Raw genomic sequence first — 121,896 nt, forward strand, 5'->3', positions numbered from 1 at the left:
CCCGGCAGGGTCAGGAATTTTAACCATAATTGATTGCATCCTCATCACGACGCGCAGGTTGCCTACGGGCGTTAATTCAAAAGACCTGCACCTGGCGAGCCGAACTTGTCCTCGGACTCTCCCGGCACTAAAAGCCATACGCCAATTCATTTTTCATTATTATTATTATTATTATTATTATTATTATTATTATTATTATTATTATTATTATTATGCCCGGCTCCATGGCTAAATGGTTAGCGTGCTGGCCTTTGTTCAGAGGGGTCCCGGGTTCAATTCCCGGCAGGATCAGGAATTTTAACCATAACTGATTTCATCCTCATCAAGACGTACAGGTTGCCTACGGATGTTAATTCAAAAGACCTGCACCTGGCGAGCCGAACTTGTCCTCGGACTCTCCCGGCACTAAAAGCCATACGTCATTTCATTTTTCATTATTCTTTCTTTCTTTTTCTTTCTTTCTCTCTTTCTTTCTCCATTAGGGTCTTCGAGGGACCACGAGGCAATTTCAATACTTCATCCTTTTTTGTTCCTTCTTCTTCCTCCAATACTCCTTCATCTGCTCACTATGTTTCCTTTTCCTCTTCTCAAACTATTTTGAGCCTACTTTCTTTCCCTTCCGGGCTTGGAATCCTTCCATTTTAACACTTTCTTCCTATTATTATTATTATTATTATTATTATTATTATTAACGGGGGTATTTCAATCGCCCTTCCTCCTTTTCTTCTTCTGTTATCGATCTAATTCTTGGACGTTGGGCATAACTCGTCGAAATCACTGAACAATCATTATATGCCGAAGTTTAGGGCCATTTGGTACTACTGATCGACAGTACGGTATTACGACTGCGAGGTTAACACGTTTTTGTTTTGTTTTTCGTTTTCCTTTCCCGTTCACTTTCTTTAGGTAGTATCCCTATTGTCACAGCTTTCTGAATTCTTCCACCTTCAACTAGAATTTCAAGTAGCTGATAATCTCATAGATTTGCCCCTTAAAGCAGGAGTCCCAACCTTCTTTTTGATCATCCACCTCTTACGATATTAGGCAGTTCACCAATTGAGCCCAGGAGACTAGTGAAATCTACACCAGTTCAGAGCCTGGAATAGAACCCGGTAGTTCCCTGGTAGTGGCAGTTTTAAGTGAGAATAGGGCTGAAAACGAGGAAGTAAAATTACAACAGATTACTATGCGAAGAACTTTCGCTACCCAGTCTTCTCAAAACACGCGTCATAACATGCTGGATCTCAGAGGCAAATGAATGTAAAACTCTTCTTACAAAGTGAAGTATCTTCTCTGTACTGACGAGAAAAGTCTGGATATGATTTCATTGTCTAAACCAAGCGTGCCAGGCGGGCTGCCCACTTGCTGTGCACTAAGCAAGCTGGGCGGAATGGACAGCTGTGCGACGACAGCCAGAACAAACGCACGGGAAAGTGCGGTGGGGAGAAAAGCATTTGTATCTATGGTCTGGGGAACAGCGCGAGGAACTTAGTGTGATCTGATTTTGCACCTACATATCAGAGAGAGAGATATTTTTAATTTGCAGCAAAATGCTCGCAGATTACCAGGGGCGTGGCATCAACGTTGCCGCCGGCAACATACAGAAAAATATCAAATAGACATATGCCTTGTTATATAATTTGTATTTTCTATCAATTATCTAAATCCACCAGTTTCTAGAAACACGTGAACACATGACAGAACAGATATGAATGCTAGACCGAAGATTTAATTGATACATTAGGTACATACACAAAAAGTCTTCAATGTTTCGGATGTACGCCACATGTTACCTACACCGCTTCAACGGCAAACTCGCCCCAGGCTGGGTGTCAGTGACCTTCAGTGCTATGGTGAGAGTGTGTCGCGCTTGGTGTCGTGCGTTATTTGCCAGTTAGGCACAAAGGCAAACGGTGTTTTTCTTCCTTCCCCTACATGGCTTATAAATTGACTGGTGAAGTATTCTCCTATGATTAGGACTCTATTATAGAGAGTCTTTTAAAACGTTCCTTAGCATCACGTACATTTAGTGCGAAAAGTAATATGATTTCGAATGGCAGACCAACTCCTGAATTAAAAGACTTAAGACTAAATCACATGGAGGTTTCTAAATATATCTTGATGGTTCATAGTTTACAGAATCAACGGGGGTGAGCGGTAGTGAAAAATTAGGCCGTGTTTACTTTTTCACACAAAATAAAAACATCTGGACCAATGATGGTATAAATAATATGGTAGTTTCCGTGTTCTAAACGCGCGTTATAAAAAGTTAAAACATCATTTTAAACCCACTGTTTTTCTCGCGCGTTTTTGGCAAAACGACAATAGACTTCTCATTAAGCCAGGAATTTTAAATATAAAGAGAAAAATACAATGAAGCTGTGAAAAGAAACAGATCGATGAAATGAACTGAAGTACAAGCAGACACAAAAACAACTTCGGTTCTTTTTTTGCTAGTGGCTTTACGTCGCACCGACACAGACAAGTCTTATGGCGACGATGGGATAGGGAAGGCCTAGGAGTTGGAAGGAAGCGGCCGTGGCCTTAATTAAGGTACAGCCCCAGAATTTGCCTGCTGTAAAAATGGGAAACCACGGAAAACCATCTTCAGGCCTGCCGACAGTGAGATTCGAACCCACTATCTCCCGGATGCAAACTCACAGTCGCGCGCCTCTAACCGCACGGCCAACTCGCCTGGTAAAACAACTTCTGGCTTGATCTTCAAATATAGTACTTTTCAGGTATTCTTTTTCACACTTTTAGTCTTAAGTAATGCTATTATTCTTCGTATAATTTTATACGGTGGATACTGTATTTAGAAAAATATTTTCCCCTCGTAAAACGTTAGTAGAACGCTCAAACGAACTTTATCCTCTCCTGGACTGCATCAGTTTTGAATACGGAGTTCCCATGCCATAGCATTGCTAATTACTATTCTTCCAACATCGTTCAACCTTCTGAACTGTGAAAAAAAAATGTAAGTCCGAGACATTCAGCCAATACAAAGAATCACATAGTAACAGCACATTCACCTATCAAAACAATAAACACAACGATTAATTAGCATACTACGTAACAGAGAATATTTATTGTATTTCAGTCGAAATTGTAGTTCGTATCTCTGCCTTTCTTCGAAGATCTCGATATTCGGGGTGAGATGTTCCTAACTCTCTTACTAAATTTAAAATATAAAACTGCATTTAAATTGAAAAATATGAAAATTAATATTCATTAAATAAAATACACAATCGTCGAACCTTGTACTCACACTTACTTCTTACCTGCTTACTTACACATACGTTATTTGATGGGCGCCAGCTACAACTCAGTGCAGCAATAATAGAATGAGAATCTTGACTATCTCTAGGGTGTGGGGTAATAAGCTTACTTTTGACAACATACCATACAAATTCTGGGAAAAGGAGATTGCCGTTCGGTTTCCGAATTAAATTTGAGGTTATGTAATTCTATTCTGGAAATGAAACGCTAAATTAATTTGATTGCGATTAAAACAGATGAGAATATGAAATTATGACATTGCAACTGAAAGAAACTAGGCATGAATTTGAATTCTTCTTGACCGGACATTTAACAATTTATACGAAATATATCCCTCACTGGTTCACTTGACTGTACCTTCAACACTTTGAGTGTAATTACGACGTATTCCGTAGATCTGGTGTTTACTGTAGATGTGTCACGCCTAATTGGGTGATGTATCCCTGTGACTGCTTCTTCTCCATATCATATCACTTCTTTGTAAGTCTGTATGGTATGACTTCATTGCAAGTGTATCCTTCTATGACTCCATGGTAAGCCTTTGCGTCCGTATCTTCAACTAAGTGACCGACAAACTGAGGCCTCTGCATCCCTATGACTTCTTCACTATCCAGCTTCCGTTTAACTAATGACTGACGCTACAATATGCAGCCACATTTTATAGACGTTGGTTGACGCACCTACGTAACCTCCAGAAATAACTATGATCTACTCCCACCTCGCGACAAATATTACACACTATGGCGAAATCGCCGGCGGCTTCCAGCAGGTATCTCCAAGAACGTGAGCTCAGCGCTAAATACGCACGATGACGTACCAATGACTTAGCAGTAACGCCAGCAGTATTGCACAATGTAGCAATGCCATATCCACATCTGATATACATCAACTCTCACTGAACATGTTTTTAGTGTCAATCTACACACACGTATATATGCATACATTTAACTACAATCACGCAAGCGACAAGCATTGCAGAATGGAATTGAATAATAATTATAATACAATAATAGTAATCTCACAGATAAAATAATAATAGTGTGGAAATAATAATAATAATAATAATAATAATAATAATTCAATAATAATAATAATAACACAGATGAAATAATAATAATAATAATAATAATAATAATAATAATAATAATAATAATAATACAGATATCATCTTGTAATGGGATTTGAACCGTTACAGGGGTAACTGAGTTGCTACTCGTCAAGTGAACACATGAACTCATACGCGAGTCTGTGAGACTCCCTCGAAGCTGGAATTGCGTCAGTTTCAATATGTATAAACACTTTCACACAAATGAGTGGTAACAAATATACTCATTGTTCGAGCGACAAGCCTGAACAGTTCTTGGTACTTGGTTTTTCGTTGGGTAGAAGACGAGAGAGGTGTCAAGTTGCCATTCTGCAATTATTATTATATATATATATAATTCGCTGGGGCCATCAACGACCACGTTAAGTCTTGTTGCATTTGACACTGAACTTGGCCTTCTTTAGAGCCCAAATTTCCCTCATTCTTTGTGAGTGGGCCTGCTTACGCTCCTCTGTCCAAGGGGCACCGTGTCTTCTCTTCGGTTGCTCGTCTCGGTTTAGCCCGTTCGTCAATATTTTCTTGCGGAAGAGATCTCTGTTAAAGGCGTCTTCAGCTGAGATATGTAGCATTTGCAGGTCTTCTTTGGTATTTCTAAACCAGGGAATTGTGGTTTTGGGGTTTGAATAAAAAAAGTGAAAGATTTCTTTAGTTAACATTCTTCTGTCCATTCTTTTCAGATGACCGTAAAATTGTGCCCGTCTTTTTCTGATTGTGTCGATAATTTTCTCTATTTTGCTGTAGACTTCCTTGTTGGATCTCTTTTGATGGATTCCATTTCTGTACTTTGATCCCAAGATTCCTCTCACAATTTTGCGTTCTCTTTTCTCCAGTTCTTCAAGGAGTCCTTTGTTGGCATTTAGAGACAGGGTTTCGGCTGCATATAGAACTACTGGCTTCAGAACTATTTCATAGTGACGTATCTTGGTGTTTTCGGAAAGGCATTTTTTGTTGTAGATTGTGCGGGATGTTTGGTAGGCTATTTCCAGTTTGCGTACTCGCTCCTGAAGTGCTTCTTTGTCCAGTCCATTTTTCATGATGATCTCACCCAGGTATTTGAATTTGTCTACTCGGATGATGTCCCCGTATTTTGTATGGAGTTTTGGTGGAGTCTCTTTGATGTTAGTCATTACTTCTGTTTTCTCAAACGATATCTACAAACCAGTTTGTTCGGCAATTTCCTTTAAAATTTCAACTTGAGCTCTAGCGGTTTCTATGTCAGTTGAGAGAACAGCAATATCATCGGCAAATGCTAAGCAGTCTGTTGCGATCCCCTTGGATTTGGTTCCTCTTCTCAATGGACTGTAGTTGGTTTCCTGTAATCTCACCCGCCAGGTTCTGATGATCTTTTCAAGAACACAGTTGAAGAGTATCGGGGATAGCCCATCACCTTGTCGGACTCCTGTTTTGATGTCAAAGGAATGCGAGAGACATCCGTGGAACTTCACCTTGGATTTTGTACCCGTCAGGGTGGCTCTAATTAATGCCAGCAGTTTCAAATCAACTCCAAATTCATTTAAGATGTTTAGCAGGACTTCCCGGTCAATGGAGTCGTACGCTTTCTTAAAGTCCACAAAGACAGACACATACTGCTTGGACCTTAGTGTACAATATCTGATGATCGTTTTGAGATTTTGGATCTGTTCAGCTGTTGAGCGACCTTTTCTGAACCCTCCTTGGTATTCACCTATTTGATGTTCGACTTGTGATTCTAAACGCTCCAGGATGGCAAGTGATAGAATTTTGTAAGTCACGGGTAGCAAAGATATTCCTCTGTAGTTGTTGATGTTCTTCATGCTGCCTTTTTTGTGTAATGGACGGATCAGAGCTATTTTCCAATCTTCGGGTAGGGTCTCCTTGTTCCAAACTTCTTCTATTTGCTCTTGCAAGATATCAAGTGATTCTTCTGGGGCATATTTCCATAGTTCTGCTACTACTGAGTCTTCCCCCGGCGCTTTGTTATTTTTGAGACGGGCAATGTGGCGCTTGATTTCATCTCTGTCGGGTGGTCTGGAATCTGGGTATCTGAGTAAGGGTTCCTTGGTCTCAATGGCGCTTTGCAGTTTAGAGCAATTAAGTAAATTCTTGAAGTAATCTGCCAGAATGCTGCAATTTTCTTCATTTGACGTCGCCAGTGTGCCGTCCGTTCGCTCAAAGCATAGAGATGGTGGTTTATAGCCAGTGAGTTTGCGTTTGAAGGCTCTGTAGTACTCTCTGCTTTCATTCTTCCTAAAGTTTTGTTCTATCTTTTCAATGAGAGATTTTTCGTATTTACGTTTCTCAGTTCTGAACACCCTAGCTGCTTGGGCACGTTGGGTTTTGTAGGTTTCCCAATCATTTTCTGATCTCGTACAGTAGTACTGTTTCCACGCATTGAGTCTTTCTTTGAGGACTGATTCGCAGGTACCATTCCACCAGGCATGCATTTGCTTCTCTTGATTTCTGCAACGTCTTTAGCGGCCTCAACAAGGAGACTTTTGGCGTTGTTAAAGTCACAGTCTAGCCTTCTCCTGGAACTCCTCGACCCTTTGCCGAAGTTTATCATTGTCGAAGCGTGTGATCTGTTTAGTTGTCTTCCTTGTGTTTGCGGGAATTGGTTTGAATTTGATAAGAGACATATAATGATCTGAGTCCACATTGATGCCTTTCTTTACCTTGACATTCATAATCTCAGGGCTGTTTCTCCTGGAGATCGCAACATGATCAATTTGGAACTCTCCGAGAGCTTGGACGGGAGAACGCCAAGTCATTTGCTTTCTGGGTAGATGGCGAAAGTGGGTCGACATGACCTGCAGGTTGTGATTTTCGCAAATGGTCACCAGTCTTTTGCCGTTGGGATTGGTTCTTTTGTGAGCAGGGTAATTTCCTATAACTTTCTTGTACTTCTGCTCACGACCTAGTTGGGCATTGAAGTCATCCAAAAGAAGCTTGACATGGTGTTTGGGGATTTTGTTCAATTTTTCATCCAGTAGGTCCCAGAAATTATCAACTTCTTCTGGATCAGACTTGTTCTTATCGTTTGTAGGAGCTTGTGCGTTAATTAGGGCGTAGGTTTTGTTCGCGCATTTAATTGTGAGTATAGACAATCTGTCATTCACAGGTTCGAAATTTGCAACGGATTTAAGGATCTTGGTTCTAACAGCAAACGCGATTCCAAGCATCACAGCTCCATTGAGGATTCCTCTTTGCGCTTTGCTCTTGAAAAATCGGTAGCCTTCAGATTCAAAAATCTCTTCATCTGGGTACCTTGTTTCCTGTAGGGCCACTATGGATATCTGATTTTCGTGAAGAGCTTCGGTGAGGGTTTTCAGCTTGCCAGTTTGTGTAAGTGAATTTATGTTGAAAGTTGCTAGAAAGGTTTTAGATTTTGACCTGAGTTTTTGACTCTTCGGGGTACACCGAGACGCTCCGACTCGTCTCTTGCATGATGTCGAGTCTCCCCCAGAATCCGAACGAGACTCGTGCGCCGTGGCGTTCACGACGAGGGATTTATCCGAAGATTTACCCCCTGGGGTATGTTTCTTGAAATGTTGTGCCATTATGCTTTTTGACTTGACTTTGCTTTGGACGGGTACCCATCCTTTTGCAACTAGGGTTGTTTGCCCTAGAGGTTGCCTCAAGATGTTCTCTGGCTTCTGGTCATTTACCAGTCTTCGCCGTAACCCTGGCAAGGGACCAGTTTTTTTTTTAACGGTGGTATTTTATTTCCCTACTACCCTCTGACTCTGCTGGCGGCAGAGCCAGCGAGCTTCCCCAATTCCAATGGGACGCGCCCGATGGAGGTAACCGGTGAATCCCCACACGGGGATTATTATTATTATTATTATTATTATTATTATTATTATTATTATTATTATTTTGCGGATAACCGTAGGGGGTTACAGTTGTATTGGAATAGTGCAAAGCATGGTTATTAATATTTGAACAGTACCGGGAAGTGCAGCCCATTATTTCACATTGTAGCCTGTTTTATAGTATTTGCTATAACTGTTACTGTATTTCTTCTCTACTTCCGTTTCTCTTTTATTTTGCTTGCGTCTGCCTTGCCTCTTTAGGCTTAAGTAATAACACCATAAGCCATCTTCTTATCTGAATATTCAACATGGCCTGCACCTAAATCTCTTCTCTACTACCGCTTTTAAAATTTCCTAACTCATATGATCTGAATTTAATGAGGGTCATTTCATTTTTCCAGTACCGTACATTCACATTGTATTTACATATTTGTCCTATCCGGTTGTCTTCGGATATTATCCATCTTCAATTACTGTCGACTTTCTTAACTCTCTTAATTTCTCCGTGTTTATTGGAGTACTAAACAGGAAACCTAGACCTTCCTTTGAGTGATATTGCTAACTATTTATTTCGCTCATTTTCTTTACAGTCTATGATTTCGCCGATAAGTCGAATAACGTACTGTTAACGTACTGTAACATATTGTTACAGTCAGTTGGTACATTATGACACTTTTGACGGCTGGTGGCTTTTACTATGGCCACCAAAAACAAGATGCCCTTGTAAAATCGTCGTTCAAAGCTTAAAACATCAGTCCACATCTAGGGCATCTGGGAATGCTTCTCAACGTGAGGCCGGCTAGAATGTGGCCAGGTTTAGGAATATATTTGGAGAGCGATGCTGATAACAGGCCAGGTTCAGCTTGCAGAGAGAACGTCATTGTAAATATATGGCGTCTGGGAATGCTTATAATAATGTTGTTTTACGACCCAAGGTTTCCGAAGAGCCGGATATTTTGAGCCGCAAGAGTTTGTTTTATTTCCTCGGTTAAGTGGCAAATGTGAAGTTTGCCTGTACTGTTACGGGCCGAAGTTAGGATACTAACAGCCGACACTGGCGCTCAATTGTCAGAAAAATGTAATAACACAGAGCTTCCCAGTTTTGATAAAATTCACGTACTGTAATGCATGAAGTCTCTGAATTGGCGCTCGCCATGTATGAAAGACGAACGATGTTCAAAACGATATTCGTAAGTTTTGATCAACTGAACACACATGGGGCGGTGGACCGGCGTTAGGAGTCCATCAACAGGGTGTCTTCAATGAGTCTGATGTTTCCCCACTTCAGCATTTACATGCCATGTTCTAAATGTGCATGTATTTCAGCTATTTTGAGTGGAATTCCATGCCCTTACATCAATGATAGGTAGCTCATCTGGTAATATTCAATAAAGTAGAGGGGAAAATGATGTGTGCTTTAGCGTTTGTGCCCCAATCGGAAATTGTCAAGCACTTCCAGAACTTTTGCTGATGATGACGCACAGGAATTCCTCCCAATTGGTGAATAGTTCGAAATTACTCACGTTCACAGAGGAAGAACAAGAGGACTCCAACAAGCAATTACTACTCGATATCTATTATTCCATTTCATGTTAACAAAACAGTACTGCCAAAACAGGGTTGCCATACCGAACGGCTCTACTCAGTAGCATCACAGGAAAACGATGGCACGTAAATTTGTGAAACTCTGTATCTAAGTTCAGGATGAAAGGGGGAATAAATTAGGTTGAAAATATTTTTTATGAACTCAACGGGACTGGGGGTTTAGAGGGGGCTCATTTTGGTAATCACACCATAACGGGAAAAAGACGGTGCATACATAAGACAAAAGGTAGAAGAAACTAAGATGAAAATTATATTCATGAACTCTAGGAGATTTGTGGGGGGCGACAGAGAGTCTCATTTTGATATTCACAGCACAACGGAAAAATGGTGGAACATAAATTTGTGAAAGCCAGTTTTCAAGTTCAAGGTAAAAGGTGAAAGTAAATAAGCTGAAAATTATTAAGCACGGTTTACTTTTGTTTCTTCCTCAGCCTCATCCATGAAGTAACTCACTTTATAAGAAAGAAATCGCACACGTAGGCTAATTTATCACTCGACCCAAGACAAGTACGCGCGTTATAAAAAGTTAAAACATCATTTTGCACCCACTGTTTTTCCAGCGCGTTTTGGCAAAACGACAATATACTTCTCATTAAGCCAGGAATTTTAAATATAAAGAGAAAGATACAATGAAGCTGTGAAAAGAAACAGATCGATGAAATGAACTGAAGTACAAGCAGGCACAAAAACAATTTTTTTTTTTTTTTTTTTTTTTTTTTTTTTTTTTTTTTGCTAGTGGCTTTACGTCGCACCGACACAGACAAGTTTTATGGCGACGTGTTTTTACACAGCTGTCAAGATGACAGGTCCTAACCACGTGGGCGCTGCTAACCTCAGTGCTACCATCTTGACAAGGTCTAACCTCATTGTTGCCATCTTATGCACGTAGGCGCGCGCGGAATTTGAAATCAACGTGCTTTTTAGCTGTTAAGATGACAGGACCTAACTACGTGAGCACTGCTACCTCACTGCTGCCATCTTGACAGGGCCTAATCTCATTGCTGAAACCTTATCCTCGTAGGGGCGCGGAATTTAAAATACACATGCTTTTTGACAGTTGCCAAGACGACAGCTGCTAACCACGTGGGCGCGGAATTTAAAATCCACGTGCTTTTTAACAGCTGTTAAGATGGCAGGTCCTAACCATGTGCACTTGTTTTGTACGTGGCTAACCTCACTGCTGCCATCTTGACAGGACCTATCCTCACTGCTGCTACTTAGGAGTGCGAAATTTAAATTTATCTTGACGGGACTTAGCCACACCGCGGAATATTTTCAACGAGGACATAGCCAGGGGGCCTAACCACAGTGGATTAAGGCAGGCTCCCCTTCTCGAAATGTTCTTTCCCGACATAGTTTTAATGCAAGCTGCCCTTCTCGACAAGACACTTCCTGTCATAGTTTTCATGCAAGCTGCCCTTCTCGACAAGACTCTCCCCGACATAGTTTTCATGCAAGCTGCCCTTCTTGACAAGACGCTTCCCATTATAGTTTTAATGCAAGCTGCCCTTCCCCGACACTATTTTGGAAAGAGGACTATAGTTTTCAAGCAAGCTGTCCTTCTCAACAAGACCCTTCCCAACATAGTTTTAATGCAAGCTGCCCTTCTCGGCATGACCCTCCCCAACATAGTATTAAATCAAGCTGCCCTTCTCGACATGGTCCCTTCCCGACACTATTTTTGGAGAGAGGATTATAGTTTCAAAGCAAGCTGCCCTTCTCGACATAGTTTCTTCCCGACACCAGTTTGGAGAGAGGATTATAGAATTAAAGCCAGCTGCCCTTCTCAACATAGTCCTTTCCCGACACCATTTTGGAGAGAGGATTATAGTCTTAAAGCAAACTGCCCTTCTCGACATGGTCCCTTTCCGACATCATTTTGGAGAGAGGATTATAGATTTAACGCAAGCTGCCCTTCTCGACATGATCCCTTCCAGACACTATTTTTGGAGAGAGGATTAAAGTTTTAAAGCAAGCTGCCCGTCTCGACATTAAAACTTATAAGTTTGTTAATAAAGGGCTAACTCATGACGATATCCTAGTCTAGTTTGCAAAGAGAGGATTAGTCAAATATTACCTTTTACCAGATATACTTACGTTATGGTATTAAGCTAGAAAGCATGGTGTAGCGTTGTCCTATTTTTCTTCTTACCTCGTCACATAAGTGTTTTACTAACCCTTTTTACTCTTTTCGATTGAGGAGAGAGCAGTAGGAGGAGGAGGATGCTGTAAGGAGAAGGTAATACTTTTTACCCTCTTCATTTTTCCTTTTCGATTGCAATCAGCACGCACGCAAAAATATAGAATTGAACGTAGGATAAGCAAATGCTGTATGTCTCCATCCAACGAGGCAAAACATGATGACTGGTTTATGCAATCAACACACGCAAAAAATATAGAATTGAATAAAGCACAAGCAAATGCTGTATGTCTCCATCTGACATGATGACTATCTGTACAGGTTCAATCCTGTTACAGAAGACAGTTGTTATCTTACATTAAAGATTTGAATAGACAGTCTCCATCTGACATGATGACTATCTGTACAGGTTCAATCCTGTTACAGAAGACAGTTGTTATCTTACATTAAAGATTTGAATAGACAGCATACATTTCCTATTGTGTTCTGAACAAAAAACTTACCTTGATTATAACGCAAACACAACAGTTACCGTAACAGAATAAAAAATCGTAGGGATTCGAACTCTGTTCCCTTTCTATTAGAAAACAGTCTGTAATATATGCATTATGGGATTCGAACAGTAATCTCTCTGTTGAAAACAGGCTATTCATGATAACCAATGCACTTCTTTAAGTTATATATGCAATCAGCACGCACGCAAAGAATATAGAATTGTTTGAAGGACATGCAAATGCTGTATGTCTCCATCCGACAAGACAAAACATGTTGACCATATGTACAGGTTCAATCCTGTTACAGAATGCAACTAGCACACACGCAAAAATATGGAATTGATTGTAGAACAAGCAAATGCTGTATGTCTCCATCCGACAAGACAAAACATGTTGACCATCTGTACAGGTTCAATCCTGTTACAGAATGAAACTAGCGCACACGCAAAAATATGGAATTGATTGTAGAACAAGCAAAGCAAATGCTGTATGTCTCCATCCGACAAGGCAAAACATGATGACTATCTGTACAAGTTCAATCCTGTTACAGAAGACATAGAACATACTGTTGTTGCCTTACACAAAGAATAAGATTCGAATTCTGTTCCATTTCTATTAGAAAACATTTCAAATACATGCATTATGGGATTCGAACACTATATTTCTTTGTTTAAAACAGGATGCACTTCTTTAAGTTATATATGCAATCAGCGCACACGCTAAAATATAGATTTTATTGTAGGACAAGCAAATGTTGTATGTCTCCATCCGATAAGACAAAAAGAAAAAACACATGCATTATGGGATTCGAACACTAATCTCTCTGTCGAAAACAGGCTATACATGATAACACACGCACTTCTTTACCATAACAGAATATAAATCATGGATTCAAACCCTGTCCTCTTATCACAAACACAACAGTCGCCGTAACAGAATAAAAAATCATGGGATTCGAACTTTGATCCATTTCTATTCACTATTCGGAAAGAATCTCTAATACATTCATTATGGGACTCGAACACTAATCTCTCTGTTGTAAAGAGGTTAAAAATGTACTTGGTCCTAGTCATTCTCGGAAAGGAAGCGGCTGTGTCTTTAATTAAGGTACAACCACCCCCTCCCGCCATCATTTGTCTAGTGTAACCGTCAGGGTCCTATTTCGATTTATGACTATTTTCCTGCTATGGATTTGAACTTCGGTGACCTACTAAACTGAAGACTACAACTCTGTTTATTTACCAAGGTGATGAGCCAGCCCCACTTTTATCGAAGGGTATGTCTTTTAACGGTCTCAGGCCGGTAGCACAAGGAAGATGGATATAGCCACCATTTTGCGCAATCGCCCCCAGGCCGTCAAAGTAGAAAAATATTTTTATGAATATGTCACGATCGAATATGCTAAGTTTAGTCAGATAACGTTGTGGTAACAGAATGGCGTTATGCAGGCCTACTAGATAATAATCTTAACTCGGTAGAACATCATTTTATGTAATTAAATGTTACAATATTTCTCTGTATGTTAGAGGGGCACGATGAACAGTCAGTGCACGCGCACACACACAGTGAGCAATGCTGCGTCTACAGAAATTTAACACCCGTTTCCTGTTGCGAGAGGTGTGCGGCCACCTTGCCATGAGCAAATGTTCACTTCGATTGTACAGTGTGTTAAATGCAGAACTCTTTCTGTTCTTATTTATTAATTGCAAAATTAATTATAAACATGATTCATTTCCCTTTTATATGTAGGAATTGTTAATCTTAGGTAAGCTAATAAATGCATATGCGTGCGTGTAAATTTATTATCTACGTTTGTACTGTGCACTGTGATAGTGGTGGTGATTATTCATTTTACCGTGAAAAAATTCCAATATCTGAACGCCTTCGAAAACCGACTGCATCTATGACCTCTTATCTTAAGAGCACTTGTGTATGCGTGTGTGTGCGTGTAATTTTACTATCTAAGTTTTTACGATGCAGAGTGATAGTGGTGGTGATTATTGTTTTTACCGTGTAAAAATCCAACACCACAACGCCTTCGAAAACCGTGTAGGGGAGGAGGGATTCTCAACTTGTGTAGCCCCTGCCTATTGCAAGTGACGACTAAAAGATGCGCTCTTATCTTGTGAGCACTTCCTGTCTGTCGTGTTCAAATTCCGCGCGCCTACGTGCATAAGGTGTTAACAATGAGGTTAGACCCAGTCAAGATGGTACCACTGATGTTAACAGCGCCCACGTGGTTAGGACCTGTCATTTTGATAGCTGTCAAAAAGCACGTGGATTTTAAATTCCCCGCCCCTTCATCATTGAGATGGCAGCAGTGAGGTTAGGCCCTTTTAAGATGGTAGCACTGAGGTTAGCAATGTTCTGTTGTCCTTAAAAGTGAGGTTAAGATCCGTCAGAACGACAGCTATCATATTTGACAGCTGTCAAAAAGCACGTGGCTTTTTTTTACAAACAACGTGATTTCACGGTCACGTGGTCAAAACGTCATGGAGTCAATGACCTCGTGGGAAAATGCTGACGCAGCTCCCATTGTTTTAGATCTGTCACAGCTCCCCTACTCACAAGGCAAGCATTGAGCTGGAATCCACAAGGTAGTCGCAGGTGAGACAGATCAATTAATACATGGAAGAGAACCATACTTAGGAAGATTGCTGGAGTCAGCAAGTCATATCAAATCAATCAATACTGATCTGCATTTAGGGCAGTCGCCCAGGTGGCAGATTCCCTATCTGTTGCTTTCCTAGCCCTTTCCGAAATGATTTCAAAGAAATTGGAAATTTATTGAACATCTCCCTTGGTAAGTTATTCCAATCCCTAACTCCCCTTCCTATAAATTAATATTTGCCCCAGTTTGTCCTCTTGAATTCCAACTTTATCTTCATATTGTGATCTTTCCTACTTTTATAAACGCCATTCAAACCTATTCGTCTACTAATGTCATTCCACGCCATCTCTCCGCTGACAGCTCGGAACATACCACTTAGTCGAGCAGCTCTTCTTCTTTCTCTCAATTCTTCCCAACCCAAACATTGCAACATTTTTGTAACGCTACTCTTTTGTCGGAAATCACCCAGAACAAATCGAGCTGCTTTTCTTTGGATTTTTTCCAGTTCTTGAATCAGGTAATCCTGGTGAGGGTCCCATACACTGGAACCATACTCTAGTTGGGGTCTTACCAGAGACTTATATGCACTCTCCTTTACATCCTTACTACAACCCCTGAACACCCTCATAACCATGTGCAGAGATCGGTACCCTTTATTTACAATCCCATTTATGTGATTACCCCAGTGAAGATCTTTCCTTATATTAACACCTAGATACTTACAATGATCCCCAAAAGGAACTTTCACCCCATCAATGCAGTAATTAAAACTGAGAGGACTTTTCCTATTTGTGAAACTCACAACCTGACTTTTAGCCCCGTTTATCAACATACCATTGTCTGCTGTCCATCTCACAACATTTTCGAGGTCACGTTGCAGTTGCTCACAATCTTGTAACTTATTTATCACTCTATAGAGAATAACATCATCCGCAAAAAGCCTTACCTCTGATTCCACTCCTTTACTCATATCATTTATATATATAAGAAAACATAAAGGTCCGATAACACTGCCCTGAGGAACTCCCCTCTCAACTATTACAGGGTCAGACAAAGCTTCACCTACTCTAACTCTCTGAGATCTATTTTCTAGAAATATAGCAACCCATTCAGTCACTCTTTTGTCTAGTCCAATTGCACTCATTTTTGCCAGTAGTCTCCCATGATCCACCCTATCAAATGCTTTAGACATGTCAATCGCGATACAGTCCATTTGACCTCCAGAATCCAAGATATCTGCTATATCTTGCTGGAATCCTACAAGTTGAGCTTCAGTGGAATAACCAGTTATTAATTTCACAAACATGTCTAATATAATCAGAAAGAATGCCTTCCCAAAGCTTACATACAATGCATGTCAAACTTACTGGCCTGTAATTTTCAGCTTTATGTCTATCACCCTTTCCTTTATACACAGGGGCTACTATAGCAACTCTCCATTCATCTGGTATAGCTCCTTCGACCAAACAATAATCAAATAAGTACTTCAGATATGGTACTATATTCCAACTCATTGTCTTTAGTATATCCCCAGAAATCTGATCAATTCCAGCCGCTTTTCTAGTTTTCAACTTTTGTATCTTATTGTAAATGTCATTGTTATCATATGTAAATTTTATTACTTCTTTGGCCTTAGTCTCTTCCTCTATCTCGACATTATCCTTGTAACCAACAATCTTTAGATACTGCTGACTGAATACTTCCGCCTTTTGAAGATCCTCACATACACACTCCCCTTGTTCATTAATTATTCCTGGAATGTCCTTCTTGGAACCTGTTTCTGCCTTAAAATACCTATACATACCCTTCCATTTTTCACTAAAATTTGTATGACTGCCAATTATGCTTGCCATCATGTTATCCTTAGCTGCCTTCTTTGCTAGATTCAATTTTCTAGTAAGTTCCTTCAATTTCTCCTTACTTCCACAGCCATTTCTAACTCTATTTCTTTCCAGTCTGCACCTCCTTCTTAGTCTCTTTATTTCTCTATTATAATAAGGTGGGTCTTTACCATTCCTTACCACCCTTAAAGGTACAAACCTGTTTTCGCATTCCTCAACAATTTCTTTAAACCCATCCCAGAGTCTGTTTACATTTTTATTTACCGTTTTCCACCGATCATAGTTACTTTTTAGAAACTGCCTCATACCTGCTTTATCAGCCATATGGTACTGCCTAACAGTCCTACTTTTAAGACCTTCCTTTCTATCGCATTTATTTTTAACTACCACAAAAACAGCTTCATGATCACTAATACCATCTATTACTTCAGTTTCCCTATAGAGCTCATCTGGTTTTATCAGATATATAAGAAGGTGTTGAAAGCATTGGCGGCAGATAGAACATGCTGGAAAAATTTCGTTGAGGCACTATGTTCCACCTAGTAATTAACGAAAACAAGTAAGTCATACAGTATAACATCATGGGTAAAAAGCCTTATCTGTGACTCCAGTTCTTTACTCATATCATTCATATACAGTATAATAAAACGCAGACTTCCAAATAGTATACTGCCTTGCAGGACACCCCTCTTAATCACTACTGGATCAGATAATGCTTCACCTACTCTAATTCTTTGAGTTATACTTTCTAGGAAATTAGCCACCCATTCAGTCACATTTTTGTCTACTCCAATAGCCTTCACTTTTGTCGATAATCTTCCATGACCTACACTGCCAAAGACCTTCGATAGGTCACTAGTCAATTTGACCTCCTGATTCTAAAATATATAGGTACTATATCTTGCTAGGATCCTACAAGATAAGTCTCACAGGAATAAACTTTTCTAAATCCGAACTGCCTTCAATCAAACAGTTTAGTAATTTCACAAACGTGTCTAATATAACTTTATCAGAAAGATTCTTTCCCTGAACTTATATGCAACAAGTCAGGCTCACTTGCCTGTAATTATCCGCTTTATGATTATTATCCTTTCCGTTGTACATTGGGGTTACTATAGCAACTCGCCATTCATTTGGCATAGCTCCTTTATGCAAACATAATCAAACATGTACTTCAGATATGGTACTATATCCTAACCCATAGACTTTAGTATACCCCCAGAAATCCTATCAATTCCAGCTCCTTTTCTAGTTTTCAACTTATGTATCTTTTTATAAATATGTTTATTATCATAGGCAAATCTCAGCATTTCGCTAGTAATAGTCACCTCTTCTACATAAACACTGTCCGGCTCCATGGCTAAATAGTTAGCGTGCTGGCCTTTGGCCACAGAGGTCCCGGGTTCGATTCCCGGCAGGGTTGGGAATGTTAACCATCATTGGTTAATTTCGCTGGCACGGGGGCCGGGTGTATGTGTCGTCTTCATCATCATTTCATCCTCATCACCACGCGCATGTCGCCTACGGGAGTCAAATCAAAAGACTTGCATCTGACGAGCCGAACATGTCCTTGGACACTCCCAGCACTAAAAGCCATACGCCATTTTATAGACACTATCCATGTATCAAACCATCTTTACATACTGCTGACTACATACTTCTGCCTTCTGGAAATACGCATTTATACGCTCCACTTGGTCATTTATAATTCACGGAATGTCTTTCCTGAAACCTGTTCTTTGCCCTAGACTACATAATTATATATATCCCCTTCCATTATTCACTAAAACACGTATGAATGCCAGTTATGTTTGCCATCATGTTATCCTTAGCTGACTTCTTCGCTGAATGTATCCTCATAACTTCTTTCAGTATCTCCTTACTTCCACAATCTTTCCTAACTCTACTTCTTCCCAACCTGTAGTTCCTCCTTAAATCTTTTTATTTCTCTGTTATAATATAGCGGATCTTTGCCATTCCTTGTTGTTGGTGTTAGAATCCGTGAGTTATTAAAATAACTACTTAGCATTATCTGTTTCATAAATATATTTGCAGGGAGGAAGCACAATGGCGGGAACAGTAATCGCTTTGTTGCCTTCCTTCATTTTATTCCAGAATTGCTCTGGTACATGTAGCGCGTAATCTGTTACGCTGTGAATAGCCGGAAGTTTATAATTGTTGAAGAGAAGTCATTTATTTATGTGTGCATGTGTCAATATTCTCGTACTGTACAGCACTTGTTAATGAAGATGTTGATGCTGTGGTGTGCAGCGATACCTACAGCGTGACTTGTTCTGAGAAAGAAAGTCGCTCTGATTTTTATGTGTGCTTTATTTTGTTATATAGCCGTTGTTTCTTAAGCGAATTTCAATTTTACCACTTTTTACCACTTTTTACCACCTTTTTCATAGGCGTATTTAATTCACTTTTACCATTTTCGTGGGGCGACACGACTACACAGTATACCCATGTTGAGTGGGTTAATTTATTAAATGCAATTAACTGCATCCCCCACCCTGGAATCTGTAAAAACCTAAATAATCCCCTCTCTACAATCCATGTACCCTAGGTTTCATAAAAATAATTTGCAGATTGGTTTCTTCCACATGTTATCTTGAAACTAAATGCCGAGTTCCACTAATTTATGTTCTACCATTTTCTCATACTGATGCGACAACCAAAAAGGGCCCCCTCTAAAACCCCTGTACCCTTGAGTTCCTAAAAATAATGTTCAGCTGAGTTATCTTCCTCCCTCTACCTTGAAATGCTGAGTTTCGTTAATATACGTGCCGCCGTTTTCCCGTGATACTGTTGAGCAAAGCAGTTCGATATGGCAACCTTGTTGTCATCAGAGCAATATTGTTTTCTTAACACGGAATGGCCTAGTCATTTCTTGATGGATCTGAGTAGTACAGAGTTCTCTATTGTCGCCTTTAAGTGATTGTATAAAGTACAATCGAACACTTTGTTGATGTCGAGGAATACTATGCAGCCCGAAGTCTTTTTTATTACAGCTGTTCGTACAATGCCATCAACAGTATTCACATGACAAAACCTCTTTGGAACTGGTTCAATAGGATGTATCCCCTTACAATTTTATCTAGGACCTTACCTAATATGCGCCGAATAATGGAGCAAATACTAATGGTCTCCATTTGGACAGCTCATTCTCTTCACCTTTATGTATAAGAACAGTTCCGGATGCCTTGAGAACCTCAGGAATGAACCCATTTTGATATATTCTTCCAAATATATGGGTTATTAGCAGCAAGTGGATGAAAAAAATCGTACAACTTGATGAAGCATTGATGAAAGTCGAGTGTGCTGTTGATGGTGAATACTCTCTCCAGAAGCCGGAGAACTTAGTACTTGAACAGAAGAACAGCCTGACACAAATGTTTTCGGCTATGAATAAACTTGCTATAGTGCTAGTTACTTTATTTGGTTCATCATATACCTGCAAGCAGGACTGTGCGCTCAATGGAAATAGCCTGTGTATTTTAATTTCAGTAAGACTATGAATCGCTCACTACGCTTCAGGATCATCATCGCTGTTTAATCTTCCGGGAATTAAATTACCGTATTATCCATTGTTTCTGATTTAGAACGCTGGGGAACACTGAGGAAAGAAATTGAAATATCAACGCAGAATACATATTTATTAATCCTGCAGACTCTGAAACGAAGGTTTGGGCCTCTGCGTACATGCCTTACTATATTAAACTTTTAATAAACCACTTTCAAAGTAAAAATCACTTTTAAACTGTGACCGAATGCATGTTCTAATTTTTCTTTGTCCTTTCGAAATAGTGAGTACGATTAATAAAATACTGCGTTGTTGGCGATTGTACTGTTCATCTTGCAAGGTGTAATTTGCGGATGACTGTCATTCCGTGTTTCTCTATTGAAAATCCACGGCCTGTTTCCAGTCATTCGACCGGGCCAGGAATGGAATGAATGGAGCCCCTGTCTAGCGACAAAGACAGGAATAGTACCGGCTACCGAAGCCTGTCACACTCCTCTGGGGCAACGATTAATTACTGACAGATGAAATGAAATGATATTGGAGAGTGTTGCTGGAATGAAAGATGACACGGAAAACCGGAGTACTTGGAGAAAAACTTGTATCACCACCGCTTTGTCCAGCACAAATCTCACATGGAGTGACCAGGATTTGAACCACGGAACTCAGCTGTGAGAGGCCGGCGTACTGAGCCACGGAGGCTGGTGAACTTGCATTCGAGAGATAGTGGGTTCGAACCCCACTGCCGGCAGTCCTGAAGATGGTTTCCCGCGGTTTCCCATTTACACACCAGGCAAATGCTGGGGCTTTACCTTAATGAAGGCTATGGCCACTTCCTTCCCACTCCTAGCCCTTTCATGACCCATAAGACCTATCTGTGTCGGTCCAACGTAAAGCAAATGGCAAAAATATAAAATGACGCTGTCGCAGGCGAGTACGCGGCATCTCCGTGTCCTTCACAGTGATCACTCAACATCTTACGCTGTTCACGCCCTTACCAAGCCTGGTAACAACACTAAACACGAACAACGCTAATGCACTCTGGTGGCCGTTCTACCTGTCACAGAGAACTGCAACTCTAATCATTTACATACCCGCCGATGGTGTGTACGTGTACGAAGTTACATTGACATCCGACATTTCTTCTGGGTGGTTCAATATTTTAGTCAGTCAGTGTATGTCCAAAACTTTGCCAATTGGAACATCGCATAGGAGGTGGAATGTACAGCCGAACGTCACAATGGTAATTCGGTACTTCAAACTGACAGCCTAAACATGATACAATCCCCCGTTGCAACGTCCTCGTTAATAATACTAATAATGATAACATTGCTCTTATGACCCACTAATGTTAACATTTTCGGAGAGGCCGATATGCCGAAGCTTTGTCTCGCAGGAATTCTTTAACGTGCCCGTAAATCTACCGACACGAGGCTCGTGTATTTGAGCACCTTCAAATGCCACCGGACTGAGCCAGGATCAGACATGCCAAATTGGGCTCAAAAGGCCAGCGCTCTACCGTTCGAATCCTCGTTATTATATTAACGCGTAATGCGTCGGACGTTTGTTATATCGCGGTGCTTCATATCCTCAAGCATCACGTCATCAGTATTTAGGATCAGGTCACGGTGGAAAGTAACTCCATGGACGTGATTTAGAGTTCTGTGCTCTTCCACTTTGATGGGAATCTCGCAAAAGTGGTTACAATTGAGTAGATTAAACCCTGAGCAGCAGAACGGGTCTTCAAGAGTAAACTACCAGTGCGCATTTTATTCACCTCAAGCTCACCATATACCACTTCAATTTACCTGCTGAAGATGATCGATTTTACCAGCTTGAAGTACAGATCCCCTCCCGGTCGATCCTGGTAGCAACCAGGAACTTGGGGAAGCTGGTACTGATACACATTTCCTCGCGTTGCGCTCGTTCCCGACGAGTAGCAACCCTTACGGAATCAAAACTGGAAGACTTGGGTGGCGAACCACCCTGGACAGGTTTCGATTGTTTGGAAACCATGTCCAAAGGTATCCTCCTCGAATGCCACCAGTTCGTATCATGGGCGGAATTTGTAGCCGCCACGAAGCCAAGGCAATACCCGCCTGGTATGGAAGGTATTGTCCGGGGTCCAATACTGGCCGTGCAGGCATGTATTCCATAGCGTATACAGAGGGGTTCCTGCTCAGGCATTCGGCTGTGCGAAAACCTGTTTTTTGAGCGTCGTCGCACACGTAAGAGGCCCTTCCCCATGCAGCAAAAACACACATTTTGAATCGGTCCACAATTAACCCTCGAGAGGAGACTAATGGCCACATTACCCTTTAAGTCGCCGTTTAGGACAGGCAGGATGATCTGCGGATGTATTCAAACCTCCCCACCTACAGGGGGTACAATTCATGAATCCAGTTGCACGATCCAGTTCCACGCCAAGATCGTTCCTTATAGTCGCCTCGTAGGGAAAGCAGGAGATACCGTGGGTGTATTCTATCACCCCCATCCACAGGAGAAGACTTCTTCCGTTACAGTTACTAGCTCCTCATTCCACCAGGGAGCGAGTTTACATTGGAGTTCTACAGAAAGATGGAACTGAATCCTCTCAACAAGAATTACTTGTGAGATATATGCCGCCTCTTCATCTATGCTCTGGCTATGACCGTCAGTAAAGGCAGCACGTTGTGCGAATCTGACCAATAAACATGGTTCAGAACCCACCGAGAAGCCACGGAGGAAGTCTGTTTCAACGCAGAAAGAACGATAGGAAAATAGCTGCAATCACCACGATCATATATATTCCACCGAGTAGGGGAACGAGCAAAGTAGAGAAACAATAATGCACGAAAACGTTCCGTGCAGTTAAAATGAACTGGTTCGCCTTACTAAAAAATGCACAAATCCAGCTCTCCTTATAGCTTCTCCATCTTCCTCCCTCTTTGACAAAGCATTTCAGAGCTTCCATGATAAATGATGAATATTACAATCATCTAATTGGAGGAAAGGTGGTACAGTAAGAGCTGATCAATAAGGTAAATTACATCATTTGTATATTTAAAACACTAGTCTGATTTTTATTACCGCGAGTTTGAGAGACCGACTGAACCGAATGACATCGTAAAGCATTCTGACGAAAGCTCTTGGCATGTAGATTTTTAGTATCTTTAGAAGCATAACAACGTACTGCCGTATATTTTTAAATTATTAAAGAAAAATTGAGCATTGCGATTGGCCAAAGCGCTTGCCAGTACCGGTAGTTCAAGACTGCCTGAACCGTGAGAGCGCTGAGGCATGTACGATAGAGATGGTGGAAGATGGTAAGAACGCATGCGCAGTCAGGCGTCTTCCTTGTCAGCTGTACTTCGGCTTCTTGAGCTTGTGTTGTACCGAGTCGCTTGGCTGAGAAGAAGCTATTCGACTCAATTTTAGTGTCTCTTCTGTAGTTCCCCCTATAGTGATTTAGGATAAATTTAAACGTTTCCTTCTCCATCTCATCTCTTCCTATATTTGTTAGCGTGAGTGATTTTAGAGACATTTTAACTTTTTTAATGTCGTAATAACACTGAGGCTGTTAACTTCCTCCATTCCGGTAGATAGTGAAGTGATTCGATCCTCCGTGTCATACTAACGTGCTAATTTTCAATTTTGATTTGGCCGACATGGTACTCATAACAAACCAGGAACAACTTTCAATTATTAATGAAATCATTGACGTGCTCCAACACAACAACACAAATTTCAAGAATGCATTTTTCATCGATGGTCCCGGCGGCACTAGAAACACATTTAGGATGTATAATACAAAAGTGCTTCAATTTAGGGCTTCATGTTATATAGTAATGTGGACAGAAACAGCCGATGTTTTGCTGCCCAGCGGTTGAACAATACACATTACATTCAAAATTGACTTAACAATATCCGATAAAACAACTCGATTTTCTTTCAAGACGCATCAATTTCCGATTTGCTTGGCATTTTGAATCACGATCAATAAATCTCAAGGGAAGTGAACGTCTCTGTTTACCTCAGCCAGTTTTCAGCCATGGCCAGTTAAATGTTGCAATGTCAAGAGAGCTATATTTTAAAATAGCAGTAGTGCCAAAATGTAAATGTATAAGGAATGCACCGAGCAAGTAGCTAACAGCTTGAATCCGAGAGATAGTGGGTTCGAACCGCATTGTCGACAGCCCTGAAGATGGTTTTCAGTGGTTCCCCATTATCACATCAAGCAAATGTTATTGGGGCTGTACCTTAATTAAGACCGGTCGCTTCCTTCCCACTCCTATCCATTTCCTATATCATCGTCGCCATAAGACCAATCTGTGTCGGCGCGACGTAAAGAAAAGTACAAAGAATGTCGTATGTAAGGAAATCCATCAATAAATACCTACTTGTCCCATTGTCCGTCATGTCTTTACGGGTTTCAGCAAATTTGATGAGAAAAACACATTACAAACTGTAGTATAATAGTCAACGAAACATTTATAGTTGCTTCCAGTTCAGTTTTTAATGGAACCGGTTCATTGCTGGTATCAGAATGAAGTTTCCAACGCCACCGATAGCCCGGTTCGCATTATCCCGTTCTTTCAAGTAGAGTCAGGAATTTTTCAAGAACATAGGATGACCTAGTCTGAGATTTGTTTCTTGTATGCACACAGTACTCGCCACGAACTGATTAATTAGCTGGAGCAGCGCAGTAAGATGCCAGTCATAGTGTTACAGTTCCACTGTAACAGTCTTTTAGTGTGGACTCTTTGTTTATTTGTGTTGGGTTTTAAGTAACAAGACACTTTCAGACCTAAACACTGCTTCCGGCTCCATCCAAGGATGGAGGTGAACCGTCTACATACATCAGGTGACGAGGTATAGGAAGGGCAGAGGCTCCTAGGAAGCTCCAAGATGCTTTTCGGCAGTGCGCGATTTTCTACTACCAGAGCCTGCTGGCTTTGTAGCAGATGGTCCAGGTGACGCAGACATGTACCCTTCAGATGGAAAGCGCGGTTTCTCCTAAATAGTAGGAGTGACCGAGCGAGGGAGCGCTTAGGAAGAGCCCCCTTCTTTCCCGCCTTCTGTTCAGGTTTAGACGAGTTGGGAAGTTATAGCACCGAATCGGAGGTGGGATGTACAGCCTCACGCGTCGCAATGATAGTTTGTTATCTTGACTTCCTCTGGTAACACAGACAACTTATAAGAAATTATGAAGGCACCGTTGACTTTGCACGTAATGCACTTGTTACGTGGCATGCCACGGTTCTTCACATCTTCTGTTAGGTCATATAGTCAGCGTGCAATATCAGGTCACAGCGAAAGATCACACTGCGAAACTGATTCAGAGATTTGCGCCTTTCCGCTTCGACGGGAAATTCGCCGCCGAAGTGTCGCACTTGAGCAACCGATCAGTTCAGATCAATTTAATTCAATTTTTATTTACTGTATATAGAAATTAACACTTGTCAGACGTCAAGCTATAAATTTATCCTATATACAACAACAAAAACATACAGTTGCGGAAAAATTGTGCTAGATTAACGAACGTTGGTAGGCGTGTTTATACATCCGAAAAATGACGTTGATTCAAATTTCCCGCAAATCGCATTAGCGTGCGCTAGTAGCGGCCCCATGACGTTACACATCAGGTTTGCTTTAAGTACGGGCTGTACTGTGGGAGAGCATTAGTTACCTGTGAGATTGGACGGAATGATTGTGGGTGGGTCAAGAATGCAGCTCACTGCGGTTTAACGAGGCCGTATAATAGGGCTACGTGAAGGTGGATTTTCCTCCCGCGCTATTGCAGAACGTCTTGGCAGGAATTTCTCCCCTGTGCATGCGTGCTGGCAGCAGTGGTCATGAGAAGGTACGCTGGCAAGAAGACCGGGCTCCGGACGTCCCCGTGGCACCACCGAGGGGGACGACCGCCGTGTTCGGCATATGGCTGTGGCACAGTGGACTTCGAGCGGCAGTTGGCACCATATTGAAGCAACGAACTATTCGAGATCGGTTACTTGAAGGACAGCTCCTAGCCAGACGCCCTGCGGCGTGCATTCCACTTACCCAAAACCACCGTCTTCTGCAACTTCAGTGGTCAAGTGAGAGCTCATTGGAGGATGGAGTGGAGGTCCGTTGTGTTTTCCGATGAAAGCCGATTCTGCCTTGGTGCCAGGGATGGCCGTGTGTTGGTCAGGAGGAGGCCAGGTGAGCGCCTGCATTCCACCTGTCTGCGGCATCGACAACACTGGACCTATATCGGGAGATCTGGTCTGGGGAGCAATTTCCTATGACAGCAGGAGCACTCTCGTGGTTATCCCACACACCCTGACTGCAGATGTGTACGTCTGTCTGGTGATTCGACCTGTTGTGATGCCATTCATGAACAGCATTCCCGGGGGTTGTAACCTAACGTACTCTTCTGTGTCGACATGTTGCCTTGCCTGCTCGATCCCCGATCTGTCCCCAATCGAGCACGTATGGGGCATCATTGGACAACTCCAGCGTCATCCACAACCGACATTAACAGTCCCTGTATCGACCGACCAAGTGCAACAGCCATGGAATTCCATCCCACAAGCACCTGTACGACACAATGCACTTTTGCATGCCTGCATTCAACAGTCAGGCGATTACACCGGTTATTAATGGACCATCGTGGCACATTTGCGATGACTTTTCTCGTGCGGATATTACCTTTAATCTTGTACCTTTAATCAATTAAGTATCTTACCTCGAGAAATATATTGCCAACATTTCCGCATTTTTTCCGCCAGTGTATATTCTAATTTATACAAATAAAAATCACACATTCTAATTGACAGTTCATTTAAGGAATACAAGCACCTATTAATTTAGTGATCTTTTAATGACTTCTAACGCGTTTTACATTTCGGATTTTTATATCCTTACGGAGTTTGTTAGTAATATACCCTTCACATATAACCTATGGTACATCTTTTTAGTGGAAACTCGTGTGGTAATCATTCATATTTTTTGCGTTATAATCGTGAATTTCACTGTTACTTATAAGCAATGTTTTATTGTGTTTAATAAACAGAATAGATTTATAGATATAGGCCTATGGAAGAAAGTGTCATAATATTATGAGTTATGAAATAATGTTTGCAAGTAGCCCATACTTCAGTTCGGAATGCGAAAGATGATCCTTAAAGCTTTCTTTTGTAGAATAAAAAGTCGTTCAAAATATTCATTCGGCACACAACCCCAGACAACTATCCCATAGTCTTAGTGAGGACATATTACTCCATAGTACACTTTTAGTAATACATTCGTATCTACAATCGAATCGAATTTGTTTAACAGGCGTTATTCACTATTTTGTCTGTTTTCTGTCATTGCGCATTTCGGGAACTTTAAACATAGGCCTACGTTTTTAATGCCTCAGGCTGAGAGTGGACTGAGTGTTAAAGAAAGATTTGTTTGAAATGAGCGTATCTCATAGATTTTGTCTCTGAAGAAACAAAACAAAAACACAGGAAAATACTCTCTACCATTTATTATCCTCCATGAAAGAAAATGTTGCGGTACATCGAGGGCTATTCTTCAGTAAGACGTATTATCAACCAAACTTTCATTGTGGGTTGTAATCGTACAACTGGGTTACAGTCTTCATTCAGCATTCATTATACTGTAATTATTATCATTAATTGACCCTATTCATTATATTTTATATTCTGATTTACATAATTTAGATGGTATTACTAGTATTGCACATCTCATTCCATCTAATCATTTGATAAGGGAATTCTGTTTGTGATAAGTTAATTATGTAAATTGTAAATAAGTGAGATTTGTTGATTTGAAAACAATGTAATATTTTAACTAGTAACTGAAGGCAGAAGAGTTGGCATGATATTGTACAACCAAGGCTATGTTTAACCGATGTTGCCTCAGGCAAGTAAGTTTCTGTTGACAAGGGAGTTAGTAACCGTCCGTAAGCATGGTGTATCTAAGTCTGACAAATTTTGTATTGCGCGTGGCCACGTGGCTTCGAGCTTGCTTCTGTATTCGCTAGCTACCGCGTTTCGGCCCTCAGGAACGAGTCGTTACTGAGAAACGACTCCTTGTTTGTTTTTGTTTTTTTGTGGAGCGACTCCCCGCTTGCTCTTTTCAAGAGAGCGGACCTAGGCCGATGCTTGATGGAAATAATTGCCTGAGTTTTTGTGGGATTTATTTTCACCTTCTTTCGGACACACTGCTCCCAGAAAGACAAGGTACATTGTTGCAGCGCGTGGACAACATACCGTAGTAATTTCTCCTCATTCATACTGCCTATGACCTGAGTACCCATGGCGTGAACTGCTCTCCCTCACAGGAAACATAAAATTTCCTGTTTGTCAAATACGCCCTTGTCTATGCAATATTGCACGCCTTTTACCTTCATTTGCCATCTCACAGTTGAGAAACAATAACACCACAAGACTCCAAACGAGAAACTCACTTAAAACTGATGAAGTGGAGAAATATCACTGAAATGTGAACCCGCACCTTACAGAGCAGTGACCAGGCCAATACTGCATGCTATTGGATGAAAGTCATGTGATTTGCCAAGGCACACACCAGGCCAAGTGCCTTCCAAAATGGTGACTGCTTTAGTTTTCTAACATTTTAGGAAGATTACATTCATTGGTGCTTGGTTTACAAGGCTCTGTTAGGCTCTTCAGTCTGCCAAAACTAACTTTGAGTACCGGTATACAAATTCATAAACTACCTGAAAGAGAAAATGTATGGTATTACACCTGCAAAAGAAACAACTTACCGTACTTAAAATTAAATTGAATTGGATGAATTAAAAATCTCGTATGCTGCTTTCATCTTCTCTTGAAAGTACTTAAGTTCTGATGATTCTAATCTTCCTACCAAGGTTCTTTTGCAGGTGTAATACGGTTACTACGTGTTTGATCTTTCAGATAGTTTATACATTTATTTACTCAAAGTTAGTTTCAGCAGACTGAAGAGCCTAACAGTTATAAATTAACCGAGTCCAAACTGAAAAGAGATGATTCAGATATTACAAAAAAAATGGTTTACAAGGTCCATTAATGGGATAATAAGATTCTTGCACTGTTTCAATAATTCTGAAGAAATTATCCCCACCCAATTGAAGGAGAATTTCCTAGGTTGTCAATGTCTGAATCTAATCCTTGAGTAGTCACAGGGAATAAGTAAACTGATTTACCTAATCTAGGTAGGCTGTTAATCTCATGAAGATAACTTCCTCTATTATTTCCATTGGTGACACACTATTCAAAATAGTGCACACTTCTTGTGGGTGTGTAACTGTAGAATCATTCATTTTTAAAGATATATTTTTAGGAATGTTGTTACAAAATTCATCTCCCTTTTTTATTTACAATTTTCCATATACCAGTAGTAACAGTCTCTCTCTACAGTGAGCTCTGAGGAATATGTATTTGTAATGATATTCTGAGTTGGATGACTTGAAAATCTCATATGCTGCTTTCATCTTCTATTGAATGTAGTTCATACTGATAATTCTAACCTACCTACCAATGTTCTTTTATACTCAACCTTCCTTTTCATATGATAAGACTTTAATACTGAAAATACATCCCACATACCATTAACATTATTGACTATAAAGATTGGTTGGCCTGAGCTATAGTGCATGTCTTCAACAAAAAACTACCATTGCACATCCTTTCCAGATCTTCAAGTTCGCCACAGAATACTTTGATGCATCCAGCAAAAAGTAAATCTACGGAAGCTGGAAAAGTATTAATATAATCATCTTGAAGTCACTCCCATCAGTTCTGGTAGCAACTAGCAACCTACAGAAACTGGATCCCATCTTTTCACACTCCACTTATGACCAGGGGCTTTCAACCCCGAGGGAATAGAAAATTGAAGCCCAAAAGTATTATTCCCGGATGCCATCAACTCTGACCACGGTCAGCCTCTGTAGCCGCCACACAGACAAGGCAATAATAACCGCCTGACTTGGAAGGTATTGCCCAGGGTCCGTTGTTGTACAATGCCATTTAGACATGTACCCCATAGCTTAAACAGAGGGGTTCTAGCTCAGGCATTTGGCTGTGCGAGGCTGATACTACTGCCAAGGTACATAGTGCTTCCACCTGATGGGATGTGATACTGTCTGGGCTTTTGGGCGTAGTTGCACATGGAAGAGGCCCTTCCCCAAGCAGCACACATACTAAATTTTGAATCGGTCAAACCCTCAGGGGACCAATGGCCACATACTGTAACCCTTTTATTTGCCTTTTACGACAGGCAGGGATTATCTGTGGATGTATTCTCATCCTCCAACCCACAGAGGGTCAAATTCACTAACCCAGTTCTGCAGTCCGGTGCCTTCCTAAGGTCACCCCTTTTAGTCACCTCTTACAACAAGCAAGGGATACCATGTGCACCCACCCACAGGGAATACAGATCACTTTGCACAACTTATTGATTGTATTAATATGACAACACGCTATGAACTGTATGTTTTGCAGAATGGTCCTTTCATCTTGACATTAAGATTGTACACACCTAGTTGTGTTGTGCATGGTTGGCTCGTTTGCCATTGCTAACATGTACACAGCAAGTTGAGCAATATTTATTGTAAGAACGAGCAGTGTTAGATGGGTTGCATATCTTAATGGATTTTAAGAGGCTGATGGACTACTCTATAATATATTGTAATGTTCAATAATAATTCAACCTTTATCATGATTTGAATAGTTGGAAATACATTTTACAAGAATAAAATCCTATTTTTAGCTGCCTGAAATTGTATATCAAGTACCTAAAACTGTATTTTTAGATGATTTTTTGAGCTTCTTATAAACACCCAAAAGTTGATTTTTAACGGTCTAATCATTTGACAAATGAGAATCAAGATCAGAGGCACTCGCTATTCATGGTTTCCACCATAAGATATGTTCAATCAGAACTTCCCACTGCCTGAGTGACAAATGTGTATGTGTACTATGTTATCAAAGGTGTACCTAAGTGTCATGTAACAATGTGCTACAAAAGAACAAAATCTTTTAATGAAAACAGTAAAAATTAATGCCCATTTGGGCAATCCTTTTTCCTCTGTGTTTCAATAAAGGATGTATATTATTATTATTTGAGGTCTGGTTATATGTGATAATCATCTTAATGAACAATCCTACTTCGCAATGTGGCCTCCATGGATACTGAAGGTTTGGAAGGTGGAGCATGGGGACACTTGATAAAGTAACCATCATTAATTTTAGATGGATTAAGTGACAACAGGAACAGGCACTGTTTTTGTTTTCAGTAAAGTGCTTGCAGTACAGCATAGTGGCCAGCCTGGGTCACTTAAATGATGAAGTGTACTGTGTTATGTTCAGAAATGTTTGCAAGCTTTCCATCATGTCTTTGCTCAAAAGAAAACATGGTAAGTACAAAACACCAACTCTGGCTCAGAAGGATGAAGTACGGTGTTTGTTATTAATTTGATTTCTTTTTCTGGACCATTCAGGTTCAAAATAACTAAGTTCTACCGTATTTGAACATTCTTTTAAAAAAAATTACTATCAAGATAAACCCTGAAGCCTTGAGACAGGAGTCAAGCATCAAACCAATAGCATTACATCAAAGACGCAATTCGTTTTTATGGGTGGTGGTGATCATTGCTTTTACAGTGATAAACAGCTAGGTTATCAACGCACATTTAGCAATCTTTATTTTATACATGAGGGATTCTCAGCAAAATGCAAGTTGGAAATAACTTTAGAATTAAATAATTTTGTTTGCATGAAGACTTATCACTTACGAATTATTTTGCTCAAAGCTGGCATAACAGAAAATAATCTGAAATCTTTTGGACAAAGTAGAACTCAGTATACCACTTCCATCTTGAGAAATCCATACAATATTTTGACAGATATTCAAGAAGCAGAACGGCACTAATTAATGAAAACCCCTTGTTTTCACTCAGAGAGTAATTTAACATATTATATTAAATTTCTAGTTCTTTCAAATTTCTGTTATTCAGAGAAACATGGGTACAGGACAGTACCCAAAGTGTAATTTCATTAATTAGGCCTATGTTATTAATGCTATACTACTAGAACAAGTGTTTGTGTGTGCAAATTCTCCAGTTTGTAGAAATTATGCTAGGTAGAGTTATGAGTCATACACACTAGTCTGTAACAATAAGAGACAAAGGGAAGCTGGCAGTTGCACAGAAGGTGAAAGGACCTTACAGTGAATTGGAGATGCTTTAGAGCTCACTCAAGTAGTGTATAAGGTGGGCTCATTGAGAGAGACAATAGTATACAGAATGTCACTCAAAATTTAAGGTGATGGCTCTCTGCTGAAGAGTAAGTGGTCACATGCTGTTAGTGTTTGCACGCAAAATAACACCGAATGCATGTACAGCAGTTTTAAATCAACAAGAAGTCAGTACTGATTTGTAAGTTCAGGATTTTACAACTACCTCACCAACAAATTATTCAATTACAAATTCATTCATTTCATTTCAAGGTGACTGATTTATAACCTAATGGTGAAATCCAAGACAAAAGTATGATGAGTAACCAAAGAACGAACTGTGTTACACAAACTTGGTTTTCATATAAATCCTTCTTTCATATAAATCCTTCTTTCATGTGAATGGTGTTGTAAACAAACAGAATATTCAAGTCTGGGGAGTGGAACATCCTAGAAAAATGCATGTAAAAGACTTATGGGGGAATAAGCGAGTCTGTGGCTTGTAATAGATAGCCATGATCCTTGGTACAGTTTCTTTGATGCCACTGTAAACTGAAAACATGCATCACAACCAGAGACTAAATGGAAAGCACACATCATCAGTTTGTGTTCTTTGTGTCAATATACTGTTATTCATTGAAACTGTGTATACATGAGATTTTTCATTGTATTTCATGATTTGAAAGTCTGTTGAAAAATTTACAGATTGATGCTGAAAACAATATAACCACTCCTAGTACAGAATTGGATGAATCTTGTTTAAAGGTAGTTTTTCAGATTCAATGTAACATTAGTGGTGGCCTCGACATGATCTTTTTCTAATACCAATATAAATGGTCCGTTATTGGACATTATAAATTTTCCAGCTAGCCTACGCAGTGGCCTCCACGGTATGCACTAGCCAGCGTATTGGTAGGTGTGCTAGGTACCAACTGATGAGCCCACGCTAGCACACGAGGGCGAAACGCTGGCAACCAAGAATGAGCTAGCTGGAAAATTTATAATGTCCAATAACGGACCATTTATATTGGTATTATAAATTTGCTCATTCAGGACAAATATTTCAGATTCCCTATGGGAATCAACATCTATATCATCTGATGGCCAAGCAGGCATCAATTTTTAGTGATGAGACAAAGTCTCAGTGCATTGGCACTGCCGGTGGCTCCAGTTAGCCTACGCAGTGGCCTCCACGGTATGCACTAGCCAGCGTATTGGTAGGTGTGCTAGGTACCAACTGATGAGCCCACCCTAGCACACGAGGGCGAAACGCTGGCAACCAAGAATGAGCAGCTGGAAAATTTATAATGTCCAATAACGGACCATTTATATTGGTATTATAAATTTGCTCATTCAAGACAAATATTTCAGATTCCCTATGGGAATCAACATCTATATCACATGATCTTTTTCGACATGAACAAAGCAGTAAGTTGCAACTCAAAATGGATAAACTAACCAAAACAAGATAAAGGGAATGCATAATGTTTCTGAAACCTGTACGAATTAATAAATAATTGTTCAATTATAAAAAGTGTATTGACAAGTTGGACCCAACACAAACTATTTTAAATAATTTTTTAATAGATTTAGACAAGTCAATACAGGATCAAATCAAATACCTATTATGGTTAAGTTTTATCAACGTGCGGTGTTCACGAAAACTTATGATACAGTGATAGCTGAAATGAACCACAGCAAGGCATGATTTATCTTTACTAAATTAGAGCGATTATCAAATGAACTGAAGGATGCTGACAAGAAAATATTAGAAGCGCTTCTCGATAACAGTGAATACGAAAAGATGGGAGAACATCGCGATAAAGTTGATGAAGCTCACTTGAAAATGGAAAGTGTTATTGTAGGACAATGTGCGGGTGAAGACAATCAAACTGTGAGTAATGATTTCATAGGTTTTGTCAAGAAGAAAATCAAACTCCGAAAATCAAACTTCGAAAATTCTCTGCTGAGGTGAGGGACTGGTTAGGTATTTGCAGTCAGTTCCGCCGGATTCATGACCATCCAGATACTGAGAAAGAGGATAAATCTCAATATTTGATCCAGGCTACTGCTGAGGGGAATAGGGCCAGGGATGTAGTGAATAGTTTTTCCCAAACAGCTACAAACTATAACAGTGCAATTCAGTGTCTTCAGAGTAGATTTGGCAGAGAAGAGTTGCTAGTAGAATTTTATGTTTGAGAGATACTTGGACTTGTGATTCAAAATGTTACCGGTACTTTAACACAGAGACTCACTCTCCTACAGCTCTACAATCACTTGGAATCCCACCTTTGGTCACTCGAATCTCTGGGCATGACTAGCGACAGGTATGCCTCATTCTTCTTTCTGTTAGTTGAGTCGTATTTGCCAGAAGATTGGCTGAGAATGTGGCTTAGGAATTCCATCCATTTTTCTGTGAATGAACTAACTGAGAATTCAAACTGTGACAAACTCTCACGATTGATTTTCTTCAAGAATGAAGTAGAAGGTGAACACAGATCATCCTTGCCCAGGGAGGATATCATGCAGCAAATCAGAAGCTAACAAAGTTGAAACCTAAGGTAAATGAGGTAGAAAATATAGCCACTACTAGTAATCTGCTTTCAGAAGATATTAAAAGTCCTAGAAATGTCTGTATTTTCTTCAGTAAGTCACATGAAAGCAAGGAGTGCTTCAAGGCACAGAAGATGACTCTGGTGGAAAGAGAGACTATTTTAATGAAAGGTGGATATTTCAGTGCTTGAGACCCAGTCACACTACCAAAATCTGTAAGAGTAATGTACAGTGTCACTTCTGTGGGAAGAAGCATGTTATCCTCATGTGTCGAATATTCCCACGAAAAATAAAGAAGCTGCACGAGATAAAGAATATGCCAGTACTGCTCTGAGTAACCAGAATAGTAACCAGGAACTTCTTCTACAGATCCTAATGGTGAAGGTCATGGGGAGCAAAGGGAATCGGATAGTAAGAGTGCTCATAGACAGGAGATGACAGAAAACATATATATTACAGAAATTAGTAGACATCAGACTGGAACCATCAGGATCAGAAACCATGATTCATGCTCTGTTTGAAGGTACTGAATGAACAAAGCAGACACATTTAAATTATCAAGTACAGTGGAGCAGTGTAGATGGTAGGTATACAAATGTAAGATTCCTGTACTTGATCAACCTGGTATTTGTGATAACATCCCTAGACTTGAAAGAGGTCCTTGGATGAAAGATCTGAAAGATATTAAAAATTTCTCCCTAATTGTAGGGAAGGGAAGTCTGAAATTGAGCTACTTTTAGGAGCTGACACTTATGGAGTACATATCACTGGACAAGTAAGAAACCTGGGGTGTGGACCAGTGGCTGATGAGAGACTCATCTTGGCTGGGTAGTTATGGGGATACTATCCCTGAACAATCCTTCTGACTCTTCTAACATGCTGGTAATATCAATGTTGACTTTAAACTCCAATATAACTGGTCTATGGAAGTTGGAACCCTCGAAACAAAAGATCCTGTAGAAAAAACATACAAAGAAGAAGAGGAAATGGCCACTTTGGAACATTTTAAGGAGACAGTTAAAGTCAACAAGGAAGGCTACTACGAAGTCCACTTACCATGGAATGAGAGATCTGGGGAGCTCCACGACTACTTAGAAATTGCCAAGAAGAGGTGCACCTTAACGACAAGCAATCTGTTGACTGGTGGCAAGTATCATGACTATGATGCTGTGTTTCAGGAATTACTTCAAGACATGGAGACTGTCACTATTTACCTCACAGAGGAGAATTCAGAGAAAATGCACCCACATCTGTTAGACCAGTGTGTGATGTCTCTTGCCAGAGGAAGGGAAGTCCATCTCTGAATGAATGTTTGGAGAAAGGAAAAAACCTGCTTGAACAAATTCCACCCATTCTAGCCAGGTTTTGCTGGGGTGAAATTGGAGTGATTTCAGATATAAAAAAAGGCCTTACTACAAATTACTGTTGCTCCTTCTAACAAGGATTCCTTGAGATTTCTGTGGTGGCATGATGTTTCAATGAAGGAATTTAGGATATTTAAAAATCAGCGAGTTGTATTTGGGCTCACGTGCAGTCCATTCTTGTTGGGTGCATTACTTGATCTCCATTTAATGAACAGCCCACCTGAGCTACAGGAAATAGCACAACTGCTAAAGGAATCATTTTATGTCAACAACTGTGTGACATCCCTTGAATCAGAGGAAGAAATGATCCAGTTCATTGAGAAGTCTTCAAAACTGCTTTCACGAGCCAGATTTCAAGTACATGGCTGAGAAGAGAGAGTGGATTAAAGAAGATTTCCCCTGTTCACAGTTTACTATGGGACAAGGAAGAGGATGTACTGTTCTGTGATGTTAGGCCTCAGAATGAGACTGGGTGTTACAAGAAGAAAAATCTTGTCATCAGTTCAGAAGATTTTTGAAGATTTTTGTCCTTTCACTCTAAACTTCTTATTCAGGATAGCTGGAATTTGAAGATAGGTTGGGACGATCCAGTATCAGAAAACGTACAGAAGAAATTCAGCAAGTTGGAAGACGAAGTTTGGCGACTTACTGAGGTGAAAACACCAAGACGGCTAGTAACTAACAGATCTGAACAAACCTGGAGTCTACATACATTTTGTGATGCCAGCCAGAGTGCCTATGCACAGCTGTTTTCACAAGAAGCTGTACCAATATTGAAGGGATAATTTCAGTCCGACTGGTCATGGCAGGCAAAGACAAGGGTCTCACCAATGAAGAAAATTTCTATGCCACAATTAGAACTAACAGCCTGTCGGAGAAAGTGTGAGTTTGGACATCTCTGAGTTCTATTGGACTAACTCTTCCACGGCTTTGTATTGGATAAAGAGAGAAGAGGCGAGGGGCATATTTGTCAACAATCAAATAAAGGAGATTAGAACTCTAACAAGACAAAAAGACTGGAGAGACATTCCCGGTGAGCAGAATCGTCCGATCTCAAGGTTGTTCTGTCAAAGCCCTTATAAACTTACGATGGTGGGAGGGTCCTCACTGGTTGAAATTTGCGGAAGATCAATGGCCAACATCAGAGGTGAATGTGCATGGTAATATAATCAAACAAGAGAGAAGAAAAGTGTCTCCTTCATTGATCAATTCCTCAATGGAAACTGGAGATAACTAGTACCTAAGAATATTTTATAAGTTTTCTTGAATTGTTGGACTCATGGGATGGACACTGCACTTTGCTAGAAAATCATTGAAACATAAAAATTGTAAAAGTGATAATCTCTCTGTTTCAGAACTACTAGAGGCAGAGATAAAACTCTGTCATCTTGTCCAGACAGGTGTTATGGAAGAAACTGAAAGACAGCAACTGAACTCTCTTTGTACTTTCATGGATCAAGATGTATTCTGACATTAAAGACCAAAATTGTTCATAGAGGGGATGATGACATTTTAGACAACCTATTGTTCTACCTTCCAGTCATAAACTTGTGGAGATTCTGATCCGAGATTATCATATCCATTACTCCCATGCAGGTGTACACGTATTACTTGGAAAATTGAGGAAGGAATACTGGATTTTAAGGAGTTGGAAGACAGTACGCAGGGTCGAAGATTTGAGTCCAAGAAAATTGATGTGGACCTTGCACCCTTACCAGAAGATAGAGTAAAAGATTCATCAGTCTTTGAGGTAAGCGATGTTGCTGGGCTGTTGATTTTAAAGGTTGTATAGGAGGCTAGGATTTTATTGTTCACTTGTGCTGTGTATTGGGCTGTGCGTCTTGATCTAGTGTCAAGTCTCTCCACAGAAGCATTTCTCCAGTGACTTAAGAGATTTATTGCAAGGCAGGGAAGGCCTAGAGTTATATAGAGTGACAACGGGACAAACTTCACAGGTGATAAACTTAACCATAATAGGTATTTTACTGGTTCTGTATTGACTTGTCTAAATCTATTAAAGAAACTATTTACAGACATTATTACAAACATGGAGTTAAAACATTTGGCTAAAAGGGAAAATTCATGAATGTTTTAGGAAGTTTAGAAATTGATATTGCTAAAAAAATGACTTTGAATCAAGTTTAAATGAAAGATGTACAGAAGAGAACCCATTGTATAAACTAGCATTTGATCATTTAAGGAAAAAAAAGAAGAAAAAAAGAAGAAAACTTGAAGTTCTTAAATTTATTTAAGTATTCTCATTCAATTCATCAAAATATTAAATTTTATGTAATGATTTGTTTATTCATTGATATGGTGAATTAGGGTACAATACTTTTAAATTGTAAGAAAAACAAAAGATAGTGTTATATTGCTTTTTATTCCATGATTTGACATCATTGATGAAGGGAATGGATATTGTTCCTGAAACATGTATGAAAATATTTTTCAGTCATTAAAAGTGTACTCTACACGTTTATTGGGTAGTTTCTTTAATAAACTTCACAGGAGGAGTGAACTCCTTTGATAACTTAGATTGGCATAAGATAGAAGAGGAAATGTCCACAAGGAGAATCCAGTGGAAATTCATTCCACCCACTGCTGCTTGGTAGGGTGGATGGTGGGAGAGGTTCAAACAAACGGTCAAGAACTTGTTGAAGGTGACGATGGGGAGAGCCTCTCTCAAAGAGGTCTTGACCATCATATGCGACATTGAGTCTGTGGTGAATTCTAGACCTTTAACATACCTGCCTGAGGATCCAAGTGACTTGGTACCATTAATCCTGGTGATTTTCCTGCAGGACAACTGTTCCATTGGAGTTCTGGATCTTGACTGCCTTGACATGACTGACCTCAATAAACGAGCAACGTACCTGCAGCGTTTACAGGAGGAACTGTGAAAAATATTCCGTGATGATTACAGAAGGCTTTTAGGTCAGCCCCCAGCTAAAAACAGATGTCGAAGGATGCTGAAGATTGCTGACATTGTGTTGGTAGGTTGGTAGGCCAGTGGGGAAAGTAGTTGAGATGTTTCCTGGATAAGATGATAACACCAGAGTGGTTTGAGTGCAAACTGCCAGGCAGGACATGATCAGACCCATCCAACGTTTGTACCCATTGGAGATAACCTCATTGCAAGATACCCTACCAGTGGAAAATGAGGTGAATGTTTAACAGGAGTGTGTAGTTTCTGCTACTAAGGATGGAGTGAAAAGAAGGAGTGGACGTAGGGTGGAATTTCCTGCACATTATAGGACTTAAGTTTGGGAACAAGTAGTTCTTGTATGTGTTAAACTGTATAGATGTAAATGAATATTGAATTTTCACGACCGAATTGTAATCAAAATTGACTTTCAACTTGTTAGGTAGTGTCTGGTTGGCCATTTTTATTCTGTACTTAACATCTCTTCAACATGTACTACATGTACGTAACACAACATAACAGGTTGAAAGTCTATTTCAATTATATAGATGTAGTGTTTTAATATTATTTTGGTTTGTTTTTGTGTGTGTTAAACTGTATAAATGTAATGTTTTAAGATTATTTTGGTTTTATATGGAGGAAAAACCAAAGGGACTAAATGGAAAGCACCCATCAGTTTGTGTTCCTTGTGTCTTTGATTGTATTTTATGATTTTAAAGTTTGTTGAATAATGTATAGATTGATGTCGGAAACAATATAACCACCCCTAGTACAGAATCGGATGAATCTCGTTTATTGGGTAGATTTTCACATTCAATGTAACAATACGACTTGACGATGTTGTTCTTCCCAAACCCATGGCAAGAGACCTTCCAATGCAACCACAGTGGTTTGTGCAAGATAAAATGCATCCACAAACATTGCCAACATTGTTCTTGATTTCCTCCATAAATATTCGATTATCACAGTACATCGAATAAATTTCGAAGACACCATGAAAGTGACTGAACAGGCTGCATCACAACCTGAATATGAACACATATGACTTCCAATGAAAATTCCTCAATGAGTTCAAAAGGAAACCAGAAAATATGGTGTAACTCGCGAGACAATCGCTGAGTTAGACTATATTATAACTGAAGATTTGTGATGATGTCATCACTATGTATGAGAAGTTGTGAAACAAAAACAGTGGACATATAGAACATGTTCTCCATTACAGACATTACTTTCCCAGCCTTGATAAGCTCTGTACTGTTATACGGTACTAATTCTGTATTCATCTCATACAAATTGAACATGTTATCCTTTAAACAAACAATGTGACATTTGTCCATATATATATGCAACTGTATATTCATTAAAGATATTATTAATCTCTTTGGAAATCTGTATGTTAGCCTTTTCTGTTTCCATGCCTCTTATCTTGAAATCCTAAAATATGAAATCTTATCATCTCAAGTCTCCCTCTCCTTCTCACACCCTTTTGCAGAAGAGGCCTTTAGTTTCAAATATAATTTCCCATAGATATATTTAAGGGTCAATACAATGTACAAAGAAAAATCTTATGCTACTTGAACAAACAATTAAAACTATTTACTTTCTATCCTAATAACTATCGAAGAAGGGAATAAGGGGAATGAAATTTTTATTTGCCGAATGCTTTTTTTTTTTTTCATCACATTTTCACCTTGATTTTCAGTAGGCCTACAGTAACATTCTTAGTTTGTTTTTAATAGCTTCTAATGTTGAAGTAAAATATTTTAACCCTTTCTTCCACCTGAAAGCCTGCTTGATTATGCTTACACAAAATCACTTACTGGTCAGGTTAATGAAACTAAATTAATTTTTTAAATTGCTGGTATATACCTACAATGTATCTCATAATTATTTAAGAACAAAGAATGCCAACTTTAGCTAGAACTTCTTTAAGACACTAAATCAGAAATGCTATTACATGCTCTTCATTAGGGCCTACAGTAAAGGGTAAGGAATGAGGATACAAATTTTATCAGTGTACCATGTGTCACAAGATGAACACAGATCCACTAATCCCAAACTAGATATATTTATACAAATGAAATCACAATGTCCAAGCAGCACTGACACCCACAGACACTGACAGAAGGCAGGAGAATGGAATAAGGTTAGATTTATTAGTTATTTAAGTACATAATGATTAAAACTCAATTTATTGAAGGTTCTTTATTTTCTATTGAAACTCTTTATTAAGATGAAATACTGAAAACAAATAACAGGACAACCAACATGAATGTTAAAAGTAGTAAAAATTTGATGAAAAATTATGAAACATGCAGATACCTTCCTGAACTAAGCAAAGCATGTTCCACAAGATTCGTAAGTCAAGAACGAGCACAACAGATTATGGGAGCCTATCTCCTTGACTGACAGCAACCATCCTGTAAATCATTATAGGTGTTAAACCTTCCAGAAACGAAATGTTGAACTAAAATGTTTAACTTAATAATAATTATCATAATGCATATACAGTATTTCTTCCATTTATTGTCATTAACCATTATCAACAAGCACTAAAACACATCAAAATGATGTTTTTAAGCAGTAGTTTTATCTTAGCAATTGCACAAACTTCACATTTACAGACTGTCACAGAACATTGGACATAAGTAAATGTCTGGCTCCCCCAAAATTATTTAATTCCTATCTACATAATGTAGTGCAAAAGTTCTCTAGCTTGAGGTACAGGTGCTAAGAAATAAATTAAGAGCAAATCACTCCGAACAACTGAAGCTGTGTAGCTTGCAGTATTGTAAAGAAATTTCCAGAAATAAGCAGTGCTGTTTGATCAATTTTTAATTTTTAATGTTGGTTACCCACCCCCTGCAAAATAAGCACCTGAGTAAGGAATATTTCAAATTCAATACCGTAATGCTTGGTAAATACACTAAATAATGCAGGTATAACAAATATGACAATTCTATTAATTGTTTCTAATATGACAAATGAGGCATCTTATTATGATGGGTTAACTCATGCAATTACACAGGTGCTGCCAACAATCTGCAGATCGTCTACAGATGTCAGCTCGAACCATAATTCTGAACAATGTGGTGCGCATGAAATAATAACATGCCAATTAACTGTGTTCACTGAAGATAAGTGTTGATTACCAGATACCAACCAAAGAACCAGCACATAAAACTACAATGTCAAAAAAAAAAGGGGGGGGGGGGAACTGATGATAATCAAGAGTCTCCTAGCATCATATTTTAAAACAAAGCAGAGCAAATTTGATCAAAATAATGTCCAGTTTATAAATACTCATCATCATACTTCTTGAAAGAACAACCAAATTATCTTCTAGTCCCTGTCACACTTGTTCCATGATATTTTTCAATTACTAATTTTATGATGGGATCAAGGTTGCAGATCCCATAATGTGGAGAGATAACTGATAACATTACAAAAAGAAGAAACCTTACACTAATTTTGTGTGTGTGTGGGGGGGGGGGAGGATCTGGGTTTTCCGATTCCTAATTTAATGCGAAAATGATGATAAAGTCTCTCACCCAACCCCTAACCCAAATCTGGACATTAATAGATCTAATAGCCTAACTTAACTTACACCTCAAGTTTCACTCAAACGGGTATCTCAGGCTAATTACAATGTATAACTGTGCATAGGATTTCACAGCTGATACCACAAAATAAAAAACTTTTCAAAATTAGTTTGATCCCTACACATATGAATGCATACATTTGAGTCTTTCCATTAATAACCATTAACTCAAACATGAACCACATTAATTCGTAACATCATCTCTACCTATACAATCAAAATTCCTCTTAGAAGGTCAGTCATTCTTCCTTCCGAGTTATCTTAACTTTGGTATTACGGCTCAGATCTTTAAGTGACAAAAATTCAATATTTATATTTTTATACTTATATTTTATCTTCTTTCTGGTATTCAGTCCTAAGACTGGTCTGTTGCCATGAAATTTCTCCAGATGGCATGATTGTTGCCATCTCTCTCCATCGTTACATAATTATTTGTGCCCATGTCCGACTCGTTGGCTGAATGGTCAGCATACTGGCCTTCGGTTCAGAGGGTTCCGGGTTCGATTCCAGGCTGGGTCAGGGATTTAACCTTAATTGGTTAATTCCAATGGCTCGGGGGCTGGGTGTGTGTGGCGTATTCTGGCGTATTCAGCATTAGAAGTCATCCTAGAGCACTCAACTTCACAGACTTTCCGGTCGCCTAATAGGCCGTCTATGAAAAAAAGACCCGCACCAGGCCACTCTGGATACGCATTATTATTGTTGTTGTTGTTATTATTATTATTATTATTATTATTATTTGTGCCCATGATTTGTTTTATAAAAATTTTCCTTGGCCTTCCTCTTGGTGTGTTTCCAGGCATGTAGCCCTTTGCTATAATATTTACCAGCAGTGAGTGTTGTAGGGAATGGCCCCACCATGACAGGCATCTTTTTTAATTAGCAGGGACGTCCTCTGCTTCATCACTTATAAGAATTGGGAATTGGTTATTTTTGGTGTCCGTGGAATTTTAAACATTTGTCTGAAGCAACACATTTCAAATGCCTCTAGTCTGCTGGTACCACTTTTTTTTTTTTTAATGTCAAAGTCTCTGACGCACATGAATGCTCTTAAGATCCTCAGATGTAGTGAGTCTCATGATGGAAGTGCACAGTATGCTCCTTTCTGCCAAGAAAACCCTTTTGGCTTCAGTTATCCAAGCTGAGCATCTACCATCTTCCATAATTTTTTTTCCCCTTGTGACATACCAGGTCACCCAAATTGAATACTAATAATTATTTGCTTAATTCACTCTCCATAAACAATATATCTTGGGCACCAGCCTGCAAGCAAATGGTTACAGACAATAATTGATAGATAATAATAATAATAATAATAATAATAATAATAATAATAATAATAATAATAATAATAATAATCTCACAGCAAAACCGTCTCCAAAAAGTCAAGAAGGCATTAGGGTTAGTTCAAGACATCTACAACAAAAAAATGCATGTCAAGACAGACAAAAATTCGGCATTACAACACAGTCATAAAACCAACAGTCCTTTACGCAAGTGAAACATTGTCACTTAACAGTAAACAAGAATTAGAAGAAATAAAAAAGCAAGAGAGGAAGATCATCAGGAAAATCCTAGGAGCAAGATATACCCAAGATGGTTACAGGCTACAATCAATCAAAACAACAGAAAAAGTTTCAAACATTGAAATTGACATTAAGAAAAGACGAATGAAATTCTTTGGACACCTCACAAGATTACCAGAAAATCGACAGTCAAAAAGAATATTATGTTAGCTCACTTAAGAATTCAACACCTTGGCTGGACGAACTTCGAAAGGACCTCAAAAACGCAAGCATATGTGCAACAGACATTTTAGAAAGAGACACCTTCAGACACAAAGTCAACAAGTGGGAAGTTACATCAGAGCAACCAAAGCAAAAACAGTGCAGACCGAAATGGTCGGAAGAACCTAAACAAGCCTTATCAAAGAGAATGAAAGCCTACTGGAAGAACAAGAAGAACCCAAAGAAAGCTTGATTGAGTTGTTTGCTTAACGTCTTCCATTATTGGGAGAATACGCTAATAATAATAATAATAATAATAATAATAATAATAATAATAATAATAATAATAATAATAATAATAACAACAACAACAACAACAGAAGATAGAGAGACTCCAGATTCACCCAGGGGTGGGGTGGACGGGACACTAACCATTAAGTACACTAGGAACCATTAAGTAAACTAGGAAACGAAAGATTAATAATAAGAATTTATGAAAGTACCAATTAAAATAACGAGTTATTAGGATGATAAAAGGGACGGCATACCAAAGTGACTGAACTTACGGAAATGAAAGAAAAATTTAAAACAAAATTTAACCCTGTTAGTGCCTAGCCTATTTACAGTGAGTATGCTAAGAATGCCACCCGCTTTACGACCAAATTGCAAGGCTGAACAAGATGAACCATAATTCTCCTAATTCTAAAACCAGATAATTGATAATTGTCCCAAATTGCTCAGAAAGTTTGACTGTATTGATACTGATAGCAGATAATGCCAACTGAGGTCACATTTGGGGAAGAAAATATTTTTTCCTGGGAAATTAGCATGGAGCAGATTATATTTTTCAAGTTCAGACCTACAAAAGTTACCTGAAATGCGTAGGTACTCATCTAAAAAAGATGTGTCAGGATGTCTTATGATGTGTACTTGCTCATAGTCAGACGTAAAAGAAACCCGGAATATCTGCCTATTATTTACTGAAATTATTTTAACACTAACTACAAGAAAGTCATGTACGTATTTACACTTTTTTTTTCAGTCACTACCACTTTTAACACTTGTGGGCCCTCAAGCATAATGGATGGAGCCCCCAGTTGCACTTTACGCACTGTAAATGGGATCTCTTTACTGGTCCACCATCTTTCTTGCTGCACACGGCACATCGTTTTAGGTTACGTCCTGGAAGTTTTTCCAGTAGCATTCTGGGAGGACTTGGATCTGTTGAATGTTGTTCTGGAGATAAGAGGTTCTTTTCTGACATCCACTCATTTTTGAGTTCAAGAATAATGGAAGATGTAAATTTTAACCTCATCATTTTCTTGCTAGAGGAGTTTTCCTTATAGATAATATATGTATTCAGCACCATTCTCGCAAAAATTGAAAAGACAACCTTCTTCCAAAATTTGAGTGTCCGGCGCTCATCTATGTAAGTGTACAGCATCGTATCCGAACCATCAACACCCCCATAAATTTGTTGTACTGGTGTACAATTGTTGGTTTCGTTACCTCCTTAGGAGGTCTGTTCTTTCTTGGTTTTGTGGTAGTTTTGCTTTCAGCAATGGAATGTGTAGACAAGAGCAAAACTGGATGGTTTTTTTTAGATTTTTTACCGGTAGCCAGCTAGCAGGACCTCGTCCTTTCTAAAGTACCTAGTTCACCAATAGCAAATTTACCTTTCAGTTCTGGAAGTATATTCTTCCTGTTTTGCCGGAGAGTACCTGTGAAGTGTGTGCCCTTAGAAAACAAATGCTGGGCCAGACTAATCGTAGTAAAGAAACTGTTCATAACCACACAATAGCCCTTCATTAGATAGTTGCCTATCACCAGTAATTTAGTCACAACAAGAAATGCTAGTCCATGTTTCTGTATAGTTTTCCTATCGACATTGCTCTTTGCTCCACGATACCAGAAGAAACCCAGACAATAACGTGATATTGAGTCGCACAGCATCCAGAATTTTATCTCCCATTTGTGATGTTTTTTGTTTGGAAGATACTGCAACAAAGAGGAATGACACATTTTGTGACTCGTCTATGCTAAGGTGTTGGCAGGGAATGTAATGGTGTCTGAATAAATTGATTCACAAGAGGACTGAAGCAAGCACATGGGTCATATTTCTCAAGGCCTGGTAGAAATAACGAATCATTCTTCATAAGGTAGAAGAATTTCTGTATTAGCTGGAAACTGTTCCTTGAGAACACCCTTGAAAACCATGGGATGACTCGAGAAACAGTGTTCCAGTTTGAAGATATTGTCGGTCTGCATGTAATGCCCATCTCTAACAACACAGCGATATAACCTTTCATTTCCTTTAGAGTAACAGGCCGCCACTGCTTTACGCAGGAATTCGGCTTTAACTGTTGTGCTGACATCAAGAATTGAGTAGCATATCTATTAGTTTCTGTCACCATTAGCTGCCACAGACCCTGAGTAAAGAAGAGATAACAAACACAAAATAGGTTTCGCGTTGCAAGGCGGGACATGCTTTGGACCTGGATTTTCCAAGTAGACAGGCGAAGGGTGATAACGAGTATCATTTCCTACGAAAACCTCCAAAAACACAGACCTCTGGGGAGCATTACTGCTAAAACCATCACCATCATCATTATCCTCATTCTCAGGTCCATCATTTGCTCCATCACTAAGTTCAGAATCCTCCAAGCTCTCAGATATATTTGCATCACTTACTTGCACGGTTCCCGCCATAACAACACTACTGTCACTCTCCGAGTCATTATTCTCAGAATCACTCCCATCAAAGGGTGAAGTGTTCTAATACTCCACTAACTCGTCATCGTTCGTGAACACATCACCGTCAGCATCATTTCTTGCTGCCATTTTCACTAGCTACTCAGCAACACTTCATACAACGTACACCAAGTTCAAGCACTCATAAAGTCCGAACAACCAAACTTAGTGACAATCTGCATGCAATAATGAAAATTCTGTGCTTTTATTATCTTACAACAACCAGTTTTTCCAGCAGGAGTTGGGAGGAGTGCAATTGTGCTCCTCGGCACTCTAAGGGTTAATAAAATGAACTGTTATGTGGAGACTTGCTGTAATTTATGCCATTAGCTCAGCATTTGTAGATTCTGGTATATCTGGACACGTTCAATGTAGGAGCTGTTGTCTCCTGGTTCTCTCGTACTGCCTTTGTCATCTCTCATAGTAAGTACCAGTCCTATTTCTGATTAATGCATTGCCGACTAATTGGACGACGACTTTCCTGACCTTAACACTTTCTATTATACGCATTACATAATGTGGTAATGAGCCCTAATTTCAATATCAAAACTGCCTTGGCTTGCGTTCATGGAGAGAATACACTTGTATTCTTCCATATTAAAGAAATGTTGCAAGATATTACCAAAATAACTACTGTTCGAGACAGGTCTCGCTAACTTTATCTCTCGTCACTGAGATAGCCAGTTCTCAATGAGAGTATCTTTGAGTAGTGCCCTACTCAGAAGTGAAGTGAACTTGTAAACTAAACGGAGAACATCATCTTGTTATCTGCCCTGTCTTCTCCCGTATCATAAGAATTATGAGAAAGACCTTCTTCCACTATCATCATGACCAACAGATGCTAAGACCCTCTCGAGCTCTTGTTGTTGAAGTACATAGACTCTAAAATCTCCCTCCATCTCCCATATCACATGGTCCAGTAAGATCTGATGTTCTAACCCTTCTACTTTCCATCACTGTATCTTGTTTTGAAATGATCGTTCACATAGGTTGAAAGTTTGCAAGCTTCGTAAGCGTCAGGTAACAAGCTTCGAAAAGTGGGAGTTAACAAATTCTAAATGCCTCGCTCGAAATTGGTGGGGACAAGGTAAATCTGTAATCTCGCCGACACCCTTTTTGTGGTAAAGGGCTAAAATTAGCATGACCTGTCCGGTTGACTGACCTCGGGTTACTGGAAATTACTGCAAGCTATTAATAAGCGTTTTCGGTGCATTGCCGTAATACAAAGAAATGAGATGCTAATTTGAAATAAATTACTAAAAACCCTATGAATACACATAATAATCTAGAATGTCCTATCACAAATTAAATATTTACAACTTTCAAATTGACACAGTTTGATAATTTTATGCACATGTTGTGATGTGCAAAACATCACAACATAGGTAAGTAAACGATTTTTACTTGCTGAATATCTGTTCCTTTGACTTTAAGGTGAAGACTGTTGGGTAATTATGTTACAACCATACATTTATTTTTGAGACGCTGATTTTCATGCCGAGCCTTCTCGCTGTTGTTGCTAGTCTGGACAGCTTACATTGTAAGGATAATGGACTCACAGCCAATATTGCTTGATCATCAGCAAATTTAATTATCCTCACCCATATTTCTATGATTTTTACTGTCATATTATTGTCTGCCTCCCTTCTTTATGTATATTGGGTCTGAGAGACCAGACTTTACAGATACCATTGCCTTCTGACCTTTGTACACATCCCAAATGATGATGATGTTTGTTGTTTTAAGGGGCCTAACATCGAAGGTCATTGGCCCCCATCCCAAATGAGAGAGATCAGTTGTCCTTTAAATCCCCTCTTACATAATAATGGAAAAAATTTTATGCCAAGACCTAATCAAAAGCCTTTTAATAGTAATCAGAACAGATAGGGTAAGTTCCTCTACGAGTACGTGGTCTTACAAGAGCGTGAAGTTCAAAATTCCGAAGTTGCAGCATTGTAATATATCAGACATGTAGTATTCAGTCGGCTGGGAGTAGCCATCGTTCATGTGCTATATCGTTGAAGCTCTGTGATTTCTACTGTTCTAGTTACAGGTAAGAATCTCTTTCCACTCATTTTCGTATAATATTCTGAACCTGTATGTTAGTATTTGTGCACCTCTGGAACATTTCAATATGTTTATCTTTTATGTTATAAGAGAGAAGATTTCCTAACCTTTGTTACTGACATGGTGCAACCCTCTAGCCTACATATTGTTGCTATCTAGCGAGTAAAACACTAAACTACTACCAAGCCCTTAAGGGTGCACAGTGGGTTGCTCTGCAAGACGGTGTGCATGCTCTTGTAGAACATCAATGTGCGCTCTTAAGGGACAACTTGTTTAAGCTTCACTTCATGCTTTAACATTTTATTTTTCAACACTAAAATACATCTTACTATAAGAGAAAATCAAACCAAAAGATTATTTTCACCAAAGCTGTTTTGAATGATCGCTGGGAAGACTAGAGAAAAAATAGCTGAATCACTTGGAGTGAACGAATCAACATTACGGAAAAGACTTAGAGCTGTACAAATACAAACATACTTGAGGCTAAAAAGAGTTGACTGAAATTTCCACCTGCTTATTTTATCTCTTAAATTTCCATATTTAACAGGAATTTCACCAATCTGTTGTATTTTGAGGGCACTGTTCCAACATCTCTCAGAAGAATGAAGCCAATATTCAGAGCCTCGATCAGCAGTAGATGTTAGTAAAATGCATTTCAATTTGCAAAAAGCAACGGCATCAACAACTATTTCAATGACAAGAAAAAATTGCTGGAAAAAACAGGGTGTATGAATTTTGTAAGTGAAGCCTCACACGTTACACTTCCGAAAAGCACACTCTACGAAGAGCCATAGAATTCAGTAAGGTCCAAAGCCAGAGATTTTTCAATAATTTGAAGACAGTAATAGAAGAAAAACACTTCCCTGCCCACAGGATCTTTAACATAAATGAAAGTGCAATTTCGACCATCCCTAACCACATTCCAAAGCTACTTTTGAAAAAAGGAAGCAGCGTGTTGCAAAGGTTGTTTCAGCTGAAAGGGGTCAAACAGTGACAGTTGTGTGTTGACTTTCTCCTACTGGTAGTTTCATTCCTCCTGACATCTTTCCCCAAAAGAGAATGAATGTTCAATTGTATGAAGATGCCCCAGAAGGAACCCTGCTTTTTTATTTCAGACTCGCGGTACATGAATGCAAAACTCTTTCTCGACTGGTTAAAAAACTTCAAACAATTTGTAAAACCAAGTGAAGAAGATACTGTCCTGCTTCTTATGGACAACCATGTCTTGCACTGCTGTTTGGATGCAGTTATTTTCCATGTGCTACTCATATGCTGCAACCCCTTTACAAAGGACTTTTCCAATTGAATGTGACAAGTGGATGTTCAGTCATCCTGGAAAAGCAATCACTCTGAAGGACCTTTTCTCTCTTTCCATTCTGCATATGAAAGAATGGTATTGCTGGAAAAAGCAGCAAACAATTATTTGAAGGCTACTGGTATTTACCCATACAACCCGGATGTTTTCTCAGATGAAGATTTCAAATCTTTGGCCGTTACGAACCGCCCTCCACCCTCAGAGGAACCTGAAGGAAAAGCATCACTACTGATAAGCCTAATGCAAAAGATCAGAAAATGGTGCCACCTTCAACTCTCCTCCCTTTTCCAAAAGCAACTCACGAAGAGAAACAAAAGAGAAAATGTAAAAAGGCTGAAGTTATGACAGGATTTCCAATTAAAAATGCATTAATGACTTCTGTATTGAAAACGAGTAGAAAGGACAAAAATCCTACAGGTCTACAAAAAAGAAATAGCTTTTTGATACTACAGATCCCTGGATGCGATGGAAAGTATGAAGAACCTTTAACTGAAGATTGAATTCAGTGTAAAGGCAGGAAACAGTGATGGTGTGATGCCTGTTCTAGCTATGAGAGTGGCTGGCGTGTTCAAATGTGACCCCTGTTAAGTGCGCACTCTTATAGATATATGCCTTCAAGAGCATGCATTTTACATATTTTACATTTTATAGTATTTCTAATGTTTTACTATTTGTGTTTTGATAATATATATGTAGTAGTGCCCAGGTTATAATTTTTGTTACTTTATCGTTATTTTTGTACAAACTATGTTACTTTATCACTTCTTTCTCATGTTATGGTCTTAACGTTACGTGCATACTCTTGGAGGAACTTACCCTGTAAAAACACTTTTACCACTCTATGAGCGGTCTTATACGCCAATAGCATCTCTCTCACCGAGCTCAATAGCTGCAGTCGCTTAAGTGAGGCCAGTATCCAGTATTCGGGAGATAGTGGGTTCAAACCCTACCGTCGGCAGTCCTGAACATGGTTTTCTGTGGTTTCCCAATTTTACTCCAAGCAAAACCTTAATTACGGTCACGGGCACTTCCTTTCCACTCCAAGCCCTTTCCTATCCCACTGTCGTCATAAGACCTGTCTGTGTCGGTGTGATGTAAAGCAAATTGTAAGTAGAAGTAATAGCATCTCTTGTGCCTACATCACATCAGAAGCCAAACTGTGTCTCTGAGATTATTACAGTAATTTTATCTTACAGTCTGCAGGACCTTTACATGCAGGAATTTTACATGGATGTAGAACTACACTGATTGTTCTATGCATTTCACATTTTGTAACAACTTTCTTTCTTTGGAATGGGAATCATTACTGATGCATGGAATTCTCCTGGCCAAACACCATTGTGATAAATTTCCTGGATGAGGTTGTGTACTTTTTCAGACAATTCTCTTCCTGCCACCTTGGTAGGTTTGACTGGGAGATTGTCTAGACCAGATGTCTTTTCACTGGGAGTAGATCTTATTGCTTGATTAAATTCATCTTTGGATATTGAGAGAATGCCTTCTTTGTTATCACCAGGATGAACAACATGAGAATATTTCAAGCCTTCTTTGTATAGAGTTGTCATATATACTTCCCACTGGTTCTTAATTTGTTGTTCTTCCAAAATAGGGGAGTTCTCGTCACCTTGCAATGCAGTTGTCTGTTGTTACACAACCTTTTTTAATGATGGTACAATCTCTTCACTTTGCTCAGTACTACGGTGCTATATCCACAGCTTTCCAACTGTTCAATTTCTTTGCATTTTTCAGAGGACTATTTTTTTTTGCTGACTGACATTCTCTATCAATTTTGAAATTGTCATCCTTTTTAGCTATTTTCAGATGAATTTCCTTCATTCCTCAATTTTAGATAGAATGTAAAACCATGATCCAAGGTTACTTCATACAAGTAGACCTCATTATACACGACAGTTACGTTCCGCAGAAATGACGTGCATACCGAATTCACGTAAATCGAAAGTCATTTTATATGTAAAATATAGGGTTAGGTTTCCATTTACTCACGTATTAAGTTTACAATAGTAGAGATTCTTAGTATTTTTTACAGAAAATAATGATTATCATGTTTCTGAACAACATTTTATTGCAATATACACTTAAAATTTAACACTGAAACACACAATAATAAACTAACTAAGTTCATTAAGTACATCGGAAGAATCTGATAATGCTGTAGTCGATTCAGTTTTGGTCGCGTTTCCTTTCGTGCAAATCCTTTGTAGCTGAAGTGTTATTGCACTCCTTACTTCTTCGAAAAATGCCATTACAGCGTCATCATTCTGAAGGCCTCGGCCATTTTTTTCGCTGTCAGCTTTCTAAGAGGCTGAACTTCCTCGACTTCTGTTTCTTCTTTATTACTATTCTCATTAAAAATGATCAAATCTTCATAGCTCAAATCTTCAGAATGAGACTTTAGGGCACACACGTTCTCTTCACCAACATTAGTGAATCCAATCTGCCGTGCCATGTCTGCAATTTCTCTTGTTGCTCTGGTAACGTCACTGATCACTTCATCATCTAGCACTGACACAGCATCAGGCCACAGTTTCCTACATACACCATTATACATTTGGGAATAATGTTAGTCCATGAGTTTCCAATAATATCAATCGCCATCAATATTAAACTGTCACCAGAGATGCGCTTCCGCCGTTTAACCTTGGCGCATGACGTAGGGTATGTTACAGAGTTTGGCATGTATGTCTGTACCCACTTTAAGGCATTACAGCTTCCACATACTGTTAACAGATGGCAGCACTAGACTTAAAACCAAAATCGCGTATATGCAAAATCGCGGATAACGAATCCGCGTATAATGGCGTTTACCTCCACTTGCCTGTTGACTGCCTAGCATGTCCGATGTAGCTTCACTGACAGGTGTCTTTATACCCAATCTGCATAGATTGGGCCTTTGCCTGGTTCATCTTTGAGAAAACAGCATTAAACTCTTCTTTCTTATTCTCCTCCTTCATGGTGAAGAGTTGCCATTTTAGTCATTCCATGTTTCTTTTAGATATATTCCATCTTAGCCACATTTTCATTTTTAACAGTATGTGGTCTGCACCTGAATCAGCTGGTTGTGCCATAGATTTTTTGGTTTGATTCCTGTTCCATTGTTTAACAAGGATAAAATCTATTTGTTGACGAAGATGAATCACGAAGACTTTTCCATGTGTAAAGGCACCAGAATGCCCATTGAACATAATCTCTCTCCAACTGCTGACAGACTGAGGAAAAGCACAAGATTTTTAAACAGTAGTAGTAGTTGTTCCTCCTCCTCCTCCTTCTTCTTCTTCTCCCTCTTCTTCTTCTTCTTCTTCTTCTTCTCCTTCTTCTTCTTCCTCTTCTTCACTAAATCATTCTGCCTCTCAGCGTCAGATGTGCAAACTATTTTCAGTAAACGGTTCTTCCCCAAGCCTGTTGCCTTACTTCATTTCAGTCTCTTCCTCAGTACTTTGCAATTTCACTGACCATATGATCCCACACTGTCCATGGACATCCCTTTCTTCTGTTTTATTCATCTCAAGCCTCAAATACTTATTCAGCTTTTCTTCAGCATCCATACGGACCAATGACGAAACCATTTAAGTGGGTTCTTATCAAAGTCATCCACTGAAAATATAATCCAAAGTTCTTCTCTTATAGCTTTATCCCGGATTCTACTCCTAGTCTTGCTAACTACTCATTTTCGAGCTTGTTATTCAGCTGTTGTGCTACTTTACTCTTGTCCAAGTTTCCAAGCCATACATTGAAGAAGGCAGGAATATAGTCTTATACATCTGAAGCTTGGTCTTCTGTGACACCATTTCTGACTTGCTGACTGTTAATAGATGACAATGACTTTCTGAACTCTGTTGTTGAGTTCATGTTCAATCTTAGCATCCTCGAAATTACTGTGTCCAGACAGGTGTAATAACTGTCTTGTATTAGCTGTTCTTCCTTTCCCCCAACCTTCATCACTTTGCTTTTAGAGGTATTCACTTCCATACCTCATTCAAGTGTACTTGCCCACTCTATCACTGCCTCCTGTAGATTAGGAAACTGCTTTAAATTATGGCAATGTCATCTCAGAGACCAAGTTCTCCATAACTGCCAGTTGCCCATTTAAAATGTCTTTGTTCTTTTACAATGATTACTTGGTCCATGAAAATGATGAATAACAGAGAACTTAGGACTATCTCCTTGTTCCATATTCTTTTCTATTCTGAAGATCTTACTTTTCTGTTGATTAATTCTGACCATTCCTAACACATCTTTATAGATGCTCTGAATTACTGAGTAATCTTACCTGAAGCGTGAAGTTTTCAAAGGGCTTTCCATACTTCTAGCTTAGGCACAGATTCAAAAGTTGTAGTTAGATATAAATGAGCTAAGTATACCTCCTTTCATCATCTCACTCAACATTCACATGCAACTGATATGGTCATAAGTTTGTCACCCAGTCCTAAAAGCAGCATGTTCTTCCTTAGCTCTTCTTCAATATACTGTCATAAACGCTTTTCATCAATCCTTGTGTACAGTTTGTATACTACTGACACGAGGCTGGAATACTTGAGCACCTTCAAATACCACCAGACTGAGCCAGTCTCGAACCTGCCAACCTCGGAGCCAGAAGGCAAGCACTATACCGGCTGAGCTACTCAGCCCAGCGATGAGCTCAACATCTTCTTGTACTTCCCTTCTTGTGTATGGCGACAATATTATGTTCCCATTCATTTGGTATTTTCTCCTCTTTCCAGGCTAACTCGAACAATGCTCTTAGCTATTTAAAGGTTTTCGCTCTGCCATAATTAATCATCTCTTGAATTCCATATAAGAGCTTGGTGCTTTCTCCATTCTCATAATTTTCACAACCTCTGCTACTTCAGCTTCTGTGATATCATCCGTTTCTTCAGGCCTTGCATAGTTATTATCCAAACAATCAGCTTTTCCATAATAATACACCCAGGCAATCAGCACCTCCTCTATTTTACTGACTAGCATTCTGTGTTTCTGATATTCTTTCCTTATTTCCCTCTTAATGTTTCTCACCACAGTCCAGAATCTTCTGTTGTTACCTCCAAAGGCATTAATTAATTTCCAAATTCTTCCTATGCTGCTTTCTTTGATTCTTTAATTATTCACTTGGCTTTATTTCCTGCCTCCACACAGACCTCACAACCCTCACGGCCCTCCGGAGGGTAATATTTCTTCCACGCTTTTATCTTCTTTTTTTAACAGCTTCTTTAACCCTTTTCCACCCCCCCCCCCCCCCCCCACACACACACACGCACACGCACACACTGGTGATACTCGACACAGAGGTAGGCTGCATTTGTCACGTTCTCATGTTGTCTGAATCCCTCTAAACCAATAATCAAGTGATTTTGGAAGTGGAATGATGCCCATGTATATAAGATTTTATTTCATTTTGGCAAGTGTCTTCCCATTCTGTATTTATTTTCCTCGAATGTGCCTGTTTGAATGCTGCATTGATATACATGCAGTAGGCTATGTCATTGAATAGTTTGTATCCTCCTAACCAAAAAAATCTGTTTCTCGTAATACTCTTTCCGAATGACGGACAGGTTCAACATGATCCATATAATCATTTGGAGTAACGAAACCAAATGTTTGTGTTACCTGAATTGCCGCAGCATCGCCATCAGGTCCGATTTCTCGTTATCCGTTTTCACTTATATCACTGTTATCACTAAAATGATCTTCGTTAATATGTTATTCATTCACTAAAAGTTCACCTCCACTCGTACTCAATGATTCTGTGTCACTTTCTTTGCCTATATTCAGCTGTTTCAATATCCGCAATATTCAATCCCGCCATGTTTACGAACAAAACAGCTGACCCACACTTGCGAAGTTCAAGACCATTGCCTAGGCAATGTCAAGACAGATAATCGCTCTCCATTTATTTCCTAAGCCTTGTAGATTGTACTGCATATTCAAGATGCCTTATAAACACTTCACTGCTGAAAAAAATACAAAACTATCGCACAGATTGAAGACGTGTGCAAATAATGCAACCGGGTGCTTTCGGGCGCTAAGGGCGGGAAAGGGTTAAGAGTTACATTCCACCATCTTATCAAGTTTTGCAGTCTACCTACAACTCTTATCTCATAGCTTCTTTGGCTGCTTGTAATATGATTTCTTTAAATGATTTCAATACTGGCTCTACATTGTTTATATCTACAGTTCTTTGTACTACCTCCAGACAATTATTTATTTCAGTATTGCACAATTTTCTCTTCTTAATTCATTAACTCTTCAACATTTAAGCTGAGTTACCTCTTCGCCTTTCCCAATTTTAGTGTCATGAACTGCGTTTTTACAACCAGTAATTTGTGTTCTGTACAGAGTTCTGCACTGCAGAATACTCACACATCTTGTACAGCATAACATGTAGATGACGTACATATAAGTAATCTATTTCATAGCACATTTCTCTCTCAAGTGCAACAAATGTCATTTTGTAGAAAGAAAGTCGATTATCATTTCAGAATTCTATCATTCTGTCACCATTCCCGTTCTGTGCACCTTCAACTCTGTGATTTCTCATAGAACCAAAACCAAGTCTTGCAGCATTACCGATCTGAAAATTCCAATCTCCATTAATACAATATGGTATCAGTATTATCTCTTGCTTGCTTTGCCTACTGTGTTCTACAAGTGCAATAGAAGTTACGCTTTTCGTGTTCATCTTTATCCTTAGTAGGATCATGTACCTAAATCCAAGAGACTCCCTCCTCCACCTGAATGTCTTCTCTTACAATTCTAGAGCTTACAGCTTCCTAGTATATTATTTTAGCACTCGGTGTTTCATTGAGCATTTTACCAACTCCTCTGTTTGCTGTGTGATCACTCCTTACTCCAGAATACTTCAGAGTATATCCCTTTCTCCAGCTGAAAATTCCCATTCCATTCACTTCTGATCTCACTAATCCCCAACATCAACAAATTCTACTTTTCCATTTCTTGTATTATTTTGACTTCTTTTTCTGTCAGTGATGTGATATACCACATACCTATTCCCATCATCCTATTCTGGATGGGTCGTTGTCTTGAAATTCTTCTAGCTTCTCTTTCATATTGTCTCTGAAAGGTTTAATCTTACTCATGACTTGCTGAGGTTTTCTTTCAGGGAGCTCCCTTAGCCTTTGGGTGCAGTCCTAATCACAATGCAGTAGACGTCAGTTCTTTCACCTCCTCAGCCAGGTTGTCATTTTACTAGAATTCCATTAGCCATCACTTTTTAGGGTTCCTATAGGGTCTTCACAACCACTGTAGCAGTTCCAGAGCACACAAAGTCTCCACTGCACTTCACCTGTATAGGCAGTCCCTTACTTGATGCCGCTGCCCGTCCCCCACAGCATAAACAAGGGGTTGGATTTATTGGAGACTTAAATAACACACGAAAACTAAATCTGCTGTCAAAATTGGAAGATCAGTCTCAGCAATCAGGTGTGTGAAAGAAAGTATGAAAAATCGAGTCTCGCACTTAAATTGGGGAAGTTGGCATGTCTGCAATACACTTCACATTGTACATGTGGTGTGAAAATCACTATATTTCCCCAAGACTTTCTAGAATTCTCTTGGTAATTCTTCTGCTGTACATAGGTTCAGACACTTGAGTTTTCTCTTCACATTATACACTTCTTCAATTTTCTGACAAAGGAAGTCCTACAGCTCCAAGTTTGTTAATCGTACTACAAAGAAAACCAAAATTAGCAAAAAAAGTAAATTTTAAATTGTATCACAACTTTTCTTTTTTAAACAGTAACACAACTGTTTTTGAAAAGTTTTACAAAAGATATCATCTTTGTTTAGTTCACCAATGGCAGATGTAAAATCATCAATATATTCTGAACAGCACAGCACAGTGGCAACCAAGTACCCTAGTATATTACTAGGAGGATGGGTGGTAAAGAGAGATAAGTTATATATCTTATAATATATTCTTCTTCTGGCTGCCCTAATGAACAGCTTTATTCCATCAGATATGAATTTGTGCATAATAGGATGTATTGTTTTAATTTCTTAGTATATTCTACTTAATCCATGTACATCGTGCCACATGAGTCGTCTTAGGATAACTAACAGAAAGATCTGTTGCTTGAATCATCATGTAAGCTGAGCATCCATCAACAACAGTAAAACACAGTCGTACTTCACATCAGGCCACAATTCCTCCATTGCCTCACTGAATTATCTTGCAACTGTCACATGGACTGCAACAGTCATTTCTTGATTTGGTAATAAAAGCTATTTCTTTGAGATATCTACATCATTTTAACGCCTTGACAATTACACTCCCTACTTTCCTACCAGCTGAGCTTAAGTTTCATCCATGAAAATCCAGATTATTTCATTCTCACAAATCCAGTGTGTATTTTTCAAAGTTTCTACACAACAATACAGGAGAGAATATTTTGTTGAAGATGACTTCAGATATGTCAATATTTGAGTACAATCAAAACTGTTCATTGCAACATCGCTTTTGACGACGTATTGGGTATAATGGTGAAATCTAATGGTCCCATCTAAATCCGATATAAACACTGTATTTAAAAAATTACTTAATGCAACATTGCTTATTATGACATATCATATACAGTGAAACCTCGGAATGCGAGTAACTTGCTCTACGAGTGTTTTGAAAGACGAGCAAACATGTTAAATAAATTGTAACTTGATAAGCGAGTGAGGTTCCGCAATACGAGCGTCACGTGTGCCTACGTTTTCCCCTCCCCTGTGCCTTTGTTGAATAGATGAATGTGGTGTTTGGTCCTATAGTGAAGAAATGCCTTTCAGGAAACAATCTGCCACTCAAAGTCTTGCTGGTTATGGACAATGCTCCTGCTCATCCTCCAGGCCTTGAGGCTTTGAAAACGACTTACTTGAGGAATTCAAGTTCATTAAGGGTAAGTTCCTTCCTCCCAAGACTACTCCACTACCCCAGGATATAGATCAGCAAGTCATTTCGAACTTCAAGAAGCTAAACACCAAAGAACTATTTCAGCGATGCTCTGAAGTGACCGACCTTGCCCTCCGTAAGTTTGGGAGAAATCAAGGTCCCATCATGAACTGCCTAAAGATCATCGATAAAGCCTGGGATGGAGTGACCAAGAGAACTCTCACTTCCGCTTGGGGAAAGCTGTGGCCTGACGTGAGTTTGAGGGGATTGTTGGTGATAATGAGCTGCCGATCGTTGATGAAATTGTGTCCTTAGGGAAGACTATGAGGCTGGAGGTGAATGCGTGGACATTCAAGAGCTGGTGGAAGAACATAGCCAGGAACTGACCACCAACCAACTGATGGACCTGCATCACGAACAACAGGACGAGGTCATGGAGGTGATCTCGTCCGGGAAAGAGGAGGAGGAAAAGTCAATGGAATCTCTCACTTCAACTGAGATTCAAAAGAAGTGCAAAATGTGGGAAACGGTGCAAAATTTTGCAGAGAAACACCACCCGAATAAGGCTGTAGCAGTGTGAGCGATGAATCAGTTCAATGACAGTGCAATGTCACATTTTTGTGAAATCCTCAAAAAGAGGCTAAAGTAACAGTCATTGGACAGGTTCCTCGTTAAAGTTGCACGAAAAGTAAACAGTTCCAGTGAGCCAACAGATAGCAGTGATTCCGTTAGTGAAATTCATGCTACACAGTAACTCTTCTCATGTCATCTCTCATCTCCCTCACACCAACAATGATTCTATGGTAAGGTAAAGTGCACTTTAATTTGTTTTACATTATATTTTGTTTTAGAAATGGTATACAAATAAATATTTTTGTGTTGTGGACAAATCATCCGGGTTTCAATTGTTCTTTATGGGAAAACTTGCTTTGATATACGAGCGCTTTGGATTACAAGCATGTTGCCGGAACTAATTATGGTCGCAATCCAAGGTTCCACTGTATAATGGCATATTTTTATCTCATTTTCGGAAAAATGTATCAACTATAACTCCCAAGGTTGATTTTTGTTTGTTATACGTTTGGGGATTGCTGACAACAATGTAAAGCTTATTTTCAAACTCTTGTTTTCAGTAGATTGTAGATTTTAAATCAGCCTGTCTGTTAACACTTTCAACACTACCATATTTTAACATGGATCCTGGCTGTAACTGGGTCTTTTTGCTAATTTTTAACACATTATGGAACAGCGAAACATATTACGTGCCTGATTTTTGTACCGTATGAAGGTGTCAACCATCTAAAATGAAGATGTTAATCAACAAGTGAATATCTGAAGTAATTTAATTATATTAGTCTTACGAAAAACATTTAAAAAATAGTACGGAAAAAAATTTTTACATTGAGGTTATACCAATAAGCTTGCTCAAACAATAAAATATAATCATTTAATGCGACTACTTAGGCCACAAATAAACACAAATGCAGTGATATAAAATATTTACCTATTTAGGAATAGTTTGTTTTTGTATGGTAGTCCTGAAAACATTGCACTATACATAGTCCTACTTTGCACTCCTTGCACCACCATCTACTCTCTTTTCTGACGCCCTTACCACTTTCAGTAGACCAATAATCACTAAGTTTGGGTGGCTTCACCACACACATATGCAAAATTGTTGCAAAAAAACAATAAATTTCGTGAAGTTTTACTGCAGGCCACTGGTGCCACATGGAATTTTCCTTCAGTTTGCCCTGATGTTTCATTGCCGCAATTGTCGTACCTGGATATCTGTTAGTTTCTGTTTTTATATTTTTGATCACATCATCACTAAAAAGTTACAGAAACAATCCATTTCGTCACTCCCCGCGCAAAACTGAGTAGAACCAGATGCCGACTGGAAGACGGGTAGCTGTGGTTGGTCATCTGTTTCTGACCATTCATCATCAGGTTCAGATGATCTAGCAGATGTTCCTGGCACGGGTGAATCATCAGCCTGCGTCTCTTCGTCTAAACGAAAAAAATAAACCCAAATTTCTGTAGGCGAAGTATTGCTATCGTTTGTATTTGGAGTAAAATAATACAGCTAAACACTTACGTTCCAAAGTGACGTAATAAATTAAAATCTTACCGGAACTATCACTTGATATGTTATCCGGTTCGTAAGCAGGGTCGTCATCACTTTCATCCATCTTTGAACCCGCTTCTCCCGATAAAATATCCAAAATATCACTATCATTGAGCCGGCGTGAAAACATGTTTACACAGTAACATTGGCACTGACAATATTCTTCGGTGCGTACAAATTGATTATATGAGCCATGCTTTTTCGCTAACTGTCGGCACTGACAGTGTTCACGGATTAGGTTTCTCCACATACTGCCTGCTACATGATACTGCGGTGTTCCTTAAAACGCTGAATACAAAAGAATTACGATTTCACTCGAACTTAGTACATATGAAGCACACTGGAGACACACCAAAGTGAGTGACAGTGTGGAAAGCTACCCCTGCACATTCCAGAAGACATGTTTGTTCCTGATGCGAAGAAATTTGGAATTTCATTTACTCTGTAAAACACTATTTTTGTAAAATGTAAAGGCAATTTTGAATTAAAAGTCTGAATTTTGATAATGGGACCGATATTGTTCTTCGAATTACAAATTATCCGTATTTCGAATTAAACAATTAAAATAACATGTAAAACTGTACATCATGTTTCCGGGAACGAGAACTTCTTCGAATTAAACGAGATTTTGAATTAACCAATTTCAAATTATCGAGGTTCTACTGTAATACAGTAATCAATCATTTCCTTCACCCCCCTCAATGGTATTTCAGTTAAAGCATTAACAAACAAATACGTTTATTTTTAGTTATCCATAGTTTTGTTATCATCTCATTTTCATCCATGGAAAAGTACATTAATTCAACTTTACCTCATTCAGGTGATTTCCATTCCTACCAGTGATTAATAAAAGTAACAATAACAAACAGTCACAGTTTCCCAATTTTTAACAGCCATCATTAATACGTTTTTAGTTCTATGGGACCGTTAATATCACAATCACAGCTACGAGATGTACAGTTCTGTGTGGAATCCAAACCTCAAGGAAATGATTTTTTTTCTTTTCATTTCTTGGCATGTCAAAGATAAAACACTCTATGGACACTTAAATTAAATAATTTTATACTGTATAATGCTAGTAGATAAGGAAATGTAATAAATTACCTTTATACTGTATTTCATAATGCTTGTATAATAATGAAATAATGTAATAAATGGAAGAAAGGTAAATAAAACTTCAATGAAATAAAATATCTTATTAGTTGAATTATAAAATTAAAGTAAACCAAAATCAATAAACAAAATAATTACACCACCAAATGGTGAGATGACATATATGATCAAATTTGAAAACAAAACATGATTACAGTTCTGATTTATGCAACTTGTGCAACCAGCTGAGAGCCACTTCTTTTTAACAGATCTAATCTAACAGTGCTCTATGCACTATACTATCCAGCTACAAAGGAGACAAATTAGCTCACCAAACACAGTGTGTACGCTGCTGTCCTTTGCTGTCAAACATCGAAAGCTAACAAACATTGGCTGTAGTATCGACCTCTACGTAAGCAGATATGGAAATAAACATTCATACCTACCAAAAGTTGTCAAAGTTGAGTGAAACAGGGCGAGATAACTAAGAGATAAAGCAGAAGATACAAAGAAACAACCTTTCCTTACCAGCAAGTGAAAATAGGTTGTCCACCACAAGAAATATGACCCAGAAGAGACATATGAGGATTTAACAAAAAATATATTGCACTGTCCTCAAGACTGAGTACACAAGGCAAAGAACTACAAGAGGCACACATGAGCAACTATTAGGAAAATGGGTAGCTAGTACCTGTTAGTATAAAAATAACAAAATAATCAATGAACATGTTCTCCTCATGCGGTAGTTAAAAAGGTTTTTTCAATAGAACTAATCTACCCATTTTCCTAGAATAAAGCACACAGCTATGTACACTTTTCTCCTTGTTCAAAACTAAATATCTCGCCACATAGAGAAGCAGCTTAGTTTTATATTTCTCTTTTCTTTTTTAAAATAATACACATTTACTGCCAACAGAAAAGAAAGTAAGGAAAATTTTCTTACCGCATCTCAGGCTTCAAAGAATATTTCAACTTATTTCAGGAGTAATTATCATATATCACCATAAAAAATAAATAAAAATATACCACCATGTAGGGTTGTATGCCTCCCAGTAACACTTCCTGTTCAAGTGTAAATGATGTCTAAATATAAGAAAAAAATAAATAAGAAAAAAGAGATACCTTTCCTTTAAACATCCAACTCTCTCGCTGAGTGGGTGGAAGTCCAGCTCGAGTAAATCTGTCAGAAAAGCAACACTGAGAGTTCAACGTATACATCTAAGCTTCACTGTGACATATTATTAAAGATGAACATCTTCGACCATTATCTGGCAACAGAGGTTCAACTTTATAAAACAAACAATACTCAAAGCACAGGTTATATAAGTAATCAGTAATTTCACTTGTAGGCTGAGAAGTTTTAACATCTAAAATTATGATGAGTACACATAAATCAATTAACCCTTTCCACTTCACTTCACATTATGAGATGCTGTGACATAATAACAAGCTCTCAATGTCCACAAGAAGTCAAGAACTACAAATAAAAGATGACATGTGAATAAAGAAACAAAGATAAAACCAACTACCATCAGACGAAATCACTCCTACAATAAACTAATGGAAGTTTTACAGGTGGAGGTGTCACACAAAGTCGCAAACAAAAATATGAACATTTAACTTCACAATTCACTAAATACAAGAAATTATGTGGTAATAGCTTATCCGCAAAAACAATACTGCTTGAATGTCGTCAAATTTAGCTACTTAGTAACATCAGATAGGAAGACAGGTTTTACTTAGCTTTTTATCAAACTAATAAAGTATGATATTTAGATAGCGTGAACAACTAATCCCATCAATCTGGTTAAGAACAGTGCTGAGGTTCTATTGGTAACCTACATCAAGAAAAACTGGAAATATTACAACCACATTGGAAAGACTTCCAAGTATGTTTTTCTTTACTAGCAATAATTTCACCAGTGATGTACATGTTTATTGATGGTTTGCAATTGAACATCTCCACACTGTAAAGTAGTCTTTTTATATGCAAAATTCCAGAAAGGGGACCTAGAGGCGTGTCAAGTTGTTGCAGCATTACCAAGAAAAACAATGAAGTATACATACAGCTAGGAAGTTATCAGTATGTTAATCTAGTTTTCAACATCAAGTAACCTGGCTTGATACAACTCCAACTGAATCAAATGAGTTGTAAGGTTCAATCAGTGTTCTTAATGTGTTTACACTGTTTTGTCATTACTAAAATATCAGTGACAATGTTATTGTATTTACGTCTCACTAACTACATTCACAGTTTTGGGAGATGATGAGATGCCAAGATTTTGTCCCAAAGGAGTTGTTTAATGTGACATATGTAAGTAAAACCATGACAATAGATATTGTTCTTTACAAAACTCTGCAATATGCATCTGGGGAACAATACAGAAAGGAACATTACTGTAGAGGGTGATCTGAACTTACCAAAGGTTATCTCAGAAGAAAATGTGAACCACAGAAAGAATGACCAACAAATGGTGAATAAGTTAATATGGGAAGGACAGCTAAATCAGAAAGCAATGGAACCTACTAGAGGGAAAAATATTTTAGACATGGTGTTGATAAAACCAGATGACCTCTATAGAGAAATCAATGTGATAGATGATATAAGCCAGGACCGGCCAAATTACGGCCCTCGGGCCACATCCGGTCCGCCGAGGACTTTTAAGTTGCTCTCGTAAGTATTCAGTGTTTAAAACAAACAAAAAACATAAAAAGGAAAAATTTATAGTTACTTTTAAGTTTGATATCTGGTAATATAGTTCACACAAACAGCACATAGGAGCTCTAACTATTCTCTTGGTTTTCGGTAAAAACTTGTAACAATCACAATAATAATTATTGTTTACGGAACTCTGCTCCGAATAATGCATGACAGTGGGGGGTAAGCAGCAATGAAACAATTGTTAGAACACCCTCTCTATGTCCAAGCACAGATTTTTAGAAATAGCATTCATGTCTCAGTACAGTTATGTTATCCTTGCCTTTATCCTTCAGTTTTTTCACCCACTTTCTCAGTTCTTTGCCAATCAGTTGTGTTTGAAACCTGTTCATGTGCACTGCGTGTTTGTTCCTAAAAATGTAAAATGCTTTTGAAATGGGGCAAAGTTGATAGCGAGTGTAAGGGGTTTCATGAATCTTGGTTGGGAAATTATTTCGTGAAAGAACAAGGAAGTAAAGTGATTTGTGTTATACGCAGTGAGTATTAAACGACATTATCAAACGAAACATTCTCATGATTTTGATAAACTTATTGACCATGTGCGTATTACTAAAGCTAAAGAATTATCTACTAAAAAGTCACTAAAGTTGAGTTATGAGATTACAAAGCTGATTGCAGAGCATGGAAAAGCTTTTGTGAAGGGCAAATTTCTTATGAAGTATCTCATAGTGGTTGCGGAAACATTGGGTTCTGATAAAACTGACATTTTAAATTCAATATCTCTCTCGAGACACACTGATGATAGACGCGTGGAGGAATTAGTAGCAAGTGTTCGGCAGCAGCTTATTAAAACTGGCAAGGAGTCTGAATATTTTTCCACTGCATGTGATGAGAGCAGCGGCTGCCTGGCCGAGGCGGTAAAGGTGTGCTCAGTTCACCCGGAAGGACATGGGTTCGATTCCCCGTCAGTAAGTCGAAAAATTTAAGAAATGAGATTTCCACTTCCGGAGGTGCACATGGCCCTGAGGTTCACTCAGCCTACACCAAAAATGAGTACCAGTCACTTAAGTGCGCCCAGTATTTGGGAGATAGTAGGTTCGAACCCCACTGTATGAAGCTCTGAAGATGGTTTTCCATGGTTTCCCATTTTCACACCAGGCAAATGCTGGGGCTGTACCTTAATTAAGGCCAGCCGTTTCCTTCCCACTCCTAGCCCTTTCCTGTCCCATCGTCGCCATAAGACATGTCTGTGTCGGTGCGACGTAAAGCAACTAGCAAAAAAAATGAGTACCAGGTTAATTCCTGGGGGCAAAGGCGGCCGGGCGTAGAGCTAACCACTCTGCCACACCAGGTGGCAAGGTTAAGGATAGTGGAAGCCTTTACCTTTCCACCCCTCCAAGGGCCTTCATGGCCTGTGTGGAGATGACTTTGCTTTGCTATGTGATGAGAGCAGTGATATAAGCGATACTGCTCAACTTTTGATATTTGTTAGAGGTGTGAATATTGGTTTCAAAATAACTGAAGAGCTCATAGGAGTGAAAAGCCTGCATGGTATGGGTACCGCAAAAGGGACTGACTTATCTGTGTTGACAGTGTCGGACCTGAGAGGATTAAACTGTGCAGTGTAACTACAAATGGTGCACCATGTATGTCAGGAATTCATTCGGGAATGGGGGTTGTTAGTAAAGAAAAATGTAGCATCTTTGGGGGAGGCAAAGTGTACAAACTTCATTGCATTATACACCAAGAAGTACTTTGTACAAAGGTACTAAATCTTGTTCAAGTTATGCAGACTATCACAAAATTAATCAATGTCATTCAAAGTAATGCCTTGACACACCGAAGTTTTAAAACATTCTTGGATAAACTCAACAATGAATATGGTGACATAATTTATCATGTGGAAGTACGATGGCTGAGCTGCGTATACACATTGGCACAATTTTTTGCACTTCGACAGGAAAACCGTCAATTTCTTGAAGAAAAAGGGAAGCAGTGTGATTTGTTAAGTGACCCCGATTGGCTATCTTACATAGCATTCCTTGTCGATACGGCAAAACACCTTGGATATACAGTGTTGCAGGGGAACGATAAGCTAATAAAAGTTGCCTACAGAGCAGTAAAATCATTTCACTTGAAACTGAAATTATTCAGGAAATAAATTTCTGCTAGAAACTGGATACATTATCAAACAGTGAATGACTTACAAAACAGTAGCGGCCAGCACTTAAGGACTCCCGGATGGTGTCCTCCCTAGAGAACGAAAAGGGTTTTTTAATACTTCTTTCAATATTTGAAGTCAAAAAGTGGATCTGAATAATGCTAAGAAAATATTACATTTCACTGTAAAACTGTAAATTCTTATCAATAAGGAAAACTGCTCAGCAATTTCAAACTTAGGTGACTGACTTTTAGTGAGCAGTTCACTGGTAAATGTTTTCAGGTTGAAGATACGGTGTTACAGACTCTCAAGCTTCAGACAGAGGAAGTAGTATAGGTGAGGGAGGGAGAGATGAGATGTAAAAGGAAAGCATGTTGGTAGACAGTTTCAGAGGGGTGAAGGGTGCAGGAAGAGGCTTTTAGCCCAACAGAGTGCATAGCAGTAAAGGTATCTTCTCAAATCCTTCTAAGAGCATGTGCCAGCCAAGTTTCCATGGTTGCATATAATAAAATTAAATATTAATTCATTAATTTGTTTACCCTATTATTTATATCTGAAGACAAACATAATAATTATAATGAAATGTAATATTAGAGACTAGGAATTTTGATTCAAATTGCAAAGGTGATGTAACATGGACCTCTGGCTTGCATCCTGCATTTCTTGAGGGTTGGCAGCAGTGACTTAGTTCATTTTCACGAGGAAGACTTGAATGAGTGCGGTGATACTAGTCAGTAGTTGTTTGGTTGTGATCTTTCTAGTGTTTGTGCTTCGTGGTGATTATTCTGTACGCTATTAAGCTTTGAAAGTAGGGTTTGTTAATTTACCGATGCAACTGTGGTTTGGAACCACTTGTGGTGATAGTGATATCCTCGTGATTTCTTTATCTGTGCTTGATGATGATGATGATATTGCAACTGTGCTCTAGAGTTTGAAACTGGTGAGTTGCGTTCACAGAGATTAAGTCTTGAGTGCCCTTCTTTATTTCATACTTATTCTAACCGTGCTGACAACTTAGGGTGGTTAATTATTTCCTGCTTTTAAAAATGTATTCTGTGGATACTATTTTAAAGAGCGGAAATCTTTCTTTTGACGGCAGATTAGAACTGAAAAGACTAGGACCTACGAAACCTGATTTAAATATTACATAGGTTCAGAATCCTTGCAAAAGTAAAGCTGGCCATACTAGAAAATTCAATCGCACATTGTACAAGCATGCAGACTCGTTGTATGGATGTGAGGTATGAAATGCGTTCTTTTGCTTCACATGTTTGGTTATGAATTCTGGTGATCTCGTGTGGACATTAACTGGTGTTATGGACCTAAAACACTTGAAAGAGAGAGCAAAAAAACCCACATAGACATAATGAAAAGCATGTAAAGCATATTGAGTTTGCGATGCTTGGTAAGAAAGATGTCAGGTGCCAATTAGACAGTGCATATAGGTTGAATGAGAATGTATCAAAAAGCCGTTACATATTATAACCTTCCAATGGTTGCAAGATTGGAATTAACCCCGTGGTATTCATTAAGTCACGGTCGGTAACGGAATGTTTTTGTACGAGGAGATAACATCGAATAAAGATTGTATTTTACTTCAACGGAAGAGGAACGAATATCGATAGATGGCATGAAACCTCAACGGTGAAGGTGTATAATGGAGGCCATGGAATGGATTAGATGATAAGGGCAAGTTTAACTCACAAATGATGATCATGCATTGTCTATCTTTACGATATACTTCGAGAGTCGAGAAACCCACTATAAAATAATCGATCGGTACGTAAATCTAAAAAGGCGACGGATTGTTAAATATGTTCCTTTGCCAAGATCAGTGTGAATACAAGAGCGTTCTGTATCAAGGAGGTTATGCTTAAAACGTCAAAATCATCTGGAAGGGAGATTACATGGCTATTGAATTCTGAGGATTTATGAAATGCAAGCCGACTTTTATTATTGTTTTAGAATAGGATTTTGTTTTGTAAGAACAATGCAAATAGATATTAAAAGACATCAGAATCGATGCACACAGATAGGAAGAAGCTGAATATAAAACTTACTTAAATTGAATAACCATTGTACGGACAGTATGAATTGATTTTGTAAAGAGATAAAGTAGTAAAGCGAGTGTTAATTCAGAACATTGTAAAGTGTTATTTATGTATATAACATTGTGCTAATTCCATATTACAAATTTCAGGTACATACATGATGAAAAAATGTTATATGATGCCTAATAATCAAATAATGCTGAGTTAAACCCGAGAGTGGTCCTGAGGGATCTGGAGAGTGTTAAGATGGAGGCCGGATGATGAAATTAAGACCCGAGATATTGGAGATGCCATTTGCTTGAAGTCATCAGTATGATAAGTACCAAACATAAGTGTCTTTCGTCTATTCTGCTATGTAGTTGCTTAAAGTGGATTAGATCAATCTGTGGTGTCAAAATGTGACATGTGTAGGTAAACAACTTGAGTGATACCATATGATCATCAATCATTGTTTCATAACAGACATGGAATGTTGTAAATTTCATCACTAATAATCCAAGAGAAATTATAATCTTTCATAGGCTATATTTTGAATCTGAGTACCTAACAGTAGATATTATGCAGGAAATTTTCTAAAATGTGGTAGTTGCATTTAGAAGAATAATGTCATCATAAATGAGCTTCAATGTATTATTTATTGCATAGGCATTTTTATTTGAGGTGACCATAAGATACTTAACATGTGTTAAAATTGGAGTAATGTAAGATTATAGTTTCACATCACATGCGTAGTTTTCGCGACAATATGGTATTATTGCATTGATTATGATTTTATGCGTATGTAAGGAAGAGGTAGTCTTCGAGAAGAATGTGCTTGAATATTTGGAAGATTAATTGAATTTTACTTGAGCATGATGTGCATGTGGAATGAGAGATATTTGAAGTAGGGTCGTCAAAAATATGTGAATAATTGGTGTGCTATATTATTGGAGAATAATTCATGGGAGTTATGCGTTGAATGATATGATGCAATCTTCGAAAAGTCCTAATGATATGTTATTGAGGTATGGATTGATGTTCATCATGTGTGTAGATTTAATGGTGGTGGTGATAGACAAGCACTTAGGCACGGATAGGTAATTTTCATGATGATGTTCTCAAAGAATACAGAAGATGATAATGTGATAATCATCAAAATGTGATAACCTAGGATTTAATGTAAGTGAATTATACCCAGATGTGATGGGATGGAATAGGATCTTCGATACTGAATGACACCACATAGAAGTGAACCATGTTGCAGTTAAGATGGGTAGATCTTATTTTAGGCAGTGTATAGTTTGATTTCCTGCTAATGGTATTCTTCAAATAGCACACAGAATGGGTAGTTAGCATAAAATGTAGATTTATCAGGATTTTCATGAAGAATACTAGAGGTTGCGGAGTCATCAGAATTTTGACCATTGATTATTAGTGGTGACGTTATTTTCAGGAAACTTATTGTTTAGATGCAGCTGTGGCAGATTTTCAGATGATGCTGATTTTTAATTTCTCTGCACGACTTTAGTAATTAAAGAGGGATCACAGCATAGTTCTATTTCTTTTATCGTATGGTTGGTATATGCGACAATGTTGTGAGCATGTCATTGGAGCACCCAAGTTGTTTTGTTAGATTTTACTGAAGTAGGTGATGATTTGAGGAAATGACGGAATACTGAAAGACATGAATTTTTGGGGAAAACGAATACGAGTGCCAAAGAATAAATATTCCTAATTTCATTTTTTAACCAGGAAGGAAACGATGTAAATATTGGAATTGTAATGTTAAAGTTAAGCCTTCAGCAACTTTTATGTTGGTTTCTTTTCTTTGATGGAGTTGTTGGATATTTGAATTTAATGTGAGTTGTATTGCCAACATATGTCACGTGTATTGTAAAAGCTTGCCATTATGAATTATCGAAACCAACAAAAGTTAGGGACTTTTGGACATTTACAGTCATTGATTATATTCAATTTTAACTAGATATTCAATCATGTTGCTATTTCAATTATTTTTAACTAAGTTTCGTTAAAATGATATTCATTAAAACGGAATATCCTTCCAAAGTAAAAAAAATAATTCTCAGAATGCTTATTCACAGGTTAAGTTTAGTATAATAGTGCGGTATAGTCTTACGTAGTTGTTAAATATGCGCTCTTGTACATCAGTCAGATCTCAAAGTCTAATGGTGGGACAATGTGACTGAACTTGTCGAACTTGCACGTCCCTTGAGTGGAGTCTCTTGCATCTCCGCATGACACCAGCCGTGGCATAGTATTACAACTTGAGCCCTGAACTTGGAATTTGTGTAAGGTCACAATATATATATTCCGTATTGATGGTTTTCACTTTACAAAGGAAAAAGATTTACTACATCCTCCTATTCAATACAATGTATATCCATGTTAGATGGAATAATTCAATCAGACATGTTTCGACTCATTTTAGAGCCATCTTCAGTGAACATATTAGAAGCTACATAATTAAAGTTAAAAGAATGTTATGAAAAAGCACACAATGAAAAAAGAATATATAAAAGCATGTACAACATGATAAAGTTGATAAAATGTAAAAATTTAGCAAGATTGAGGACCTCTCAGTCGGAAAAAATCACAGTAGTCGCACTAAAATTGAGGATGAAAATCACAAAATAAAGCTTAAGGAATGGTCTGTTTTCAATCGAGTCACATCCTCGAAAAGTATAGAGGGCAACAAAAGTATACGAACATATTTACAAGGAAGCAGGTACCAAGTGTTGCGTGTGTGACTCAGGAGTGAAAAACATCAATAAAATCCAAACCTGTAATGGAAAACATGAATGTGAGAAGCTTGGGCTAGTAGAAGGTAAGATAAAAAAAAAATTAAGACTTCCTTATTAATTGAATGCCCTCTCGAATGGCCTGACCTTCTTAGTTCAGAGGTCCCGCTTCAACTGGTCGTGTTAGCAGCTGGCTCAGCTGAATGTCTGAATTATTCCATCTAAGATGGATATACATTGAATTGAATAGGACGTAATAAATCTTTTTCCCTTGTAAAGCCATTACATACTCATTAAACTGATTCACTCCATGAAATTTTGTAGAAAATTTCAGCTTGCCCTGTGAGGACGTGATGAAAGCGATTCATTCAAAAATAATGGAATTTTTTGTGGATTGGTTAATTTAATAGCATTGCCAGACTCTTACTTTATAGAAACACATTGAAAAAATAACAGTCATCTTCTTCTGGGAATATCTTAAACTATACATGTCTTCAATTGATATGAGACACGATTTCACAGAGAGAACCACAACCATTAATGTCATCATCTTTTCTAGGCACTCACTCAGTTCATTTTTGTAGACAGAGACAGTTCTTATGCATCATGCCCTAAAATTCCATCTAGTAGTGGTATTTTTCAGGATCCATTTCTTAACAATCTCATCTAGAATGGCTGTTCATTTGGAAGATTTGGAGAAAAAAGAGAAAAATCCCTCTAAATTACTTTTTAAAAAATTCACCTGCATGTTTTGGGTTGCACAGCGCTCGATAATCAAGTTCAACTGATAGTCATAACAAATGTACAAAGCCTTCATTCTTGCCTGTACACCTGTGTGTTGCACGCTCATCACATTCGAACATCACAACTCTGAGCTATTACTGCTTCAGGAGACTTATTTACCTCCAGTTCTGTAGTTCGGCAAATAAAGCTTGAATAATTCCTTATATATGTAATTTTCACATCAGATTCTCAGTGATGGTATCCTTTAAAATTAATGGCAAATATAGCTGATAAAGACAACCTTAAGATCCAGTGTCAAAAACTGTAATACTTTTCATTTAATATAAAAGAAAACTAATTTCGCTCTTCTTTTCTTTTTTTTTTTTTCTGTCAAAGTTGTCAACTAAAAGGTGTGGAGAAAAGTACTGTGGCTACCCCCTCCGACCTAAGAGTCCAACAGCTGCCACTGCTACAAAACCAATGCCCTTTCAAGAATGACTTTCACAGAAGCAATTCAAGGCATCGAAGAGTAATTTTCATCCAGATTTGATTTTGTACACGGAAATTTCCTTGTTTTTTTTCTTCACCATTTACCTTTGAAGCTGAAGCACCACATGAACTACAGTTAGAAATACTGGACTTGCAATGCAACAACAATGAAGGGGGTCTTTGATCCTAATGATCTTCTACGTTTTATAAATTGTTGCCAGAAAAATAGTATCCAGCTCTGAAGCAAGAAGCCCACCATTAAATCATCATGTTTTCTTCAACTTATGTATGTGAGCAAACATTCTCCAAGTTGAAGATCCAGAAATCAAGATTGAGATCGATGCTGAGTGATGGTCATCTAGACGTGTTACTAGTCAGCACATCGACCCGGACATCAGTACTTTGCTACCTTTAAAAAACTAGTTAAAAACCTTTAAAAAACTAGTTCCACACTTCTCACTAGGTATTTACTGCATGCATGTTTTTACTTAATTTAGGAAATTGGATCAGTTAGTATAATGTCACTAATCACTAAGACTAAAGGAAATTGGATTAGTTAGTATAATATTACTAATCAATAAGACTAAAGAGAAGTGGACCTTGCACCAATGAGGGATTAAACGCTAGGAAAGAAGAAGACTGAAACTAAAGGAAACAACATGGAAAGTTTTTATATGTTTAATAATAATAATAATAATAATAATAATAATAATAATAATAATAATAATAATAATAATAATAATAAATAATTTATTCAAGTAGTTTTCAAGTCCATGTTACATTCAATGATTCTACGCATTTCTACGCATTTATATACACACTTTTTGCACACCATTTACGGCACCAGGACCGCCTCCATCTGGTCCATCATTCTTTGTAAGACCTCCGTCCACAACTCGTTATTCAAGTTGCCTCGTCTGAAGTCGATTAGCACACTCTCACACGTTCTTTTTAGTACGATGGTCTGTAGGTAGGCCTGTAGCTGTTTGCTCACTTCCAATTTGTCCATGTGCTTCTTGAACAAGTTGGTGACTAGCCCGTCCCACGTTATTACCACAGGGACCATCGTCACCTTGGCTCCATTGTACATAAATGAGAGTTCATTAGCTAGCATCTTGTACTTTCTTCCTTCAGTGGTTTCAGTCTGTTTCAGGATATTTTTGTTTGTGATTCCAACTTCAATTAATAGGATTTCATTCTTTACAAGGTCATGTATCATCAGATCCGGTTTGTTGTGTTCAATGCGAAGCTCAGTCTGTATGATGACGTCTGACTTTATTCTAATGCGCTGATTGGATATGACATTTTCCACTTTATAGTTCTTTATTTTCTTAGAATTATTCAGTCCATACTTTTTGACGAACATGAAATGCAAGCATCTGACAATGTCATTGTGGCGTTTCTTGTTGTCCAAATTAAGCATTCGTCCACATTGTGTTGCCAGATGGTCTAGTGTCTTATTGCCCTGGTTGCAGTGTGGGCACCTCTGGAATATACTCCCATGACTAAAGAAGATGTTTCTGTCTTGTATCTTACAGAACATTCCTTCTTCCTGTGGAGATATATTACCCCTCATTAGCCATGATGATGACTGTTTTACGTCTACAAATTTCTCCTGTTGTTCACAGAACAATGTGGAATGCATTGACTTAGCCATGATTCGATCCATTCGCATCTCTTTTTGTTTCTGCTTAACTACTTTTACCGTTACATCGTTTCCTTCCTCAATTAGGTACTTCCGTTTCAGATGTTCTTCAATCAGTCCAAGATGGGTTGCATTTCTTCTTTCACTTTCTGCGATAAACTTCGTTCTTGTGTTTGTTGACAAATATTTACATAGTTCAAGTAAAATCAATTCGGCCTTCTCAGAAACATTTTGTAGTCCTCTTCCTAACTCATGTCTTTTCAGGTACAGTCGTTCCATATTACCTGCTGCTCTGACGATATTATGCTCTCTCAAGATTCCTCTCACCTCCAGATCTATGTTGTTAAATTCTTCGTGCTCGTACGGGATCAGGCCAATATAATAGTTAATAGTTGACAACGCATACTAATTTATTGCTGCAAACAGGTTTCTCGTGTTCAACTTGGTTTGGCATACATTTGTTACCCGTGATTCGATCTTGTTGGCTACGATAACTTTATTCTCGGGTTTAATTACATTTCTCGAGTCTTCTAATATTCCTAGGTACTGTATTTGTATCCTTCCACCTCATGCTGACTTTTGCTGATTGATTGTAAAACCCATATTGTTGAGACATTGATTCGTCCACTGGCTCAGCTCAATCAATGTCTGCGCATATTTGGAGAACAATTTGATGTTATCGATGAAAATGAGGTGGTTGCACTCAATTCTTCCATGTTCATCTGATTGGATCTTCTCGCAGTTCTTATTTAAGATTCTGCTTAATGATTCCATAGCAATTACGAACAACTTGGGTGATAGAACATCTCCTTGTAATATTCCTCTATTTATTTTCACGTCACCGACCACTTTATTTCCACATATTAATGTTGTTCTCTGTTTGTCAAGTGTTTTATTGACAAATTTAATGATGTTTTCTGGCATATGTATCTTCCGTAAGCATTCAATTAGATATGCATGTGACAACGAATCATATGCTTTCTGAATGTCCACTCAAGCAGTACACAATTTATTATTGTACTTTTCGTTTATGGTTTTGCTTATAAGTGCTTGTTCCTTAGCGCCTTGACATCGGTTGCATGTTCCCATTTGATTACTTGAGATAATATTGTTCACGTCACAGAAATCATTGACTATTACCGCAAACACTTTGCTGATTGATTTGAATAAATTCGAAAGGCATGCAATTGGCCTCAGGAGCTGCAGTATGTTTGCATTCGGGACTTTTGGAATCAAATACGTTATCCCAGCATAAAGCTCTTCATCGATCAAGTCTGGGTTTTGAATTATTTCGTAGATCAGTTGTTCTAACCTCTCATGTTGTGCATACATCCTCTTAATAAAGTAATTATATAAAAAATCAGGTCCTGTTGCTTTCCAGTTCGCTAGGTACTTTATACACCTGGATATGACCTCTTTTATCTTATCTCTATCCATGTCTACCTTCACTTCCGCTGGACTTTTTCTTGGATCAGTTGTTCATAATCTTGTCTTTCATCATATTTCCAAATTGTAGTCCAAAAGCGTTTGATTTCTTCAAGATTAATATCTTCAGTTACTGTAAATCTATCACCGTCAAGCTCACGATAGAAGATCTTCCTATTAAACTCAAACTTTCAGTTTGTGTTCTTAGATGCTATATGATTTTCAGCTATCACTATCTTCTTGTAAATAGCTATTTTCTCAAGAATCGTATCACTCATCTTCTGAATACCACTACTCTTGTTTGAACGAATTTGATTTTCTCAACACATTCTAATCAACTATTTACTTGCTCTTTCATTTTGGCGGTGGGCATGAATTATTTCCAATTTTCTATTCAAGTTGTTGATCTTGGCTTCGATAGAGCTTTTCCAGCCAGATACCTTCTTTTCTTTAGCTGTCACCATCTCATACATCTGTTGGCATGCATTCAACACATCATTCATTTCGGCGATCGTGGTTATTTGCTGTTCTACTTGTTCCGATTTTATGATTACATTCATCATTTCGAGTATTTCTTGATTTATTTCCTGGCTAAATATTTTCTTAGTTCTTGTTTTTGCCTCTTTCTTCTTACAATATTCATCAATATTTGTCAATAACGTTTGTTTCACTTTGAGGAACAAATCTGTGTTCTTCACCATAGATGGCATTTGTATTGCATTATTTTCTCTGAGGTTGTCCATTTCACATGCATTAATATTCTGACTCTTGTGTCTGAATCGATTGTATAAATTCCTGACATCAATTTGACGAGCTCCTTGGTCAAAGCATTGTTGAAACTCTTTGGTTATTTTCGGCCACCATCCTCAGGGCATCCTGCTAAACCGTGCATCAATCATCTGCTGCAATCTTTTGATCCATTTTACTTTGTCGCATTCTTTAATCTCATTGACTAATGTTACAAATACAAGCTCTTTGTTTTGTGCTTCTGCCGCCTCGATCATGTTTGGGTCATCTTCCCCCTCTCTCTCACCTTGTTGTACAGCTGTAGACAGGATTATTAGGTCGGTATCTCGCAAGACATCATTTGATTCTTTCAGTTTATTCGATGCTCGGAGTAACCATTTGATTTTGATCACGCATGATGGTGTTAGTAGATGTTTCCATTTGTCACCAGAACATTGCGCGAACGACCCACGTTAGCGCTAGGTGTATAACTGCACTCTAGTGTTGTTTCGTCACAACTCAAGTGATAGTTCCACAAATTTCTTGCTCCAATATGCCTTTAGCGGTGATCTTGTGAACTACTTATTACGTTTTGATAACTTTTATTCGTTTAGGTTAAGTACCTTCATGCAACCGTAGTTCGTGATTCTTAACGACACTAAATACTTCACACAGGCTCACCTTTATTGTCTGTTGATCAGCGTTTGCTTCTTACACTCTTCACAACTAATACAGTCTGTATTGTGCAATATTGCCTTTATAAGTACCAATTCACTAACACTCGCAAACGATACGTCCTAACACACAGCCGCCATCATTGAATGATATTATACACAGTACCGTCATAAATTCTGTCAGTACCTTCAATGCACATAACTACTAAATATAACTATGCAAACCCATTAATATACATATATTCCGAAAACACACAAAAAATGCTACAGAATGAACATACTCTTATTCCAAATTATCACCATGAGCAGCAACACAACGGCAAAGATGTTGAGGCCACTCATCAATAGCTGCACGAATCGTGTCCAGTTGAATTCTTTGACAGATGACGTGATTGATTTTTTTAATATCTCGATATTGCGGTGCCATTTTTGACATGCTATCACCTCGAGCTTCTACCACAGAAAATAATCCAATGGATTGAGGTCAGGAATTCCACTAGGACAGTCAGCAGTAGCAATGAACCGTGAGACATTGGTTGCCAACCACTGCTGCATCGTTCTTGCATTGTGTGCAGAAGCACTATCCTGCTGAAAAATCCACAATTTTCCTTCAAACAGCTTCGAATTGATACGTGGTATCACCTTTTCCAACACTGTCTGGTAGACAGCTGCAGAAGTCTTTACTCCACCTTCGCAAAAATTCATCTCTGATGCTCCCTGCCGGAAACTGCCTACCGTACCATGACAGAAGGAGGGTGATGTCCGCGCTGCACACATGGAACTTTCTCTCTTGGTTCCTTGGAGGACCATACATACACACGATTGTTTTGCTTGTTAAACAACACTTCCACAGTGAATATATTTTCATAGGATATCATGATACTGGCTCTCCCCATATGTCATTAACAAAACCTGGGATCGAACCCAGCGTATCTCCTTTAATTTTTCAGGCAGTAAATGTCGTGTGTATCTTTTATATGCACCAACATGTAAATCATCCTTCAAAATATGTGACATACTTCGTGGAGATATATTCATATCACAAGACAAGATTTTCTTTTTTATGCGAAGGATTGTGTTGAATCTTTGCACCGACAGCATTCACAACATCTTTTCTGCGTACACACCTAGGATGGCCAGACATGACACGATCAACAGTTGCACCCATTTGTTTAAACAGTGCTATTGTTAAAAAAAAATCGTTCATTGTTACCGAGAGGTTTCAGCATAGAAAAAGCTTCCTTACCTCGCTTTCCGCAACGAAATAACACCAATACAGCGATACAATTCTCACACACTCCCCACTCCATCTTTCACTGCTACCAGCTGTTGGCACACTGCAAGCCAGTTACTAGCGGAGTCGTGAAGGTGACCTTGTGGGCGATGGCATACAGTGGTGCCACACTTCATTCGCAATTACCATACTACAGTGCATTTAGATTTTACTGACAGAACTTAAGGCAATACTGTGTAATAAAAAGAAGAAGAATAAGAAGAAGAAGAAGAAGAAGAAGAAGAAGAAGAAGAAGGAGGAGGAGAAGAAGAAGAAGAAGGTATACTAGTCAGTGGCTTGCAAAATGCCTTTTTCATAACTATTAGCCTTCCCTACAAGAAAATTTGAGCTGCCCTGGTATATCATGAATCTGTCTTCGTCGTAGTTAAAAAATAAATTTGATAAAAAGGAATTTCGTAACAGTAGGACTAACAGGCGATGGTTGATAAGAGAGGCATGGGAAAATTTTAAAAAGCAATTAGGATCAATGGAAAATGGTAAATTAGAATGTAAGCAGCCTATGGGATGGGTTTAAAGCAATTGTTGAGGAATGTGAAACCAGGTATGTACCTTTAAAAGTGGTAAGGACCCATTATATTACAACAGCAAAATAAAGAGATTAAGAAGGAGGTGCAGATTAGAAAGTAATAGCGTTGGTTGTGGAAGTATGGAAGGATTGAAGGAATATACTAGGAAATTGAATTTAGCAAAAAAGATAGCTACGGATAATATGATGGCAAACATAATTGGTAGCCATATGAGTTTTAGGGAATGGAAGGATATGTACAGATACTTTCAGATAAAAACAGGTTCAAGGCAGGATGTTCATTCAACAAGGAGAGTGTGTATGTGAGACTTACAAAAGGAAAAAGTACGTAGGTGCTTTGAAAAGTTATCAGAATGTACTAGAATTAAGTATCTTACCTCAGTGGAACTGCTTTTATTTTTCAACATAGTCTCCCTGTAGGCTAATGCATTTGGTCCAGCTATGTTCCAATGCCTTGATCCCATCTCGAAAATGAGATTCTTCCAGGCCTGCAAAATACCTCTCCAATTCGACTGTCAGTTCTTCCCTTGTAGAAAATCTCCATCCACCAAGGAAAATTTTCAGCTTGGGGAATAGATGAAAGTCTGATGGTGCCAAATCAGGTGAATAAGGTGGATGTGGCAACAATTCTTACCCCAATTCATTAAGTTTTGCCATGGCAATAACATTCGTGTGCGGCAGTGCGTTGTCCTGATGAAAGATGACCTTTTTCCTTGCCAAACCAGGCCTTGTTTCGCATATCTTTTCCTGTAGTTGGTCTAGGAGGTTTGCATTGTATTGCCCCATAATTGTTTGGCCAGTAGGAAGATAATCTATCAGCAGAATGCCTTTTGCATCCCAGAAAACTGAGGCCATGACCTTTCCGGCCGAACGCACTGCCTTTGCTTTCTTTGGTGGTGGTGTATCAGCATGTTTCCACTGCTTTGACTGCTGTTTTGTCTCTGGGGTATAGTAGTGGACCCAAGTTTCATCAGTAGTCAAAAACCGGCGCAAAAAATCTTGTTGTTTGCACTGAAAACGGGCCAGACTTTGTTCGGACATTTCCAATCTGGTGCGTTTATTGTCCAATGTCAAGAGCCGCGGCACCCATCTTGCGGATAATTTTTTCATATCCAATTCTTTGGTTGAAATATAATATACCCATTCAGAAGACATCCCTACAGCTTCAGCAATCTCCCGCACTTTCAATCGACAATCCTCCATGACCATTTTATGCACTTTCGCAATAAATTCTGGGGTCGTAACACTTTTTGGCCATCCACTACGTGGATCATCATCCAAGCTCTCCCGACCAAATTTAAACTCACTGGTCCACTTGGCAACAGTTGAAAATGAAGGAGCAGAGTCCCCCAGTGTGTTCTGAAAGTCGACATGAATTTCCTTTGCTTTCATACCTTTCTTTTCAAAGTATTTAATCACTGCTCAAATCTCAGTTTTTTCCCATTGTCACAAATCACTACGCGGGAACAAAGAGTCGTCACTACCACACTCCTGCAGCTAGAGCACTGACGCGCCACGTGTTCACTCGCAAAGGATGTGTGATTATTGCACGGGAACCTCGTTGCTCTAGCACCGACATCTAGCGGTGATTCTGAGAACTTTTCAAACCATCCTCGTATTCAGTCACCAGTATGAAAAGGTAGTTGGATATAAAGATTATGTCCACATAGAGGAGGTGACTAATACTGGCAAATTACTGAAATTTGCCTATGGTAATAAAGCAAAGCAAAGCAAAGCAAAGTCACCTCCGTACAGGCCATGAAGGCCCTTGGAGGAGTTGAAGGTAAAGGCTTCCACCATTGTTAACCTCGGCAAGTGATGGGGTAGAGTGGTTAGCTCTACGCCCGCCGCCTTTGTCCCCAGGAATTAACCTGCTACTCATTTTTGATGTAGTCTGAGTGAACCTCAAGGCCATATGCACCTCCGGAAGTGGAAATCTCGTTTCTTAAATTTTACGACTTCCTGACAGGAATTCGAACCCACGTCCTTCCGGGCGAACCGAGCACGCCTTTAATGCCTCGGCCAGGTAGCCCCTATGGTAACAAAGACATTTACAAAAGATACAAAAGTTGAAAACTAGAAAAGCAGCTGGGATTGATAAGATTTCTGGAGATATATTAAAAGCTATGACTTGGGATATAGTGCCATATCTGAAATACTTATTTGATTATTGTTTGCATGAAGCAGTGATACCAAATGAATGGAGAGCTGCAAAAGTAGCGCCAGTGTAAAAGGGAAAGGGTAATAAACACAAATCGGATAATTACATGTCAGTCAGCTTGACATGTGTTGTTTGACAGCTCTGGGAAAGTATTCTTTTGGATTATATTATACATGTTTCCAAAATTACTAACTGGTTTGATAGAAGGCAGTTTGGGTATAGGAAAGTTTATTCCAGTGAGAGTCAACTTGTAGGATTTCAGCAAGATATAGCAGATATTTTAGATTCAGGAGGTCAAATGGACTGTATCGCTACTGACCTATCCAAGGCATTAGATAAAGAGGTGGGAGGTTATTGACAAAAATGAGGACTACTGGACTAGACAAAAGAGTGGTTGAATGGGTAGCTATATTTCTAGAAATTAGAACTCAGAGAATTACAGTAGGTGAAGTGTTATCTGATCCTGTAATGATGAAGAGGGGGATCCCACAGGGCAGTACTTGTAGTGTACTTTTCAAACAACTGAGTGTGCATATATACACAATGAATGAATGAATGAATGAATGAATGAATGAATGAATGAATCAATCAATCAATCAATCAATCAATCAATCAATCAATCAATCAGTCAATCAATCAATACTGATCTGCATTTAGGGCAGTCGCCCAGGTGGCAGATTCCCTATCTCATCGCCATAAGACCTATCTGTGTCGGTGCGACGTAAAGCCCATAGCAGAAGAAGAAGAAGATTCCCTATCTGTTGTTTTCCTAGCCTTTTCTTAAATGATTGCAAAGAAATTGAAAATTTATTGAACATCTCCCTTGGTAAGTTATTCCAATCCCTAACTCCCCTTCCTATAAACGAATATTTGCCCCAATTTGTCCTCTTGAATTCCAACTTTATCTTCATATTATGATCTTTCCTACTTTTAAAGACACCATTCAAACTTATTTGCCCACTGATGTCATTCCACGCCATCTCTCCACTGACAGCACGGAACATACCTGTTAGTGGAGCAGCTCGTCTTCTTTCTCCCAAGTCTTCCCAGCCCAAACTTTGCAACATTTTTGTAACGCTACTGTTTTGTCGGAAATCACCCAGAACAAATCTAGCTGCTTTTCTTTGGATTTTTTCCAGTTCTGGAACCAAGTAATCCTGATGAGGGTCCCATACACTGGAACCATACTCTAGTTGGGGTCTTACCAGAGACTTATATGCCCTCTCCTTTACATCCTTACTACAACCCCTAAATACCCTCATAACCATGTGCAGAGATCTGTACCCTTTATTTACAATCATATTTATGTGATTACCCCAATGAAGATCTTTGCTTATATTAACACCTAGGTACTTACAATAATCCCCAAAAGGAACTTTCACCCCATCGATGCAGTAATTAAAACTGAGAGGACTTTTCTTATTTGTGAAACTCACAACCTGACTTTTAACCCCGTTTATCATCATCCCATTGCCTACTGTCCATCTCACAACATTATCGAAGTCATTTTGCAGTTGCTCACAATCTTGTAACTTACGGTATTTATTACTCTGTACAGAATAACATCATCTGCAAAAGGCCATATCTCTAATTCCACTTCTTTACCCTTATCATTGTTATATATAAGAAAACATAAAGGTCCAATAATACTGCCTTGAGGAATTCCCCTCTTAATTAGTACAGGGACAGATAAAGCTTTGCCTACTCTAATTCTCTGATTTCTATTTTCTAGAAACTCAGCCACCCATTCAGTCACTCTTTTGTTAAGTCCAATTGCACTCATTTCTGCCAGTAGTCTTCCATGATCTACCCTATCAAAAGCCTTAGATAGGCCAATCGCGATACAGTCCATTTGACCTCCTGAATTCAGGATATCTGCTTTATCTTGCTGGAAACCTACAAGTTGAGCTTCAGTGGAATAACCTTTCCTAAACCCAAACTGCCTTCTACCAAACCAGTTATTAATTTCACAAACATGTCTAATATAATCACCAGGGGCCGATGACCTTTCGATGTTAGGCCCCATAAAACAACAAGCATCATCATCATCAATATAATCAGAAAGAATGCTTTCCCAAAGCTTACATGCAATGCATCTAATAGTTTAGCAAATTGTTCTCTGGAGTGAACTATTCTTCTCACTGTGACATTCATTGTAAGGAATAGATTGGAATAGATAAATGCTGTGCAGTATGTGCATATCAAGGTTAGTAAAATATGTTAAGAATTTATATATTCGGTACAGTGTTGTTCAGAACGTAACCGTTGGCGACAAGGTGAAAATGTAGATAAGTATTGCTGATATCCCACATGGTACTAACAATCGACCACTGAAAATATATACCGCTGTTTTGACATAAACAACTTGGTTACACTCAGGAAAATGGATGCAAAACAATTTCCTAAACTATTAGATGCATTCAAACGACAGCAACAAGCCCTGTTTAATTAGTGTAACAACATTCCAAAGATAATCAGGAAGAAATGTCTCACATTCTGATAATTGTTCAAGTACACAACCACCTAGCTCGATAGCTGCAGTCGCTTAATTGCGGCCAGTATCCAGTATTTGGGAGATAGTAGGTTCGAACCCCCACTGTCGGCAGCCCTGAAAATGGTTTTCCGTGGTTTCCCATTTTCACACCAGGCAAATGCTGGGGCTGTACCTTAATTAAGGCCACGGCCACTTCCTTCCTATTCCTAGTCCTTCCCTGTGCCATCATCGCCGTAAGACCCATCTGTGTCAGTGCGACGTAAAGCAACTAGCAAAAAAAAGAAAGAAAAAAAAAGCACACAACCATCTGAAAATTTTGATGCTCGGAAGGAAAAATTTGCATGCTATATGCAGACATTTGAGAATTATGTACCAGTGAAATATATCACGGATGAGGCAAAGAAAACACAGCTACTATGCGTCTTTAAAGATTCTGTGCATTACAACAGTCTCTCTGCCTTACTCGGCCCCGAAAAATTGATCAGAAATCAGTAATTTACAGATCTGGTTAAACTGTTCACCCAAATGCTTGTATCAATAAATAACAAGACACAGTGTTTTGAAGTTGACTCTGGTGCATGTTTTACTCTGCTTCCTGAAGATGAATTTGATGAACTGGATCTAGGTTTACCCTTACAACAAACTAAAATTGCCTTTTGCTCATACTCAGGCAATATTATCACACCTAGGGGAAAGATAACAGTGTCAGCTGTATATAAAGACAAGGAAATCCAAGATGATCTATATATGGTCCCTAAGGGCTATTTGGCATTACTTAGAAGATGGTGGATTAGGAGACTTGGTATTGAATTAAAGGAAATAGATGCTAGCAAGGAAACTCCACTCATGTCATTTCCAGTTAATGCTATTTCTTCAGTTGAAGATATAATTAATGAATTTCCAGATGTTTGGATGTCTTCCAAATTTTCAAGTAAAGTTACAGTTACATGAAGGAATTAAACCAGTATTCACGCGAGAACGGGATGTTCTCTACGCACTTCATGAACGAGTTGAAAGGGAGCTGGGGTCATATCTCCTGTAGCATCAAGTGATTGAGGGGTCCCCATTGGCTGTCATTCCTAAGCCAGATGGAGGAGTTAGATTACTGGTATGCATTGATTACCAATTGTGGGGTAAATGAGAAACTTGTTGCTGCAAATTACCCCATAAGGCAAACTGATATTGTACTGAACAGCTTGAGTGATTCCAAATATTTTTGTAAATTGGATTTGTTCAAAGCATATCTACACTTGGAAGTTCTACTATCCAGACTATATCTACACATCGTGGAACATACAGAATGAATCGTCTCAGTTTCGGAATTAAAAACAGCACCGTCTGAATTTTACCTAACCATTTCACAAATCCTTAGGGGACTTCCAAAAACAGAAGCCTATTTTGAAGACTTAATCATACACAGATCGACCATGGAGGAGTGTACACACGATTTGCGATGTCTGAAGAGATTATATGATTTTGATCTGCATGTCAACTGAGCTAAGAGTTCTTTCTTCGAAGAGAGAATCGAATATTTGAGCTATGTTATCCAGCATAATACCATTAGTAAGTCACCAGAAAATGCTGTAGCTGTTAATGATATGCCTCATCCTAGAAACGTTGATGAACTACATAGATGTTTGGGACTAATCACATATACTTCAGGTTTATACCAGATTTCTCGACCATGTCATATCCATTACGGCACCTGCTCCACAAAGGTTGTTACATATGGACTTTGGAATGTGAAGCCACATTCCTCAGGTCAAAGGCAGAGTTGGGTAGCGATAGGATCTTAACGCCCTATGATCCAAAATAACCAATAGTTCTGACATCAAATGCAAGTCCAACAGGTGTTGCTGTTGTCCTTAGCCATCTAACTGATGGAGAAGAAAGGCCGATTGCTTATGAATCACAATCGCTGACTGTATCAGAACAGAATTATAATCAACTAGACAGAAAGGCTTTGGTAATTATGTTTGCTGTTAGCTACTTTTACGCCTATGTTTTTGGCAGACACTTCACACTAGTGACTGACAATGAGCTGCTAACATGTATTTTTCAGCAAAACAAAGCACCACCACAGATGACATCTGCTCGTCTATAATGATATGCTTCGTTCTTGCCAGAGTTTGATTACACAGTTCAGTTTAACTCTCTTGGTGCCAGGCGGTAGTGCGAGCATCCACCCTTTAAATTGCCAGAGCCGATCTGGTCGGCCGTTAACAATCCAGTCGGAAGTTGCCAGAGCCGATTACATCGGCCGGCTTAAAATTCTGTGATATACGTAATTTTGAGGCAACCTATAGTGAAGTGCATACTTTTATTACAACCTGTAGTAAAGGGGCTACACGTCATTGTGTGCCTGGCCTTGCTTTGGCAGTTCTAAGAGGGTGTTATACCTTTCACAAGAGTCGTTTCCTGTGTTTACAAATACCGCTAACCGGTCAGTAAGAGATTGCTCCTTGCAGTGAGTGGTTTTGTGACAGGAAAATGGCATGTTATTCACGTGATAATTTTTCAGCAGGTATTGATGACAATAAATTAATGCAGTATTTAGAACAGTGCGAAGTTAACGCTGATTATTTATCGGATAGCGATAGGGAATTTAGTTCAGAGAGTAGCGACGAAATTATACCGGACACGTCCGCGGAATCACCGCAGCTAAAGGAGAGACGTTTAATTATGTCTAACAGCACTAAAGGTGCTCTGAATATGGTGGTAGATGAAACTAGTGATAACGAATGTGATGATGATGTCTCTGGAGAACATTTTGTGGAAATTTGTCCCAATGAACCCGACAACATTCCTCAACCTCCTGTCTCCTTCAAGAAAGTTCTTGGACCTAAACATGCCCTACCGTCTGATTCTCCGCCCGTATCACACTTCTATTTACTTTTCACTTACTCTCTGCTAAACCTTATAGTCACATATAGTCCTCTATCATTACATAAATGCCGGACTCCGCGGGCGAAGTGTAGCGTGCCTGCCTCTCACCCGGAGGTCATGGGTTTGATTCCCGCCCAGGTCAAGAATTTTCGCCTGGTCCTGAGGGTTGGTTCGAGGTTCACTCAATCTAAGTGACCCTAGGTGATTGCAATTGAGGAGATATCTGAGGGTAGGGGACCCCGATCTGGAAAACCAAGAATAATTACTGAGAGGATCTGTCTCACTGACCATGATTCACCTCGTAAAGTGCAGGTACCGAACTGAGCAGCGGTCGCTTAGTAGTTCAAAGCAAATCACGGCTTTAGTGCCATACATTTCTTAATTTCGTAAATTCTGTTGTATTGTAAAATTATTTTTCTAATATATACTACAACCGAAAACGAGAAACTACTTTTTCTGAAAACAAAAAAACTATAATATCAACTACTATTTTTTACTTATTTAATAATTCAGAATTATTTTAATACTGTGTTGTCCACACGTAGAAAATTTGTTGTCAGTATTTGCCAAACATCAATACATACACGCGAATTTTATCGGTGAGTAAAATTGTCTTGTTTTTATTAGTGACATATGTTTGAATTTTTATTTTTTACGTTTTTATTTTTCTCGTTCAAATTAGTTATTCTATAGAATTGTATTTAGAAATACATTATACATAATTACGTATATTCTTTTGTATCGTAAATTATTTTTTCAAAGTAGATATTGAGAGAGAAAGTGCGAAAATATTTTTCTCATCCTAAAAATAAACGTTATCGACAACTATAAATCAACAATAAAAGGTTTTTGACTCTTTATATCACTCCAAACCAGTTTCTTATTCTACGTAGTTGATATGTAGAAAATTTCCTGCCGGTATTTGCTATACACCGGTAGATATACGCGAATTTTAAAATACATGTATTTCCACTGAAAACGGCCTGGCACTTTACAGTAGTAGAGTGGAGGCGGAGCTCTGGCCTCTTCCAGCTGATGGGGAGCGGCCGACTAGATCGGCTCTTGGCTCCAAGAGGGTTAAGAAGGGTGCAGAGAACCAAAACATTAACTGCTTATCTTGAGCTTCCCTACAGCAAGCACATTCATCAATAGATATCTCCCTTGGAGATGAAGTTAACCAGTTATGAGCAAATAATTTTTTAATTTCAAGCAAATGAATCACATTTTGCATGATCCAGGATTAAATACATAAAGATCATGAACTGAGTAAACTTGTTTTTGATTTACAGAATGAATGGATGGTTTCTGAATATTCTCTGAATGAGGGTGTACTGTTTAGACAAAATAGAGTTGTTATCCCTTCCAGACTAAGAGATCAGGATTTAAATGAAGTTCACAAAACTCATCTGGGCATCATGAAGATGGGTGCCTGGAATTGATCGAGACATTGAACGCCTAGTAGAAGGAGGTCAAATATGTGCATTGACAAGAGCAATCCATCAAAATCACCAGTGCATCCATGGGATGAGCCAGAAGAGAACAGGGAGAGACTGCATGTTGGATTATGCAGGACCTTTTGAGAACTGGAACTTCCTGATTTGTATGAACGTCAAATCGAAATGGGCAGAAGTGCAAATTTTATGAAATACACCAATGAATACCTCCACAATTTTCTTGCTAAACCGTACATTTGCCTTTCATGGATTCCCAGCAAGCATTGTCTCAGATAATGAATCCATTTTTCAAAGCAATGAATTTTGCACCTATTGTTCAACAAATGGAATTTTCCAAAAATTCATTGCACCTGGTCACCCAGCCACTAACAGCTTAGCAGAGCGACATATTCAAATATTGAAGAATCGTCTCCATGCTGCCTCAGATAATAAATGTCCCAATTCAAGAGAAAATACAAAATATTATGTTTAACTACTGTGCTACACCCCTTGCATGTGGAAAGTCACCAGCAGAGCTGAACCTGAACTCTAAAACGAGGATTCACCTTGATGCTTTCCTCCCTATTCGACCTCAACCTTCATTATCCATAGCCGAACGTAGATGATCATTTCAAGTGCGAGAGAGAGTCCAGGTATGCTTCTTCTGCAATAACAAGTACATTTGAAAATTTGGCAAAGCTGTAAAGAAGAATGGTCAGCAATAATACCTAGTTATTTTGGATGAATCACGAAGAAAACTGAAATGCCATATTGACCAACTGCGTGGGACACTGTTTCAACCTAAATCAGTTACATATGAACCAGCCCAGTCATACAACACGCCTAGAGCTTCAAATTGCCATGTCTTGATTAATCCTGATTCGACAGTACCAACACGCAAAGACCCAGCTGTTTCTGTAGAAAGTCCACCAACTCCTGATATGGCAGTGACACCACGACACAATTCTGATGTTTCAGCAAATGTACGTGTCCGCAGATCATCAAGACACTCTCAATTGCCCGTGCAGTTTTGTAATTTTGTTCTGTGAACCAACTCAGATATCTAATTATTTTTTCCTTCTTGACTGTTCTGTGAGAAGTGAAGTTTGTTTTTCCAATTGCATAGTTTATCTGTGCTTCCTCTTATTTAATTAGTTGATATTCCTAATCTGATATGTTCACAGCTTCAAAGTGTTTGTTTAAAATTCAGTGTGTAACATGAGTCTAAGTGAGGGACACTGTAGTGTATTTTTCAAACCACTGAATGCACTGGTATCAACAGCGCAAGGACACAGATATATACACTCTGGAGTGAACTATTCTTCTCATTGTGACATTCATTGTAAGGAATAGACTGAAATAAATATATGCTGTGCAATAGATGCAAACCGAGGTTAATCGAGATTAATAAAATATGTTAAGAATATATATATTTGGTACAATGTTGTTCAGAACAGTATTATTAGACTTTTATGTTTTCTTATACATATAAATTGTCGTAGGTACGACATCATAATTGGTGTAAAACCTGCAATTAGTATGTTTAATATATTTTAATTATAGTTTATTTAATGCTAAATTATCTTTTATTAAGTGTTAAACATGACTAGTATATGGTTTCCCTGTAAATATGTAGTATAAAATTGTATAACCTCAAATACTTATTGTGTATAAGTTTAACTTCAAAATCTAGACAGTCGAAAGTGGTAGAAAATTCCATAATGTTCGTATGTTAGACTTATTGTACTATAATTTGGTATATATGAAGGGTTCTGGAAGCTTACTGTAAGGTTTTATTATCCAGATAGATGTAGAGACATTACGAATGTTGTAGATGTTTCCATATGGATTAGTAAATAGTCGATGAATGTTTGAGTACCCATTCGACTAGCTGGTCGATCGATGTTTCGAGTGTGTTCCATTAGAATGTTGTAAGAACTCTTCCAGAAGTCGATCATTCTAGATAGTTGATCGAATAGTATATATATCGAGCTGTCAGTCAGTGAGTTTAGTTCTCAGTTCGTAGGACTCAGGCAAGTGATGGACTGCGAGTAACTGTTCGGCTCCGAGGTGGAGTCGGTAAACTCAAGAGAGTGCACGTTATAGTGCGCGAGTCAATGTTGTCGATATCTGTACTGGTCAGAATCGACTTCAGGGTACTCCGTTATTGAGTGTTGTATATAGTGTCATATGCGACTGTGTATAATTGTGTGTTGTGACGTACGTCGTACAATGTAAATAAAGTAATTTATATAAGGAAGTGAACGTGTTCTCGTGTGATATTTATTTACGTAAAATAAAATCGCAGCGAAGAACAATAAAATGATATGAGTAAAGAACTGGAATCACAGATAAGACTATTTCAGGGTGTTGTTATACTGTATAGAGTACAGAGTACAGCCAAATACAAGTAGTACATGAGTTGCAGGATTGAGAGCGACTGCAAGGCGACCTAGACAATGTTGTGAGATGAACAGTGGACAATGGTATGATGCTAAACGGGATGATGAGTCAGGTTGTAAGTTTCACCAAGAGGAAAAGTCCTCTCAGTTTTGCTTTTTTTTTTTTTTTTTTTTTTTTGCTAGAGGCTTTACGTCGCACCGACACAGATAGGTCTTATGGCGACGATGGGATAGGAAAGGACTAGGAGTTGGAAGGAAGCGGCCGTGGCCTTAATTAAGGTACAGCCCCAGCATTTGCCTGGTGTGAAAATGGGAAACCACGGAAAACCATTTTCAGGGCTGCCGATAGTGGGATTCGAACCTACTATCTCCCGGATGCAAGCTCACTGCCGCGCGCCTCCACGCGCACGGCCAACTCGCCCGGTGCCTCTCAGTTTTAATTACTGTGTTGATGGGGTGATAATACCTCATGGGGATCACTGTAAGTACCTAGGTGTTATTATAAGGAATGATCCTCAATGGGGTAATCATATTAATCAGTATTAGACTTGTTATTTGATACTTGTAGTTTCGGTACATAATGTACCCACAAATAATAAGAGTTCTGAAGGTTTTATTGATTGCTAATTTGTTGCTGCTCTTTCCTTATCTCCAGGTTTGACACTGTCTGAGCAATACTGCTAATCTGAACTGTTTAATCTGAAAAACTTTTTATACCGGAACACTTTAAATGGGAAAAATATACGCATATCTTAATGCGACCGAGATTTTCGCAGATCTTAGGCGGGAAAACTTATTATGTGGGAACTTCTAAGAGTTTTACTGTATGTATGATATGCTGCTTATTTGAGGAAAGAGGGTTAATATTTCTAGAATAAACTATACAATTTTTATTTATAATATTTAATTTAGATTTTTAATATTTTCAATGTGCCATTACCAGCATCAATCCATCAACAAACACTAACATTTTTGGGATATTCAGACCAAGAAGTCAGTTTGGCCCCAGAGGTCACAGTTGTTTGCACTCTAACTAACTACCTTCATTAATCACACATAACTGACAAAATAGAAGACTAAGATACTGATAATGAAAAGCAGATATTCAAGCAGGAAAGAAGCATTTTATGAAAAAATAAGATCTATGAAAGAATAACAAATAGAAATATATTATGAAAGACAGCAGATATGCAGAGAAGTCAAAAAGTATGGAAGTAAATGGAACAGAATAAGAGAAACAAAACAAAGTACAGAATTAATAATATGAAGCAATAAAACCAGACGGAATATCAAATTGAACATCAAGGCCAAAATATAAGGCCCGAGGATCAACCACAACAATACAACTAATGTATGAAATGAGCCTTTCAATCTGAAAATTATATTTCACGATAGCATCTCACCAAGATACATGCACAACATAAATTAGATTAAAGCCTTCAAGTGAACACAATGATCACTGTATCCCTGGGCAGTGAGTATGTTCTGAGCACACGTGCTTGGTACAGGGATGTGTGTTGGTTGAAGTGTTTAGGGAAGAATATCTAGCTTCACAACGTGATACACACAAAAGGAAACAAGAAATTATGTAACAAAAAAAAAACTGTACCGGTACCTCCTGTCCATCAACTCTCTTTATAGCATGTTTGTAGCGAAGGCGAGAATTTCGTCGATGGCTGCACAGTTGGAGCTACATGCAAAGAGAGAGAGAGCAAGGAGAGAAGTGTACAAACCTGCCTGCTTCGCCTAGGCCAGGTCCAACACCTTTAGCTAGCTCTCTTTAAGGTGGCTGTGGAAGAGAATACAACTATATCAGAGAATTGACACAAAGAAATACAAACTTTTCTTTTTTTTAAACTAAGAAAGGTACTACAAATTAAATCATTAATGACAGTGTGTCAAGAACATTCAGAAGAAAACATTACATGTAAGTATCTTGTTAAGTTATTAATGTTTAAATACATGAGTCTGAATATCATATTTTAAATAACACTAAATTTCATGTTTGACAGTGTGCTCTGAATTCAATATTTAAAATTCAAACTGTCAAAGACTCAATTTATCTTTCTTAAACAGAAAAAATAAACAAAGTATTGTCGCCTTAGAATGTGATAATTAAATAAATTAATACTGTACAAGTATTTAATCTTACTTATGATCTAAAAAAAAAATTCACCAAAATAATCACAAGTTTGGGAGAAGAATTATGTAATGATATACCATTTTGATCCAGTCACATTTTTCGAAAATTATTTTCTATCCCCTGAGAAAATTAGTTGTGCACAAAAAGAAGTAAAATGTAGGAAACATTAACAACCTGGAAGAAATATTAAGCTATATCAACTTACAGTCATTACACTGCACCCCTAAGATAGTCCATTTACCCACTAGCTCTTACCAATTTTCAATATTACCGGTACATGTCTTATAGCTTGTTCATTTACAATAAAATACCGTACTAAGCAAATAAACAAGAAACAAGCCCTAAAGCTTAAAACCATAGCAAAGCAAAGAAAGCAAAGCAAGTTATCCCCACACAGGCCATGAAGGCCCTTGGAGGGGTGGAAGTTAAAGGCCTTCATTATACGTAATCCTGGCACTTGGTGGGGTAGAGTGGTTAACTCTACACCTGGTTGCCTTTGCCCTCAGGAATTAACCTGGTACTCATTTTTGGTGTAGGCTGAGTGAACCTCTGAACCATATGAGTCCTAAAGCTTAGTGACATAATAATGAAATGTTTCTAATTGTCCTAAGTCTCTTAATATGAAGAAGTAGAATCAAGTGTAAACCTTTGTGACCTGGTCAACTCAGATGAAGAAGTTATTGAGAAAATTGTAATGATTATGTCAGGAATTAAGAATTAGTGTCCCTCTTGTGCTTTATCCTGTTGCTAACCTAAACCCTGGTAAAGAATCAGATATGAAGCATGAACTGAGTCAGTAATATTTCCCGTTCTGACCTTATATCATTTCCATTCCAGAGACTATTCTACTTCTATATCCTATATTATCAGTCTATAGCCTTTTCTGCTCTCAGGTAATTTTATACCACACTAGCAGTTACCCGCGGCTTCTCTCGCATGGATTTCGTAATTTGATAAAAGTAATCGTTCCTCAGCATTGTACTAAGACATTATCTGAAAATCCCTAAAGTATAAAAACTCACCAAAAAACCGAGTTTCATTTACCCCAGAAACTCTTTGTAAACGTTTGTGGTATTGCCTTTTAGGGCTAAGATGACCATGCAAAATAGAACTGTACATGTGAGTAAAGTCTTCTCTCAAGTAAAAAAAAAAAAGTTTCTTTATTTTTAAAGATAATTCCAGATATCCATTTCCAAATCTGTAACATCTTCAGGTTTTGAGATACTCGTATAAAAATCCCCGTAAAGAGATTTTTTTTTGTTTTTGCTAGCTGCTTTACGTCGCACTGACGCAGATAGGTCTTATAAAGATGATGGGATAGGAAAGGCCTAGGAATGGGAAGGAAGCATCCGTGGCCTTAATTGAGGTACAGCCCCAGCATTTGCCTGGTGTGAAAATGGGAAACCACGGAAAACCATCTTCAGGGCTCCCAACAGTGGGGTTCGAACCCACTATCTCCCAGATGCGAGCTCACAGCTGCGCGCTCTTAACCGCATGGCCAACTTGCCCGGTTAAATAGATTCAACGCCTTTATCAGCCCTTCCTCCACCCCCACCTCAGTGGATTTTCTAAAAACAAAAAAAGACATGTTTCTTTATTTTTAAAGGACTTTCCACGTACCAAGTTTCAAGTCTGTAATATGTTGAGTTTTTGACATACACGGTAGATATTCCGGTACTCATTTTAAAAATTCACCTGCATTCTTTTCAGCCCCTTAAGTGGTTTTCTGAAAATAAAAAATATGTGTTTATTTTTAAAGGAGATTTCAAATACCAGTTTTCACGACTGTAACATCTTCAGTTTTTGAGATATTTGTATCCTCATGAAAAGAATTCAACTCCTATTCCTCACCCCCTCCCCCCCCCCCCAAATGCGTGTTTTCTTATTTTTAAAGGAGACTCCAAATACAGAACCAATTCTTACGTATGTAACATCTTCAGTTTTTGAGATATCAGTATCCCAATAAAAATAATTCAACCCCCTTTTCAGTCCCTTTTACCCCCACGTTAAGTGGTTTTTCCAAAAACAAACAATACCTGTTTTTTATTTGTAAAATATTAAAAATACCAATTTTCACATCTGTAAAATGTTAAGTTTTTGAGATATACTGTAAATATGCTCATCTTACAAATTCACACCAACCCACTTTTCAGTCCTTTTTACCCCCTTCCCTTAAGTGTTCTTTCCGAAAATGAAATAATACATGTTTCTTTATTTTTAAAAGAGAATATAAATATCACTTCACGTCTGTAACATGTTAAGTTTTTGAGATATAGACTGCTGTAGATATGCTCAGGGATTATATGTACCAATTTTGGTTGGCAGCTATGCCCACGTACAAGCATAATCTCGCTGCTGTAAAATCCTGGAGCTGACATTGCCATGGTTACAGCAGTTCATTTCTCAATCTGATTCCTAGAGCAGAGGTAGTGTGGTGCCAATATCTCCACAACGGTTGGTTTCAGGGCCTTGAAACATGGTTTTCTGAGCCGTAGGGCTTACCGAGTTGTGTTTTTTGCAACAAGGGGCTTAAAATGAGCTTTGTCTCGTCCTTGTACGACAAATTTGATATTTCGCCTTTATTAGCTTATTATTCTATATCTCCCCCCCACCCCCGCCGCCCTGGCCCTCCTTCTCGAATTATTTTGAAAATAAAATACAGCCAATGTCCTTCAGGGATTGTGTGTACCAATTTTGGTTGGCAGCTATGCGCAAACGTACATGCATAATCTTGCTGCTGTAGAATCCTGGAGCTGACGTTGCCATGGTTACGGCAGTACATTTCTTTATCCGATTCCTAGAGCAGGGGTAGTGTGGTGCCAATATCTCCATAACAGTCGGTTTTAGGGCCTTAAAACATGGTTTTCGGGCCCATAGGGCTTACCCAGTTGTGTTCTTTGCGTCAAGGGGCTTAAAATGAGCTTTGTCTCATCCTTGTACGATAAATTTGACATTTCGTCTACTGTATATTAGCCTATTATTTTTATATTCCCCCCCTTGAATTGTTTTGAAAATAAAATATAGCCTATAGCACTCAGGGATAATGTATCTTTCTATTAGTGAAAGAATTTTTAGAATCGGTCCAGTAGTTTTTAAGATTACACTCCAGATATAAACAAACTCACAAAATTTGCACTCTCTCTTTATTAGTATAGATTTCTGTACCTAGGTATACTATTATTTCCTCTAGGCATCAATCAAGCCACAACAGTCCTTACTATTTAAATAACAAACCCGTGACAATCACACTACACTGAAAAACAGGAGATAATATGATCCACCTTGTCGATAATATACACAAAAAACTTGTATTATACATACTGACATTCATACATGTTTTGAAACATCTCTTCTTCACTGACTGTTTACCGGAATCACAATACCTTGATTATGACAAATTAAGTAGATGTTCAACTATTACTTAAAACAAATAATTTAAATATAGCTATTACATCTTCAAAGATCTTAATCTAGTAAAAGGTTTCACTCACATAATATTATACATCTGTTTTTCAGTATGTTGTTAATTAAAATAACACTTGTTGACCCAATGTTCTTCTAGGTCTGTGAAGATATTAGACTATGTGCAAACATATGCATAATAACAATCATAATTTCAGGAATATAGAAAAGACATGAAATTACTGTACATAATTCAGAAAGGGAATTACAGGAATATCTTGGAGAAAATGTTTATCTACTTGTCACAAAAACGTAATAGTGACTCAAATTTAAATGAAATTTCAGCAGAAGAAAACTTGTTTTAATTGGCAAACTCATATCTTTTTTAAAAAAAATCATAAATAACAACAAATCTACGAGCTTTCTTCCTGTCAAAGTTTCATTTCAAACACTCTTCCAATAAGTGTTAAGAGGTTACAACCCTATTACTTTCCCGTTACCTGCAATACATTGCTAACCACAGCTAATCTACATTCAAAGTCCTAGAAGAACATTGGGTCAACAACAAGCCTTATTGTAACTACTAACAACAACAACATACTGAAGAAAAAATGTTTAGCTTAAGATCTTTGAAGATGTAATAGCTGTATTTCAATTTTTTTTAAAGTAATAGTTGAACATCTACTTAATTTGTCATTATCACATCATCGTGATTTTGATAAATACTTTTTCACTGAAGGGAATTGTGTTTTCTCCAAACATGTATGAACAATGTATACATTAAACATATTTTTCTGCATAGTATTGACAAGGCGGATCATATTATCTCCCGTTTTTCAGTGAAGTGAGACGTCCTGTGGGTGAGGCTGGTAGAATAACATCTACAGTATCCCCTGTCCGTCATAAGAGACGACTGTAAGTGGCCTCAAAAGGCTCTTAACTTGGTAGTATGGGTTGGTGATCACGAGGCCATTACCTGAGTCCTGGCACTGCTTCAACTTACTCATGCCAGGCTCCTCACTTTCATTTATCAAATCCGACCTCCCTTGGTCAACTTTTGTTCTCCTCCGACCCCACATTATTAGGTTCCGAGGGCTAGGGAGTCTTTCAATTGGCATAACTTTTCAAGTTCTAGGGTACCTAATGACAATCATAACCCAGATTAATGATAATATCATTAGATGTAAAGAATGAAAATGAAATATTTGTATTTCATTTTTATTAATCAACAAACTATCAACAGATCAAAGAAGGATTTAGAGGAGGACATAATGCTTCATGAATTTGATGCAAAATCCAAGACAAAGTTTTAGTTATGCTATACACACTAATACTATTCCTGTAGAATTACCTTAATATCTGCATAAAAGTCATGAGTCATTAATAAAAATAAATGAGTTACTATTGATTCCAGTTCACTAACCACACGACTGAGTATGTGGGACTTAGCAAATGAGATTAGGTGCTTGAAGAAATGAAGAAATAGCTTTCGATGTTTATTTTGTTATGTTAATTTTTTTTCTAGTGGCTTTACGTCGCACCAACACAGGTAGGTCTTATGGCAACAATGGGATAGGAGACGGCTAGGAATTGGAAGGAAACGGCTGTGGCCTTAATTAAGGTACAACCCCAGCATTTGCCTGGTGTGAAAATGGGAAACCACGGAAAACCATCTTCAGGGCTGCTGACAGTGGGATTCAAACCCACTATCTCCCAGATGCAAGCTCACAGCTGCACGGATCTAACCGCACTGCCAAATCGCCCGGTAAAATTATTGCTATCTTGAAACCAGGCAAGGATCCCAAATCACCTCAAAACTCTAAGCCCATAGCTCTACTAAGTGTTACATATAAGCTTCTAGAAAGATTGATCCTCAATAGAATATCTCCTGCAATTGAACACCTTATTCCACTTGAGCAAGCTGGTTTCCGGCATGGTCAAGACTGCGGTGATCAGGTTCTCGCTTTGACTTCCTTCCTTGAAGCAGGATTCGAGAGGATAATGAAAAATCTATCTGTGTTCCTTGATCTTACGGCTGCTTATGACACCGTTTGGAAAGAAGACCTTCTCCTGAAACTCATCAGAGCTATACTGTACCATGTCTTAAAATTTTCACCCTGATAAAAAATATGCTCAGTAACAGATTTTTTCAAATTCATACAGAACATGTCCATAGCAGATTCCATAAACTTAATAATGGCTTGCCACAGGGATAAGTCTTGTCTCCCATTCTCTTCAACTTATACATCCACGATCTCCCAGAAACCGTATCTCGCAAGTTCATCTATGCAGACGATATCAACCTCACCATACAAACAACAGACTTCAATGACGCAGAAGACATTCTATCGCAAGACCTTGACAAGATGGGTGATTATTTCAGAAAATGGCACCTGAAAACCTAGTCCACTAAAGACAGAGGTAGCTACGTTCAACCTAAATAACAGGCTGGTAAACTATCAACCTACAATCAGGTTCATAAACTACACACTGCAGTGTAATACCAACCAAAAATATCTTGGTGTAACTTTAGACAGGTCCTTAACCTATCGACGCCATCTTGAGAAACTAGTTGCTAAGCTTAAAAGCCGTAACAACTTGCTGGGTAGCCTAGCTGGTACTTCGTGGGGAGCAGATGCATGTACACTACGAACAACTGCTCTAGCAATAGTACATTCACGAGCTGAATATTGCTCCTCTGTATGGCTCAATAGCTCCCACACTAGTCTGGTTGATGTCCAACTGCACTACACAATGAGAATTATATCTGGTACATTGCACTCTACTCCTATTCAATGGTTACCATTACTGAGCAACATTCAGCCTCCTCACATCAGATAGCAAAGAGCCCTTGTTAGACTGTGGACCAGGATAGCAAAGTACAGTTACCTCCCATTACATCAGCCGTAATGAGACTCAAATCACGGAAACCTGCCTGGTAGACGGCAAAGGAATTAGTTAATTCACATTTCAAGCCTGATGGAATATTGAAGAATGGTCTCAATCACACCCTCATGGCATTGTCAACATCAGGGATCCATCTACAAAGTTGCCTGGGTTCAACCTTCCTCACTCCACCCAGACCACCCTCAACAGGATACGCTGCGGAGTCGGAAGAAGTGCTTCTGCTCTGTATCAGTGGGGCTGGAAAGACTCTCCAGCTTGTGACTGTGGTGCTGAAGTGCAAACCATCTTGCACATTCTGAAGGCCTAACCTCTGTGAGCTTTTGCTGCTTCCATCGAGGACATTCATCGAGTGACCTCTCATGTATATAGAGTCAATTTTTTTGTGCCTGTTAACCCGCGAGTGGTCACTAGCCGAAATGTAACGCGAGTGGTCGTGTGTGAGACTTTCTCTCACATTAAAATAAATATGACATTTTTCACAGTTTTGTGGGGCGTAAGGCTGAAATTTACTACTGAAATGAAATGCAAGTTCTACCTTGTATATTTTAGATAAAAATGAAATTATTAGCTGTGAGAGAGAGAGAGATAGCATATGGCTTTTAGCGCCGGGAGTGTCCGAGGACAAGTTCGGCTCGCCAGATGCAGGTCTTTTGATCTGACACCTGTAGGTGACCTGCGTGTCATGATGAGGATGAAATGATGATGAAGACGACACATACACCCAGCCCCCATGTCAGCAAAATTAACCGATTAAGGTTAAAATTTCCGAGCCCGCCAGGAATCAAACCCAGGACTTCTGTGACCAGAGGCCAGCATGCTAACCATTTAGCCATGGAGCCGGACATGATTAGCTGTTTATTAAAGACACAAATTACTACTTAAACTAACATCCAATGTACATAAAAATAACTTCCGTCCTGAAGATGTAAAAAATAAAATCTCGCACATGCATTATATCTAGTAATATTTACGCACAAAGCAAGGTTTCTGAACACAATAACATTTTCAAAAACAAGAAGTGCTCATAATACAAATACTAACGTGTACAACAGGAGTAAGTTTCCCGCTCCACTTCAAAATAACACCGTCATTAGTCGCGCGATGAGAGAAACTCTCAGCGCGCACAGAAACATAGGAACCTTTGTTCTGACTAGGAGAGGGGGTGCTTACCCTTCAAATGTGAATCGCTCTACTCACAACAGTTATAAACTCAGCTAGAAGAGGGAACAGTCACCTCCCTTTCATCACTGTGAAGTAATATCACAATAAAAAATAATGTGAGAGAAAATCTCATATAGTGACCACTCGCGGGTTAAGAACTTGTACATAGTCGATTGTCAACTGTAACATCATATGCTAAATAAATAATAAATTGATAATTATTTAACGAATTTTTATTTCCTCCTATAATTTGAATAACCCTACATTAACATGTCCAAACAATCCTTGACTGTATGTTGGAATGGCTGATCCTATTTCAGCTTATGAATGGTTATCTTGTCCTGTTAGAACTGTGATTATTTCAACTAGCATTTGCATTTCATCAGCATTTAAATCATTTTCTTTCAGCACTGACATGCAGTCATTTATTCATTCATGACGTGATGCAGTAATAAGAGAAGAAATTTCAACATAATACTGTAATCTCAATTATGTCCACAGAACATACCTGCAATCTGATTCATCACTGAGATAATCTTTTATAAACTGTAGATGAGTTTTATACAGCACTAAGTGGTAAGTTTCATACAGCTTCATGTGCTGTAAATTCTAAATTCACTATTCTGCTGGAAGAGCTAAGAGAGTATTCCACAAACAGTTTTTCAGGGCATGAGTGCTAGCGTAGGCCTACAATAGAAAATTTAAAAGTGTGAATATACTCAAAACTCTGGGTTCAATGCTAAATAAAAAGATTGTAACTAACTGTATACTCTCACAAAATCCTTCCCTATAATGGGTTATATGACTGGACACATCACTGCCAAATTTTCCCATGCCATTTATGTTCAATCTTCTGTTATGTAGGGTAAGAGAAGTAGAGGGAGACAAAGACGATGCTGAAAGGCATAACAGTCTATAATGATGATGCATGTATGTTATAATTTGTGCCCGGCTCCTTGGCTGAAATGGTCAACATTGATGTCTTTGATTGAGGATCCCAGTTTCGATTCCCGACTGGGAAGGACATTTTAACCACTCCTGCTAATTCCTCCAACATGGGGACTCCTCTTCATACGTACAAAACATACCACACTACCGACCACCACAGAAACGAGTAATACCGGTACAGAATACATCCCTCCACATAGGGTTGATGTCAGGAAGGACATTGGTCATAAAACAGAGCCACGACCACTTGTGCAATACAGTTTGCATCTATGACCCTGTAAAGGGGGGGGGGGGGGATGGAAAAAGTGGTGGAAGATGATGATTTATTGTATTTTATAACTTAACTAGCTGATGTACCAGTGGTTCGCTACGGAATTCTATATTTTATCCAGAATTCTAGGTTACGGAGTGTACACATTGTGAGCAAGATCGTATTAAATTGCATAGCTCTTCACGTTACCCTAGAAACGCGACGGGGAAGTCACCAACGTCTTTCGTAATATGAAAAATGGGTTAGGGAATTTTCATTGTAATGGTAGGCCAGCTTGTCTACCATAAGTCACAATCAGGTTGGGGAGTTTTTATTATAATGGCAGACATTCACTCTCCACCTGCCTTTTTACATCCTCAGAAAGACCGTTTTATTGGTTTTCCCAACTGAATTGAACACAGGTCATTACAATGACGTCAGTAGGAATGGCGCGATTAAAAGCAATGCTTTCATATGATATACTCGATCAAATGAAAAACCACACATTTTCTCACTATTAACGAACAGTACTACACTACCGATCTAACAGTCCAAAGTTGCACGCCGCAGACAACCGTGATCCGTGAACACTCTTCGTTTTTTCTGGGGGGGGGGGGGAGATCGAATAGTGGAGAGTCCCAGGCCAAAACTATGCCCTTTTACTAATCTGTTTCCTAGGAGTACCCAATGAGTTGGAAAATCTCAATTCACTACACTGATAGTGGAAAAATCTCTGTGACTTGGAGGCAAATAAGTTATTTAGTGAATTGTGGTGTTATAATTTGGAATAGGCCTAAACTGTAATTCTAAACCTGGTCATACTACTACTACTACTACTACTACTACTACTACTACTACTACTACTACTAAGTGAGCCTCTGCCTTAAGTGTGCACACTCCTCATTCAAAACAGCACGTCAGAGTAGGGATCGAGTAACTGGAATACTATGATGAAATGTCGTATGGCTTTTAGTGCCGGGATATCCCAGGATGGTTTCGGCTCGCCAGGTCCAGGCCTTTCTATTTGACTCCCGTAGGCGACCTGCGTGTCATGATGACGATGAAATGATGATGAAGATAACACATACACCCAGCCCCCGTGCCATTGGAATTAACCAGTTAAGGTTAAAATCCCCGACCCGACCGGGAATCGAACCCGGGACCCTCTGAACTGAAGGCCAGTACGCTGACCGTTCAGCCAACAAGTCGGACAATACTATGATGAACCAGTGTGTTACATACCAGCGGTATCAGAAAATGTATGAACCAGAGAAATGGCATGCTAAAGAAGAAAGTTTCCTAACTCCTCAGATATTTCCTGCCAATATTCAGTCAGACTGCTATACTCGGTACACAGCAGTAATCCAATCTGTTGCAGCTGAGTGGCAGCATAAGAGACAAAGAACATCACCACAAGCAATGGTCACTGTCATGTTATTGTTGAGCAATGTTATGCGCTTTCGATATTGTAGGCCTTCACATTTAGTTATCTTCCAACTCCGAAATACCACTCTTATCATTTATAGTCAGTACGGTAAAACTAAATAAAACATAAATGATCAGAAATTGTATTCTCTATAATTTTTGTTATGTAGTACTTTTTGATAGGACCAATAACATAGGTATTACATACATACATACATACATACATACATACATACATACATACATACATACATACATACATACATATATCATCATTATTATAGACTGTTATGCCTTTCAGTGTTCAGTCTGCAAGCCTCTGTGAATTTACTAAATGTCGCCACAATCCTCGATTTGCAACTAGTGTTGCGACCCCATTTAGTTCTATACCTCTTATCTTTAAATCGTTAGAAACCGAGTCTAACCATCGTCGTCTTGGTCTACCTCTACTTCTCTTACCCTCCATAGCAGAGTCCATTATTCTCCTAGGTAACCTATCCTCCTCCATTTGCCTCACATGACCCCACCACCGAAGCCGGTTTATGCGTACAGCGTCATCCATAGAGTTCATTCCTAAATTAGCCTTTATCTCCTCATTCCGAGTACCATCCTGCCATTGTTCCCACCTGTTTGTACCAGCAATCATTCTTGCTACTTTCATGTCTGTTACTTCTAACTTATGAATAAGATATCCTGAGTCTGCCCAGCTTTCGCTCCTGTAAAGCAAAGTTGGTCTGAAAACAGACCGATGTAAAGATAGTTTCGTCAGGGAGCTGACTTCCTTCTTATAGAATACTGTTGATCGCAACTGTGAGCTCACTGCATTAGCTTTACGACACCTTGATTCAATCTCACTTACAATATTACCATCCTGGGAGAACACACAACCTAAATACTTGAAATTATTGACCTGTTCCAGCTTTGTATCACCAATCTGACATTCAATTCTGTTGAATTTCTTACCTACTGACATCAATTTAGTCTTCGAGAGGCTAATTTTCATACCATACTCATTGCACATATTTTCAAGTTCCAAGATATTACACTGCAGGCTTTCAGCACAATCTGCCATTAAGACCAAGTCATCAGCATAGGCCAGATTTCTTACTACATTTCCACCTAACTGAATCCCTCCCTGCCATTTTATACCTTTCAGCAGATGATCCATATAAACTACGAACAGCAAAGGTGAAAGATTACAGCCTTGTCTAACCCCTGTAAGTACCCTGAACCAAGAACTCATTCTACCATCAATTCTCACTGAAGCCCAATTGTCAACATAAATGCCTTTGATTGATTTTAATAATCTACATTTAATTCCATAGTCCCCCAGTATGGCAAACATCTTTTCCCATGGTACCCTGTCATATGCTTTCTCTAGATCTACAAAACATAAATACAACTGCCTATTCCTCTCGTAGCATTTTTCAATTACCTGGCGCATATTAAAAATCTGATCCTGACACCCTCTCTGTGGTCTGAAACCACACTGGTTTTCATCCAACTTCCTCTCAACGACTGATCGCACCCTCCCTTCCAAGATGCCAATGAATACTTTGCCTGGTATGAGATACCTCGATGGTTGTTGCAATTCTTCCTGTTCCCTTGCTTATAGATAGGTGCAATTACTGCTTTTGTCCAATCTGAGGGTACCTTACCAACACTCCATGCTAATTTGACTACCCTATGAAGCCATTTCATCCCTGCCTTCCCACTATACTTCACCATTTCAGGTCTAATTTCATCTATTCCTGCTGCTTTATGACAATGGAGTTTATTCACCATCCATTCCACTTCCTCAAATATAATTTCACCAACATCATTTTCCCCCTCTCCATGAGCTTGGCTGTTCGCAACACCACTAGGATGATTTTCTTTTACATTGAGAAGATGTTCAGAATATTCCCTCCACCTCTCCAGTGATTCCCTGGGATCTATTATGAGTTCACCTGAATTACTCAAAACACTGTTCATTTCATTTTTCCCTCCCTTCCTAAGATTCTTTATTACTGTCCAGAAAGGTTTCCCTGCTGCTTGACCTAGCCCTTCCAGGTTGTTACCAAAATCTTCCCATAACTTCCTTTTGGATTCAACAACTATTTGTTTCGCTCTGTTTCTTTCATCTACGTACAAATCCCTGTCTGCTCGGCCCTTGTTTGGAGCCATTTCTGATAAGCCTTCTTTTTACGTTTACAAGCTGCTCTCACTTCATCATTCCACCAAGATGTTTGCCTTTTCCCATCTTTACACACAGTTGTTCCTAGGCACTCCCTTGCTGTTTCTACTACAGCATCCCTGTATGCCACCCATTCTCTTTCTATATCCTGAACCTGCTTACTGTCTACTGTTTGAAACTTCTCACTAATCATATCCATGTACTTCTGTCTAATTTCTTCATCCTGGAGATTTTCTACCCTTATTCGTTTGCAGACAGATTTCACTTTCCCTACCCTAGGCCTAGAGATACTTAGTTCACTACAGATCAGATAGTGGTCTGTATCATCGAAAAATCTGTGGAAAACTCTTACATTCCTAACAGATTTCCTGAATTCGAAGTCTGTTAAGATATAGTCTATTATGGATCTGGTACCCCTAGCCTCCCATGTGTAGCGGTGAAGAATGTATTCGTAACAGCTAAACCCATACTCTGTCAGAAGTCCAGCAAACACTTCCCATTCCCATTAGCTTCCATATCTTCCCCACATTTACCAGTCACCCTTTCGTATCCTTCAGTTCTATTTCCAACTCTCGCATTGAAATCGCCCATTAGCACTATTCTATCCTTGCTGTTGACCCTGACCACGATGTCACTCAATGCTTCATAAAACTTGTCAACTTCATCCTCATCTGCACCCTCACATGGTGAATACATGAACACCATTCTAGTCCTAATTCCTCCAACTGACAAATCTACCCACATCATTCGCCCATTTACGTGCCTAACAGAAACTATGTTGCGTGCAATGGTATTCCTGATAAAGAGCCCTACCCCAGACTCTACCCTTCCCTTTCTAACACCCATCAAGTACACTTTATAATCTCCTATCTCTTCCTCGTTATCTCCCCTTACCCGAATATCACTTACTCCTAGCACATCCAAATGCATCCTCTTAGCTGACTCAGCCAGTTCTACTTTCTTTCTTCCATAAGCCCCATTAATACTGATAGCTCCCCATCGAATTCCATTTCGTTCACCAAGTTGTTTCCTAGGAGTCCCTCGCCTGTCAAATGGGAGTGGGACTCCGTTACTCTCATAGGTCCGAGGCTTGCTTAAAATGTTCTGAGCTCGGTAAATTCATGAAGCAGGATGCTACCCTCCTTGCACATAGTCCAAGTGAGGTTCTCTCCTCTAACGGGTTATGAACCACCGGTGTATTGTATAGTCCTAGCCGCCTGAGCACAAGGAGGGCCATGACTCAGAATATGTCCGAGATGCCCACTCCCATTCCATAGCAACTGGTATCCCGACTCTCAGGACCACTTACTAGGCCACTCAGCCGTTGCCCATGGTTCACGACCTAGGATGTGACTACAGTAACCCACAAACATGACGTATTTAAAAAAATTTTAGGCACCTTCCCCTTATATACAATTTTATCATGGTGAATAAAATTGTTTATAGCTTATACTGTAGTTTCTTATTCCCCGACTCTATATACCAATTTTCATCACATTCTGTTAACCCATTATCTTGTGGCACAGCGTTGATATGGACTTAGCAACAAAAATACAGATTCATGAATATCTGTGTTATCATAGCCGGTACGGTAAAAATGTATAAGACATAAATGATTGGAAATTTAATTCTATATAACTCGTTATGTAGTATTTATCGATAGGACCACTAATAATATAAATATTTGAGAATTAAATTTTTGGCCTTCTCCTAAACTACCATTTCACTCAGTGTGAATAAAACGATTTAGAGACTAGATTTTAGTGGCTCATCCCCAACTTTACATACCAATTTTCATTAAATTCTCTTCAGCCGTTTTCTCGCGATGCATGCACATACATACATACAGACAGACAGACAGAAATTACGGAAAAGTAAAAAGTGCTTTTCCTTGTTACTGTGGACATGACTGATACAGAAATACCTTTCTTTGCAAATTCTGACCAATGTAGAGACAAAACTCTTATTTTACATCTAGAGATTTTGGGTTCATTAAATTCAAATTATTTGAAAACATCCAAGTGTTATGCTTTTTTTTTTTTTTGGTAGTATAGTTGCCAGGAAGATATTGGAACAATTCAAATTGGGAGTATACTGTGACTACAGTATTTGTATTTGAATTTCCCACAGTTGCCAATAGAAAGAAATCTATAGTACTGGAACACTCTTCTTGGCTGCTACATTAAACAAATTATTCTTCAACTGGTATGAGAAAGCTGGAATTTGCATATCATATGCAGCACAATTCCATTTCATCAGGATGTTGCTGTGGTCTTCCAGTTTCTGAAGATATGGTTAGTGTATCTATTGTGTCTATTGTGGAAAATGCTGCTAGCGCATCTGCTGCTAGTTTCAATGAGGAGGTTTGAGTAGAAACATTGCCACAGAAATAGAGAGATTATTGCATACAACATGTGAAAGAAAAACAATGAAAAGAATGCAAAGTAAATGAACATTATTATGTAAAATTAAAATACATTTCAATTTACTTTCACTTGTTTATCTACCATATTCTATTTATTTATCTGTTTTGTAGGTATCAACCTAAGAAATTTCAATCATACCAAAATGCCATCTTAATAAAGAAATTTAAGTGTCTTACACTTACATTGCAAGATGTCAGAAAAATTCACTAGACCTATAACGAACTGCTTCCTTGGAAAAAAAAAAAAAAAAAAAAAAAAACTTCATCCTGCAGTAGTACTCCAAAAACAAACAAGGGTTCTCAACAAAGAACGGGAAGCTGTAACCATACACGTTATCCACTAACTTTAAATTATCAACCTGTTGTGATGGAAAATATGTCGACCTACATTTTTAGGAATACTCAGAGAAAGCAGAGACAGAGTGCAAGTACTGCGTAAAAAATGTTTACGTTTCACCGACACAGATAGGTCTTATGGCGACAATGGGATAGGAAAGGGCTAGGAGTTGCAAGGAAGCGGCCGTGGCTCAATTAAGGTACAGCTCCAGCATTTGCCTGGTGTGAAAATGAGAAACCACAGAAAATCATCTTTAGGGCTGCCAACAATGAGATTCAAAACCATTATCTCCCGAATGCAAGCTCACAGCTGTGCGCCCCTAACCGCATGGCCAACTCACTCGGTAAACTTGTGGAGGTGCACGTAAAATAAATAAAAGTATGAGCTCAAAAGACAGTGGGTTTCATTTAAATATTCAAAGCTATAGAAAATCATTATCATTATGCAAAGATCAACATAACACAGTACTTCGTCAGTGAAAAGAATGTTGGAAATATGCCTTGAACAACATCCAAATGGTTACAAACTTCATGTTTAATTTCAGAAATTAAATCAGATCTTTACGTGCTTATACTACATCAAATCCATCCAGCAGTAATACACAAGTAGACCACAACAGATACCCTGTATCAGACGTAAATAAGTAGATAAAACCAATATATTAGGCCATAATAGAACAATTTTCCACAATGGTATTTACAAATATGTTGTAATCATGAAAAGAAAAGCAGAACAAAGGCAGTAAAATATGTTAGATACAGAAAAGATGGAGAGGAATAGTGACTTACCTGGGTAAGAATGCAAATACACGCATACAGCATGATACATAAATAAGTCATCTTCCTGATGTAACTTCCATTCTTTTCTTGGCTACCTTATCTTCTTCCATCATAAGCATTTAATTTCACAAAACACACCTTCAGCATCAATACTTTTCTAGACATTGAACTCGCCCTCTGTAATAGTTCCGTCAAAAAATACAGCTCATTTAGACCTACCTACAATTAGCAATAACTGCTTTACACAGCTTTCATTCTCATCATGTCAAAGGTACTTTGCCCAAGTCTAACCATGCAGGGCAAAGAAATCTATTATAACTCCAAGTTTCATCCTCCTCACTGTACTCATAAAATCCTCTGCTATAATGAGCCACTTGACTGGGCATATAACTGCCAAATTTCCCCCATGCCATTCATGTCCAATTTTCTACTACCAAGTATTTTTCTTCCACCCATTTAAAAATTTTCATCCAGTGCCAGAGAGAATTTCTTTCTAAGCTGCCCTACCATGACCTACAGATATCCTGCTAATCTCAAGAATATTTTGACTTACCATCAACCTAACCTGATCACCACTATGAACTAACTGCATGATCTGTTACATCTATCAATGCAATTACCATTTCCACCTACTACAAAGGTCATATAAAAATAAAAATAACAATTAATTATCACATTGTTCTACTGAAACATCAAATACAGTACACCGAATATATAGATCATCCTTTCCTTTTCTACATAATTACCCACTTCTCTACAAACACTTTTCCTACTATTCTCACTGAATATTTCTCTATAACATTGTCATTCTCACATTTGATCCTTCCCACATCCAAATGCGATGAAGTCTGAGGGTACCACATTAAGGCTGTAGGAGGGATGTGGAAGAACCTCAATTTCTTCTCATGTGAAGCGAGGGGAGAAGGGTCAAGCCTCCAGAATGTTTACTGCACAACGAAGGGGTTGTGTGTACATCAAGACTAGCACTTACATCTAGCCCAGATTCTAGAAAATCAATCAAAATCCACCCCTCAGCATCCGAAAGACCATACCCATTACCTTCCCAACAGCTGGCATTTACTTTGCTTTCTTTCTTGGTGGATATTTAAAGATGGTACCATTCCATGCTCTGTTTCATTTTAAACTAACAATGGTGTATTAGGCTTTCAGTTTCCTTCATTCTGATATAATCTCTGAATCAATGAAAATTTTAAGTTTGTTCTTTCATTACCAGAATCTAGACACAAATTTACAGAAGAGGAAATAATTATGATATTGATAGTTAAGTTTAACCTACACCAGGTTTCCCAATCGTTTCATTTTTCTTAGGACAGTAACTTATTTTCACACAATGTCCTGGTGTCCAAAATGTATTCCAAGTGTTCTGCTTTTTAAAATCCTCCTGAAAAAGGTTAGCAGATGTTATTTGATCAGTTTGCAAAGAAAGACATAAAAGTACATCCTGCTGAAACAGTTTTCATGCTCTGTTGTTTCAATAGCATTCCCATAAAAATGAACGGGATATTGGTGGGTGGCAGTCAACATTGTGATTCTTCATCTTTTATGTTGTGACAAAGGAAAGAGAGGTGTTGTTCTACCACTGCAGATTTTTGTTATTTAATGAGGAGACTCTGATGATTATATTTATTCGGCCTGATATTAATGTTGCATTTTGTCAGTCTTGATATAAGTCTTTCTATACAAACAGGCAACAAGGTATATGCGTGCACTTTTGTCCAACCATAGGACACTTATCATTGAAAAGGACATGCTGTACAGATACATTAGATCCTTGCATTGTCTGATAAAACTTATTGCAGTTGTATTAAACTAACTGATCCTGACATTTAGTGGCGACAGCCTGAATGTGCATGAAAGCGAAGCGTTATCTAGACAACCATAGCTGTCCTTGAAAGCAGCCAATCTGCTTCTTGCTCCACCTTATCCTCCCTTGCCTTTCACTCTACAAATTTTAGCCAGCTCTGCTACACATGTCCCCATGCACATCTGTCTGAACCACAACATTAGTTTAATTCTACGATTTGGAGACTTTTCTTTCCAGTTTGGTACATTCAAAAGATATACTGAAAATGCATTTACAGCTGCTATATCAATAACGGTGTACAACAGAGACAAGGTCCATCTTTTTGTTCCTTTTTTGTGGAGTAATGTCTTGCCATTTGATCAACTGTATCCACTTCACCCTTCATTGAATTATAATACAGACTGATTTCCATTTTCTTTTTTTCATCATTGTTCACAACAACCGCTGTGTGCTGTGCTGAGAGCTTCAAAAGTAGTCTTTTTGGCTTCTCTCTCACCATAGTTGATACAAGAGTAGCTGGTAGCCATCAAGACTCTGGATTGGTGAAAGCAAAAATGGTTGAAAAATACAAACTACATCCAACTACTGTCTTCAGGTCCTCAGGAATATGTCTTCTATTTGACCTCAGTGTCCCAAGAAGTGTAAGGTGGAAGCATGGCCAGAATGTTTCTGCTAGGTCTACTGATGTGTAGTATCGGTCTGTCGTTGCGCTGCGCCCTAAATTCTGAATGGGCTTCAGCAATCTCTTCAATACTTTTGCCGGTCCACTCTGATCATGGGGTCTGTTGGACTTTACTGCATACACATCCATACCGGTACTAATAACGTATCTTGTCTCGGAATCGATCAATATTCTTATGAGAATGCTGTATTTCCCTGGCTTGTCTGTGATAAACACTATGAATGAACATTTTCCTCAAAACAAAGACAACATTTCATCTACAGCAGTGTGAAGACCAGGAATGAAATACTTCAGATATGTTTCACTGAATTTCTGGAGCAAATTTGTCCATCAGGCAGCGAATTTCTCTTGTACATTTGTCATCAAACATAATAATTCTTGGAATTTCAAGGAAACGCATTTGACTCATTGCTCAATAATATATTTATTGACCATATAAGATATTTTAATGTGTTATATTAACCCCTATTTTGGATGTATATTATTTACTTCATAATGTGCTGTTTTATATTAAGACTAGGATTTTCTTAAAAGAGACATCAATTTTAATGGACTCATGTGTAACCATAACATATTTTATAAATGTTTCAAGACATACCAATAGTACCATTTATAATTGAAGGATGAAGATGATGCAATACAAGGGTCGAAACTAGTCCTGATATGTAATAAATAATATTAACATACTATATCCAGTAACCTATTTGATTGTGATGAATTATCAATACAGACCACAATGAAATTCATTTCATATTATTTAAAAGCCACAGAGAAGAGAACATAATTCTTGAACTGCTATGCTTGTGTCATAATTTTCATCCATTACTAACAATAAACCAATATAACAAAGTAACTATTTTCATCTGTTAGTTTTGTGCCTAAATGAGAAGAAATACAATATTTTGTGATGGTTGGCACGAATGTCATGGTGGCTGTGCAATATATAGAATTATGTGCCACCTCAGGTTCATTTTCGGAGTCAGAAGATACAACGTCCTCTATGTTATCTTCTACTTTGCTGGCTTCAAGAACTAATTCATCTGAATTGTGTAAAACTCAATTTACTACTCTTTCAAGAGAACTTTCACAAATATGTCTTTTCGCCACCACGGTTCACTCTTTTGTAAATTGAAAAAGATGCGTTACAAACAACAAAATACAACATTCAACTGTGACACCATTGAAGCCACTGGCGTAGCCAAGGGGGGGGCCCACTGGGGCCGGGCCCCCCCCAAATGTTTCCTGAAACTAGAGCGAGGATCAGTCGTTGTTTTACGTACGATACGAACAACTTAAAACTTACACCGAAATGACGAATTAACGTAGCGACAAAGAATCTACTAGCAGGGCTCAATACGGCCATTCATAATTCTCCATATTTGTACTGCTTGAATGAAAGGAAGACACTTAGGTTTGTGATGCGCGGGGTATTTCACTGTAGAGGCCTCAGTATTGGGAATGTGTTGACAAATGCCAAAAGATGAGGAAAGGGGCAATTAGCCAGGGATTACTCAGTAGGGGGCCGGAACGTGACCACCGAGATAACGGGGTCCACAGTCAGAAACAGTTGAACAACATCGTGTCAACTTTTGCAGATCAGTTCCAGTAAACTGGGGTTGTACCGTGGTTGAAAGATGTGCTGTGTTTAAGTTGCAGCGTTCGGAAGACTGTGACAGGATTGTGAGCTGCACGTTAGTTTCTCATTTTGTGCCATATAATAACTTTATTTGTCACTAAGGGCAAAATAATGTGCATCCTCGGTAAGTTATGATTTTTTTTAAATTCTAATAGCAAGACAGATCGCAGATGCGTGCCTTAGTTCTATAGGTAGGTCTATATATTTTGTCAAATGCCCGGGGACTGATTAGAACTTCAAATGGCACCATCAAAAGTGCATGTAACTATCTTGTAATTAGCGGACGTGATAACTCAGTTCCAATGGTTCTATCTTCTCATCAAGACGGCCGAGGCTTGAGTCGCAGTCGATGCATGAAACATTTTTAAAATGGGAAGTCACGTTCTATTGATGCAGATTCTACTTAAAACACTAGGTCGCGTGCCTTACCTTTCTTTAGTACTTTTGAGTAATAACCGCATCATTTATGATGGTGTATTTTGAGTATCAAGCATTCTTCGCGCTTACCTTGTACCTTAAATGGTGAGTGGATGCAGTGGCGTACCCACGAAATAATTTCAGTGGCCAAGTCTAGGCCAGTAGCGTAGATACAACTTTTCCATGGAAGGGGTTGTGAAAAGATGTTTTATTTTGTATTTAGAATTTGCTTTACGTCGCACCGTAGGTCTTATGGCAACGATGGGAAAGTAAAGGGTTAGGAGTGGGAAGGAAGCGGCCCTAGCCTTAATTGTATGTTGTATGTTCAGTCTTCAGCCCTAAGGCTGGTTGGATCCTCAACAGCTCCGCCATCAGCTGTCATTAAGGTGTGAAAATGGGAAACCACGGAAAACCACCTTTAGGGCTGCCGACAGTGGGGTTCGAAGCGGATGCAAGCACACAGCTGTGCGCCTTTAACCGCACGGCCAACTAGCCCGGTGGATATGAAAAGAAAGCCGGTCCTACCGAGTGCGGTGACGGATCTTCTGTAGATATTGATGGTTTTGATTGTTGCCATGTAATTATATCCAACAATCGAAATCATAGCTTCTGTACTCTAAACCGGCTGCATTATTGAAACTGTTCGTAAAATTGATAATATCGTTCTTCGTTTGTGAGGAAGTAGAATCTTCATTTATTTTTTTATTTTTTTTCTAAAAGAAAGAACCACTTTGGTACGACGCCCCGTGAAGGTGACTACCTGCCAGGTCGTAGATATTTCGATCACGGGAGACTCATGGCCAACTCTATTGCACCCAGAAACAAGGCTGTATCTTCCCGATCCCATGCCTTTCTTAACTCTGTCAGTGGCGGGCATCGAATGCAGGATGCCTTAAGTCTAATTCTAAAATAAGGTGACCTGAAAGTAACAAGCCGACCCCGCGGTGTAGGGGTAGCTTGCCTGCCTCTTACCGGAGGCCCCGGGTTCCATTCCCGGCCAGGTCAGGGTTTTTACCTGGATCTGAGGACTGGTTCGAGGTACACTCAGCCCACGAGCTTATAATTGAGGAGCTATCTGACGTTGAGATAACGGCCCCGGTCTAGAAAGCCTAGAATAACGGCGGAGAGGATTCGTCGTGCTGACCACAGGACACCTCATAATTTGCAGGACTTCGGGCTGAACAGCGGTCGCTTGGTAGGCGATGGCCCTTCGGGGCTGTTACGCCATGGAGTTTGGTTTGGAAAAGTGTACAGAGAAGTAAGCGACACCCCTGCAAGGCTCTTTAGCTTCCAGCTAGTTCTTCCGTCCGGTCTCGTGCATTTAGGACAGTTGGAAAACGTACGCCTTAATAAATGCTCTTCATAAAACCTGTGTAAACATACTAACTGAATCTATTTATAACAATAATCACAAACGCCTCCTTTTCATGTGGTTCAGTTGGTTGAGTCGCTGTCCTTCTGAGTCCGAGTTCGCAGGTTCAAATCCCGACTTTGGTCGGTGGCCCTCAAAACAGTGTTGAAATGGCAACAGCTCCATGTCGTTGGTTTCTGGCACGTTAATAAAAATTATACATACGAATATTAGCGTCACAAAACTGTAACTTAATGCTACTATATTCTGCATCCCAGGCTTGCGAGGGAAACGAATTAACAATTTGTTTTACGTCGCAACGACACTGATAGGCCTTATGGTGACGGTGGGATAGGAAAGGCGTAGGAGTGGGATGGAAGCGGCCGTTCCCTTAATTAAGGTACAGCCCCAGCATTTGCCTGGTGTGAAAATGGGAAACCACGGGAAACCATTTTCAGGGCTGCCGACAGAAGGGTTCGAATCCACTGGCTCCCGGATGCAAGCTCACAACTGCGCTGCCCTAACCGCAAGGGAAACAAATAGGACAAGGTAAACACTCCCTAGCGTATGGTGTGACATATATTTTTCTTAACCAACTAACAAAATGTCTATACCCATACCCCTTACATTCTATATTTATTTATTTATTGGTGCCTTTTTTACAGTAGCGAAGTTAGGGCTCGAGGCCCTCTCGTATACTTAACCACATACTAATCAAAATCTTAAATAGAATACTGAGATACGTAAAACAGTTAAAACTACATAAATTAATAGTTTTAAAAATAAATGTAAATACATTACTAACTAAATTAATATTAAAACTAATTAATATTGAAAAGTGTGCGACTGCATGGCTAAATGGTTAGCGAGTTGGCCTTTGGTCACAGGGGTCCTGGATTCGATTCCCAGCAGGGTCGGGAATTTTAACCATCATTGGTTAATTTCGCTAGCACGGGGGCTGGGTGTATGTGTCGTCTTCATCATCATTACATTCTCATCCCGACGCGAGCCTAACATGTCCTCGGACACTTCTGGCACTAAAACCCATACGCCATTTCATTTCAATATTAAAAACTCTTAAAAATGACATCCTCAGGCACGCACACATTCACACTTCAACCATTCAGTCAGCTGTCCTCAGCAGGTAGTCTCGGCAGGTTTAATTTAATTTCGTGTGGCTATTTCTAGCCGAGTGCAGCCCTTGTAAGGCAGACCCTCCGATGAGGGTGGGCGGCATCTGCCATGTGTAGGTAACTGCGTGTTATTGTGGTGGAGGATAGTGTTATGTGTGGTGTGTGAGTTGCAGGGATGTTGGGGACAGCACAAACACCCAGCCCCCGAGCCATTGGAATTAACCAATGAAGGAATCGAACCCGGGACCCTCTGAACCGAAGGCCAGTACGCTGACCATTCAGCCAACGAGTCGGACGTCTCGCCAGGTGACCTTAAATCTTAATAAAGAGCTAGTTTCTCTGACCTGAGCTGACAGGGAATTCCATAATGTGACGCCGATCACCACAAATAATCTATTAATTGTATTTGTGCGGTGCAGCGGAATAGAAAGATAGGATCTAGAACGTGTATTTAAGTTGTGAAATTATGATAAAAAGGTGAATTTAGAAGAAATATACAGTGGCTGACTTTCAGCTAACACTCCTAAACACCATCGTTAAAGTGTGTAGCTGCCGACGTTTATCAGGCTTCAGCCATGAGACAGCCCGATAGTATTGAGTGGTATGAACATCGTACCCGATGTTGTAAATAAATCCCAGGCAGGAATTCAGTGCTTGTTGAAGTTTAAGTGTTTCTTCTCTCGTAATATCAACTAATACAACGTAACAGTAATCAAGAATAGGGAGAATGAGTGTCTGTATTACTTTTGCCTTTAGCTCAAATGGATATACATCCCTCTGCCATTTAAGAGGGTGAAGCACTCCAAAAGTCTTTTTTACGTATTTCTTTCGTGTGACCAGAACAATCAAGTGTTTCATTCATAATTAAGCCAAGATTTTTAACCGGTTTACTGTGGGGAATAATGTTCCCATTCAGTAGGATAGGCGGGATTGCGACATTGTTTGAGCAGCTCAGTAATTTTCGTGGTACCGAGCTCGATAGCTGCAGTAGCTTAAGTGCGGCCAGTATCCAGTATTCGGGAGATAGTAGGTTCGAACCCCACTGTCGGCAGCCCTGAAAATGGTTTTCCGTGGTTTCCCATTTTCACACCAGGCAAATGCTGGGGCTGTACCTTAATTAAGGCCACGGCCGCTTCCTTCCAACTCCTAGCCCTTCCCTGTCCCATCGTCGCCATAAGACCTATCTGTGTCGGTGCGACGTAAAGCAACTAGCAAAAAAAAAAATTTTTTTTCGTGGTCTAATTATGATTGCCTGAGATTTTGTGGAGTTTAGTATAAGAGAATTTCGTTGTGCATATATACTGAGTCATCAGAGGTCATTGTTAATATCTTGTCTTGCAGTGTCGATATGTTATTTCCTGTCACGGATGGTATGCCATTGATATAAATACAGAAAAGCATCTGGCCATAAAACAGGGCCAAATTCACATGTATGACACAGTTCGCACCCGTGACCCCCACAGATGTAGGAAAAACGGAAGGAGAAGCAGAAGAAGAAGAAGAAGAAGAAGAAGAAGATGATGATGATGATGATTACTATTAGCTTCCGGAATCCGCACGAATCCGCCACTCTTACTTGGATCCAAGGACACTAATTTCCTTTTTAGGTATTCTATATCACCTAAACTCTGGAAGTTTGGTCACCTAAAAATGGGCCCCCCCCAAACTGAAATCCTGGCTACGCTACTGATTGAAGCAACATGCATACCAGCCTAACATAATTCAAAGCATTAGAAACAAAATCACTAAACACTGAAATTACTGTTGACAGGTCCTTTGATTTAGCAACTTACACTCAATCACACTTCTTTAACAGTGTACATTTGAGAAAAATATTAACTCTTAATCTTATTTTAGAAACTATAGTTAAAAACTAGAAGTAATATGACATAAAATTGCATAACATAACATAAGCAGAATAAATGTACATTCACACAAACAATGACTCCTCAAGATTCATACAATCTGGCAATACGCATTGTAATGCACACGGCAAGACGACTTAAAAGAATTTAAGCTATTTATGACTCTGATGTTGTGAATGAAAGAATTCCATATTATAGTTCCATTTGCAACAAACGACAGGGATTGTAAGGATGCTGCCCAAGTGTGTGTTATGCTGGTGAAAAGAGGATAGGAAATCCAGTTGTGAAGATAAGTAATGGGGAGAGGGGAAGGTGGTATTCTTGTTTAATATGTTTAATCTGCTACATGGAGATTTCTGTATTATTCAAATGTGAGAAGGAAAGTTGACCGATATTAAGGAGTGACAAGAACATCATAGCATAAGGAAACAATAAATCTAATACAAGAGTTCATAGCTCGTAACTGTTTTACTTGTTCTCTCCTGGCATCATTAGTACTACATCACAGTAGGAAAAAAAGAAAGGGGGAAGATAAAAGTAAGTCTAATTCTTATGCTTAGTGGCAGCATATTTTGATAATATTTTAGTGGGTGGAGGGAGGGATACACTTTTTCTACAGACATTGGTAATGCACTCTCCCCAGTTAAGACATTTATAATTACCGTACACAAAGATTTCTTATTGAGTTTTCATATGGAATAATTTTACCAAATAACGGAAGTGGGAGAATGTTTTTGTTCATTACTGTACTAATTTGTTTCATCTGTGACCATTTATCAAATCATAACTGTTTTAATGGCATAGATGAAATTTGCTTACATTTTCAATAATGAGCTATTCTATAAATAAAACAAATATATCATTGCACCTATGAAAACCACTCTGTGAAATATTTCAGCTTATAATTTTGGCTGGCACGGTTATGTCATCTAACGTTCAATATTGTGTTAGTTATACCAAAGAATTCTAGTTCTTAATGATATACTGAATGTGCTGTATGTCATTATTTCTCAGGCATCATCATCATCATCATCATCATCATCATCATCATACAGAGGTTTTTGCAGGCACAACAACATCATCATCTTCCCAGAGGAAGTTTGTTAATCCTTTGAAGAACATCCTGCAACCAACAGCGTTACCACATTTGAAAGATCCAAATCTACAAAGCAAATGCTGTCAAGCCTTTCATCCAACACAACACTTTTATGTTCAGATGCCAAAATTCCTCAGATGGAAACAATAATAATAATCATCTCTGCATGTGTTTAAGGTAACAAAACAATACGAGTCTAAAGGGCTGGTTTGAGGTCCAGTCAGCCTATGTGAAAAAACTGAGGAGCTATCTGACAGTTATATAATGGTGCCATTCTAGAAAGTCAGGAATAATGGCCAAGATGATTTGTCACACTCACCATGTGTAACCTCTTAGTCTACAGGCCTTTGGGCTGAGCAGCAGTTGCTTGGCAGGCAAAGGCCCATCAAGGCTATAGCACAATGGGAATTCTTTTCTCCTTTACAAACTGATCTCTTCAAATTGTTCTATCCTGCAGCTCTCACGAGTTTCCTTATGGATTATTGAACAGCTGTCGTCATGGTTACCAAAGAACTAAGTCAACCAGCTTTGCTTATCACTTACCATCTCCCATAGGTATTGTAACAAGTACGGATGTGTCTGAGTTTTATGAAATGTGTTGCATACAGGGTCACTGGTGTTACAAGAGCACTTTCTAGCCCTATGAAGAAAGCAACTGCAAACTACCTTCCTCCTCATCTTGCCTACAATACCTCAATTTGGTGCCAGCACCAGGTTTTGTGATTTCCTTTAACCATATAATCTTTGGTGGTACTGTTTTGAGGATCCAACCAGCCTCCAGGCCAATAGACTAACAGATATGTAGAACACTATACAATGACCTAACAAAACACCCCTACCACCGCTCAAAATCTGTCACTAATGACCAGCCATGATAGCTTATTCCGAGATAAATGTAAGGCAATTCCCACAGCCACAAACTCTCTGAGATCAGGAAGATATGAATTACAATAGACGTTATCCTTCCTCTGTGGTTGTGAATCATCACTAGATGAAATGGCGTATGGCTTTTAGTGCCGGGAGTGTCCAAGGACATATTCGGCTCGCCAGGTGCAGGTTTTTATTTGCCTCCCGTAGGCGACCTGCGCGTCGTTATGAGGTTGAAATGATGCCAGAGAAATTAACCAATGATGGTTAAAATTCCCGACCCCCTGCCGGGAATCGAACCCGGGACCCTCTGACCCAAAGGCCAGTACGCTGACCATTCAGCCAACGAGTCGGACATCACCAGATAAACTATTACAACTGGATCAGTCATCAAACCACTGACTTAAAGCATTAACCATTTTTTCTTCTCTCCGAAATATAATACATTATTATTATTATTATTATTATTATTATTATTATTATTATTATTATTATTATTATTATTATTATTATTATTATTATTCAAGGCACTTTCATTTAGGCCTAATGACATAAACAAGAAATCTTCGGAAATATATAAATGTGTGTGTGAGAGAGAGAGAGAGAGAGAGAGAGAGAGAGAGAGAGAGAGAGAGAGAGGCTGACCTAGGATAACAAGGGAAACAAGACCGAAAGAGAATACATTTAGAAGTTCCTTGTAATCTATCAAATGCTCCTTTTCATTCTAAATTCAGTAAATTCACATTTCTCAGGCAAGATTAAAGTGCAAAGAAAATATATTTTCTTTACTTATTTTTTTACTGTACGATATGCTTACCTCGCGAATAATTTTGCAGCCGTTAACCGGGCCGATCTGGGAGAACAAGGCACAAACGAGGTCTTCGGAAACGGATGCATCTAGATTACCTACGTACCTGATAGAAAACCAACAGAATGTTATGCATTTGTCACATGCGAATGTAAATATTTACAATACGAGTGCCTTACCGACGAAACTTTCACCTGCAAGAATGACAGGAGTCTAGAAATGATAAAATACAACCTACATAATGTACTTACAAAGTCCTAGGGTGACTCTCCTCGGACAACATCTGAAAATAAATCAATATGGTGCAATATGCTCACAATATCACATAAAACAAAACCTCCGCAACTACTCAATTTTACTGTCTACCTGTCTCGACATGGTTATGCAACACCACACTACACCACTATTAAACTCGTGGTCGCGTGGGCGCATGCGCGACGAAGAAGTCAAATGGATGAAAACATTCGCGCCATTTGATCAATAACAAAACGTCTGCAAGTCTTACGAGTGTTAAAAAATGCGTCAAATTTTACTCAAGATCTTTAAAACGTCCTAAGACATGTAAGTTTTTCTCCTTTCACGTGTTGCAGATATCGAGCCTAAGATCTTATTAGCGCATTGCGCAAATTCTGCCCGGGATTCGCTTTCCAAGTAGCAGAGCCCTTGACAAGGATGAAAGAAAAATCCATACTAATCCTGGACGAACATGAGTATGAAGCTATTGTTTTAATTAGCCGTAGAACGTTCTGAATAA

The 121,896-nt window shown here is 38.7% G+C and overlaps 1 long non-coding RNA gene across 1 annotated transcript; it reads right to left on the bottom strand.

Moving 5' to 3' along the window:
- Positions 1-41,703: 41,703 nt before the first annotated feature.
- On the bottom strand, positions 41,704-121,508 carry LOC137499185 (uncharacterized). Its single transcript, XR_011018013.1, has 4 exons — positions 121,394-121,508; positions 121,152-121,248; positions 93,243-93,298; positions 41,704-41,853 (listed from the first exon to the last, which is right to left on the bottom strand). It is a non-coding gene; the product is annotated as an uncharacterized lncRNA (long non-coding RNA).
- Between the last annotated feature and the right edge of the window lie 388 nt (positions 121,509-121,896).

This window comes from Anabrus simplex, chromosome 1, assembly GCF_040414725.1.
Source record: "Anabrus simplex isolate iqAnaSimp1 chromosome 1, ASM4041472v1, whole genome shotgun sequence".
NCBI lineage: Eukaryota > Metazoa > Arthropoda > Insecta > Orthoptera > Tettigoniidae > Anabrus > Anabrus simplex.